Source organism: Podarcis erhardii (assembly GCF_964252035.2).
Source record: "Podarcis erhardii genome assembly, chromosome: 4".
In the NCBI taxonomy this organism is placed as follows: Eukaryota; Metazoa; Chordata; class Lepidosauria; order Squamata; family Lacertidae; genus Podarcis; species Podarcis erhardii.
The window spans coordinates 75847007-75986749 of NC_138508.1; the positions used below are offsets into that span (position 1 = coordinate 75847007).

The 139743-nt window shown below is 43.7% G+C and overlaps 3 protein-coding genes across 8 annotated transcripts in view; 1 reads left to right on the forward strand and 2 right to left on the reverse strand.

The window, feature by feature from the left end:
* Window positions 1–25082: 25082 nt before the first annotated feature.
* UBE3A (ubiquitin protein ligase E3A) lies at window positions 25083–59746 on the forward strand. Of its 5 annotated transcripts, XM_081858967.1 has the most exons (15): window positions 25083–25631; window positions 27109–27223; window positions 31541–31608; window positions 34384–34547; window positions 36257–36371; window positions 37985–38029; window positions 42300–42610; window positions 43448–44706; window positions 52080–52224; window positions 53273–53478; window positions 54743–54907; window positions 55891–56046; window positions 56138–56211; window positions 57390–57533; window positions 57997–59746. In XM_081858967.1, exons 5-15 carry the CDS (start codon window positions 36352–36354, stop codon window positions 58115–58117), a joined length of 2646 nt encoding a protein of 881 aa, XP_081715093.1. In that variant the 5' UTR covers window positions 25083–25631; window positions 27109–27223; window positions 31541–31608; window positions 34384–34547; window positions 36257–36351; the 3' UTR covers window positions 58118–59746. The 5 variants fall into 5 exon arrangements, with proteins under 5 accessions (XP_081715093.1, XP_081715095.1, XP_081715092.1 ...); XM_081858969.1 differs by lacking the exon at window positions 34384–34547; XM_081858966.1 differs by lacking the exon at window positions 27109–27223.
* A 12978-nt stretch (window positions 59747–72724) lies between these two features.
* Window positions 72725–112592, reverse strand: CNGA3 (cyclic nucleotide gated channel subunit alpha 3). 2 transcript variants are annotated; one of them, XM_081858976.1, is made up of 9 exons: window positions 111992–112592; window positions 87845–87979; window positions 86781–86900; window positions 84766–84936; window positions 81394–81447; window positions 79199–79333; window positions 76879–76986; window positions 75742–75848; window positions 72725–74487 (listed from the first exon to the last, which is right to left on the reverse strand). In XM_081858976.1, exons 2-9 carry the CDS (start codon window positions 87946–87948, stop codon window positions 73085–73087), a joined length of 2202 nt encoding a protein of 733 aa, XP_081715102.1. In that variant the 5' UTR covers window positions 87949–87979; window positions 111992–112592; the 3' UTR covers window positions 72725–73084. The 2 variants fall into 2 exon arrangements, with proteins under 2 accessions (XP_081715102.1, XP_081715103.1); XM_081858977.1 differs by lacking the exons at window positions 79199–79333; window positions 81394–81447.
* A 16914-nt stretch (window positions 112593–129506) lies between these two features.
* VWA3B (von Willebrand factor A domain containing 3B) overlaps window positions 129507–139743 on the reverse strand; it is a 64588-nt gene continuing 54351 nt past the window's right edge. Inside the window, 7 exon segments of the mRNA XM_081859018.1 lie at window positions 129507–129890; window positions 133579–133814; window positions 135059–135156; window positions 135659–135796; window positions 137663–137787; window positions 139612–139706; window positions 139708–139721. Coding sequence (XP_081715144.1) covers window positions 129622–129890; window positions 133579–133814; window positions 135059–135156; window positions 135659–135796; window positions 137663–137787; window positions 139612–139706; window positions 139708–139721 — 975 coding nt within the window. The 3' untranslated portion in view covers window positions 129507–129621.

Here is a 139743-nt window from a genome sequence, read left to right on the forward strand (position 1 = left end):
AAAAAATGTAATTGACATCTGAAACGTGTGTGAGATTGTTAGTTTATTATAAGAGGAAAACATTACTATAACATTATTATAAGGTTAGTATATATATATATATATATATATATATATATATATATATATATATATATATGCTTTCGTAGATTTTCACGGGTACAGGAATGCAGGTTTTGGTGTCCTCGGGTGTCTTCCCGTGTAAAAGTTGGGGTGTCTAGGCGACGTTTCGACGAGGTCTCACTCGTCATCTTCAGGCTGGTGCTTTCGGCTTCTTGTTACTGGAACAGAGCAGGATCTCAGTGTTTGAGTTCCTATAAATACTGTAGAGGGGGTGTGGTGTATAGCCTCCAATGTTCTGGGCAGAGAGGAAGTTCCCAGGCTAGTGTGCCTTTTCTTCTTTTGTTCCTTAATTACTTGAGAGATATCTTGAGTGATTTCTTGAGTGATATCCTGAGTACCACTTAGGTGGGTCATTAGGTGTGGATTAGTTGTTAAAGTCTTTGTGTCTTGACCTCTTGAACTTTGTGAAGAGTTTTCCTGAGAAGATGGCTGTACTGTACTTAGTTGTGCTCTGGCTTGGCTTCGTGTATAGGGGCGAGCTGTGGTTTTGTGGCTTGTGTCAGCCAGATCTGTGTAGGGATTGCAGGGGGGTGCAGCATCCGGAGGTGCCACCATGGATTGGCTACTGGATGGTGTCTGTAATTCATCTGTGGAGAGGGTCTGGGTTTGGGTCTGGTGTGGTTGATTGGTGTTGGCGTTCTGTGTGCCTCTGGATCTGGTGTCAGTTTTTGTGGGGAGGGCTAATTTCCAGATGTCTGGCAAGCGGGATGTGTCGTCACGCTTGTTCATGTTGTGAGGGTGTTTCTCTATCTCGATGGCTTCCATGATTATTCTCTTGTGGTGATGTTCCGTGTTAAAGAGCAATTTGGAATCTGCAAAATTAATTTCGTGTCCTGTTTCTTTCATGTGTTGGAAAAGAGAGGAAGTTTTTTCTTCTTTTTTGACGGCATTCTTGTGTTCTGCGATACGTGCATTTATTCGTCTGTTTGTTTGTCCAATGTACGTGGCTGGGCAGACTTTGCAGGGTATTTCATAGATCCCTTGGTTTTCCAACTGGATTTTATCCTTGGGGTTTCTGAGGATATTGGCTATTTTTTGGTTGGTGCAAAAGGCTGTTTTGATATTGTGTTTATGGAGGATTTTGCTAATTTTATCTGTAGTGCCCTTGATATAAGGAAGGAGGGCCATGCCATTGTTTTCTTCTGTGTCTTGGTTTTTGGGGGGTGTTTCCTTTTGGATTAGCTTCGTAATCCTGTTTTGCTGGTATCCATTGGCAATTAACACGTTTGAGAGATTCTGTAACTCAGTTGTCAAGTGGTCTTTGTCAGCCAGGCGTTTGGTTCTGGAGATGAGAGTCTTGGCTACGGAGTTTATTTGTGCAGGGTGGTGGTGTGATTGTGCATGTAAGTAGCGGTTGGTGTGTGTTTTTTTCCGGTAGATAGTGTGTCCTAGGGAGCCATCAGGTTTTTTGTAGATTAGGACGTCAAGGAAGGGAAGTTGGTTGTTGGCTTCTATTTCCATAGTGAATTGTATTTTGGGGTGTAAGTTGTTGAGATGTGTGAGGAAGCTATCCAGTTTTTCTTTCCCGTGTGGCCAAATTACAAAGGTGTCGTCAACATATCTGAGCCAAAGTTTGGGTTTGTGTTCTGACTTGTCTAAAGCATTGGTTTCAAAGTGTTCCATGTACAGGTTTGCGATGACCGGTGAGAGGGGTGATCCCATAGGTGCTCCTTCTATCTGTTTGTATCTTTGTCCATTGTGGATGAAGTACGTGTTGGTTAGGCAGTGGTTGGTCAGGTCCAAGATGTATTCGGGGGGATTGTATTTGTTTTGAATAGCTGTCAAGGCTTCATTAATGGGCACTTGTGTGAAGAGAGATACAACATCGAAGCTCACAAGTAGGTCATTAGGATGTAGGTTTTGCTTCTTTATTGTTTCTATGAACTGGAAGGAGTTTGGTACGTGTGAAGAGATGGATTCTGCATAGGGCTGAAGTTGCTTGGCGAGAAATTTAGCGAGATTTTGTAGAGGTGAGCCTATGGAGCTGACTATTGGTCTGAGTGGTGTTCCTTCTTTGTGTATCTTGGGGAGGCCGTAGAGTTTGGGGCATCTGGATGATTTTTCTCTGGGGATGATTCTTAGCTGGATTTCTTCACTGATAGGAGAGGCTTTTATTTTGGATTTGGTGGTTTTTTCCAGGTAGGTGGTGGGATCTGTTTTTATAGGTTTGTAGGCAGGATCTTGGAGTAGATTTGATAGTTTTGCTTGGTAGTCCGATGTGTTCATCACCACTGTGGCATTACCTTTGTCTGCTGGGAGAATGATTATGTTGTTGTCTTTCCTCAGGTTGGTGAGTGCTTTCTGTTCTTCTTTGTGTAAATTGCTTCTGGGTGGTTTGCTGGAGCAGAGGATGTTGGTGACTTCAAGTCTGATTTTATTGGCTTCATCTGGGTTGATTTTGGTTAGGCTAGCTTCGACTCCGCATATGATGTTTTCCGTGGGGATGCGTCTCGGGGCGACTGCAAAGTTGAAACCTTTGGAGAGTACTTTGGTTTCAGTTGTGGTGAGGATCCTGTCTGATATGTTATGTACTGTTTGTTTCATGGGTTGCTGTGGAGGGTGGCTGGGCTTCTGGCGTTTCTCTAGTTTGTGGAGTTTGTTGGTGTGTGTGTCTGTCTTATGTGAGGTCTCCGTTTCAGCTCTCCAGACGGCTAGTTGTTTGCATTTGTCCCAGAGTGCAGGGTGGATTTTGTTACAGAGTTTGAGGTGAAGAGTGAGTAGATCTTTGTTGGTTTGGTCTAGTAGGTATCTTTTCTTGTGTAGTTCGTTTCTGATTAGGGATAGTTCAGTTCGTTTCAGGATCCTTTCGGTGGCTGGGGTTTTAGAATGGAATTTAAGTTGGAAGCATGTGGGAATTAAGTTGTTGTCTCGGCAGTTGCGTAGGAACAAGAGATCACATAAGATGGTGGCTCTTCGGACTTCTAGTTTCTCGTAGGTTCTTGTCAGCTGGAAGGTTTCCTCCCCGTAGAGGTAAGATATTTGCTTTCGTAGATTTTCACGGGTACAGGAATGCAGGTTTTGGTGTCCTCGGGTGTCTTCCCGTGTAAAAGTTGGGGTGTCTAGGCGACGTTTCGACGAGGTCTCACTCGTCATCTTCAGGCTGGTGCTTTCGGCTTCTTGTTACTGGAACAGAGCAGGATCTCAGTGTTTGAGTTCCTATAAATACTGTAGAGGGGGTGTGGTGTATAGCCTCCAATGTTCTGGGCAGAGAGGAAGTTCCCAGGCTAGTGTGCCTTTTCTTCTTTTGTTCCTTAATTACTTGAGAGATATCTTGAGTGATTTCTTGAGTGATATCCTGAGTACCACTTAGGTGGGTCATTAGGTGTGGATTAGTTGTTAAAGTCTTTGTGTCTTGACCTCACTTCAGAAGGAGTGAAGAAGTGTGCATGCACACGAAAGCTCATACCAAGAACTGACTTAGTTGGTCTTTAAGGTGCTACTGGAAGGAATTTGTTTTGTTTTGACTATGGCAGACCAACACGGCTACCTATCTGTAACTGGAGCATAGGAAGCTTCCTTTATACTGAGTCACACCCTTAGCCCATCTGTAACCAGACTACATCCGCCACTGAGGTACAATTACTTCGTAAGGAACATGTTGCAGAATACACCCACAGTAAAACACCAGTCTGGAGAGGTCTTTGACTGAAACCAAAGCTGACCTAGTTTGTAATCACTAGGAAAAGTGGTTCCGGGTTTAGCTCAAACCCATATGACTTCTGTCCACAACTCATGAAATCTCCACACCAACGATTTTGCTGTTTTTTTCACCCCTGAATCCTATTCCACCACAGCTTAGCTCCCTCCCTTATTCTTATTTAATCAATACACATAGGATAATGAAGTACAAGATGCCAGCATGGGTGTAATGAAGGCAAATTCCCTTCATTTTTTGGTGTATCAATGTATATCAATATTTTAATCCTTACGGTGTAGTTAGTGATCCAAATCAAAGCTACACATTTTAGAAGCGTCTGTTTCTTCGGATGAAATGAAAAGTTCCTTTCATGCCCGAGAGAGCAATTACTGCATCATCCACAGAGAAGTGGAGTCCTTAATAATCAGCCGCCATAATGATGATCAAGTAATTAACTTGTTTCTCTCTTCAGCCAGAGAGGGAGAGGCATTTTTTAAAGAAATTGGAATGCGCAGCTGAAGTTTTTTCTCTGGCAATAAATCAGGAGAAGTGAGGAAATTATCCATAGCATGCCCCGCTTTGTGCATTATCCATATGATAGGGGCTCCATCATGATAACTGGGTAGTTGGGATGCACAGATGTCTGGACCACTGGTGTTGGGAATGCCAAAGGTCCTGCTCCTTGAAGGTCCATGAGTTGAGATGCCTGTCCAGATGAGAAGCTTTGGGAAAACATGGAGAGGATGGGTGGGAGTGGGGGTGTCATATATTATCTGATAACTCCAGCAGTCTTGAAGAAGGGAAAGGGAACATGGTGCATGCCTGTTCTGGCACCCAAGGAGAAGATGAAAAGGAGATCTGAAGGTCATAGAGAAGAGGCCACTCTGCTCTCCTCCTGAAGCTTCCACTTCTTCAACCATCAGAATGTCCTACCATAAACCAGGCCCCCACCCATAGCTGTCAACTTACAGATTTGAAAATAAGGGATCAGCAGCCCAAATAAGGGATTTTGCTTACCCGGCTCCTCACGATGCGCCCCTGAGGGGGGAAAGGGAGAAACAGAGACACGGCAGCTCGTGCGCTCTCTCTCTCGCAGAGGAGGACCCCAAGTCGCTGCTTCCCTCCTGAGCTGGGCGAGCATGAAACCTGGGAAAATTAAGGGACATCATCAATAAGGGACAGCAGCGGGACACGGCGCTGGGATAAGGGAGTTTCCCGCCAAATAAGGGGCGGTTGACAGCTATGCCCCCACCTGACATATAGAAATATCAAATGAGTCTCTTCTCTCCATCACAACTTAGAATGAATGTTCCCACTTACTGCTATGTGTTTATCAGGAAAGATACACACACACGAGAGTTATTGGTAGAATTCAATGATAAGTATGTTTCTTATTTTGCTTTCTTTCCTATTTTTCCATCAGTGTTCTACTTTCTATTCTTCTTTTTGCCCGCTTGGCTGCTGAGAGCACTGTTAATGAAAATGTATCTGCTGTGATCATAACAGTGCCTTTTAAGTTGTGGTTTCAAAGTTGCGGCACGGCTAATGAGCACTCAGGAGGTTGGCTCTTGAGAAGGAAGGAAGCTCTTATTAATTGCATTAGGGCTCAGCTGACACCAAATTTTCACAAAGCTAGAAAGTGGAGCTCCTACATTCCCAAAGTAACACGGCGTCTTCTTTTTGGTAGGGAGAGTACCTGTCCTGTGCCTGGTGCACATTAGTCGTACCTACACTGCAGTCTTGAATTAGATCAGGGATGGGGAACCTGTGGCCCTCCAGATGTTGTAGGACTACATCTCTCATCATCCCTGATCATTGGCTGCAGTCCAACAACATCAGAGCACAGATACAAGTTGAATCTTATAGCTGGTGCATGCCCCATACTCAAAGCAGAGGATAAATAAGGCTTGTTTTCAGGATTTACCAGTTCTGCCCCTAATTCCGGAGAGCTGACTCCAGTTATTTGATACAAAGAAGAAACTCTGCACATGCTCAGATGCCGGCTCAGTTGCATTCCCCCCACCCTTCTCCTTCCAGGGACAAGTGCTTCCAACAGGGAAGTTGGGGCTGCGTTTCCAGCCTCTGACTGAAGCTCTACTGCCAGGTAAAGGATTAATTTGAAACACACGCGTAGGTGGGTATGCAGTAGATATGGCAACAGATTATTTTGTATGCCAAGGTTAGCCAGTGCTTAGGTACTTCATGAGGACAGGGTGGAAGCTGCAAGGTCACATTCCTTTTTCCTTATCTCATTCCTATCCAGGCTAAAAAAACCTTGCTTCATTCTGGGGTGTGGGCAGGCTATGGGCCTGCCAAGGATGCCCAGCCCAAACATGTACAGGCCAGGCTTCAGCTTTGTTCACCTGTCAGAGCCAAAAGTTCAGCCAGCAGAGCACAGAGGCTGCTGATCCTGTCTCTCTCTCGCGCTCTCGCTCTCACTCCTGCTCTCCCCAACCACATACCCTCCAGCATTTCTCTGATGAAAATAGGGACATTATTATTATTATTATTATTATTATTATTATTATTATTATTATTACCTTGCCCTTCTGACTAGGTTGCCTCAGCCACTCTGTGCAGCTTCCAACATATATAAACATAATAAAACATTAAACAGAAAGAACCTTCCCTATACAGGGATGCCTTCAGATGTCTTCTAAAGGTCGTACGGTTATTTATCTCCTTGGCTCAGGGGGTCGCATAACTGAATACCCTCCAAAATTTCTCCAATGAAAATAGGGGCGTCCTAAGGAAAAGCGGGACATTCCGGGATCAAATCAGAAACCAAGACGGCTTCTGTAAATCTAGTAAAACAGGGACACTTAGAGGGCCTGGAATTCAGCTGGGGCAGGCACACAAGCAGGTGTGGGGTCAAAAAGTGGTATACACACTCAGGGCCCATTGGATTTGATGTTTGCCTGGGCCTCTCTTGCCACCCCTTTGGCATTGCTGGTGGCGAAGGTGTTAGCCTTGGCCTTGTACTATATCTGATCGGTGCCATGTTTTATTTCCCAAGATGCTGTGTTTTATACTTCCCTCATGTGGGACCTGAAGTGTCTCACAGAGTGGGGCGGAACTGCTCTGCCAGTTTCCCAGCAGATAGATTATCACTTACAGGGAGGAAGACGGGTGAGATGGTGAGAGGTCTGGATGGTGCAAACACATGGGCAGAGCCAATCCTGTTGGTGTGTTTGCACTGTGCCTCCTCTCCCCCTTTCTCAGAGACTGCATGTGTTACAAAGCTGTATGATGCCTGGCTCTGTGAAAGCACGTAAGCCAGTACCATAAGCTAGGCAATATATAGACTACAGGATCCCTTTATTCCTGTGTTGCCTGGGGCCTCTCATCCATAAACCATGGCTAAATCTAAGTAGTGATATCCCCCCGTTTCACAGCCAAAGTGCAACTACAGATCCTGATCTGTAGGAAACATCATCGCCTGCTCTCCTTCATCAAAGCCTAACATGGCCAAGGATGTAAATGATGTTACCCCCTTTTGTTAAGCACAGGACATATTCCCAACTGGAAACAATAAGAGTGAAAAACAATTTACAGTTGGCATGCTGCTTCCTGATCATCCAGAGATTGCTAGGGATGGTGGAGCAACCAGCTGCTTTGCAAATTTGCACTGTGCTGTAAATCAAAAATGAAGTGCAAATGCTTTTAGTGTCACAGGCCTGCTGCCTCTTACGCCTTTTGGATTTTTTAATATATATTTTTAAATGGCTTTGAACGTGAAAAGCATAATTGGGGCACGGAGCCAAGTTCTTTCCCCATGTATTTCATTAACTTTTTGGCTCACGAAAAGTCATGCTATATTAAACTTGACACTATGTGATCTGTAGTGAGAAAGTGTAGCTGCACCGTAAGAAGCGCCACATAGCAGTAATTGGATTAACTTGACTATTGTGTTACATTTGTCTGAGGAGGTATAGCCTTAAGACCCTGTGAAATGATTACAATTGCTTGTACAGTTATCGCCACACAGGCTCAATCTTAGAGTATTTACTGTAAATGGATTACAGTAGGTGATTTTGGATGGGGAGGGGAAGCATGAATGACTCATGCTTCCAAATTCCCATCTGCAGCTCAGAGATGTGTGTATCTCACAGATTTGGACAAGACCCAGAGGTGTAGTAAGAGGAAGCAGGACTGATTTGTATTTTTGCTCATCATCTCATCTGAAACTATCCAAGGCTGGATTTAGGGGCAGGCAACCCAAGCAACTGCCTGACATACTGGGTTTGGGGGCGCTGGGCTCAGAGGATGCACCTGTCATCGACTATCTACCCTTGCCCAATTTTAAGGAAATTTGCAACATCAGTACAGAAGCCATTCAACAAATGGCCTCCACATGAGCAGTTAAGATCAGATCCATGGGTGCAATTTGCAGACCCTTCAAGTGTTCCTTTTTTGCAGGGACAGTCCCTAATTTATAGAAGCTGTCTTGGTTTCTGATTTGATCCCAGAATGTCCAGCTTTTCCTTAGGATGTCTGTTTTCATCAGAGAAATGTAGGATGGTGTGGAGTTATGCAACCCCCCGACCCAAGGAGATAAGTAACTATACAGCCTTTAGAAGACATCTGAAGGCAGCCCTATATAGGGAAGTTTTAAAAAGTTTAATGTTTGATTATGGTTTTATATATGTTGGAATCTGCACAGAGTGGCTGGGGCAACCTTGTCAGACGGACAGGGTAGTAGTAGTACTAGTAGTAGTAGTAGTAGTAGTAGTAGTAGTAGTAGTAGTATTTAGGACGTCCCTATTTTCATTGGAGAAATGTTGGAGGCATAGCTGTCAACTTGTCCCTTTTCTTGCAAGGAATCCTATCCAGAATAAGGGAATTTCCCTTTAAAAAAGGGAAAAGTTGTCAGCTATGGTTGAAGGGTATGCTTAAAACTACCTGTAGTTTTGCTTTCTCTGACTCCCCGTAGCCCTGGTGGCATAAGAAGCTAGCACCACATCCACACAGCTCCCAGTTTGACCCAGTTGGCACCTGACCGATAGCTATGTGCACACCGCACATTTAAAGCACATTTTCTCCCCAAACAATCCTGGGAACTGTAACTTGTCAAGGGTGCTAGGAATTGTATCTCTGTGAAGCGTAAACTACATTTCCCAGAATTCTAGTGTGGGTGTGCTTTAAATGTATGGTGTCTCTGCAGACACAGATCTATAAGTTGCCTGCAGCATGATGTCCCTTCACCTCCTGCTCTCCTCATCCTTAACCCTGGGGCTAAGATATCATATTCCAGGTGCTGGGTTCAGTCATGCTGTGGTATAAACGTGCCTGGAAAGGATCCAAGTTTCCTCTGCCCTGAGCCTACCTGAGTCGTGTTCCCCCTTCAAATCTAGGAGGGAGTGGTTCAGAGGCAACACTTGCATGAAACAAGCCAAGTCCGATATATTTAGCTCACGACATTAGTGGTCTGTTGAAAGCGAGCAGTTTGCTTGTCTTTTGAGCTCAGTGGTGCCTCGTGCCCTTGTGGTGAAAACTAAACCTCTGTTCCCCTTGCCAGTGCTGTTGACAAACTAAAACCTCTTTTCCAAGAAAACGGCTGGAGTGTAGGAGAAAAAATATGAACTGGTCCTGCTTCGCTTTGGTTCAGCGAATGACAAGCAAGGCTCTCTGTACGCTATGTTTGCCAACATCGCATGAGAAAGGAAGGACTGTGGAGGTGGGGCAGAAAAGGGAAAGGGCTCCGAGTAAACAGCTTGACAGATGGCGTTATCAAGGCCGTGCTTTCAGTCTATGCACATCTACTTGGAAATCAGCCTAACTCATTTCAATGAGGCCTACTCCCAGGTAACTGCACATAGGCTTGCAGCCTGAAACCATGCCAACAAATGAGGCTTAATCCATCCTTGTCTTTCTTTTGCTCTGCTTATTGCGAACATCTAAACCCAAGGTTAACGCAAAGGAGATGAATTTGCAATGCACGTGATGTGCGCTTTATATCTGCGTATCTCCAAGTGATTTGTGCAAGAGTTGCTTTGAGCCTCGTGTGGAAATGCCCCTCTTTCAGGAATAAGTGATCAGCACATTGAAGTATCTGTTACAGTGGTACCTCGGGTTACAGACGCTTCAGGTTACAGACGCTTCAGGTTACAGACGCTTCAGGTTACAGACTCCACTAACCCAGAAATAGTACCTCAGGTTAAGAACTTTGCTTCAGGATGAGAACAGAAATGGCGCGGCGGCAATGTGGTTGCATTGGAAGGCCCCATTAGCTAAAGTGGTATCTCAGGTTAAGAACAGTTTCAGGTTAAGAACGGAACTCCAGAACGAATTAAGTTCTTAACCCGAGGTACCACTGTACAGAAGGATCTCCTCAGCGTGAAGGTAAGGAACTAAATGTGTGAGTGGCCTACTGAAGAATAAAAGGGCTCTGTGAAACTAACCTGTGGAGAAGAAAGCGTTCTCCCTGTATGCCCTGTGGGTCAACACTGGCATGAAGAATAGAACTGAAAAGGCTTATATTTAAGGCACCTCATTGGAGACCCTCCAAATGTCCCTCTTTTCCAGGGACGTCCCTGATTTAGAGAAGCCATTCCAGTTTCTGATCTGATCCCGGAATGTCCCATTTTCCTTAGGATGCCCCTATTTTTATTGGAGAAATGTTGGAGGGTATGGAGTTATCCGACCCCCCAAGCTGTCGGAAGGCAATCCTATATGGGAAATTTAAAAAAAAATGTTTAATGTTTTATTATGTTTATCTATATGTTTGGAAGCTGCCGAGAGTGGCTGGGGCAACCCAGTAAGGTATGTGGGGTATAAATAGAAAAAATATCATTATGGAATGGGATATCCCTATTTTCATCGGAGAAATGTTGGCGGGCATGTCATTGGCTGGAGCCAGATCCTGATCTAAGTCAAGTCCGAGCCTAGCCTAATCAGCTGAATACTCTGTACTTCGCAGCGCAGAAGTTTCTGAGTAACCTGACCTGCCACTTGTGCTCACTGGGAGGAACATGCACATAATCAGCATAATTGCATTGTTCACGGTTGAACTGCAGACAACTTGTTTACAAGGCATTGGAATTGACATTCCCGCCTGCCAATGTACTTGGCACTCTTCCATACCTGCACTACACCCGCCCCACCACCCAGAAATCCCAGTTGACCCAGTTGACCTGTGCAAGCCATGTACGGTACGTGCTATGAAGCTTCAGCCATCCATCTAGGAAGCACTTTGTGAGCGCTGAGAGCAATGAATTAACTCGACCTAGCAGCTTACAGTGCGAAACTGAGGTCTCAGAGATCAGCCCTTACCCAAATCAGGTGCTCAGCTCTAAGTGAGAATTTGCCTGAACAAATGTGTGTCCTCTACCATGGAAGGCTCTGCATTCGTCTCCCGCCAAGAGTTTGTTTTCTTTCCTTATGTACGATGCCTCTTGCTGGGCTGTGCAAGGGCAGATCAGCATGGCCAGGTTTATAGGCTGGAATTGCTTTTAGTATGGAATTATGTTCCCCTGTTAAACTAATAAAGTGCAATGTTTGAGAGGCCCCGCTTCACAACAAAGAGGCAGATTGAAAACAGCTGGGGAGTTCAAGCTGGAGTTCACAAACTTTACAAACCAATTTCCCTTGGAGATTTTTAAGGCTCAAGGCAGCTATTGCATTCCAATGAGCTTCAATCATTCCTAGCTGCCTGGAAAACAGGTACAAGAGCTGAAGTGGACTCAAACCTGAAACCCTACACAAATCCTGAGTGGAGTCCCTAAGGTGGTTGGATGGTATCTTGTATGCCCCCTTCCAGCAACTCCTGCAGCCAAGCTGGTGCCAAATGTATTGTTGTCTTATCCTTTGGACCACATCAGAAAGGCCAAGATGGGGGTCCTGTGATCTGGGCAGCCCAGGACCTCCATACACTCTGCCCAGGCTTGCGCCCCAGAGAGCTCTGCAAATGAAAGTGCCAACAGAGAGTTTCAAAACTGTTAGGTTAAACCAAAGACCTCGCTTTGCCCTCTCAGTTATGTTCCATAACAAATATAAAGCATGACACCAAAAGTAGGAACCTCTTGGTTTCATCTGCTCCTATAAATGACTCTCTTGGAGATCTTAAGCCTTTTAAACAGTTCTGTTTTGATTGCTGTATCACTCTGACAAGGACATGGCTGGGCTTGTTCAACAGAGCCCACTAACCTACCCAAAAGCAACTGGCCTTTTGCCTTGTGTCTAATAACAACACACCGACATGTATGATTACTGGAAAGGAACACGCACGAGTCATGTTAGTGAAATTATTGTTAATGGCTACTGCTGAGGGCACTTTTCATATGTATCTCTTTATTCTATTGCCATATCCACCGAACAAATAACTCACCAGAATGATGGGAGCCCATTTCACAGATGAAAAACTGGTGGTGCTCAGAGCTCCTCCTCCTTAAAAAAAAAAAGCCCATGCAAAACTTTTACATGCATTGCAGAACAAATAAAACACAGATGAAAAAATCAGCCAACCCCATCAACCAAACAACCCTCCCCACAAAAAGTCCTCACTTTAAAAATAATAATTTTTAAATGGTAGAGGCAGGGAGTCAAGGCTGGTGCACAGGTGATGTCTGAGGGTGCTGCTCACATTGGGGAGCATAGATCTAGGGCTGGGAGGGTATCAGACTAGGGTAGTGCAGTGAGCTAAGTGTAGAGATGCTTCAGTATTTGGGGGAGGGAAGAGGGGTGGAGATGGGAATGAGTTATACTTTTCCTTCCTTACTCTCTGTCTTAGGGAGGTGGGTTCTTGGTGTCAGTGCGAACCCAAAAAGGAGAGGCAGAAAAAGGAGTTCTTGTTGCCCGTGGCAATGCTTTATGGCGCAGGGTCCACCGGAAAGTACAAGAGATGGCCACCCAAAGCCATTCTGAGTTACATTCTGTTCAAATGATACTTGAAAGTGTTGTACGGATGTCGCATCAGTAAATGTCTGCATCATCTCCTTTGACTCTCGCTAGCATTTGTCAGCTCCATTCACCCAACACCTGCCACAAACCCCAGCTGGAAAGTGTACCAGTCAACTGGTACCCATTCAAAGACTGGCATTCGAATTGGTGCCTGAAGGTTTGGGCAACCCTCTGGAGCAGAGTGGCGGGGTGGGAGCTGCAGGACGAGTGATGAGCTGCCAAAGATGATCACTTTCCATCAGCAAAGTGGCACCAATTGGATGCAATCTGTTGCACAAAAGTTACTGGGCAGGGGGAACTGTCCTGTCAAAGCACACCCAGCAATCCCATTCAGTGGTTTGTGTGAACTACTGGACAGCACCATATTTTTGCATTTTGATACATTTTTTATGAATGCAAAATTGCAACTTATTGATACTATTAAATGCTATTTATTTATTTATTTATTTATTTATTTATTTATTTGCTGTTGTTTATTGTTTATTTGTTGAATACCCCACCTTTTCAAGGAAGCCCGGGGGGGCGAACTGATCCACAATTTAAAAACAAAACAGAAACATCTAAAACAGTTAAAACATTCCAAGAGCAATTACAGTTTAAAATATCTAAAAGCACTTATAGCAGGCACCCCCCCCCCAACCTTCGGCCCTCCAGGTGTTTTGGACTACCATTCCCATCATCCCTGACCACTGGTCCTGTTAGCTAGGGATCATGGGAATTGTAGGCCGAAACATCTGAAGGGCCACAAGTTGGGGATGCCCAAGATCCAGTGATCTTGCAACTGCTGGGAATAGTGTTAATCAGCCACCAAAAGCCCGGATAAACAAGGTTTTCAGATTCCCTCTGAAAGTGAATAATGGCAGAGACAGGGGTGTACCCCACTAGGGAGGACCTTCCACAACCAGGGAACCACCACTGAAAAGGCCCTGTCACAGATCAATGCCAATGAGGCAGCCCATAAATGACTGTTTTCTCTAAGCCATTTCTCTAAAGCTGATTCAAGAGCAACAGAAAGTGAGTAGAGGATGGAGCACACAGAGATAACACAACCTTTGACAGCCATCCTTTTGAGAAATAGTGTGAATGAATTGATTTTTAAAATTTAAGTCCTCCTTATCCTTAGCAAGAAGCTCAATCACTGCACTACCTCCTCTCTTAAATACAATTGCAGAATCTTTTGTATACAATGAGATTATTTCCTGAACATTTCTTTGCTGACGTCCAATTTTTAAAATTCAGAAAAAGTATATTATTAACAAATATTTTTTTTAAAAAATGTTACCTTAAGAAGTATATTTCTGGGTTATAACCTTTTCAACACAGCTGTAACTTATACAGAGTGATTTGTACATAAAAAGGCACCTTGTCCTTTTGCTAAAAAGAAAGGAAGCTTAAAGATCAGAATCATTTGCTAAACCCTCAGCCGTTTCGCACAGAGTCGCAAGCGGTTGGCTTGCTGACTCCCTTTGCAGAAACAATGTCAGCGCAACCTTTCTGAGTTACGGTATAATATAATCCCAGTGGCACAGCTTCACTTTTACCCTGACTCATATTATTGCAAGCTCAGCGATTCTGTCTATAATTGCAAGGCTCTCAGGCAACTGTGCAACTGTTCACTGAGCAAAAAAAACTGACCTGGGGCCACAATTTGCATCGTTGCCATGTTTATTCTCTTAACCACATCCAAAACGGCTTTCATGAGGTCAGCTGTATCATTCAAGGCCAGCCTGCGGCCACTATTATAAAGGCAGCAGATGCACAGCAGTGAGACGGAATTTTCACCTGCATTTGGCACCAGCTGGAATCTTGTTGACAAACTACGTTTGGTGGAAGACTCCAATCTCTCCTGATTCCCAAACATCTGAAAAGCAACAGAAAGATGGTGTGATTTGTAGAGGAGTGGTAGGTGGGGAAGAAGTATTTATAACGCTTCTCCCACTCTGTGGGCCCCTCCAGACTCATGGGTTGTTGTTGTTGTTTTCTGCATGGGTATTCTGCAGCATGCCACTGATGCAATAATAGTGTATTAGTGGTGAATTCATATTGCACACAAAAGGGACGCGGGTGGCGCTGTGGGTTAAACCACAGAGCCTAGGACTTGCCAATCAGAAGGTCGGCAGTTCGAATCCCCACGACGGGGTGAGCTCCCGTTGCTCGGCCCCTGCTCCTGCCAACCTAGCAGTTTGAAAGCGCGTCAAAGTGCAAGTAGATAAATAGGTACCGCTCCGGCGGGAAGGTAAACAGCGTTTCCGTGCACTGCTCTGGGTTGCCAGAAGCGGCTTATTCATGCTGGCCACATGACCCGGAAGCTGTACGCCGGCTCCCTCAGCCAATTAAGCGAGATGAGTGCTGCAACCCCAGAGTCAGCCACGACTGGACCTAATGGTCAGGGGTCCCTTTACCTTTACATATTGCACACAGCATTCTGCTTTATTTGCTGTTCTACGATGCTTCCCCAATATTATTGAGTTATTAATATGCATCTGGAGGGACAATCTTATACTACAGTGCAATGAAAAACTGGGGAAAAGTAAACTGGAAGGTTTATGGTACAAGAAGGATTTCAGCAGGAGTTATGCGGAATGCACTGATTGGAAATGCAGCAGTGTGTCTGCCCCAAAACTTTTGCAGTTGCCAACAGTATTGAGAGCATAGAAGCACCCTGATATTGTTCTCATCCTTTTGTGCAGCATTCCTAGGCACATCCTGGAAAGCCTTGGGTGAGAGTTGTCTGCTTGGAGCAGGGTTGCAACCCAGCTGAAATTTAGCTCCTGCTTGACAGATGGTGATGAAGAGCTGGGGACAGTGCATTACAAAGAATTACTGGAGGAGAAAATTACTTCCAGTTCAAGAAGATTGGTCTAATAGCCGGTTTGTTTCTAAAGATATAATTATAATAGTGGGAGCTTTCTGAGTGAGTGGTTACCAAGGCACTAACCAACAGAAAAAGTGGTTGTATCCAGGAAACAGCACTGGCTGGCGAAGAATCACCCAGATAACTGTTAAGTTTTCCTCTGGAAATGCTCGTTTAATCTATAAGGGCATTTCCAGACTGTTTCTATTTTGGGGTGGGATTCAGACACACGTTGGCAAATTCAGGTTGCACAGGTTGCACAGATTTTGAGGAACAGACCATGTACCAAGAAAGGAAGGAATCCTGGAAAGTTATTCTAACTGAGTTGGCATAACAAAGGAATGTTCTCCACCTGTGTGGGAATCTAGAGAAGGGAAATGTTGGGAAAGGAACCCCTGAAGTTTCATTTTCAACTTTCTGCATGGGATTCAATTGTGCGGTGGTACAAAGGCAGCGGTTTCTGCTGAACGCTGCATTTCTCAGAATTAATTTGTGAAGGGCTGCATGCCAGTGGTGGGTAGGGACAGAGTCAATGATGGGGCAGAGCCAGAGACGGAAATGTTCTACATGAGATGAGATGAAAGAATGGGGCAACTTCAGAAGACACTAGGACAAACCTTAAATGAGGTCCCCATGTAGCCCATTGCCCACCTCTACTCTAAGCAGTGCCGGATTTATGTATAGGCTAAATAGGCTGAAGCCTAGGGCCTCTGAATCTAGGGGGCCTCGCCAGCCTGCCCGCTCCCCAGCACGTAGTCTCCCCTCTCCCAAAATTGTAAACCCAAGACTTCATGCAAGGGCAGGGCAACTCAGGCCCAGCAACTATGAGACTCAGGGCTAGCCAGTGGGGCCCAATTTGAAGCAGTGGGGCGCAATTTGAATTTTTTTTGTAGAGCCCTAGTTCACAGGCAAAGTCTGCAAAATCTTAGAGATATAAATAAAATCCATCTAGATTGCCCTGGTGTGGGGGCCCCCTTAGGAGCGGCCTGCAGGGTCCAATTTGGCCAAATTGCTCCAATTGCCTTAAGGTCAGCCCTGATGAGACTGTGCAGGGGTTGGACTGACAAGCCCAGCACCTTCTAGGTCTCTGGTGTCACTATTCAGAGTACAGACTCAAGGACTTCTTATGGAAATAAAGGGGGGGCACTTATTGGAAATCAGTTTTGTCACCTCTCTCCCCCCCAAACCCTGAGAAAAATGAGCCCAGCCATCTTTTATTCACAGTCGCATAAGCACTACACTACAGCATGGCCATAAAGCTATACATTCAACCACTGAAATATACACCCAATATGTAGCAATGGAGATTTATGTTACTGCTTTATGAATGAAACAAAAAATAAATAAATAAATAAATAAAAAATTCCTTCCAGTAGCACCTTAAAGACCAACTGAGTTAGTTCTAGGTATGAGCTTTCGTGTGCATGCACAATGAATGAACACTGTGTTTTATGGACTCTGTATTTTGTGAATTACCTAAAAGCCACCAATAGGGAGCTCTAGAATCTGACAGCTAAGCAATTGGGTACTACCAAACAGCACCCCCTATTGCTGAAAGCAGGTAACTAGCATGGAATGCTTCAGCTCAGCCTTTGCACTGTTGACTGAACACCCCCTGCTGTGCAGATAATGGAGAAAGCTCATAAATTGTATCCCTTCTGGCATCCTGGACAACTCTATTACACTAGTGTAAACCCTGGTGCACCAGAAGCCCAGAATAGCAGCAAATAAAATCCGCTCATATGTCAGCGACTGATAAGACTTGTCAACCAGTTCTTCCAAAGTCTTCCTAAATTATAAAGCTCCAAAATGCAGGCCAAAAGAGAGCAAGTCTGGGAAGAGTGATGCATACAATGGGCACCACCAGTGAAAAGCCCCTGCTCCATGTAGCTCCTGCCCTGTCATTAGATGGGGTGCCCACTTGCCCTCCTTCTTGACCTGGAATGCTCTCTATTGGAATCTCCAGGTCCAATACAAAGACCATAAGAAGGGAGAGCAGGGACATTGACATTTCCAACAGCTGTTAATCAAGCAAGCAAGCACACAGGTCACCTTTGTCACATTTCTGGCCAGGCCTGCACCCATTCTTGTCTTTGTACAATCTTGTTTGTCCTCAGTAACCAAAATTATATTATCAATATATACAAGCAGAAAAGTTGTTTTCCTTCATTTGCAAGGAATTGTACAAAACAAAGTGGCACTAATAAAGAAAAGTTCCAGGGTGGCAACAGAAAGCAAACTAAAAATGCTTTTGCAGATCATCAAAACTATCCAGCAATATCAAGTTACAGGAAAACTGGTGCTATTAACAGTAATCCTTCTAGTTAGTTAATTGCAAGTGTGTTGCAGGTAGAAATACTGTTTGTAATGAAGTGAGAGAAGTAGTTTACTTGCTCAAATTAACAAATAAGAAAGTTTTGAGAATTTAAATTCTAGATTAAAATTGATTGCTTAATTGAGAAGGGGGTTGTAACAAAAAACACTGGGGCCTAATTTGAATGGTAGAGTGTCTGGTATCTGGTGGGGGATCTCATCATTTATTTCCACACTGTGGCTGCAGACCAAAGCACTCGTCAGGAGAGCTATGAGATTCAGGTGAGGGTCAGATGCCTTGTCAATCCCAGCAGGTATATAACAGGAAGACCCGGCCTGCCCAGGTTTACAAAATTCAAAGTTATTGCAAAAAAAAAAAAAATCAGTGTTAATTTTATGCATTTTTTAAAATCACCAAAGTATTTAACAATAATATCTTATGTCCCTTTAGAGGAGAAACTGTGAATTTCAGAATTTCAAAGACCCATCATCATCCTTGGTTTCAATCAATTTTGTTTATAACACTCTTCCATTTTCTTCTAGCTGTGAGGGTGGGGGATGGGGAGGGGTCTCACAAGTGGAGTAGCCTAGGGCCTCTCTTCATCTAAATCCAGCCCTGACTCTAAGGGGGTGGGCCCCCTGCAACTGAAAGGGTTGTATAGCTCCCAAGCCATAATTGCTGTCCCCAGTCACAAAAGAACACCTATTGTTTTAGAATCCCTTCAGCTTACATTTGGGGCAATATTGTCATCAGCGCTACAGGTAATGTCAGGGACGCGGGTGAGGCTGTGGCCTAAACCACTGAGCCTCTTGGGCTTGCCGATCGGAAGGTCAGCAGTTCAAAACCACTTGATGGTGGTGAGCTCCCATTGCTCTGTCCCAGCTCCTGCCAACCTAGCAGTTTGAAAACATGCCAGTGCTTGTAAATAAATAGGTACCACTACAGCAGGAAGGTAAATGGCTTTTCCATGCGCTCTGGCTTCCATCATGGTGTCCTGTTGCGCCAGAATCAGTTAAGTCATGCTGGTCACACGATCCAGAAATCTGTCTGTGGACAAACACCAGCTCCCTTGGCCTGAAAGCGAGATGAGGGCCATAACCCCATAGTCGCCTTTGACTGGACTTAACCGTCCAGGGGTCCTTTACCTTTTTTAACTTAGATAACTTCTAAATGACTATTCCTGTTAAATACAGCAGGAACAACTCACAACCAGCTAATACAAATGCCATCCTGGAGTTCCCTTTCTCCTTTTAACGGCTTCAATAAATAACAGCTCTCTGAATGCCTTGTAAAGTTTAGGTACTGCAAGTCATCCACCAGGTCATATGAGGACACAAGCCTATGGATTTTCCTCTGGCTTGTTTTCAAAGGTGACCTTACACAGGCCATTCCTTTCACTATACATCTTGCTGGCACTAAAACCCATATTTAACCTGACAGAATGTGACAAGATGATGATTGCCAACTAACCCACGGCTGCAATTCTACCCACATCTACTTGGGAGGAAGACCTGTGGAGCTCCATGGGATATGCTTCTAAGTAACCATAGTTAGGACAGAACTGTTAGCAAGAGATAAACTACAAGCTCAGTAGTAAATAAACTTGGGGGATAAAAATGATTGCTTAAATATCAACATCAGTCTATCTTTCTCCATTTATACTTTTAACATGCATAATATTATTATTAGCATTCAAACCATAATAATAAGATTCTCCTAGCCACCATCCAGGATGCAGGTGTTAAATACCATCTGTAAAACATCTTTATTAAATTTTCCCTTATCGCTTCACAAGCCGTAAATTTCCCACTCTCTTTCCACAATTTTCCCCATGATGATAATTTGATAGTTTTACTTATATCAGTGCTGCAGTCCAACATTACTTGGATCCATGTCAGTCTGGCTTCAGGATTCTGGCTTCATGGAAACTGCCTTGGTCACCCCCATTGATGACATTCACTGGGAGAGACACTAGGGGAAGTGTGACACCGCTTCTTCTCCTTGATCTCTCAGTGGCTTTTGATATTGTTGACCATGGTATCCTTCAGGAGCATCTCAAGGAGATGGGGGTCGGAAGAACTGTGCTTCAGTCCTTCCTCTCCTACCTCCAGGGCCATTTCCCGAAAGCAGCCATGGGAGTTATCCTGTGGAGTCCACCAACAAGTGGAGGGCACTACATTCGCTATCCTTGATGTATAGACATTTACATGTGCCTTAGGAAGAGGGGTCTAGCTATGGCAATTAGTTATTTAAAAAAGAAGAGAAAAGGTCACTCAGAGGTAGCATTTTCAATTATTTAATGCTGGTAGCAGGCAAGAAGCAGTAGCAGCGCCACAGCAGGTGGCGCTGTGGGTTAAACCACAGAGCCTAGGGCTTGCGGATGAGAAGATCAGCGGTTCGAGTCCCCACAACGGGGTGAGCTCCCATTGCTCGGTCCCTGCTCCTGCCCACCTAGCAGTTCGAAAGCATGTCAAAGTGCAAGTAGATAAATAGGTACTGCTCCGGCGGGAAGGTCAACGGCATTTCTGGACGCTGCTCTGGTTCGCCAGAAGCGGCTTAGTCATGCTGGTCACATGACCTGGAAGCTGTACGCCGGCTCCCTCGGCCAATAAAGCGAGATGAGCGCCACAACCCCAGAGTCGGCCACGACTGGACCTAATGGTCAGGGGTCCCTTTACCTTTAGCCACCATCTACTGTGTGTCAGGAACCTGCCCACGTTCTGTGATAAGTTTTATATATAAGCTAAGGTTTCCAGAAAGCCCCTTGCCAAGCTCCCCTCTGCGTGCATCTCAGGGTGACACCATATGAAGAGCCTTACATAATGTCTTCCTTAGAAATACTGTATTTCCTTCTTTCTGCAAAAGCCCTGTAACTTCCAGGTGTGCTGTCCTCTTCTGCCACAATAATCTATATGATGCCAATTTCAAACTATGATGCAGTGCTCCACCAAAGCTTGAAACAGCACGAGCCACTTAATTTCTTCCAGGAATAAATGGGTAAGAGACATCGCTATATTAAGTGTTGGTCAGAACCCAAAACGTGTTGAATGAAAGTCCACATTCATGTGACAAGTTAGTTGTCTGAGGTAAATATTGTGAACGGCCAAAAGGTAAAGCTGCCCTGAGCAGTGTTGACACAGCTAGAAACTCAGATATATAAGCTAGACACCAAATGGCTCCTTGAACCAGGATTACTGTGGTAAAAATTGAATGCCTAGTTGCCATTTGGGGGCCACATGGCTCGAAAGTCGTATTTTTCAGTATGACTTTTCAGTTCCTGAAATTTGTTCTGATGGTGCAGAAAAAATATAATGGATAGAGTTCTACAGGTTGTATTGCTAGTGCGTGAAAACAGTCAAGATCCAAGGATCCCTAGGCATGCACCTATAGATGGTGGAGACGTCAGGCGCCATCTTAGTGCCCGTGCATCTTCATTTCGTCACAAGCCAGGTGCAAAATGTGCCTGGTAAATTTTGAAAGCTGGTGGAGGCTGACCCATAGGGCAAATGGGGCACTATGCCATCAGTCTAAGCCCTACCCTAGCTCAGCCTTTCATTGACAGCGTTGGGTCTCCCTGCCTTGGAATTGACCAGCCCCCAAGAGCACCAGGCACCACTGGGACACAAGGACCTCGAACTTAAATGTCAGCATTCACTGACCTGCATGTCTAAAACTTGGGAAGGAGAGTGATAGATTAATATATGTGGTAAGCATTCTTCTAGTTGCTTGATTTCAAACCCTAAGTTGTCTTTGATCATACAACAGAACCCTGCTTTCGGCCGGCCTTTCGTGTTTGTTTTCAATGCGGGTTTCGTATAGGAGGTGAATCCATTGATTTTGATATCTCTAGTTGACCATGTTTCTTGTAGAAGTATTAATTCAAAATCTTTAAAGAAGTTCATTAGGTCTGGGTCTCCGCCTTTGTTTCCCCACCCTGCGATATTCCAGGACAGCAAGCGTAGGGTCCGTTTTTGAGTTGGTGGCTGGTTGACAGCATTTAGTCATTCTAGTTCTGTTATTAAGTCTAGCGAGGGATTTTGTCTTGTGCAGATACAGACATTTGTCGCTACTTTCGGTGGGGAACATAGTGGTGGATCTTTTAGATTCTTTTTTAAAGTGCGGGAAATTGAAATTTCCTCCCTTTCTTGATTTTCTTCCTTAACTGTTCCTTGTTCCTGAGAAATTTCTGTGGCTGGTGGGCTGTTATGGACAGTTGGACTGTTTTTAGTCTCTACTTCCATTTCTTTGGCCTCATTTGGTGTTGAGCTCAGTGTGTCAGGTCTGTTGGAGGTCATCTTTTGTTCGGCAATGTTAAGGTCCTTTGTAGTACTTAAAGTAGGGGTACCTATTTCGTCTGAAGCTAATATTTGATATCTCAGCCAGGAATTTGTGGTTTCATTACTGGAGTTTTTCCTTGCCATTTCATATTCTAAAGGCGGCTGGATTTGAAGCTCTGCATCTATACATTTGAAAGTTCCATTAGTAGTTCTCTTTTTGACTATGCATTTTGGGGAAAAAGCTGGTAAGTGTAAAGTTTGATTGTGTGTTGTTTCTGCTGCATTTTGTTGACCCTGTTGGTGAATTTCGGTCAATCTGGCCTGTAGTTTCGTCAATTTACTGAGTATGTTTATTTGTTCTTTATCTGGTAGCTTGGTAAAGTTACTCAGCAGATCTTCTTCTTCTGGGACTGTCCAGTCTATTGTGTCAAGGGCGAGGTTGTTATTTGATGCTACAGTCGCATGGTTTGGGAGCTTGGATTTTTCTTGCGTGATTTTCCGGGTAGCTGGCTGCGGTTTCTCCCATCTACTGGGTTCTTCCACGGGAGTAGGGCAGATGTCGGCTTCTGGTGGAATGGCCTTGTTCATCTTGTTCTGTCTTTTAGATGCAATCAATGGTCTGGGTGATATATCTTCAAAGTGTCGGCGCGGGATAATTCCTTTCTGGGCTAAATGAGCCTTTTCCCTTAAGAGTTTGGTTGGAATTCTATGGCTACCAAATCTTAGTAGTACTTTTTTGGAATATCCATCGTTAGTAAGCCTCTTGACTGCTTTTAAGTCAATACTTCCACCCTCAAGGCTAAGGAGCAAATTTAGATGATGTCTGGCCCAGAAAGGTGACTCCCAATGAGGTAGGGGCCCTCTATATGGAAAAATGTGGAGAACAATCTCACATGGCCTCAGTATCAGGTTGATTGAGTGAGGGGGGCTTCCTCTAGTTTTTGGCTGGTTTAGAGACATAAATTTGTATTTGTTCTGTTTATCTCCAGGGCTTGTTAAGGATGGCAAAAAGGAAGTGAGTTGCCTCCTTTCATCTGGGTTGTCCAGCTTCTTGGAGATGTTTTGTAATTGTTCAAAGATTTTTTGAACTGTTTGAGCAGTCAGTAGGCAGCATTCCTCTAGCAGCTCCACCTTTCTATCAATTAGTGCTTGTGCCTCTGTTATGGGAGTAGTAGCCTTGTCCTCATTTATTCCTAGGGATATCTCTTCAATTGTCTTTTCATGCGAAGAGTTGAGGAAGGTTTTGGGAGGAGATACGTGCTGTTTTTGAGGTAGCAGGTATAAACTATGAGAAGACAAAAATTTTGGTCTTCTCGAATGGTTGGAAATTAGAGAAATGGAAAATAAGAGGGCAAGAAATCCAACAAGTGAAAATCTATAGGTATCTGGGAATCTTATTCCAGAGCAATTTAGGGTGGGCAACCCATCGCACAAATGCCATAAAACAGGCAAAGTGCATCTCATCAGCAGTTGCCCGTTTTCATTATCAGAAAGGTAATCAATTTATTCCTGCGGCAAATCAGATATTTCAAACAAAAGTGCAATCCCAGATATTTTATGGAATCCCGCTATGGGTCCAAGCATATAACAATGATTTAAAAAAGATTCACTCTAGCTTTCTGAGACGTATTCTTGGACTCCCAGCTACGATCAAATATGAAACAATGTGTGCAGAAATAGGCATACACACAATGGAATATTGGGCATGGTCCACCTCAATAAAGTATTGGTTACGCTGCCACTTTCGCTGCCCTCCATCAAGTCTGCTCGCTGATTTGCTCAAAGACTCCTATAAATCAAGATGGTATCAGCACCTCGAAAAAAAGATTGAATCTTTAGGCATCGAGCTGGAGCCCCTGTACAATTCTAATGAGCAATATATTTCCCATAATATCCTAACTAGACTAAAGGATGTCGAGAGACAAAATATTATGGCAGCTGTAAACAAAATTTGCTCCCCCATATTCTATGAATTAAATATCTTAGATAGCAGAGCCAATTACGTCACTAAACTAATAATCCCAGCCCAACGTAGGGCTTTTATGCTGGCCCGTTTGAATGTTTTTCCCTCAGCATTTGTCAGGGGAAGATATCAAAACATTCCTAGAAACAAGAGACTCTGCAGATGCTCTATGAATGTCCCGGACACTGTAGAGCATATTCTCCTTCATTGCCCATTGTACAGTACGCTCCGTCAACGCGTGCTGTCCCCTCTTTTGGGTGGTCTGGAACCGCAGCAAGGTGAATGTGTGGGATTCTACCTATCCGACGTTGACCAAAGGGTAACGGCGGGGGTAGCCGAGTTTTTGGTAGCAGTCCTCCAAGGAGCAGGTTAACAAGGAAAACCACTGACTCTATATGTATATATATATATGCATTTAGCAAACTGCTGCCTTTTTATATATATTTTAAGGCTTTTATATGTTATTTTCTCTTTTAAGGTTTTATTTCCATAATGCCTAATAAAGGTTTGATAAAGTAAAGTAGATTAATATATGCACACTTCTTGGAGATTATTTTATTGCATTCTGCATGTTGTTTTGAGCCGCTTTGAGCATGGCTGCACCATGAGGAGAGGGAGTAAGTACAAATAACGGTGGTCACACTCTTGTATGAATGTCAACATTTCTGAACGGCAGGGGTGATTTCATTGATCCGGGGAATTCCATTTCTTCCCCTCGCTGGCTCCCCCCTGCCAGGCCCCTCACCCCACTTCGCCTGCGCGGCACGGAGCTGCCCTGCCGCTCAAAAGGAGACGAGAGACCCGAGCATGGCAAGGACAAGGCCACGCGGTGGCGAAGCCGATGCCTCTCGTGACATGGCTGCTGGCGGGGAAGGCCCCTCCCCTCCCCTCCCCTGCCTCCCTCTTTCTATGATCCGAGGTCCTTGCAGAGCGGCCGAGCACGCCAGAGAAACAGAGACGCAGAGAGACAGAGCGCCTAGCAGCGCTGCCCCGCGCGCGGAGCATGCTGGGCCACCCCTCCCTCCCCGCCAGTCCTCCGAAGCTGCGCCGCGCTTGACACCCGTGCCTCTGGTCTTTTCTTTTCCCCCCCCTTCTTCTTTCCCCACTCCTCCTCCCTGCCCCCGCCCGGCCGCTCTTTCTCTCTCTCTCTCTCTCTCGCAATTCCCTCCCTCCCAACATGGTGGTGCTGGGCTCCGGGTGACCCCGAGCGGGGGGAGAGGGCGGAGGCGCCGCGCGGAGGCCCCTGCTCAGCCATCGCCGGCCATCTCGACAGCCGCGCGCACGCCTAGAGCGCCTAGGCGGCCTTCCCCTTTTCCCACTCAGCTCTCAGGCAGGCCTAGCCGGGCCGGGCCGGGCCTAGCGCCTTCCCCTTCCTTCACAGCCCTCACCACCACCAGCACCCTGCGCGCTCCGGCACAGCGGCCTAGGCCAGGCGGCGGAGGCCAGGCGGCGACGCGGAAGAGGAGGGGCGGCGGCGGCGGCGGCGGCGTCTCGCTGTCAGGGGGCAGCCCGGCCTGCTTGCAAGCGGCGCCTGCTGGGCCCAAGGCGGGAAGCGGCAGCGCCAGGTGAGTACCGGGGGGGGGGGAGGAGGAAGGGCGGCCTCTCCCCGCCCCGGGCACTTGGCTCCCCTTCGCAGCCCCCCGGGTGTGTGAGGGGGGGTCGTGGGTTTGAGGAGGCCGCCCCTTCCCTTCCCCGGCCGCACTTTTCGCCCTTGGGCGGGGAAGCGAGGGAGGAGAGGCGGGCGGGCGGGGAGGCGCCGTTCACAGCTTTTCTCTGTTTTTATTTTTTTGCCCAGGTGTGTTTTTTCTGCAACAGTGTGAGGGGAGGCAGCGGGGTATTTTTTTGGGGGGGGGGGGAAGAGCGTTAAAATGCTGGTGCTCCGTGTCTTCAGCCCCCGGGCGCGCGTATCGGGAGCCGGGCCTGGCTGCCCATCGTAAGTGCTGCTGCCGCCGCTCGCCCGCCCCAGACAAAACATGCTTATCAAGGCCTTAAGACGGGAAAGTTGCCTCCTCGAGTGGGGCCAAAGGTCTGATAAGTCCGCAGTCTTGTTTCCCCAGCAGTGGACTCTGCTATTATTTTATATGATATACATATATTAATATATGATATTATATAGGTGGGATGTGTGTTATTCCGTTGCTGCTGCTGGCCTGATCTAACCTGCTTTTTCCTTTGTTCATCCTCCTGCGAGCAGGCTTCCGTCAAACGTTTGCATGCAACATTTGTCCCTGAGAGTTAGGAGCGGGACTCCCGGTCCACGTGGGTAGCATGTCTGTTGGTTCTTGTGGTTACGTGTAGTTGCCATCAAACTGAATTTTGTGGCGGCTGTTGTGTAGCTTGACGGTTTCCGAGTGGAATTAGAAATCAGAAATTTGCACACTTTCCCCACAAGGTTTTGTTTCGCTTTTTAAATTGGGTGACTAGAAGCCACATTTCCGTCCCTTAGTTTAATCCGATAATTGATGCTGTCCGTTTCGCCTCTTTGGGTGCCTAAATTGAAACGGGCGTAAAACGTTGTAGCTGTTCCTCATGTAGCATTATAAACAAATATTCCATAACAAATGTTTACATTTAACTATGTTCTTTAAAGAAATTGCAAACTCTGGGCAGATTTGTTTGGATTCAGATTTGGTCTTCTGCAGTGGCAGTTCTGTTACTTCTGAAAATTTCCCAGCTAGAAACCAGGACCTTAGCTCAGGTAACCTCTATGCAAGGCAGTATATATGGTCAGTAAAGGGACTTATTTTCCGTGTTCTGTAAAAATGATGATCAGAAGTAAGAGGATGACTGACTTTTAAAATACACCTCTTCTAAACATGTGGACAACGTGAACACAATTTTAGAGCATGTTCAAGCATGGCAAAATCAACCTCAGGTTAACTCTAGCACCACTTTGCTGCTGTGTGCTAGATGAGTGGCTGGGAGCCTCCAGTCCATGGATCTGATAGGCCCACTGAGCCTCATAATGTTGGCCCACCAAGCTATTTTTGGTGAGCCACATCCACCTTTCCCATGTCTGACTTATAAATTCTTTCTTTGCAGTTCTTGCCACAGCTACTTCTTCCTTTGCAGCTGCAGCTTGAATTTAGTCTGATGCAGGAAGAATTGGGAGCACAAGAGTGTGCACCATTTTGTCCTTTGCAGCTGTGGATTGAAGGTACAATCACCTGACACTCTATGACAGCTGACTGACAGGTGGGCAGTCCCACCCACTTGTCGAAGTGGTTCATGAAGGGCTGGATATGTATGCATCCAGCTGTCTGATCCAGTTGCATGCCCCTGTGCTAGTTTTTTTAAAGTCCAAATTCACTTAGTAAAACTCTACAACTTAGGTTGAGGAACAAGTCTGACAGGGAAATAAACCCATACTAGATATTTATTTGACTGAAGGGAGTAGAAAAAGTACACCAAGCTGGTGCTAACGATGTATGTAAGATATTATAGTTAACTTAAAGCTAAAGAAAATTTCTTCTCACAGTTTTTATACCATGAATGTGTCACAGGTGTGGATTTTAGTGGCAGTGTTTGCTGAATCTGATGACTGCAACCCCTAAACATATTCCGGGGTTTTTGATTAAGGGACGGAAATTCTTACAGCCAGATCTATGCCACTTCTTTTCCTTCAGCTGTCTCGGTGTAGGCACACCAGTCTCAACTATTGAGATATTCTTGGGAGGTTGAGGGTGACGAATGTGCACTCTTTGTTGAATAGCTCTGGGAAGGAACGTGTGGCTTGCATAACGTGTGGCTAGTACAGTCATACCTCAGTTTACAGACGCCTCAGGTTGCATTTTTTCAGGTTACGGACCCGCCAAAACCCGGAAGTACTGGAACAGGTTGCTTCCGGGTTTTGGTGGTTGTGCAGACGCATAAGTGCTAGATCGCAACCTGGGCGTGTGCAGACGCGCTGCTGCGGGTTGCGAACGTGCATCCCGCACGGATCACATTCGCAACCTGAGTGTCCACTGTGTTCTTCACTAAGGATAGAATCTCCACTACCAATATTGGATGTTGTAATTTAGCTTGGATGACCCCTCCATTGCAGCAAAAAGGATTAACTGTATGATCAGGAGGGGTTCTGAAGTAGGAGGGAGTTAAAAATAAGCCTGGTCCATAGTCCATTTGGTGACCAGTTTTCATCTTGTATGTATTTCCCTGATTCCAGCAGACTTCAAAATAGTAATACCCAAGTGGGACCTTAAAGCAGAGAACACTTGCTAAAGTGAGAGCAGTTTTCTCCAGCAAAGGAGATATGTGTGCATAAGTGGATGCAAGTACTTGTTGAAAGTATAAAATGCATGGGATATGTATTCTGATTCAGGGGTCGCTACTACATGTGACACAAGCAACTAGAGCTGGATTGGGGATATAATATTATCTTCACAATTCAAAATACTTAAGGCAATAGATATTATATTTGTGGGCGTTATTCTAAGCACAGCAACTATAAAGGAAATGGTTCTATAGTCTGATATCCACATGTTAGAAAAAAAATCTAGTGCAACTAGTTCCTTTGCTGTGAAAGAGCCCTAAATGTCTTTTCAGATGCCTTTGTTGTAAGGCTTTTCTCCATTCCCATCATATCTCTCCCCTCCTTTTTATTGTTGGCTCATCATCCCTGGCTTGCTGGAGCTGATGGGAGCTTAAGTTAAGCAACAACCTGAGAGCTAAATGTTCCCGACTCTTGATATACAAGATAGAGCCATACATGAGCATGAGATGATCAGTGATTTGAAGTGGGGAGCCTCTGTGAATAGAGGATGCCTACTGCTTTAGATCATCATGCTCTCACACATGTAGGGTCCCAAACTGTTTACAAACGATATACACACCCCCTTCTTGTGTGCGTTGTTTACATATTAAGCAATCAAAACACCTGAAAAGGGTTTATCACAGTCAAATTCTGTTAAACTTTCCTGACGGTGGCTGTGATCGCACATAACACTAAAACAAGCCACAAATTTTCTAGCAGATGAGCAAACAAGCCATGGCTTCTTTCTCCATAACTTGGTTTTACAGCTGCTCTTGCCTCGTGCCTTTGTAGCTTGGAAAGCAGCTAGTTATGACAGCCAAACAAATCATGGTTAAGCAACTCTGTTGGGCTTTGAGAGGATGACAAACCATAGTTAAAACAAGTCATAGTTTGCTGGGCTGGTTTCACATATTAAAACAAAACCACCGTTAGAGTAAACAAACAATGATGTAGCATTATGTGTAAACTAGGCTGTTACTGGAAGCTGCAGAAACATAAAGGCTTGGTTTTGTTTTATGTATAGAAAAATTGAGATTGGTACAAAATGTTAGACAATTTCTGAACTCCTGTGTTTCCTTAATAAGTTTGTGTGGCATAGGGTTTAATTGTTTTCTCTGCTTGTTTTTTTTTTAAAAAAACATAGTTGGATTTTAACTTTATTTTCAGGGGTAAGGTATCCAGTATGCCATTTTTATTTAGAAAAGTTTATCTGGTTTTATCTCAGACGCAAAGCAGTTTAGAGTAAATATGCAGAATAATGCAAATAATATTTCTGTTGTAAATTAAGTTCTTCAGTCTCCTCCTGGTGTTTTGTGTATCTACGTGCAGTTTTGCCCACGAATGTGCTGTCTGCTTCATTTGCTGATGTTTGAGTGTTCTAGAGAAACTCCATTAGGCAGTTACCCACTAGAATGAATGTTCTGCTTATAGGAACATAATCCATGCAAACATAATCCATGCAGGAGGCATGTTCGCAACCCGCAGCGCCGTGTCTGCGCACATGCGGGTTGCGATTCGGCGCTTCTGCGCAAAGCACGATTTAGTGTTATTGCGCATGCGCGAGCGCCAAAACCCAGAAGTAACCCGTTCCAGTACTTCTGGGTTTCGGTGCGTCTGTAACTCGAAAACGTGTAACCTGAAGCGTCTGTAACCCGAGCTATGACTGTATAAGCCAAATGGCTCCTTAAATCAGGGTTATACTTGCCAAAATGGTATGTATAGTTGCCATTTGGGGGGCCAGCCAACTCAGAAGTTGTATTTTTCAATACGACTTTTTGGTTCCTGAAATTCATTCTAATTGTGCAGATAAAATGTCATGGATAGAATTCTACAAGGATGTTTTGTTAGTGTGTGAAAACGGACAAGATCCAAAATCTCTCTGGCCTGTCCTCAGATGTCTATAATCAATTTAATTCTAAACTGAACAATTTGCCTATTACTCTCCCTTCTCTTCTGCTTACCACCAGGAGAAATCTCCTAGGTGGTGACATGGTAGTACCCTGTTTGTGGGATGTCCTTCCCTTAGACATGTGACTGGTGCCAATAACAAGTCAAAACATGCCTATTTGCCCAGGCATTTTAGGGTTTTTTTGTTCCTGAGTGATCAACTTGCTGGGTTTCCTCCTGTGTGAATTTCATTACTCTTACGCTTTATTTCTAAAGTTTGTAAAACTGCAACTTATTCTTCCAGGTAGCTTTCAGGTATAATACTTCAGGGTTGCAGTGGGATCATTGAAGAGTTAAATCTAATCCCTCATTGACAATATTTTTCCTAAACTGTGCTGTATACTAATTGGCTAATGAAGTTGCTTAGTTATATTTGCTGTAAATGAATAGAGCACTATATGGAAGGTTAGACTTTGTATCCAGGTTGCTTCTTTCTGTTTTACTTCCACTCCTTCTCTATATTGCCTAACTCTATTGCCTTGTTAATCCCAGAAACATAAAGCAGCGAACAACCCCAAACTTGTGCTCACTCTTTTTAGAATTGTAATTTTCCCTGGGGTCTTGTGATGAAGCCTGTGATACACATTTTCTAAATAAATATGGACATTTTGGCCCATATGTCTTTGGCCACATTTGCACATCAGGCTAAACCACGAAATGCAAAAACTAAAGCAAGCCCAGCCAATCCTTCGATGTTCGTGTCCTGTCCTCCCATGCATCTGGAAGGAGAAGCTTTGACTTTCATTTCCTCTTAAGCTGCGCTTGTCATTTTGTCTGAACCTGGGACCATATTTTATCACTAAGTGTGGTCATTTTCTATATAAGCTGACTTAATAACTGATGGTTTGAAATTGAACTGATGGTTTGAAACCATGAACAGAAGCATGCCGGTTCTTCACAGGAAACCAGGTCATTTTGTCTATGTTTTAATGTGACATGTGAACCAGGCCAGTGTTCATGACGTGACCATTTTTCTTGTTTTAAGAAATTATAAACACTGGCGTAACATTCTTGGATCTACATTTAATTTTAAGCGGGCTGTTTTTAGAAAATAAGAAACTTTCAGTACTTAAAAACCATTTACAAGAGTAAAAATCCAATTCATTTTTTTTAGATGTGTGGGTTTTTTTACAATCATTTTTATTCATCCTGAGTGCAGTAAATAGTACAGCACAAATGAACTTCAAAAAGAGCATCATGTAGATTTTATGCATTAGACGATCTTAATCTTTATATAACTGATTAAAAAAACTGAAGTAAGATATTGTATTCTAGGTCCGCAGCCAATTGAAGGCCTTTTGGCAACGTGCAAGAGCAACCTGCTGAAGTACTGGAAGAACATGGTATGTAGAATAGTTGTATCTTAGATATTGTGTTTTTATCAGCAGAAATAATTTCTCTTAATAAAACTGCCTTACGGAGAACAAATTTATGAAAGAAAACAATATTTATGAAGGTATTATAAAGCGCTGAATATTTGAGTACTTGATTGCCATATCATGTGCTATGGTCTTTTGAAAATTTGCAGTTTCCGTTAATTAGCAGGCTAGCCATATGAATGATGTAGCCTGCAAGTTTCTCCACAAACCAAGAATAACTTGTCTACGGTATGCTAGTTGCTTGTGGACAGAATATAAATGGGATCAGCTTTTGTCTTACCTTAACTGCTGAATGAACTTTTAGTATGCAAAATGAATGGCATACCTTTCGTAAGTGTGAACACTTTTGACGGCTCATCTGGTATTATTCTGTTCCAGTATCACCTTTTTGTCAATTGGCGAAATGTCAAAAATCTCATGTTGCTACCACGTTTCTGGAAACAGTCCTAATTCACTTTATTTTAACATCTTATATTAAGTAACCAGTTTTAGTCTGGTTTCAGGTGGAGAAGGAGCACAGGAAAACCACAAAGCAAGCTAGTTTTAACTGCACTCTGATTTTATTGTTGCATGATGAAATACATGCTGAAATTCAGACATGCTGCTTGCTGTTGGTGGGGTTTTAAAATATCCAGTACAACAGCAGCTTTTAATTTGGTATAGTAGGAATCGTGAAGTCTTACCAAATTATTTCCTTTGTGCACTAGTTTGTGAACAAGAGAAATAAGATAAGACACCTAAGTAGAGAGCAAGACAGTTATATCTCCTTTACAGGGTTGCATTCTCCATATTGAAAGCCTGTTTGTAGGTGCCCCTTCCAGCCCACTCCCAACCAAAATGAATAGGCAGCCTTTGCAAGCGAATGCTGTTTGCAGACAGTAAATTACTGGTGGTCTTAACTGTGAAAATTGTACTTTGCGCCCAATATCAGCTATTATGTGAAAGGAAAATTACGTTGGAATGACGCTGATTATGAAAGCTGACTTCTAGCTGAATTTACTTTTAAACTGTTCTTTGTCTGTTATGCTGCTTTCACATGCATAATCTGTCAGTTCTTGGGTGATTTCTGAGATTGGAACCTCGGGTGGCAGCCAGTGACTGCTCAGCTGCACTTGCACTCACAGCATCTCTGGGTCAGCCCACCTGCTTTGCTGTCCAGAAAGTTGATCCCAACTTTAATAAGATGGGCAGGGTTGATCACTATTGACCATGCATTCATTCCTTGCACAATTTCATTCTGAACACGCAGCTTGAGATTTGGAGGTGTGTGTTGCATGCCTCTTATTTTAGGTCCCTAGTTGACTTTTTGTGTTATGTAATTGGAGAGCTGAAATCTTATAACAATAGGGCCAGCTGTATCCAGATGATAGAATATAGGGCACAAGGCTCATGTGAGCACCACGTTCTCAAGCATAAATTCACCTCTTGGAAAATGTGTTCTTCTGTAGAATAAAATAAGAGATGATGAAATTTGGCTTTTGGCCAAGGGATTCTGGCAGTTTTAAGTTTCATTAGTATATTTCATTGGGCTCCAAAGGCATCACATTTTATACATAGAGAGCAGTCACTTAACAGGGATTGCAAATTGGTAATAGCTATGAAGAAATAAACAGAAGTGTTTCTATTCTAGGATACTGTAGGCAAAGAATAAATATGTTCCGGGACTAGGTCAGCTCAGCCAGTCAACACTAGTACAGCGTTTCCCAAACTTGGGTCTCCAGCTGTTTTTAGACTACAACCAAAAGTAAACCAGAGCAGCGCACGGAAACACCGTTTACCTTCCCGCCGGAGTGGTACCTATTTATCTACTTGCACTTTGATGTGCTTTCGAACTGCTAGGTTGGCAGGAGCAGGGAGCAATGGGAGCTCAACCCCGTCACGGGGATTCGAACCACCGACCTTCTGATCAGCAAGTCCTAGGCTCTGTGGTTTAACCCACAGCGCCACCCGCACTATGGCAAAATGTCCTCCATAACAGGGACAGTATTGCTTTATCAATTAGGAGCATAGGAAGCTTCCTTTATACTGAGTCACACCCTTAGCCCATCTAGCTTAGTACTGTCTTCACTGACTGGCAGCAGCTTTCTAGGGTTTCAGCCACGGGACATTGCCAGCTTCTCCCAAGCTGGGAATTGGATAGCAATTTTAAGTGTTTTGTCTATCCTCCATTTTACACTACCTCTAAGACAGTGTCTCCCAAACTTGGGTCTCCAGCTGTTTTCAGACTACAGTTCCCATCATCCTTGACCACTGGTCTTGCTACCTAGGGAAACACTGCTCTCTATTCATCTGCTCCTCTCTGTAAACGGGGTTCTGATGTGCATGGCTATCCTAAACCTGGGTGCAGACAGTGCTTCAGATTTCTGCAAAAAAATGTTTATAGGGAGAGATCCAGTGCTGCACCAGTAGATGCAACAGAATTTCCTAGTCCTCTCCTCCCCATTCCTGCCCCCCCATCTCTATAAAGCAAATGGGGGGTTGCTGGGGAAAAGAAAGAGAGTCTTAAGTCCAGTTTACACAAGAAGATGTCTGTTGTGCAAGCAGGACACCACATTTGGATATCACTCATACTTCAGAATATTCTTATTTGCCAAATGCTTTATAGTCAGATTTGGAAAGAGTGAGTTCAGAAAATTTAGTGATTTTTTTTTTCCAGGTTAAGGTTTTAAAATTTTGTACGTAAGAACAGATAAGATCAGATTATAGAATTAGGTAAGACATTAATTGGTTCCGTTTCAGCAATGGAAGTCTTCAGCTGGAGAGCAAAAAGCCAGTGGGTGGCCTCGGGGTGCTGTGGGTACGAGTGTTGCTGAATAATCACTGGCTGACAGCGACATGACAGAGTAGAAGATCAGCCTTACATCTTATACCAGAGAAGCCAGATCACAGGAGACAGTTGACAGGTAAAATTTTGAAATGGAAATGTCCACTACAAATGGGTTGCTGAAAAGAAGAGTCCAACCATTGTAAACTGCATTATTTTCATCCTGTGTTTTTCATTAATTTGCATTATGGGAAATTTTTAGAACAGTGGCTGTTAAACCTTGTCAAGGTCAACAGAAGCCGTCCGAAGGCCACTGCAAATCTCATGGAATTAAACCCCACGTTTCCACCAAGTAAACACTCAGCAGGAAGGTTCAGCCAGTCTCAGGTCTCTTGATACATACATTTGCAAGCACGTGTTTGTTGCACTCATAATTCACATTTTTTAAGGCATATATCTAAGATGCTTGATGTATACACTTAAAAATGTGATGTCTGAAGTGGTCCTGAAAGACTAGGACATTGGTGTGATAGGTGTTTCCTGTGAGAGGACTACTGGGATTCAAAAGTACATTCTAAAAAATAGGCAGTTACTCATTAATCACCCCATGTCATGGGGGGACACGGTCCATACAGCTGTTCTTGCTGTAATTAGAAAGGAGTGGGTCAGCATTCTACCCACTAGCTGCCTCGTGGTGTCTGCAAAAACAGGTCTGAGAAGGGGTGAGAGGTTCTTGTATATAAAGAGCCATGGATGTAATAGGCTGTATTTTTTTCTTTCAAGTTTTGGTGGCCACTAAAGCTGAATCTAGTGGTGAAGTACCTTGTGGTGGAATTACTAATTAGTTGTAATAAAATTGTGACTGGTGTCCGTATTAAGTTTTACAAAGAAATGTGTTGTATAGTGGCCTCATCTCTTAGGCTGAAGTGGGTGATGCCAGAAATACAGCCTTTACCAATATTGAAATAGGCCTTCCGGCCATTCTATCCTGGGCCATCAAAGGCCAACCTATATAAAAGTTAATATGCACTTCTAGGAAATGTATGGATTTGTCTTAGTGAGTCTCAAGGGCAAACCTGTAACCTGTAATTACAGGTTAGCCACCTCTGTACACTTCCTTACATTCCTAAGTTGACACATGAATAATGAAAGAGGACACTCTTAAAATTTCATAGTAATGCACAAGGCTGGAGATGGCCTCGGGGTATATTGGGGCATATCCTATTGTAGATCTTTTTTTATCATGAACCACACCTTGAATTGATCCTGGAGGTCAACAGGGAACAAATGCAATCTCTAGATCTTTATTGTAACGTGTTTTCTTATGACCTACATCAGAAAGCAGAATTAACCTTAAACCAGCTTAATATTTTGAGCCCTCATTAAGGATGGTTCTGTCTAAAGTAATGCAGGGTAGTGGAATTGGTAGAAAGCTCTTCTAGCCACAGTTGCAGTGCATTGCTCCAGGTAAGACTACAAGCCTGAGTGAAAGTGCATGGCTAAACACAACCAGTAGTGGAAGTAAAAATATCTTCTCCATTCCACAAGGTTTTCTGGCCATCATAATTTCTGTCTTTCATGGATTTCGTTTCAATAGCCTGACTTTAATGAACTGCCCAACTACAACTGGACTCTGGGAAATGTCTTGCATTGAATCTAGACAAATTCAAAAGTTGATTTGTAAAGGCTGGAACTTAGTTTTGGCAGCAGAATTATTATATATATTTGTGTTAAGATTTCTTGCAACACAGAGCATGTGTTGGCTAATGATCACAATTGTTCGTTTAATTGCGTAGTTTGAAACATGAACTTGAGGATGTTTAACTAAGCATAACTTTATTCATTTAGCACTATTAAGCCTATGCTTGGCCCAGCACAAGAGGACCAGCGACAACCTGTTTTTAATCAACAACACAAAATTGTGATCACCCCAATGTCACCGAATGGCCACAGCTTGTAAAAGGTAAATGTCATGAACTTTTTTTTTTAATGGTGTTTCAAATGCAAATAATGCTTTTTATGCTTCCATAACAGCTTAATTAGCAAGTAGTCTTTAGGAGGACACCATAGAGCCAAATACTATTGAAGTGTCTATCCCTTCTTTATATTGCTCTGAATATCAGTGTTAATATTCTATAAAATGTTGTCGTCCCGCCCCTGAGTTGTTATATAGGGGAGACTGTCTCTGGTTCAGTGATTGCCAGAAGCAGTCCACCACAGTCTGACCTTAGGAGAAAATGAAAGAATGCACAGATTTGGGGAGAGATCTTCATGGTATCTTGCTGACAATGGGTGCTCAATTTGGCTAAAACAATGATTTTGTTCCAGAGACTTGGTGAAATTGGCAAGTGCAGCAGACTTGCATGCCTTTGCTTTTTCTCTCCTAGGAGTTACAGTGGAGGCAACTTCTTGCAGAATGGAGAAGTTCCTTTGAGTGGCATTGGAATTGAGCCACCATATAAAATTGCTAGCTCATGCTGCAGTGTTCAGATTAGTGGGTGGGTGTGTTGCGATCATGCTTTCTGCAGTGCTATTCGGGGCTGAAAACCTAAGCACTTGTAACGAAATTTATTAAACAAAAGCAAACCTTTTGGTTTTGGCTGGGGTGAGCTAAATAATGATAACTTTGATGTTTTCTAAACTTCTTAATCACGTTATGTTTAATTTTAAAATGCTTTTGTTCAAATAAACAAATACATTCTACACTGTATTTATTTAATGGCTGTTAACCTACCTTTCAGAAAATCTGTCCTCCACAAGGCAGTTTTCAGCATCATGTAACAACACTGATAGACTGAAATTCCATAATATTTATTTTTTTGAAAAGCAAACAATAAAATAACATTTAAAAGATAGCAGATAAAACAATTCTTAAAAAACAGTGCCATAATTTTTATCAAATGCTAGCTAGAATAAAGAAGAGGTAAACATATTTTCCTGGGGAGGGTATTCTACAAATCCAGAATCATCACAGAAAGGGCTGTGTCCTTGTAGAAAACCAGCACTGTTGTAGAATAAAGTTTTAAGTAGCACAGAACTTTGGATATCTGAACAACATAAAAAGCTGCTTTATACTTACTAATAATAAAACACTGTCAGCTGAGCTTCTGGAAAGCTTAGAAACATAGGCTTGTTGGAATCTTGAAACATACCAAGGCCACTTTTTAATATAGCACAAGGACTAATATAGCTCAGCTGAGCTGCTACTGGCAAAATAATGATAATAAGAAAGTGGCAAATTATTGGGACAGCTAAAAATGCGAAAGTATTGTAAACAATGGTTTTTATGAAGCATTTGATGTGAGAATAGAAAGTACTATGTAAAAGCGGTGTACAGTATGTAAAAGTTGATAATTGCAAAAGTAGACAACTGTGAGTGTATGATGAGCAGCTTATATCTGTGCTTGTATCGTTGTAAGCAGCCTTAACCTATAGGTAACTTTGATTTGAAATCACTAGGACTGGCTTCCAAGAGAATATGTTATTGGTATTACTGAATCATGTAATATGCTAGTTGTATCTCTTTTCCTCTTAGCTGCATACAAAATGCTCACGTTTTTATTTAAACCTTTACAGATCACCAGGAGAACCTCACTCTGAAAATATTGAAGCTAGCCGAATGTAAGTATAACTAGCATATCAAAAGAGTGCATTTGGTATACAGTGGTACCTCGGGTTAAGTACTTAATTCGTTCTGGAGGTCCATACTTAACCTGAAACTGTTCTTAACCTGAAGCACCACTTTAGCTAATGGGGCCTCCTGCTGCTGCTGCGCCGCTGGAGCACGATTTCTGTTCTCATCCTGAAGCAAAGTTCTTAACCTGAAGCACTATTTCTGGGTTAGCGGAGTATGTAACCTGAAGCGTATGTAACCCGAGGTACCACTGTCTTTTGTGTGAAACCCAGATGCAATATCAGAGTTGCATTACCTCCATTCTTCAACAGCTACCTTTAAGTTGTACTTGAGAAAAATTATTCATTGTTCACTTCTTCAACATGATGGTTTGCCCAGATCAGGTACATTGAGAACACGATCATTTGCCTAGATTAGGTATGTTGAAATCAATGGGAAATCACATTAGTCATGACTTGACTTTTGGCACTGATTTCAGTGGAATCTAAGTGCAGCTAACTTGGCAAGGATCCAATCCATAGATCTCTTTGATGTTTTTGCTATGACAGTTCCTAGAGCCAATAACACAAGCTGCTCCTAAAGGTGAATTACAGCTCGCTGCCTTGGCAGGTAAACTGTGCTAGTGAAAAATGTCACATCACCCACCATGTGCTCATTCTGTATGGGAATATAAATGACTGCTCTGGATCACAACCAGAGGCTTCTTCAACTTTTATTATCTACAGCTAAAATTAAGCAGTGTCCAATTGTTTAGTGATACAGAAAATACTGGGTCAGGCTCATGAGTAGAAAAGGTACTGGTCTAACTACCAGACTTTGTAATTTCTGCTTCTTGCTATTTCAGTGTTTCTGGTTTATGATACCTGGTTTATATTCTGTGTGGGTTTTTTGTGGTGATTTATATATTTTATGTTTTGTAATGGACCACATTGGAAATCTTTGGGTTGAAAGGCAGGCTATACATTGTCATACTACTATTAATAACTGTAAATAATTTGCTTCATTATACTTGTGCTTTTCATATTATTGTAACTTGAAATAATCTAAATTTTGAAGCTACAGCTGCAATTTAATTCCATCTTATTTATTAGATCAAAATAATTTAACTCAGATTCTTTTATTTGCCAACAGCTCAACTAACTGCTAATATGGAGTTAAACTGTTTGTAAGTGGGCAAAATCCATTCATTAGTCTAGATAATACTTAAAAGAAGAAAGCAATTAATGCTCTTCCTGCTCTAACAGATTTGATAGGGTGGAAACAACTGATGACAAATATTGTTGATGTGTAACTTAGTTAGAAAGAGGACCGAGGGGGAAGTGAGTCAAAATATCAGGCATTTTTAACCAGCTTCCTCTGAGAACCTTACTTTGCTTTTCTGTTAACTGTGACGTTCAGAGCTAAAGGGAGTACCAAAGCTGGTTTGCATGTAATACTAAACCATGGTTATGTATGTACAGAAGCAGGAAAGATCCCTAGTGAGGCTACAAGTTTGCCTACTCTCTCCTCCCTCACAGCTAGAAGGACTTCACTAGTGTTTACCTTGTTCCTTCGAATTGTGGCTTGTGTATGAACCAGAGATCCAGGATTATAACTAATCAGTTATACAAGCCAGTTTCATAATCCATGATTTGAAGCTGGCTTGCTCTATAACTGACCAAAGTTCGTTTAAACCACAATCTCTGATTCTCACATAACAACAAGGTAGTATTGGGGAAATGGAAAAAAAGTGCTGGCAAAGTCCTTCTCCTGACTTCATGAGATGTGTATGAGCCCAAGGCTTTGCTTTGGGCTCGTTGACACAACACTAAACCATGGTTTAGTATTAATATGTAAATAAACTCATGATGAGTGTGACACTTAACTCTGTCTAACATTGGTTGATTAGTTAGATTTCAGTAATTCCCAATTTATGCATTTGAAGAATGATAATAAAATACTTGCCAAACCTAAGAATACTAATGCTAGTAAAAGAATTGTCAGGCCCGTAGTATATTGTATTTAATTGCCAGTGCGTGCATTCCCATAAAATTTGACAACGTATGTGTTTCCTTTGCTGTCTTCTGAAAACGGTTCTTCCAATATATAGAGTAGTGTCTGTTCCTTTTACATTAAAACAAGATATTTTTAAAAAAAAACCCAAGAAGCAGATCCAGCAACCACAAACAAAACCACAAAATAAGTTTCCGTCAAGCTGGAGACAAAATTATTGTTTTGCTTGGCACCTAAAAAGTTACAACTCACCACCTCATTGGTATACCATGGAGTGATATTCCAAAAGTTGTGGACCCTGTTCTCATGATGGGAACACTCAGTAGAATAGCTCGATATATAGGTAAATTCAAACAAGACTGGGCAGTCTTTCAGATAATTAGTCCCAGGCCCTTTAGGGTTTTCAAGATCATAACTGTCCCAGTGAAAACTACTCAGAAGCAAACAGCCATAATGTAATTGTGCAGTAATGATAGTTATGCTGAGTATTCCAGTTGCAGTAGATGTGTGGGATATAAATCATCTCAAGAATACGTAATCACACATTCTATTTCACTTAGTTTATTTCCTTGTTTGTATGAAATTGTTAAAATAAATCTGTATAGCAGCCATCATTTGAAACTGAGGGCTTAGGCTAGTATTTCTTAGAACACAAACCCCCAATTCCTCTAAAAAAAAAAAAAACTTCATGAATTTTGTGAGAATTCATACACTTAAAGGTTGTTTTTTATTTGTTTTAAACTGCAAATACTTACAGCATGGCTATTATCAAATAATATTCTCTCCTTGGAATGTCCTTTGCATGCAAAGTCTTGTTATTAGGTCCATATCATAAAGATCTGCATGGAGTAGTTTTGGAAGGTTTTATTTGGAATTAAAATAATTCCAAATAAAATGGAAAGTTTGTGTTTTGGAGGTCACTTATATATTCTCAGCCTAGTGAGCACTATATTTTGAGACATTAGTTTTCATTAAATAATTTAGATGTGTTCTATGTAATAATTTAGATGTGTTCTATGTAAGAGATTTACAACTCCTGTAGTCTTGACCGATGGTGAATTGGAATGATCCCAATAATATTTTAACAATTTTATTTGAGACATAACTTCAAGTTTTTGCTCAGACTAGCAGAAATATTGAGCATTTCTGCGCCGAGTACTACCCAGCCAAACTGAAGCATTAAGAGATCAGCTATAGGAAGCTCATCATTGAGTTCTTTAATCATCAGTTCTCATCATTGAGTCTCTAATTAACCATTGTTCCCTGTTTCATCCAAAGCAGGAAACTATGGTCACCAGCTTAAGAGCAAGCCAGGATCTTAAACCTTGATTTGAACTTGGCGACAATTAAATATCCCTGTTTTTGACAACTGGGGGTGTGTGTGTTTTATTATAGTATGGCAGCATGGAATTACAATGCAGACAGATGTATTTGCTTATGAGGCATGGAAGCCCCAGCAGCATCGCCAATAATGAGAGATGATGAGACTCATAGTCCATATCATTTGGAGAAGCCAGGTTCTAGTCATACACTTACTGTACTAAATTTCTACATTATTGTGGAACTCAATATACAGTCATACCTCGGGTTACAGACACTTTGGGTTGTATGATTTCGGGTTGCACACCATGCCGAACCCGGAAGTACTGGATCTGGTTACTTCCAGGTTTCGGCACATCCACAGAAGTGCCGAATCGCAACCCGCGCAGACACGGCGCTGCAGGTTGCGGACGCTACGGGTTGCAGGCGAGCTTCCCACACGAATCACATTCACAACCCAAGCGTCCACTGTAATGAGAAGGAGTGCATATATATACACGAGGAGCTTAGTAATTCTTGTAACTGAATGATTTGTTGGAACCAAACTATGACAAGTATTGACCATAGCCCTGTCCTAATAAAGTACTTTTGAAAGTTCTGTTACTTAAATCTTTCCAGTTGAAAGTAATCACATTGAAATGCTGAGCTTGGGGAGGGTCTTTGCCCCAGACTTCGATAATCTACATTTTTTTAAAGAAACAGCAGACTAGTTTACACATTCACAAACTATACTGTGCATCAGACCTTTTATTATTATTATTATTATTATTATTATTATTTAGCAGGTGCATCTTGCCTTTCAGGATCTCTTGATGTGCAACATCTCTTAAATTGAGAGAGATTACTTCAGAGCCTCACTAATCTGTGCTTTGCCAACCATTTGAATGAGCTTGTATATGAAAGCCATACTAATCCTTGTGCTTACTGTTTGGATGTTTGGTACAGGAAGCGAGCAGCTGCAAAGCATCTAATAGAACGCTACTACCATCAGTTAACTGAGGGCTGTGGAAATGAAGCCTGCACGAATGAATTTTGTGCTTCCTGTCCAACTTTCCTCCGTATGGATAACAATGCAGCAGCCATTAAAGCCCTCGAGCTTTATAAGATTAATGCAAAACTCTGTGATCCTCATCCCTCCAAGAAAGGAACAAGCTCAGCTTACCTAGAAAACAATTCCAAAGGTGCCCACAACAACTCCTGCACTGACAGAAAAATGAACAAAAAAGAAATGCAAGGCCCAAGAGATGACTTTAAAGGTAAGGCATTACCTTTAACACTGGCTGCCAGTATGCTTCAGGTCCAGTTTCAAGGTGTTAGCGGTAAGTCTTAAACAAGTGGAGACCTAGGCACTTGAAGGAGCATCTCTCTATACTAACCTCTCCGTGCATTAAGAGTAGCCAGTGAGGCTTTCCTTTGCCTTCCAGTTTTAGAGGCTGTATATTATGTGGAGATGGGGAAAAGGGTCATTTCTTTGCTGGTGCCCAGTGATGGAAAACTCTCCCTTCAGAAACAGGCACCTTGCTTTATTGTCTGATAAAGAACCAATTATTCAGTCGGGCATGTCTGTTGCTTTATACTGTGTTCCATTTTGTGTTTTAAGATTAGTTCTGTTGGTTTATTTTATGTACCTTATTTTTATTTGATGAATCCTTGTTTTAAATTAATTACTTACACCGCCTTGAGATCAAGCAGTATAGGGCAGGCTATAAATATTTGAATAAATAAAATACAATAAGGTGGCTTGTTTCAACAAACCATGGTTAAGATTAACCACCATTTTGAATTCTGACATGGTGTTAACCTGGCTAATTGAAATCAAAAGTGAAAACTTTGCAGCACCCCCTTTACAGCTGTGCCAGAGCAGAGTGGGGAGCTGTGAGACCAGGGGGATGGTTTATCGTGACACTGAACACAGCCCTAGTTTCTAATTCAATCTTTTGTCATAATAAAGTGCCAAAGTTGTTGTATGCCTGCTGAAGTTGGTAAATAGTGGGTCTCTGCTTAATACATAGATTTTAACATAAGTTCAACAGTTTAACCTAAGTTTAACCTAAGTTCAACAGAGGTTTTCTGCTTTGTGTTTAACATTGTAGATGTGACATTCTTAACAGAAGACAAAGTCTATGAAATCCTTGAGCTGTGTAGAGAAAAAGAGGACTATTCACCTTTAATCCGTGTCATCGGGAGAGTATTTTCTAGCGCTGAAGCTTTGGTACAGAGCTTTCGAAAAGCCAAGCAGCATACTAAGGAAGAACTGAAATCTCTTCAAGGAAAGGATGAAGATAAGGATGAAGATGAAAAGGAAAAAGCTGCCTGTTCTTCTGCCATGGAAGAAGATTCGGTTGCACCATCATCATCATCATCATCATCCAGAACAGGCGATGCCGCGCAGGGGGATAACAACCTACAAAAATTAGGCCCAGAAGAAGTGTCTGTAGACATTGATGCAGTCAGACGGGTCTACAATAGATTGCTTTCTAACGAAAAAATAGAATCTGCCTTTTTAAATGCACTTGTGTACTTGTCACCCAATGTGGAATGTGACTTGACTTACCATAATGTGTACTCTCGAGATCCTAACTATCTCAACTTGTTTATTATCGTTATGGAAAATGGTAATCTTCACAGTCCTGAGTACCTGGAAATGGCACTGCCATTGTTTTGCAAAGCAATGAGTAAGCTACCCCTGGCAGCTCAAGCGAAGCTGGTCAGATTGTGGTCAAAGTATAGCGCAGACCAGATCCGACGGATGATGGAAACGTTTCAACAACTTATAACCTACAAGGTCATAAGCAACGAGTTCAACAGCCGCAACTTAGTGAATGACGACGATGCCATTGTCGCTGCTTCAAAGTGCTTAAAAATGGTTTACTATGCAAATGTAGTGGGAGGGGATGTGGACACGGATCACAACGAGGAGGAAGACGAAGAGCCAATCCCAGAATCCAGCGAGCTAACGCTTCAGGAACTGCTGGGCGAGGAGAGAAGAAATAAAAAAGGACCCCGAGTAGACCCACTGGAAACAGAACTTGGTGTAAAAACTATAGATTGCCGAAAACCACTTATCCCCTTTGAAGAGTTTATCAATGAGCCACTGAATGACGTTCTAGAAATGGACAAAGATTACACCTTCTTCAAGGTAGAAACGGAAAACAAATTCTCCTTTATGACGTGCCCCTTTATATTGAATGCTGTTACGAAAAACCTGGGATTGTATTATGACAACAGAATCCGTATGTACAGTGAACGGCGCATCACCGTACTCTACAGTTTAGTTCAAGGACAGCAGTTAAATCCGTATTTGCGACTCAAAGTGAGACGGGATCACATCATAGATGATGCTCTTGTCCGGGTAAGTGGCGTATTGGTGTAAAAAGGTGTTTGACTGTCTATGTTGGAAAATAAAATAGCTAGAAGCCAGATTGTTACTACGCTATCGACTCAGGTTTCCTGGTGTCTGAAGTATTATAAGCATTAGTTGAGGTTATTGCTGCTTTGCGGGACTGATGTGTGGAGGAGCGGCCTGCCATGTACACAGGTTTGTTTCTTATCGTTCCCAGAATTACTCCTGGAAAAACATTTAAACCTATGTAAAACATGTATGGCTTTTCTTTTGCTAAAACCAAAAAGCCATCAGGTTAGAATTTTAATCTCTGCACAAATGTTCCTGGAATATTTTGATTTGGCACACTATGGCTTTTATCCACAGATGACCATTCAGAAAGAGACTTGAGGTTCTTGGAAGTTCATTGATGGATAATGGTACATTCCATGTTGTGACAGTGGTGGGGGGAAATTACACTGCTTTATTTCAGGTGTGCATTTGATGGGGTGTATCGGTTGGCAATGCCCGTTTAACTATCCATCTCAGAGTGTCCCCATAATCTGGCCACATTCCTGGGCAATCGTCACATGAAACAGTTTGTGGTATAAAGCAGCGGTTAGGTACTCCAGCGTGTGAGCCTAATAAGCCCAGTAGGCCTCCCTCTTTGTCCTGTGAAGCCATTTTGACCAAGCCACACCTACATTCTACACCCCTGTTGCAGGTAAAAAGATTCAGGTCCCTGCCAAAAGTGGAATTTTCAGGCACTGTCAATTCAGCTAGCTGGTGCTGCTTGCAAAACCATGTTCCCGTACAAGCACCGATGATAATCACATTTGCCCCTGTAAAGGCACAGGGCTTCACAAGCACTGGCGAGCAGTGGAGGCATCCACACCTACAAAGCACTGTGAATTGGCCTGTGCAGTTTGATTTCAAACAACACAAGCAAAATAAAGCGCTTCACCCATCCTGCCTTTCAGAATGGCACACAGATCTATGGGGACCTAGGCATCCAGCCTGCCAGCTGGAAACTGTCCCCCGTCCTTGTCCCCCACAATTTAAAAAGTAAGAAGATAAAAATGAAAACACCACCTTCTGTAAAACTTATTAAAGCCTTTCCCTCCCTGTGTGTGAACTGATTGTTGTTGTTCCTTCCCAAAGACATCTCCCGCCTCCACGACATGCATACACATGTAGAATCATAGAATTGTAGAGTTGAAAGGCCCCCCAGTGGTTATCCAATCCAATCCCCTGTAATGCAGGAATCTCAGCTAAAGCATCCATGACAGATGGGCATCCAATCTCTGCTTAAAAACCACCAGTGAAGAAGAGTCCACAACCGACGGAAACGGTTCCACTGTCGAAGAGCTCTTAACTGTCAGAAAGTTCTTCCTGGTGTTCAGCCAGAATTCCCTTTCTTGTAGAGAAGAGGCAATTTGCCCCACAGAACTGGTGGTATAAACCCCTAGCCCCTTCATCGCAAGCCTTTCTGTGGTTCATCTTAACTGTTTGAAGCTCAACGTGCCCCTCACAAAGCCGTAACTGGAACCATTAAAAAATCTCCCATTCAGTCTTAATAAAGCTAGTCTTCAAACCAGTGGTCTACATAGCACCAAGAGGTGTTAGTAAGCAAATTTGTCATTGTCTGAACACATGTCTTGGGTTAACAGCCTGACATCTGGGGAACAAAACTTCATGGAGTACTGTATTGAGCTTTGCATCTCTATTGTGTAGGTTACTAAAGTTTCACAGTAGCTTTCCAGCAGTGACCTCTTGAGTTTGGTTAGAGGAATAGAAAATATGGTTCGTGCTTTTTTCCTAGAATGCAGGTTCTTCAGTTTGTGATAGGAAAGATGAGCAGTCCCTGATAGGGGAAGGAGACGTGAATCAAGTCTCCCGAGACCTGTGTCACTTAGGTTAAAGAGTTTAACTGCAATTCTGGTGCTGGTGCTAGCATCTAGCGTGTAAGAATAATGTGCAGTTGCATTAACATTTAGTGGTATCAAGTGGTCCTGTTCCACTGGTGAAACAGAGCTTTCCCCTTCTCTCTTCTCTCCTGCAGCCCCCCATTGGTAGACCCTATAGGGAAGATTTTGAAGGGTATACAGGGGAGATGCAACCCACTGCCTTCTAATTACTGTACATTCATTTGACTTGACTTTATTTAAACTAGGTTATATTTATTTTGCTGCATAGAAATAGAATATAAAACATAATATAGATAATAAAACAATATTAAATCATAAAAGCATCACAAAACTGCAGAAATAGACTAATTTGAAAAGGCTTGGGAGAAAACATTTTCAGCAAACATCAAAAAGTCAACATTTTATGCAGCGGTGATAAGAGTCTCCTTATTTAGACCTGCTAACTTGATCAAGTCATAAATAGTGCAAAGCTCTGGGTTGGTCTGAAGACTTTGGTGTTGTCATCCTGAGTGAAGCTGAGAAAGCCAGCTGCCGTTTACCTCAGATAATTTTTCATGCATGGGAGGGGAAAACATGAATCTGCAGCTTTGCACTAGTCTGAAAGTTTGAGATTTTAAATTTGTTGCATGTCCTATTTCATTAAGAGTGAAAAGGCGCCTTCATATGCCCCTATGAGTGGGATAATTTGATCCCTCTTTGGTGGTTGAATTCCAGAAGTATTGGTAGGAAGTGCTGCATCAGGAATGGCAAGCCTTTTTCTGTCCAAGGGATGTGTTGATCCTTGGCCAATCCTCCATGCCTGCCATTGTTGTGGCCACTCCAGACACATGCACACTGTATCTGTACACACATCCCAGAACTAAGTTTCTTTACTGGCAGTCACAGAATTTGGAATTGCAGTAAAACTTGTATTTGCCATGGCAATAATCCTGCAATTGCGCTTTTGAGTATCTAAATGATTGCCAGTAGCAGAAGGGATAACCTTGGTCACAACTTGTTTTGATTCTGGCATTCTGTTCCACAATGGTGGGGGTGCACATGCCCTGATCCAGTGTAGCTGCAGGAGAAAGCTGCATTACAGCTCACATTCAGCTCTTGCAAATCTATAATTCACTTAGTAAGTGTCCAAACTCTTAGGACAGAATTCTCGCCAGAACCTGTTTACATTGATCCTACAAATAAAATGGAACATTGTGTTCTATAAAACCTAGTTTAAGGCTGCTATATTTAATGTGTGTGTTTATCTAGTTTGACTCAGCTCTATTCTAAGCTGGATGTCTTTCTGTTTTTCATTTGCTCAGTAGTGCAGTTGGATTTATAGTATCAGAAATCCTATTCCTGTTCTGCAAGTAAATTTTTCCTCGGCCTTGGATATTGGCTGCCTTTTGTTAGCCTTTCCATTTTATGTACAACACATTTACATTGTGACTTGAGTACCACCGTTAAATTGTCAAGTATGTATCGTGTACCTTACTACACCCAAGATGCATCCTGAAACAATAAACTTTCCTAATTACTGGGCAACTACCTTCCTACTCTGAACGCTGACAAAGTGCCCTTATAAACTTTTAATTCTTGTGCATTCATGGTCAGACTCGGTCTAATATCTATTTGAAAATTTGGTTTCACATATATTTAAGAAATAACTATTCGCTTCTGTTTTGCAAGGCCTTGTAACCATCACAGAGTAACCTTTCTCTAAACTATAGATTCAAAACAGATGTTCAATTAAAGCAGCCTTTGGCAACCTGCTGCCTTTCATGTGGATGGCACCAGGTTAGTGAAGATAGACTTAAAACTTGTAGCTCAACAGAGTGGGAACTGCCAGGTTCTCCACTAAACACCTGATATCAAGTAATTTGACACTTCTAAGTGCTCGCCCAGTTGTTTCCTTGCAGTTGTGGCTTAAATTCAAGCCAAGGCTGCAATGACTCCTGCTGGAAGTGTGGCTTGCATTCAACAGGGATTGGCTCCATTCAGGAGCTCTGATCGGGAGCTTGCAAGTGCTTGCATTTGGTACCAAATTTAAAAGCCTCTGGATGCAAGCCCCATTTGCAGAAGAAGAATTGGGGTTGCATTCTAAGGCTCCCGGTTGCTTTTGTGTAGCTGTGACCTTACCTGCCCTTCACCTTATGTCATATGATGTAAGGAGTGGGGCAGGTGGGGAAATTGCCTTGTGGGCCTTGTTTTGCCCATGATCTGAAGGTTCCTCCTCCATGACATAGAATATATTAGCCCGATTCACATGTCTTTGGAAACTGTAGGCAATAGTTTGGTATGAATGTGCATATCTGGACAATATGACTCTCACCTACTGGCGCACAGAGGATATAAACCAGGATTTGTGACTTCGCATTATGTCAAAACCAGGAGACACGGACTGTTTTGCTCCCAACAAGCAAGACAAAAACAAATCTTGGCTACACATCCTGGTTAGAGAGTGAAACAAACTACAATCCCTGCTTTAAATGTCACACTAAGACAGTAGTTCAGTTTTGTTTCCTCCCAGCATAAGCTGCAGAGACGCAAAGTGGCCAAGATCAGTGTGGTCACAATAAACCAGTGGTTTTCTACCACTGTGCCGTGGCACCCTGGGGTTCCTTAAATGATGGTCAGGGGTGCCATGGACAGCACTGGCCTCTGTCCCTCTTTCCTTCCCTCCCTCCCTCTGATGCCTTCTCGAGTCCCTGCCTCCCAAAGACGTGCACAGCTGTTTGTTGCAGCTCCTCAGGCGAATGGTGTCTCTGGGAGGCACCTCTCTTTGGGGCGGGGAGGGGGCAGCTCAGAGACCAGGGGCGGCTGCAGCAACTGCCCGGAGGACTCCGGAGGACTCCAGAGGAGAGAAGAGGAGGCTGAAGGAACACTCCACATGGGAGGGTGTTCGAAAAATGGTGAGAGGCTGCCAGCTCTGCAGACAATAACTGGGCTCCTGAGCCCCGCAGGGGTGCTGCAAAAAGAATGTGGTTGGTCAAGGGAGCCGAGGACTCAAAAAGGTTGAAAACCGCTGCCATAAACCATTAACTATGGTTTGCTGGGATGTGAGAACAAGGCCATTGTTGGTTGAAACATTTTGCCTAACTGATTGATTTGCATACAGCTTCACTCCATAAAACTCTTCTTGCATATCTCGTGTCAGTAAAAATGTCTACTCGTAAAGCAAAGTTCTTTATCGCCTTTTTATATTTAATTGCTCCAATCATATTCTAATGACCTTGTTCCAAGTGGCTGGATTAAATGAGATACCTTTCCGTAGTACAAAAGTAAAACGTTGCCCCAATTTCAATGATGGTACACATTTTATGTGTTACATTTCCTTCTTAGAGGAGTCAAGAAAGTTTGTGTTAACCCAGTAAATAGCATTAATTGCGTCCTGTGAGGGTCAGAAGATCATTCTCTACAGTTCTTTCCCCTGTAAGGCTTCAGAAAACTTAGCAATGAGAAACTGGGCAGTACAAAGTGTTGTGCAATAGAGAGAGAACTTTCCCTTGATAATCTTAGTGGTTTTTTATTATTTCTGCAGTATGGTGGGTGATGGAATGTTTTGGAATCAAACTTGCTCCTGGCTAGATTAGCTGGTGACTTTTTCCCATCATCTGTATCAAGGAGCAGCATGGTTCACTTGGGTTTGAACCAGTTGTCAGTTTTCTTAATCATATTGAAGTGTTAACAGTGTCAGTTCGGATTCAGTAGGCCTTGTTGTATAAATAGATATTTTAAGCCTTCTACTTTGAAGGCTACATATAGATATCCAATCTAGTGGTGCAGAAGAAAAATTTCAAGAAACTGGGATAAATGCAAAAATATGGGCATGAGTTGTATTAAATGTGCCCCAACTCTACAGAATTTTGCTCACACATGCTAAACCATAGTTTAGTGCCACATGAAGAAGCCACCTTGAGCCTCATGTGTGACCTTCCTGTGCTCAACAGAGAGATGCCAATTCAGACCTGAAGCAGTTAGTGTTTGTTCACTCTTACCTGCACACAATGCTCAGCTTAATAAATAACACATGGAGCACCAGCTGTCTAACAAACCAGCAAACTCCCTGGTCTACTCCTCCCTTTTAAGCTGGATTGGATTTTAAATATTTACCACATTTTTCCGTCTGTAAGAGGCCCCCATGTATAAGTCTCAGATTTAAGAAAATGGGGGAAGATGGCCCAGAGTATTAAGACACCTCCCAATATTTGACATTTTTAAGGGGGGGAACCTAGTCTTATACACGGAAAAATATGGTACTGGTTAACTTACCATTGGTAGCGCATGAAACTATTAATCTCCAGGTTGTGGGTTTGAGTCCCACATTGGCAAAAGATTCCTGCATTGCAGGGGGTTGGACGAGATGACCCTCATGGTCCCTTCCAACTCTACAATTCTAGGATAGAAATCAAGGAATCTTGAGGAATCTTGCAGAAGAAACATTTTCCTTCCCCTATGGACACTTATGCAACCTAAAAGGATGGGAGGGCTCCAGAAGATTTTGCGATAAGCAGCTGGGGTGGAGGGAAGGAGAAGCATCTATTCTGTGAAGTTCTTTGTCTAAGGATTCAAGCCACTGTGTAGATTGTGGCTTCTGATCCTTTGCGGATACTGTCATGTCTATCTTCAAGGCTCCTTTTAAGGCTTATGCAGAATATGAACTTGTAAGATGTACTCTAAGATCCTGTGGGCTATTTTTAAGTTTGAATCTAAAAGTTAAAACTGTTGTGTGTCCTAAAGGAGAGATCTCTGTAGGATTTGTGCAAGGCTTTGAGACAATGGGAGTCATCCTCAGCTATTGCTGCGGGAACGGTACTAGTCGCTGGAGATGACAGTAATCCCCTCAAACTCTGAGCCTAAAGGTCTGATTCTGAAGCAGCAACTAGAGGGATGGTTCCTACCCTTGGGGATAGTTCCAAGAGCACTTTGGGAACCCTGTTTCCTCTTTCCCTGTTTAGGGAAGTATTTAATGACTGATGTTTAAATGTATTTTTAATCTTTTGTTGGAAGTCACCCAGAGTGGTGGTGGTGGTGTTATATTCCTCCATCCCGGTCTAGCAGATACATCCAAAACATTCTCTAGGCATGTGCACAGTGCTTGCAGGCCTTCCCAGTTAACTTCATCCCCTCCTTTTTTTTTTCTTTGACACCACAATGGGATGAGCCCAAAGTGGGTCACATTGTCCACCCCCCTCACTGTGAACCTCACTGTGAACCTCATTATGTCCCCTGCTGTTCTGTATAACAGACTATAAATATTTTCTATGGCATGTATTTATTGTGACCGTTACCCTGAATCACTTGCAACAAACTGCTTCGTTTTCTGAGTCTTGCTATTCCTTATGTTGTTAAAATATATTTCTAAGATAAAACAACAGCTTTCATTTTTGTTTGTGCATGTTGTAGTAGAGGGAGGTGGGGCTGTTTAGTATATCCACAGCATGGTGACCTATAAAATAGGATGTACTAAGGAACGTTTTGTTTCTTATTCAATAGTTAGAAATGATTGCCATGGAAAATCCAGCAGATTTGAAAAAGCAATTGTATGTGGAATTTGAAGGAGAACAAGGGGTTGATGAAGGAGGAGTTTCCAAAGAGTTTTTCCAACTAGTTGTAGAGGAAATCTTCAACCCGGATATTGGTACGTAATTAACTTCATATTTATTTAATATGCAAAATGGCTTGTGTCTCGTCTTCTTAACAGTTACCTACTCTTTCCTGATCCATATGAAAACCCATCTTTCTAGGTTTTTTTGTTTTTACTTGTAGCTTGTGTACCCTTCCTTAGACACCATCTTGTGACAACTCAGCAAAATGACATGTCATCCCTTCTAGGGAATGGTACACCATTTTTACATGCAAGTGTGCCTTGGTTTTGAGTGCTCACCAGCCCACCGGAAGCCAGCTGTAGCTAGCTGCCTTCTCCATAAAATGTTATCTCTTCTTGTGCAGATAGTGTGTATGTCATGGAATGTTTAAGCACCCATTTCCAACACACACACACAGAGAGAGAGAGAGAGTGTGTGTTTCAGTGGATTTTGGAATATTATGGTAGCTTTATTATACATGGGGACTTTTGAATGAAGTCCGGATGATGCTGTGAACTAAGCTGTGACTAAATAACAGGTGGATTTCTTCATGTGCCTCCTCCACAAGAGGCCCAGAAGGTGACAACATGAAAACAGGCCTTTTCTACAATGGCTCCCCATTTGTGGAATGCTCTCCCTCCAGGTTTATACATCTTTAGGCGCCCAGTGAAAATATTCTTCTTCCACCAGGCCTTTTCAGGGAAGTTTTTAATGTGTGATATTTTAGTGTATCTTTGGTTTCTATGGAAACCGCCCAGAGTGGCTGGGGAAACACAGCCAGATGGGCGGGGTACAAATAATAAATTGTTGTTGTTGTTGTTGTTGTTGTTGTTGTTGTTGTTGTTATTATTATTTTAGTGACATCTGATGCCTTTTTAAATGTGTTCTGGGAGGGGAAATTATTGATTGATGTGTTCTTATTCTTATTATGTATTTTTGTGTGTTTTTTATATTGTTATGTTGTAAACCGCCCTGCAATCTTCAGATACAAATTTATTAAGTAACAAAAATAATAAAAATTAAGCTTTCATGTTTTTTTCTTTTTTAAAAAAGTCTTGCTATTCAATTCACCAGTATTAATTTTGACATGCTTTTTTATAGGAATGTTCACTTATGATGAGTCTACAAAATTGTTTTGGTTTAACCCATCGTCTTTTGAAACTGAGGGACAGTTTACACTGATTGGAATTGTGCTGGGTCTGGCCATTTACAATAACTGCATTCTGGATGTCCATTTCCCAATGGTTGTCTACAGGAAACTAATGGGCAAAAAAGGAACTTTTCGTGACCTGGCAGACTCTCACCCTGTAAGTTGATAATTACATTTGGAAATCTGTACTTACATTCTGAGTTGTTGTTGTTGTTGGCAGTGTGACACACTCTGAGTGTTCTCTTGCATGAAACATCAGTGGCCATTGTCTCAAAATTGCATAATAGAGACCAAAGTTGAGAGTGTTGCTTGCTTAGTAGTTCATGACAGAGACAGTGTTTAAACTGGTGACTTCACAGCTCCCACTGTTTGCTGCTTCACTACACATATCCACACCAGCTCTTAGTCCTGCGACAGTTTGCTTAATGGGCATTTTAGAAAAGTCAGCATTTAGCAACACTTCAAGTCACCTGTTATTACAGAACATGGTGCTCAAGGAAAAGGCTGCACAATGTGCAGTGTCAAGAGACCTGTACTGTCAACACAAATGTGCTTTGCCAGTACTGGAGAAGAGGGGAGCGTGTGTGTGGAAGGGAGGGTGACTGGGTCACTTAACCTGTTTGTCTTATCTAAGCAGCTGAGATCTTAAATGTATAGGGTGGCGGCAAGCCATATTGGCAGCTGAGTTATAAGGACGATCGCAACAGTTTCGAAACTAGCTTTCTGAAACTTCACAATGCAGTTGTGAAAGCAAACGATGCCAGTGATGTTCTCGGTGTTATTTCATTCCAAAACAGAAACTTGCATCTGTTCCAAAGTTTCCTTTAGCTGAAAATCTATTGGAAATTATGGATGGTAAAAATAGGACAACTACTTCTCCAAATGCAAAAGGAGGTGTGTCCGCCCGCCTCCCCCGCTCTTTATCAGACTCCACTTATAGCCATTGTTAAGCTTTGGTTACCACAAAAAAAAAAACCACACACACACTTGCCTGAAACAGTATCTTACTGTGTGCATTTTTTTTTTTAAATGAAAGGCAGCTCTGGGAGGCCACAACCTTGATCAGAACAGTAGGCAAGGGGTTGTAAAGATCTTTTTCCATTCAAAATTGTCCTCCCCTTGCTGCTTTTCCACCTACTGGGATGTGGGGATCTCTTCCCTGCCTGTGGAAAAACAGCACATGAAGGTGATTTGGATAGGAAAAACAGCCTTTGAATAAAGGATTAAAGAGCTCTCTCCTCCACAGTTGCTGTGATCTGATTCACAGTATCCTATAGCTGCTTTTCATTTAAATCTGGAAACTGACATGGGTGTAAGTAAAAACATACAGTTTGACCCATAACGTTCGTGCATACTGCATAATTACCAGGTCTGTTGCTGGGGGTTTAAAGCCTTATGAAATATGTCTTGTTTCATTTTAGGTTCTCTATCAAAGCTTAAGAGACTTGTTGCAGTATGAGGGAAGCGTGGAAGATGATATGATGATAACCTTCCAGATATCTCATACGGATCTCTTTGGTAATCCAATGATGCACGATTTAAAGGAAAATGGAGATAAAATCCCTATTACAAATGAAAACAGAAAGGTAATTTGAATGGGCAGTGCCACCAGTTGCTGAGTGATTACCTGATCAATATTCCAGGAGAACAGATAGAAACACACCTTGTATGCATTTATATAAATTAAGCTCATTTGCATGATCTCTGCTGAGGCTGTCAGAAAGTTGTATTTTCTCATTTGCTAAATTTGTATGACAACAAATAGTGTTCAAGGTGACTAACAGCAATAAAATACAAAGCAAAATAAATCAAAAGCGTGAAAATAAATTGAGTGAAACATACCAACAAAACTGAAAGAAATGCCACCAGTTCAACTAATTTCAGCAGACTTACAATTGCCATAACAAGTCAACTTGTAAGGCCCAAAGGCTATATGAATGAAAGCATCTCTGCCTGCTAGCAAAAGATAATGAGAGAGGGAGTATAGGATGAACCACTGAGAAGGGGATTCTGATAAATTATGATTTTGAGAAGTGATTTTTTGGGGAAATTCTTGCGGTACTGCCCTCCCTGTGGAATACTCTCCCATCAGATGTCAAGGAGATAAAGAACTACACAATTTTTAGAAGACATCTGAAGGCAGCCCTGTATTCAGAAGTTTTTAACGTTTTATTATGTTTTTATATTCTGCTGGAAGCCGCCCAGAGTGGCTGGGAAAACGCAGCAAGATAGACAGGGTATCAATTGTTGTTGTTATTGTTATTATTTATTAGATTTTTAAATACCTTTATTAGAAGTAGTTGATGATGTGAAACATTCTCTGTGGCTTGTTTTGTAAACCACTTGATTTCGTGGATGGAGTGAAAAGAAATAGGATTTATTTGGGGAAAGCTCAAAATTATTAGCAGCCTGAATGATTTAAATATAAGTTATTAAATAGGGAGGAGTCTGTTCTGATTTTTGGCAGCAGTTCTTCCTATTTCTCTCCTGTAGCCACTTGTTAGTTGAAAGAAAGATTCGCACTTGACCACCGAGGAAACCTTGCATTATTTGTCTTTTTATTAAACAGGAATTTGTGAATCTGTATTCTGACTACATTCTCAACAAATCAGTAGAGAAGCAGTTTAAGGCCTTTCGAAGAGGATTCCACATGGTAACCAACGAATCTCCCCTAAAATATTTATTTAGACCCGAAGAGATTGAATTGCTCATTTGCGGAAGTAGGGTAAGGCACTTGAAACGTGCAAAAGACAATAATTTGCTCTCTGCTGAATATCTAAAGTCTGAGGTGGTGATACGATGTCTTGTATTTATAGAATCTAGACTTTCAAGCTCTAGAAGAAACTACGGAGTATGATGGCGGCTATACCAGAGACTCTCTAATTATTAGGTAGGAGGTTTAAGTTTTTCTGTGGGTGAATGGAGAAAACTCTGCCTGTTAGCAAGTGGTGTGAATAGCTAAATTACGACACAAATGTACCAGATAATGCACAGTTTAGAAAACAAAAAAGAGATGTGTTTAAGGCTTCCCGTTTTAAAATATACTAGATCTTTTTTTCTTGTCCATTCTGTGGTTAAACCAGAAGATCTGATGTCTTAGACATAGGTCAAAAAATCACATGTAGAAGGATGACTTCAAGAGTAGCAAAGGGGAGGGGATGCTCCCCCCCCCAAAAAAAAAATTGTCCCTCCCAGCTTTCAGAGCCTATGTTGCATGGATTACATCCTTGTTCGCCTAATAATGGTCTTTGAACTTTATGGGCTCCCCCAAATAGCTTTTCCTAGAGCCTTGCCTGGTCATATAGTAGCAACTTCTGTTTTGTAATCAACATGGCTATTTGGAAAAGTTTTGTACTTGCCAAAAACAGTGGAGGACCCATTCTCAAATTTTGCGTCACGTGCTAGTATGTTCATGCTAGCGCTCTCAACAGCTAAGGATAGTGATGAGAAAGGGGGAGCGTTAGGTAACTTAGGCAGTGTGGGAAATGAGAAGGTAGACTGCCATCCACTGTCCTCATCCCCATCCAAAGCCCTAAAACAGACCACTGCAGCTGAGTAGAAGTCTGTAGGTGTTTGAGTAAATGTGAATGCAGTTCTTCAGTCAGGTAGGAATATACATTCAGAAACACCATATTCCCCTACCTGGACTGAGATATATGTGTGCCTCTTTATATAGTATTTTTGCATTTGAAAACACTCTTAAACAAAACAGTGGTACCTTGGGTTACATATGCTTCAGGTTACATATACTTCAGGTTACAGACTCCGCTAACGCAGAAATAGTACCTTGGGTTAAGAACTTTGCTTCAGGATGAGAACAGAAATTGTGCGGCGGCGGTGCAGCAGCAGTGGGAGGCCCCATTAGCTAAAGTGGTGCTTCAGATTAAGAACGGTTTCAGGTTAAGAACGGACCTCCGGAACGAATTAAGTACGTAACCAGAGGTACCACTGTATATTGATAGAGTACACTTGCATTTGCTACTTCTAAGGTTAAGGGCAAGATATAAGCAGCACAAGACGTTTTGCTGTGCCCAGAATATTTATTTATTTTCATTTTTGCTTCAACAGAGAATTTTGGGAAATAGTCCATTCATTTACAGACGAGCAAAAAAGACTATTCCTCCAGTTTACAACAGGCACAGACAGAGCCCCAGTAGGAGGACTCGGAAAACTAAAGATGATTATAGCCAAAAATGGCCCCGACACAGAAAGGTAAACTCGTTTGACGTAAATCTTACTTTAAAATTCAGAAATTTAAGTATATCATGCAGCAAGTGTAAAAAAAATATGTTTTAAGCCTCTTTCTGAGTTGAGTTCCCCCTCAGTCCCCACTATAGTCATACCTTGGAAGTCAAATGCCTTGGAGTCGAATGTTTTGGCTCCCAAATGCCGCAAACCTGGAAGTGAGTGTTCTGATTTGCGAAGGTTCTTTGGAACCCAAATGTCCGATGCAGCTTCCGATTGGTTGCAGGAGCTTCCTGCAGCCAATCGGAATCCGCGCCTTGGTTTCCGAATGTTTTGGAAGTCGAACGGACTTCCGGCACGGATTCCGTTCGACTTCCGAGGTACGACTGTACTAGTTGTTGATTTGAGAAGAGCGACAGTAATGGCTTGTGCGTTTTGTGTTCCACTCTCCCGTGACCTGATCGTTTTCTCCTCTTCCCTTTCTCCGTAGGTTACCGACGTCTCACACATGCTTTAATGTCCTTCTACTTCCAGAGTACTCCAGCAAAGAAAAACTTAAAGAGAGATTGTTGAAGGCCATCACATATGCCAAAGGATTTGGCATGCTGTAACGAAAATAAATAAAATAACAAAAGGGATTAAAAAGATTTGGTGGTGATGGTGTCCCTGTCCAAAATAAATAAATAAAATAACCCCCACCCCACCCCCACAAAAAGGCCATAAGATATAGAGAGCTACAGTAGTCACTCGTGTCTGTGCCCCCTTCTTCACTTGGGGACATTGGGCTGGAACAGCAGATTTCAGCTGCTTCTTTGAACAAATTATTTTTCTTTTAGCGTGAAAGTGTTACATATTCTTTCACTTGTATGTACAGAGAGGTTTTCCTGAATATTTATTTTAAAGGGTTAAATCACTTTTGCTTGTGTTTATTACTGCTTGAAGTTGAGCCTTTTTCTTTCTTTTTTTTTCTTTTCTTTTTTGAGTATTTACAAGAAAACGAAACTGTACTCTCCCGAGGAAAAATATTGCCATCATTTGTAGATTGTGTAACCTTTTTAAGTATGTGCTACATTTTTCGTCCCAGTTTAATCAAATCAAAAATCAAGAACTGTACTTTTTTGGACAGTTTTGCTTTTGAAACTTGAAGTCTTGGAAAGCGAACTGGTGTGATGCAATGACTGCTGTTCTAGCCCCCAAAGAAATGTGTGGAAAAATCTTTAGACTCAATAAAAAATGGAAGGGAGAACTTTGGAATGTTTAACTGCAGCCTTTGAGAACTTTTACTTTAGTCACAGCACAACGATTAAAAAAAAAAAATCTCATTTCAATATATATGTTGTCTTTCACATGTCTTGTCTTGTAGCATACAGTGTTTTTAATTAGCAAGGTTTCTAGCTGTATGAAAGCGTAAACATAGTTAGGTTGGGTTTTGTCTTTTCTTTTTTTTAAAAAAAAAGTTGTTTACTGGGAAAAGTGCATTTTCAGCCAAACAGCATTAGAGTAGGACGAAATGTGTTGTTGGAGAAATTGGAACGTTGGGTCTATAATCAAAAGCATGAAAAGTGCACTTAAAACGAAATTTTAATTGCCTATTATGTTGACATTTTAAATAGACAATCCAGTCTTCCCTGCAAGTTATTTTAATGAATTGTTGTTCCTTTTTCAAATCGTATGATCAGTGGTGCAGCCAAGGGATTCTTCACCTCCCCACCCCCACCCCAGTTTAGCAATGGTGGGGGAATAATTAAACATCTTTAAGGGCAAGTTTGCATTGTAATACTCCCAATTATTCATTGTATGTCTCGGAAATAAACCCTAAGCTCACTTCCATCTCTTACATAACATGCCATAGGTTTGGAGTGTTTTAAGTCTGCATCCTACATCAGAGGGACGGAGCCCTTACCTTTCTACAGATTGTCCCTGCACTCTGGTGATCGCCGCTGTAACAATATAAAATAAAGGGACTGTACATTTTTAACCAAGACAATGTAATTGGCATACCTCGTCTTAACTGCAAGTGACAACTGATGTGCAGATCTGAGCTTGTGCCTTGGTGATTGCTATGCCTGACTACTACACACAACAAATCAGCTTGATTTGTGCAGAATTGGTATTATTTCATTTGAGGGAGAAAAAAAATGTGTCTTTCAGGATTATTTTATTATTTTTTTTTAGTAATAGATACAGGCAACTGTTATGTACCAATAATGCTAAATAAAACAGTGATGTTTTCCACCATGGTCCAGTGACAAAGAAGAAAAGTGATTTTCTTAGTTTCGTAAGTTAACTCTGGTATCGTTGGAGTTACTGGTGTTTAAACTGCCATGTTTATTGACTCCCTTTGGTATAAAGCTGTCCTTAACAATTCACTTGAAACTGACGGCCTTTACCACTCTCAAATGTGTCTTGACATTAGTGGGGCTTTTTACTCATCTTATAGGTGAGAGCAGGGGGTGGGAGGAGCTAAGCATATACCGTGATTTCTGTGGTTATTTGTATATGCCTCAGTTAACGGGCAGTTTTAAAATAGGCACCTGAAGGGATGAAATTCTGATGGCTGAAACACTTTCCTATGTTAATAGATAAATGATGAACTTTTCTGGGGGCTCCTAAGAAGGCACTAGATGTTGTATTGATCTATTTCCTCTTAACAGTGCTGTTATGCAGGCCAACTCAGAAGAGAGTCCCATTTGTTCAGCATGATTAACGCTGTGTTGTAATTATGCGTGTTGAGGGTTGTAGTTGAAGTCACCTCCTACATTTAATTGGTTTTTAAGTTCTTACACTAGGCCACCTTCTAATACCACAAAGCTCTGGAGAGCAGCACTCCTGTTAGGAGGGAGGATACACTGCAACATTTTGTTGTGGGTCATGAGCACCTAGTCTGTTTACCTGTACAGTGGTACCTTGGTTCTCGGACTTAATCCGTTCCAGGAGTCTGTTTGACTCTCAAAATGGTTCGAAAACCAAGGCACAGCTTCCAGTTGGCTGCAGAAGCTTCCTGCACACAATTGGAAGCCACGTCGGACATTCGGGTTCTGAAAAACGTTCACAAACTGGAACACTCACTTCTGGGTTTGTGGCGTTTGGGAGCCGGTTTTTTCAGGAGCCAGGCCATTCAACTACCAAGGTACCACTGTACTTCTGTGTCTCCTTTTTAAAGAATACAATACTGTGTATTAGTAGCACTGATGAGAGATAGCGGACTGTGCTTTTTATCTAGGACTGTGTACAGTGAATGGTCATTTGTAATACTATATATAAACATTACTTTCTATTCGTTAAATTTCTGTCCTGGCCTTTCGCCAAAGGAGTCCAGGGCAGCAAAGTAGCAAAGAGAAAGGAACTTCTAAAAAACAGTTTTAAAACAATCCTGTATTCTCACAGCTAAACAAGTCCCTGGCAATTTTGAACAATATATTTTAGCCACAAAACACCTGGGAAGACATGGATTTTGTAAAGTTCTGCCCAGGTGTGACTAATGAGGGAGTTACGAGTAGCTTCATCAGGGAGAGCATTCCGTAAGAAGGGAGCTACTACTGAGGAGACTCTGTTCCAAATCAGCACCAGCCAGATATTACCCAGCAGTGGCCTTGCTAACTCTGCCGATTATAAGATAGTTGGAACTGGGGGGAAGGGTTAGACTAGATGACTCTTGGTGTCCCAACTCTACAATTCTATGACTCATGCTGTGTCTTGTACTGTATCCTGATCTGATGTAAGGCAGGGGTGCAGAACCTTTTTGGCTCCGAGGGTTAGATTTGACAAGTTAGGCAAGGCTTCCCACCTGTCATTCACTTGAGTTCACAAATGAAGTCCATGGCGTGTCCCAAAAAGGCCTGGCAGGCCACTTTTTGCTTATGGGGGTGCAGGTTCTCCATCCCTGGCTGTAAGGCAACTTCACATGAACACTTACAGTGGAGCAGAGAGATTCCCTTCTGTGGGGAGCTTTCTGTGTAGAATTCCAGGTTGCAAATCCAATTTCTCTAGACAACATTGTGACTCGATAAAAGGATGGATCTAGGGCGGCCAATTCTATTAGATTTTCTTTCTTAGAATACCTATACATATCAAGGATTTTAGTCTGTTTAACTCCCATACCCAGGAACCTGTCCTTTTAAGAGGGAGCAGTTTCCACTCAGGTGGCTCAGGAGAGGACTGTTACACATTTTAGCACGTTGCTCTAGCATAAACTAGGGTGAAGACAACCAATACAAGGATTAATTGGGATTGGAGTCCTTGATGCTTCCACCTGTGTAAGTCAAGGCCAGAAGGAAGACTTATCATTCTCCCTGATGCTACTGCGTTAATGGCAGCTGACACAACCGTTAATACAACAAATGGCAACAACCTCAGTGGCAGCAGGAAAAGAGCCCTGGATTCTGCCAGGTGGATTCTGAAAGGTGATGAGTTGAGCCATGTCATCCCTCCACAATATAATCTAGCTGTGGATATAACAACTGAGTTTGGAAAGAAAACAGACACTAAGTTTGGTTTTATGGAAAAGAGGCAGAAGGGAATCTGGAAGAAGGCACAGTTTCATGTCGGTATAAGGTTAGTAAAGTGGCACGTTGGAAGAAAGATTCTGGCCTATGTGCCAAAGTTCCTCTCTCCTTTGGTGGAAGAACTGGGTCATATCCCCTACTGGATGAGTGGAGTTTCCCTCTGTCCCTTGCAGATACCTGTTGTATATGGTCTGCAAACTCTTGAGTGGGGCTTGGGGGTCTATCAAGGGGAGGAGAGTAAGGAAATCCTGATGCACAAACAAATCTGATGCCACCTATCGCCTTTACCCTAATACATTTAATAAATCACTCAGACTGTAAACATCTTGATAATTATTAGAAATAATTTTATTATCAGGACATGATATATTTGTAAGTTGCATGTAGGTCTCCAGTCCCAACTGAAGTATTTTCTTCAATTACATTAAATTACCCTACCTAAGCAGATCTTCATATGCATATGTTTGCTTGTTTTATCAATCTCTACACTGGGATTGAAATTTATCTCCCCTTGACAAACTGTCAAAAGATACATTGGGCCTAACAGAATAAGTGTAGATCACTGAGCACTTAATGCAAGTTTTGGGAGTGCATGTAATTAGAAATATTAAGTAAATCCTATCCCTTCAGGTAAGGCTCTTTCTGGTTTTAAGCAACAGTTACCAGCGCATATTTTCTCTTGAAATCATATGGGCTAAATACTGTAGGGTGTGTGTGAAAGATTATTGGAAACACCAAACCTTAGTTTACGATCAGTTGATAAGGATTATTGTTCAACCACTTTCTTTCAATGAGGTTCTCTTTAGTAATAATCTCATTATAATATTCCCATATCAGAATTTCTAAAGGGCTTTCCTTTCTCATAAAATCCCTGTCCAAATTCTTTATTGTAATGCTTCGGTGATTGGTTTCCGGACCTACTGGATTCCATTTTGCCTGCTCCTGTTGAGTATCCCATAGAAAATCCTGTTTCACCTGACTCCCTAAATTTTCTACCAGTCGCTCAGAATAATAATCTTGTAAAGTAGAGTCTTCCTCCTTTTTTAAAGCTGCAATCTTCTGGACAAAAAGCTTGACTTTGTTATTAAAACTGCCATGATTGTTTACCATCACGTGATTTCCCATGCTGGAGTATCTTCCCTGCGGTGTGTTGTCCAACCCCAAGAAAAGATTTCTAGAGTTAGGTCTCAATTTTTTATTTCTTTCCCCCTTTATACCTTTTTTTTGCTCCAGAAAGCCTTCCTTCAATCCTTTATTTACAAGTCCTTCAGGGCACAAAGACATGTTAGGATCTGTAGCCTCAGTTTGTGGATGCTGTAGCTGTGAATAAGTTCTCTCTGAAATCCCTTGATATCTGTAATTCACATCGGACAGCCTGTCTTGTTTCTGATGACAGGCAGTGAAGGGCCTTTTGTATCCAAGAATGCCAATAGGCTCACTTAAGTCAGTTTGCCTTTTGCAAATGGAAACCTTTTTAGCAGCTGATACATCCTTCCTGTGATATCCTCTTTGTGCATCAATTTCCTTAATAGCTCCAAGGTAGCTCTGTGGATCCTTAATCTCTGCTACCTTACCTTGCAAGTCTTGGCAGCTCTGATTCTTGGCAACGGAGACCGGAGCCAGATGAGTCTGGATTCTGCACGGAGCTGAAACAGCCCGGGAGGCTTCCTCATTCTGCAATATAACTCTCACCGCCTTTTTGCTACCATCCGTCACAACCGTATGCAGATTTGGAAAGAGGCTCTGGGAAAGCTGTTTGGCAAGGTCTCTGTTGCCGTGCAGCTTGGCATGAGCCGCTTCTGACCTCCTGAGCTTGCGGCTGAATCTGTTGTACAAGATTCTTTGATCAAGAGTGAAGGAGGTTTCTGCCTGCTTCTTCATGGACTCCAGGATCCTAAGCTTCCTGTTTAACAGGATCTCCTCCTTGGCATTGCAAAACAAAGCCAGCTGCAATTTCTCTCCATCTTTGAACTCACGCCTTTCAACCATTGTGGAAGAGAAGGTTGAAATTTTATATATGAAACCAGACAAGTGCTTGGATTTAATTCTTTTCTGGCTGCTTTTTCTCCTTTCCACAGCGGATCATATTTAGCCTTTTGCGGTTTTCTCTTGCCCGGAGTGTGGAAGAAGCCTTTGAATTTACTCCAAGGGTGTTCTTAAATCTCAAGACGTATTGAAGTGCGACACCAACAATCAAGGGTTTGTTGATGAGATCGAGTTCCTAATCTGCGTTGTTAAGGAAGCAAAAAACGAAAGCCTTCTTTTCAAAGATGGGAATCACCGTGGATGGTAGCTTTATTAGTTTGGTTCTTCCCACGAATGGACGCCTTAAGCTGAGTAAATATTTCTTGCAGGACAATGCTACAGTTTCTATAAACACTAGAGTCTTTTCACTCAGAGGAGGGAAGTCAAATGCCTTGTGAACAGAAACCATTTTGTTGACATCAGCACAGTCAAACCTTGTCAAACAGGGTGCCAACCTTTTTAGACCTGTGGGCACATTTGCAAACCAGAGAAACTGGGCACCACACACAACCTGCTGTATGGTAGGGTTGCCATAAATCATGATTTTCCCGGACATTACCTGGATTTCAATAGTGGAAGTGACGTCTGGGGAGGAATTTCTGAAAAGCGACAGTTCATCCTGAATTTTTGTCAACATAACCAAAAAACACGTTTGGAAAACTCGTTTCCTCAACAACTTTGGCATTTTTCTAAAATAATAATAATAATAATAATAATAATAATAATGCTCTGCAACTTTGGGAATTTTCTTTTAAAAGGTCAACAATTACATTGACTCTAAAATGTTTATTTTATCATTCATGGTGGTCTTGCAGAATAATAAAAGAATTCTGGGAGATGATTTATAATGAACTTAAGAAAATGTTTAAAAGAACATTTCCTAAAAACCCAGAAGCTTTTCCTTCTGGGAATAATAACAATAGAAATCTCAAAAAATCACTCTACATTCTGGATGAAACATCTGCTCTGGATCCATTCCAGTCCGGCTTCCGCGCTGGTCATGGGACCGAGACGGCTCTGGCTGCCCTAACAGATGATCTTCGTAGACAGCCGGATCGAGGCGGGTCGGGGCTGCTGATTCTTCTAGATCTGTCAGCAGCTTTCGACATGGTCGATCACGAACTCCTGGACCACCGCCTTGCCGACGTGGGGATCCAGGGCACAGTCCTTCAATGGCTGTGCTCGTTTCTCTCTGGTCGGGGACAGAGGGTGGCACTTGGGGGAGGGGAATTGTCATCGCACCACTCCTTGGTGTGTGGAGTACCTCAGGGTGTGATACTCTCCCCGATGCTTTTCAACATCTTTATGCGCCCCCTCGCCCAGCTTGTCTGGAGTTTTGGGCTGGGTTGCCATCAGTATGCCGATGACACCCAACGCTATCTGTTGATGGATGGCCATCCTGACTCGGCCCCAGACACACTGACCAGATGTTTGGAAGCTGTGGCTGGATGGTTACGCGGGAGCTGGTTGAAGCTAAATCCTTCAAAGACAGAGGTCCTGTGGCTGGGACGGGACGATATGGGATTGGGGGGGCAACTCCCATCTCCTGCGGGGGCACAATTAGTGCCAGCACCGTCCGTTAAGAGTTTGGGTGTAATCTTCAACACCTCCCTTTCCATGGAGGCGCAGATTGCAGCTATAACAAATGCAGCATTTTTCCATCTCCGCCAAGCTAAGCAGTTGGCTCCTTACCTCTCTCGCCCTGACCTAGCCACTGTGATCCACGCGACGGTCACCTCCAGACTGGATTATTGTAACTCACTCTACATGGGGCTGCCTTTGAGACTGACCCAGAAACTCCAGCGGGTGCAGAATGCTGCAGCGAGACTCCTTACGGGGTCTTCACTGCAAGATCACATTCACCTGGTGCTATACCAGCTGCACTGGCTCCCGGTGGAGTACAGGATCAGGTTTAAGGTGCTGGTTTTAACCTTTAAAGCCCTATACAGCCTAGGACCCTCGTACCTACGGGACCGCCTCTCCTGGTATGCCCCACAGAGAAACTTACGGTCTTCAAATAAAAACATATTGAAGGTCCCAGGCCACAGAGAAGTTAGGCTGGCCTCAACTAGAGACAGGGCTTTTTCGGCTGTGGCTCCGATCTGGTGGAACACTCTGTCACAATAGACTAGGGCCCTGCAAGACTTGACATCTTTCCGCAGGGCCTGCAAGACAGAGCTGTTCCACCAGGCCTTTGGCCAGGGCACAGCCTGACTCCCTCCCTCGGCAATCTTCGCGGAGCTCTGGCCCAATGGTTGCCAGTGGCTTGATTTGAATTAATTTTATAATGAATGATTTTAGAGTGTTGTTTGTGCTGTACTTTTGTACTGTTTTATTGTTGTTAGCCGCCCTGAGCCCGGCTTCGGCTGGGGAGGGCGGGATATAAATAAATTATTATTATTATTATTATTATTATTATTATTATTATTATTATTATTACGGATGTGACTACAGCGGCCCAAACTCTGGTAACACAAAAGTAGAGAACAGATGCAATACCATCACAAGAAGAATGGCACCTTAAAATATTAGATTATATAGAACTCACCAGCATGACAAACAGATTAAGAAATAAAGATGATAAGAAACTAAAAGAAGACTGAACATTATATACAGATTATATGTAAAAAATATAACAAGAAAATAAGTGAGAGAAACTGAAAAAACTCAGGGTATGGTAATGAAAACAATTTAGTAAGAAAACACAGTTTGAAAAGATATCAGATAGAAAACCAAGGAAAGAGTGAAAGGGGAGTTAAAGTCAAGGTATATAAGAGTGGAGGAATAAGTTATATTACGATTATTACTCTTATACCTATGTGTTATATTTAAGTTGTTTTTTCTTATTACCTTGTGTTTGACTGTAACACAGTATGCATTGATGATATGATTAAACAGAAAAGCAAATTTCAAAAAGAAAAAAGGTCAACAATTTGTTTGTGTCCAGATTTTCGCTGCTTGAAATACGGCAAACCTATCTGTTGGCCAGAGGCTGGGAGCCTCAGACCTAAAGACCTCTTTAACTTTATCTCCCCGCACCACAACTCTCATTTGTCCCACTTTGCACCCTTGTGGCATGTGTTCTTGAACTCTGATCATGCCTCTTCCTAATCCAGGTGGAGGCTAGACATGGACGTGTTCATATGTGTAGAAACTAGCCTACTGGACAAACATAACATTTGCATGCATTGCTCCGCACACTTTTGCCTCCGCTCACACCAACCGCTGGCCTAGAAGGAAATGCCTCCCTCAGGTGGAAAAGGTTCCCCATACCTGCTATTGGCTATCACAGATCACTTCTTTCAGCAGAGGGAGAGGACCCTGTAGATGGCAGTGAAGACCTCTGCTGGCCCAATGGCACCACACTGGCAACCCGTGAAGTCAAACAATGGATATAAATTTGAAGCACCTACAGTATTTCCCCTAATTTTTTCCACTATCACCACACTGCATATGGTGGTGCTTTAGATACCAATGAGGATGCAATGACGGCAGCAGATCCGTTTCCACCTTCGCTGCCACTGAGTAGCCTTGGTTATGAGCATGCACCAACTTCCTCTGAAGTTTTTCTCCGCTTGCATTCAAGCACGTTGTTTCATTGCCCTGAGGTCCAGGGTACAACAGGGAGCCAAGCAGACTCTACAAAATGGGAGAGGGCACTCGGGGGCAGTTGTGTAAATAGTCCGAGTCATGTGATCCTTCTGCAAGCGCAACTGAGCTCAAGGCAGCTAGTGATACATGAAAACAAAATCAAAGAACAACAGAGTGCTAAAGGCAGAATAATAAAATGATTTTTATAATACAAAGAGACATTACACATAATTTAAACAACTGTAGAACGGCGTCCACATTATCGTTGCTATTATTGTATTATGCTGTTAGTTTATTAATTGTATATGGCACCATCAGCATGCAAAGCATTTTCCAGAGAGGTCCCTTTTCCTGAGTAGCTTCCAGTCTAATATTCACCATGGAGGAAGGAGTGTGAGAGGAAACAGGTAAGTGACATGTAGTTGTTTCTTTTGCACTTGCTCGGGGCAGATAAGAAATTGTGTATGATAAGAGAATTAGGCAATAATAAGGAACCACAATACAAAGATGCTGTTTTGCATCCAACAGGGTGCTTGGGAGCCAGTCTGGGGCAGTTGCAAGGGGGGGAGAGAGAGGGGGGGGGTAGTTTTACGTGACCTGGTACAACCCACACAGTTTTTGTTACTCAGTATTGAACATGTCCAAAGTTTAATTTAATGCTGCAATTTGATGGTGTGTGCGTGTGTGCGCATGCGTCCCCGACTTATGCGTGACTGCATATATGCACAGCCCTGGGAAATGAATAAATCATTCCAAGCTGGAAATCACAGGAGAGAGCTGCAGAGTCCTCATGGCTCATGGAGGAGACCCTCCCCGGAGTGCAAAGAGGATGTCGAAAGAGAGGGGAGGTGCAGCAGGGCTTGCTGAGCTTGGTCAGCCACAGGGTAGCACAGCAGCTGCTTCCCTGCACATCCTCCACTCTCCCACCAGCCCCAGAGCTTCCATTTTAGTTGTGGGTTTTTTATAGTATTTCTGAACTGGATTGGTGAGAGAGCAGAGAGGGGTTTAGAGGCTTTTTAGAGGGTGCTGCCCAATTATGCACTTTTCGCTTATGTGTGCGGGGGCCCAGAACGTAACCCCCACATGAGCATAGCTGTCAACCTTCCCTTTTTTTGCTGGAAATTCCCTTATTCCAGCACTGTTTCCCGCTGCTTCCCGCTGCTATCCCGGATTGTTAGATATCCCGTAGACAGGTGAGGCTGCTGATCCCTTATTTTCGAGGCTGCTGATCCCTTATTTCCAAATCTGAAAGTTGACAGCTATGCACATGAGTGCTGGGTCACCAGCTTATATATTCTATTACTCCTGCAGCATAGTCCCTGTGCCAATGATGAAAACTCAGCAATGACCCTCGTGCCCTGACAAATGACACATATGCACTACATTCCATCTGCACCAGTGTTTCCCAAACTTTTCTTGTTTTTGGACCACAATTCCCATCATCCCTGACCACTGGTCCTGCTAGCTAGGGATGATGGGAGTCGTAGTCCAAAAACAGCTGAAGACCCAAGTTTGGGAAACTGTGCCATGATGCGTCCAATGTTTCAGCAGCAGAGGGATATTAAAGGGGGCGAGTTTTAATTCAGAAGCCTTGCCATCTGCCTCTCATTGTCAGTGTCAAGAACATCTGATAGGCTATGAAGAAAAAGCAAATTGCTGCACTGCTTTGGACTATGCCAATGTAGACTTGCTAGTACAAGTAGGAGAAGCTGTTCACAGTGGTGCACTGTGTCTATTTGGATTCCTAACAAGATCAGAAAAGCTGGCTGATGTGGTCTCAGTAGCTGAAAGCCTGCTAAGTAGAATCCTATATTCCAGCCTAATGGACCACAAAGAGAATTGCCAAGAGGCAAGGCAAACTAATCGAGCATAGCTGGCAGATTCAGTCTTGGTTTTGCAAGGGAAAATGTGAATGATTTGAGAGCGGCCGCCGTATCCTGCCTCTTCATTTTCTCCCATATGTAGCATTTTTTCTTGAGTTGCCACTTAGCTTCAGGGTTCAGTGTAATATCCAAAAGACTTCTTAGCCTGCGTATTCCTGAGCCATTCTTTCTGAGTTCATAAATGGACGCAGGATTCTGAGTTGTCCTGAATTATTGAGAGTCCCGTTGGGATTCATGAGGATCAACAGTGAATATTCTCCAGATTATGCCTTAGCTCTCTTTCTCGGAAGCTTTAAAAATCTGATTTTTCTGCTCGTTATATCTTGGTTCTAAAGAGCCAAATAAGGGAACCAGAGCTGCTGGGTTCTGAACTGATGGTTTATTTGTCAATGTCATACATTTAAGAAAAAACTGTCAAGGGATTTTGGAAGAAAAGCCAATCTGATGCACCAAAACTGGGAGGTGGTGGGAATGTCCAATTTTCTTCAAACTACAGATGGTTTAAAGAGCTTGGATCATGAAAAGGAAGGATTAAAGATGGACAGTTGGTAATACAATGAGGGGGCAGAGGCCTTCCACAACATTCTTCACTGATGACCTCTTTGGACCAGCCATATGTGTTACCAATGACTTTGCCCATATATGAATAAGTGTTCCACACAGTGGCTGTAACATATGGAGAGGTTTCACACTTAAATCATCACATACTGTGACTGCAATACTACTGTCAGTCACGTGGGTGTAAATCCCACAGAACTCAGTGGACACATGTATAGGATTGTACTGCACGTCTCAATTTCCCTGTTGGGAATCTGGCAGAGTAGGCATTGCAAATAAAAAAGGTGGTTATACGATTTTACACAACTGCAAAATCAGGATGGGGCTGTCATCACACAGGTGTTATTTCAAGCCCCCTCCATGTGGTGGTTGCCCTGTATTGACTATGGATCATAGACATGCTTGAATTCAAAATTTCTACAACATCTATGCAGCTCTGTCAGCAAATGCAAGCATACATACACTAAATGACAAGGGTGACAGCCAGCATTAAGTCCTGCTCAGAGTAGACAAGCTGAAATCAGCAGATCCTTTCTGAGTATGCCTTAGTCGGATAGCATCTTAAGAATCATGGTTTGAATTTAATTGTTGGCTACTTGGATGAGTCGTACATTTTATGCATTTTAATAACTTCATATTTTGTATTATTGTTTACATATTCTGGCTGGGGCTGATGTCCCACAGCACCTGGCAGGACACAGATTCCTTGCCTCTGTCATAGGTGGGCAACTAAAGCGAGTGATTCCTTTGCCTTAAGTAACCTCAGCTCCTCGTGATTGCATTATGTTTTACCTCAGTAGCGCTTTGAGGCTGCCAAGGCAGCATCATCATCAAAGCAACCCAGCATTCCTTCTGATGTTTTCCACATCAATGTCATGAGGCAGTACCATGCATAACTTTGAGGTACAATTCAAGCAGTTACATTTGCTCCGCCTCAGACCATCAAACAAACTCAGGCTGCAGTTCTAAACAACTGTACTGTATTAAGGAGGATGTAATGTTAGACACTGAGAGTTGGGTTCTAGCCCAGGATTCACTGCAACTGGGTCACACTGAATCAATGGCAATTAAGTTAGCTATGTTTAAGTTTTCACATTGAGTTCAATGGAACCTATGTGCAACCAGGGCTTTTTTTCTAGCCAGCACTCACTAGAACTCAGTTCCAGCCCTTCTCAGGTGGGTGCCATTGCCATTATAAGAGAACAAGGGTGGTATCCATGGTGAGTTCCGGCAGCTCTTTTTCTAGAAAAATAGCACTGTGTGCAACTAACTTAGATTGGATCCAACTCACAGATGGGGGGCGCAGTATCAAGCAAAAAATTTATTCAGAGTAGAGCCATTGAAATTAATGAAAATAAGATTCCATTAATTCCAATAGGTCTACTCTGAGGAAAACTTAGTTGAATACCACCCACTGGAACATACTTCTGACTAAATATGGATGCTGCACTTTTAATTAAGAGAAATGAATTTATAAATTACATCACATTCTAACTTTCTATCTTTTCTTTTTTTACAATTCACAGCCTGTTGCAGGTTACTGGAAACAAAACTTTCCCCTCGAAGCAGTAAAAGGACATGCCTGAAGAAAATGAACACACTTTTATGCAATGGCTGTGAAATTGACAGGCAATAGGGCAAGACGAGAGGAAATCACCGTTCCTCTGCTTAACAGCTTCATTGTTATGTATTAGCATAGAAAGGGGTGTAAGGAATGGCATCAATATGGAGAAGAGAGAAAGAAGAATGTGGGGGAACTTATTTCACATGGCTGAGTTGTCTTATAGTGCTGCCTGTCAGTAAAGGCTTGCAAGTATTGTATGACTTGCTGACTTCTGCTGCACAGTAGAAAAACCACAAGGAAACTACAGAGGACTGTCAGCAGTGCAGAAAAGCTTAAAAAATCCTGCATTTTGTTAAAAACCAAAGTGAATAGTAAATTTAGGGGCAATGAACAGAGAAAGAGTACCAGGAATATGGGATGAGCATCAGAATAACGCAGCATGGTTGTTCTCGTTTCTATACATTCCCAGAAAGTGGCGGTCATTGGTGGAGCAGTCTTGTCCCCTTTCCCCATGCTTCAAGGCTATCTATCTGCCTTATTATTCAAAGGGTCACTTTGTGCAATTAAAATTTCATTCACTGCCTTTTTAAACCAAACGAAAAACAACCACAGGGGGAGGGGGGATTATGGATTCATGATGTTACAGGCACCAGCCAATCATCACTGTGCACAACCAGTTTCTGCTGCAAAACTGAGAAACTGGTTTCTTTTCAGCTCAGTTCTGGAATGAATGTTATACGTCTGAACAAAGGTTCAGAGGGCACTTCCACAGCAACCCTACTTACTGCTCCAGTTTTGCCTATCTGTAATTCTCTGAGGGAGAGAAATTAGAACTCCGTCAGGCCCTTCCAACAACCAAATAATATCATAAGTAGAACTATATGGAGATTTGTGACACATAAGTATACAAGTAGCTCATTCACACATGCCACATTCAGCAAGTACTATATAGATGGTTCTATATAGTGTCTAGTGTCTTCAAAATGAGTAGAATAAATTTATGTGAAAGTGGATAAATTATATTCACTGGGAGGCTGCTATGACTTCAAAGCAGAAATGGTGCAAGTAGCGTTCTGATTTATATCAGATCAGTCCACTAACTTATTGGTTTACAGAAGACCTCCTTGGTGCCCAATACATAGTGAAAGGTATCAATCACAAATGCAGTCAGACATGCACACACTCTGCCATCAAGGAGGTCTGATCATGACTCATAAGAAACCCGTAACCAATACAAAATGAACAACAACGAAAAGGAAGTGAAGAACTGTTTCTAAAAATATCATAAAACATAAGAATTTCCTATTTACATGTCAATTGCTTCAATTAAAAATGCTACAAATGCCACTGATTTGGGTCCATATAAAAATAGCCTTGTTTACATATTTTCATGTGCATATCTCTTCTCTGATGCAATATTCTGAGCTGAATGAAGATTATCAAAGTGCCCACTTAATTCTTTTTCTCTTCCTGTGGTTTTTCACCCTCGTCACCTGACAGCGTACCACTTCCAAACTTCTTCACTTTTGTCTCCACTTTTACAAGTCTCTGCTTGACTTTGGCTTGAGACGCAGTGTACTCTCCGTGGAGTCTAGCAAACCTGGTCTGGAGAATGTCTAGGGCAGCTTCCAGCTTTTCTATTTTCTCCTCCAGGTCTTTGGGATCCGCTCCTGCTTTAGCTGCTTCCTCATCAATCAAATTGTCTTTCATCAAAATCTGCCGTCCTTTTTCTTCTAGTGCCTTTTTGGCCTCGGGGTACTCAGTGAGAGCTTCCATCAGGTCATCTTTAGATAAGCAGAACAGGTCAGAATAGCCTATACTTCTGATGTTGGCTGTCCTCCTGTTGCCAGATTTGCTGCCTTTGATATTTAAGATGCTGATTTCTCCAAAGTAGCTGCCATCACTTAGGACCACAAACTGGGTCACACCATCATCAGCCACGACAGCCAGCTTCCCTTCTTTAATAATATACATGTCCCTTCCGATATCCCCTTTCTTGCAGATATAATCTCCAGGACTGAAGACCGTGGGTCTTAGCTTCAACACCAGCTCAATAAGGAGTCCAGCTTCACAGTCTTGGAAGATGCGTACCTTCCTGAGTGTGTCTAAGTGGACGTTGATGGCAATTTCAGCCTTCAGTTTATCAGGGAGGTACTTCAGAACTTCTTTCTCTTCCACCGTTTTCTTGTTGGTCCACAGGTAATCAAACCATTTAATAACCCTGTTTTCCAAGTCTTTGGTGACTTTTCGGAACTGCAAGTACTGTTTGATAGAATCAACCTTCGCCTGGAACTCTGCCCTAGAGGCATTCATGTTAGAGATCATTGAGCCTACGTTACCGACAATGGTAGCAAAGATGAGCACACCAACCAGGAAGTCCATGACCACAAACAGATACTCTACATCTTTCACAGGAGGTGGAGTCTCGCCAATGGTTGTCAATGTCAATGTTGACCAATATAAACTGTAAATGTATTTCCTGGACAGACGTCCATGTTCTGGATGGGATATATTGGGATAGACCCAGGTGTCTGTTCCAAATCCAATCTGCTTGGAAATAGCAAAAAATATGCATGCATTCCAGTGGATAATGATAAGAATGTACAAGACAAGGTTCCCAATTCGAAACATGTTTGGGTAGTTTGTTCTCGTTTCTGTACGGTCAAAAAACTCAAATAGCCTAGCAATTCTCAGCAGCCGATTAAAGCGCAGCTCAGGATAGTTAATCCCAAATTTAAAATAGCCCAGGTCTGTTGGGACAAGAGAGAGCAAGTCCAGCTTGAACTGCGTAGTAGATTGATAATTCAGTCTTAACTTTTTTTCATCACGAACTAGTAGTCCTTGTTCCAGGAAACCTGAAAAAGCAAAAGGACAGAGAAGGCAAGAGATTGCTTAAGCAGAACTGTCTACCCCAGAAAGCTGCTCATGGGTTTTCAAATATATTTATTTTCAATATTTTACCTGTTTTGTGACCATCTATAGCAAAATATTGTTTTGCCATCAATATTTATTGAAATAAATAAAAGACAGTTGTACCTCGGCTCCTGAACGCCTTGTGAGTCGAACATTCCAGCTCCCGAACAATCAAAAACCGGAAGTGAATGTTCCGGTTTTTGAATGTTCTTTTGGAAGCAGAACATCCAACGGGGCTTCTGATTGGCTGCAGGAGCTTCCTGCAGCCAATCAGAAGCCGCGCTTTGGAAGTCGAACGTTTCAGAAGTCGAACAAACTTCTGGAACGGATTCTGTTCAACTTCTGAGGTACGACCAGGCATTGCCACACTCATTTAATTTATTAAATTTCTATCCTGCTCTCCTTCCCCAAAGAGCCCAGGGTGGTAAACACAAAAATGATAAGACATGGCATTACTCATCATATATAAGTAAGGTAAAGGGACCCCTGACCATTAGGTCCAGTTGTGGCCGACTCTGGGGTTGCAGTGCTCATCTCGCTTTATTGGCCAAGGGAGCCGGCGTACAGCATGTGGCCAGCATGACTAAGCCTCTTCTGGTGAACCAGAGCAGTGCACAGAAACACCGTTTACCTTCCCGCCAGAGCGGTACCTATTTATCTACTTGCACTTTGACGTGCTTTCGAACTGCTAGGTTGGCAGGAGCAGGAACCGAGCAACGGGACCTCACCCCGTCGCAGAGATTCGAACCGCCGACCTTCTGATCAGCAAGCCCTAGGCTTTGTGGTTTAACCCACAGCGCCACCCGCATCCCGGACATGACATTACTCATCTTATATAGTGCTCATCTTAACATCAGCGGGCAGAATCCAACATTGCATGAGCAGATTTCTGCTCACCCAACAGAACTTCACTTTTCTCTCCTTCTCTCGTCTTCCTTTGCACCCCCAAAATCTGAAGGGTCCCTCAGCTGTACAGAGCAGGTTTTGAGAGTGCATGGGGGGCTGCAAAGCAAGGGTTCTTGATTGGCCCAAGATGGCAAAAATAAACAAGAAGCAGATCTGGGGACATAACTGAGCCAAAGCCAGCATGAATCCCACCCCCCCTAATTTAACTGAGTCCAGATTCACGCAGACAGACAGAATCTGCTGCCATTCGTGGTGTGATTCCGTGGTTGGAAACTGCTCAAACAACTCACCTGTTCTGTACCTGACAAATGTGTCCAGGACATAGATGACATCAGAGGAGTAGTCCAAGATCAGCCAAAGTGTAATGTGTTCCAGTTGAAGCTCATCGAAACAGGCTCTAAACAAACAGAAAGGAATGGAAGATTTGCTTAGAGCTAACAAGCAGTTCAAGGCAGGTTGCACTGGGGGAGAGCAAACCACACGTTCAGCTTTATGCTGAAACATTGCCTGCTTTCATCTCCCATATATTCTCTGAGGTTGGAATTCTCCCTGTGCTTATCTTCCTGATACTGATAAGGGAAGTGGAGAGCAGAAATCAATTTAGCAGAACTGCACTGAGCAAATAATTCCAGAATAGCTGCACAAGGGCGCAGCCTATTCAAAATATAATTCATGATCTGTGAACTGCAGGTCTACTCAGCCCACCAGATGGCGGTGACAGGTTGTTGCAAGTGGCAAAAGATTGCTGCAAATGAGATGAGGATGGGGTGGGGAGGGCGGCAGTTCCTGCTTCAGAAAGAGCTGCGTATAGATGAAAGTATAGAATTGTAGGGCTAATATAAACCACTTGAATAGAGTTGCTGATAGACAGGCAGACAGCTGGATCTAATGAGCAAGAGATAGCTAGGCCGGCATTCCAGATTTCAGAGCGAGTTGAAAGTGAATGGCACGCAAAAAAAGGGGGGAAATATTAATAAAACATGAATATATTTAAAATTAGCCTGAAAGGTTATATTAGGCAAAACAAGGTTGTAGCATCTTGCGTTAAATTGAGAGGAAATGAGGCAGAAATGAGCTACCGTGACATTCAAAGCAAGCTAGGTAGGCATACGATTTCATATATAGTCAGCAGTTTCATGTGTATTATTTATATAGCAGATTTGAAAACTGCTACCATTTCGATCTGCACAACTGTCTCAGAAGAAAGAATGCCAATAAATAAATAAATAAATAAGCACTATAAAAATGATAATGGGGGAAAAAACCAAGCACCAGGACAAGAGTAGGAAAAGGAAAATCAACCAACGCTGCATTCAGATACAAATATTTGCTGTGTTTTTTTAAAAGATCTAACGTGCCCAGTAGTAAAGACAAAGGACCAAAACAGGCAATGACAACAGAAGTACCCACCAACGAATAATCCTCACCTACACACTATCAAACACCAGTTATAGAATACGGGTGTTGCAATGATGGTCAACCACCTATAGTACAGATCGCTTGAAGGGTCCATCACAAAGACCTCTTTCTTCTTCCTGAAAAGAAGGGGAAAGCGGGGGGTTATTGTTTTGTTTTTTCATTTTAATGTTTTACTTGTTGTTGTTGTTCTAACTTGTATTTTATCTGTGAACTGCCCTGAGATCTTGCGATGAGGGGGTGGTATATAATTTAATAAATGAAATAATAGCAATGAGAATATGCAGGTGTGAGCACATGAAATTCTATTGATTACAGACACATCTCGTGTCCCAGAGAGATCCCACTTCCAGTACGCTGAAGGCTGCAATTTCGTAAAGAAATACAGTACATTATAGCCAGCATTGGTCCTTCTGGTATGGCCCAACATGGCACCCACGTATACATTCATAAATTGGAATCAGCGAGTTTATCTTAGGGTCGCCATATTTCAAGAGGTACAAAATCCGGACACAAAAAGTTGTTGAGTTTTTTCCAGGGTAATCGCCTGACAGCTCCGCTGCTGAGTCTGAGTCGCCCATGCCAGATCCCGGGCCACCCCATGCACAAGTTATTATTATTTTTATTTTAACCCCAAATCCAGGACATTTGCTTTAAAATGCAAAATTTCTCCCTGGGTGGTCATGTAGGACCCCCAAAAGAGGACATGTCTGGGAATTCTCAGGTGTATAACTGATCCTACCATCAGTCAGTGCTTGTCATCAGCTAAAGTGGTCTCATCCTGTGCTTAAATTGAGGATGCTTCATTCACAGCATCTTAAGGCTTGAACTGAACAGGGTATCGAACAGATGGCCCATACAGATGTGAAAGACTTTGCTCACCAAACTATCAGCATTACATTTACAACCTTGCCAGTACAGTAAATGCAGAAGCTAGACATCTTGTTTTTAACCAGCTTTCACTACCTGCATAATCACTACTATCACAGTACGGCAGCAGGTACTATTACTACAAGTCTACAGCACGCAAAGTACACAACTACCACTATTGTTGCTTCGTTTTCTCACATCAGTAGCATAGTTGAGATGCAATCTTTGCAACACACTTCTTGGAATCAATTATCTACTTTGCCTTTTGAGCATTCTATTTCTTTCCAACCTTCCTCGACATGGTGTTGCAAGGAAGTTGATCCTCATCGGTGGGCACAAGCTTAGGTAGTGACCCAAAGCGCAAATCCCATGGCCATGTCTGAGTAAACCTGCGTAGGATTGATCTGCAAGGCTGCCATGCTAGGCACACTTCCTTCCAAGACAGTCTTGTTGAAGTCCGTGGGATCCATTTATCTCCAAGAATGCATGCACAGCCTTGTGCTTCATAGAAGTGCAAATAGGTTTAGCAGCTATATCAATGGCACCCCATCTGTTCACGCTAGCAGTACACATGACCTTAGTATTGGAAGCTTCAGCTATCAAACCTGAATGTGCCAAATCCTCTGGCTACTGTGGCCAGTCGTGCGCAAGAAATTCAAAGGGCGGGGTTAGCAGGAGCTTCCTTCCTGTAGTACAACCTTTGCCAACTTGGTACCCTCCTGGCAGGGGAGGATGGGAGTTGTAGTCCAATTCAGTTGGAGTGCAGCAGCCTACCAAAGACTGCTGCAATACATTCCTCTCTCACCCACACAGCTTGTTTTGCTGCCCTAACTGGCCAATGTGCCAAGGAACCAGCAAGTGGGGAGAGGAGGGAAAGTGGGGTCAACACTTTCTTAAACTGCTCTAAGGGGACAACCAGGAAACACAGGCTTTGCCAAGCCTGACTTGCATATCCTTTATATGTTTACATATTTTTGTGAATTCATCTTACAGCAGTGCTGTTACTTTCTGTTTAAAAAGGTCTGTGGCCATGTGGATGGGGTCAGTCACAGGGGTTTTGCACTAACACTCAGAGCTGCAAGCCTTTATACAGGAAGGCAACATGGTGCGGAAAATGCACAGGGGACCAGATCACATCATGCTGCTGTCACCTGTAAAAGGAGCTCTCAGCACCAAATGATGGCTGCAATGTTTCTGCGTAGGTGCCAGTTATCCCATGTTTGCGCAACGTTCTGGGAGAGGTGGCCCTAATTCTCCATAAGTTGTGGAAGGTCCCTGAGTGGCTGCAGCATTCTAGAATGCGCCGTTTGAATATTCCAGAGCCAAAGCCGATTGTAGGTTTCAACACGACAATCACTCAAGAGCTAAACGACTCAGGAGCAGTTAGTTGATTATACCATTCAATTCTGTACAGAGCAGGAAGTGTGTTGTAAAGATGCAGTCCTCCTAATTTATACTTACTCTTCTTCCTTCTTTTTATCATCCTTTTTATCATCTTTTTTGTCATCCTTTTTCTCCTCTTTCTTTTCCTCCTTTTTCTCCTCTTTCTTTTCCTCCTTTTTCTCCTCCTTAACATCTTTCTTTTCTTCCTTCTTTCTGCATAACACAGTGTGCAACGGACTTAGCAAAACGTGGTTGGCTCATCAGCAGCTGGAGAGCTAGCAAGCAGGGAGCAGGTTCAGGAAGACTAGAGGAGGCCAGCCTAAAGTTTACCCAAATGGCTACTTGCATGGTTTAATACAAAACATTGTGCACATCACAATAGTTGGTGAATATCAGGAACGCAACACCACACACACACACACACACACACACACACACACACACACACACACACAAAATGTGGCTGATTTTGAAAGAGCTTAGTACACACTTTATACATTTGCCAGCAATAAATCTTTCACACAACAGCCCTTAATTTATCTATTTGGCCTGGTGTGCTAAGGAATCATTCTGACACCTTTCTTTGGGGTGGGGTGGGGAAATAAAGTCTGATGAAGTATAAGAAATGTCTATAGAGAGTTTGTGTCAAGTTGTCCCTCTGCACCATTACCTAGATAGTACGTGGTGCTGTTTCTTTCTTAAGACTCCTATCATTAAACCAAGAATGCCTGCCCAGCTGAAATGAATAGTGCCTGAAGATTGTTCCCTGCCCAATCTACTTCTCTGACAATTATGAAGCCATAGGTGGGATATTTAACATGCAGTCAAACCAACATTTCATGTTTCGATAGATAGGCACATGATAGGAGCTGAAGCTCACAGAGTCTTCCTGTAAGTTTGCTGGAGAGGACTCTGTGAGAGACCCGCCTGCTGTGCCCTGACAAGGGGAAGGTGTATCCATATATTCTCCTTCCTGCCTGGGCACATTCTCTTCCTCTCTTCTGTGCTAAATCTGAGCTCCATGATCAGACTCCCTTTTAAACTGGACTTTGTAGCTGATATACCATCCATTATTCTACAACACATATTCTGAGCGAGTAAACATTACTTTTACATTTTACAAGACTATTTTGTATGTGATTTGAGGAGAAATACCAGGAAAATCCAGTCTACCTTAAAGCATCCTGGATTACTCAAACTAAAAGACACGATATTAAACATGAGAGAGATGGTGAAAGAGAGACTTAGGCCTGGCACAAACATCACAATAAGCCACAGTTTTAAAACAGGCTTACCCATGGAAGTACCTTCCCACTGCCAGGTGGGTTCATTGTCTGCCCCATGCAGCTCAACCAAGACACAGGATTGCTTGTCATGTTGTCCAAACCAAGGCTATTGTTTGTTTCCAACAATGCTTGAGCGGAAAGCCATAAATAAACTATGGTTTGTCCTTGACGTTTTTCTGGCTTGTCTCTTGCGCTTTTGTTTGAAACAAACTGTGGTCTGGGTTCAGATGACATGACAAACAGCACTATGGTTTGTTTGACCAATGCAGGTGCTATGTGAGTTGCACACTGATACACACAGCTCATGCACTCCCACTTTGTTCCTGCTCTAAATTGTCTGGTGAAACAAACTACAGAGCAGCTGACTTGGCGTCCATTACGTCCAAACCAGTACTGATGGTTTGCTTCTCCCAAACAATCCATGATCAAGAAGCCAAGGGTGAAACCTTGGCTCCAGATCATGGTTTGTTTGGAGAGAAACAAACTACGAGCCCGGGTTTGGATATAATACCAAGCCAAGTGGCTTGTTTCCCCACACAACTAAGAAATGAGTGAAATGAGGAGTGTGACACCAAATCACAGCTCACACGTCAGCCAGTTTGCTTAAATGTGGTGTGAGTCCAGTGTTATGTCAAAACACAGCCCACTTAAAAGAATGGACAGATTTTATCTGTAAATTTACATAGGAAAAGCTCCACAAAATCAGCCAGGAGGCTACAATTCAAAGTAAGGCTATAAATACAAGGGCATGGGGTCCCCCCCCTAAATACTACGGTGTGTAAATTCCCAACTAGCAGCATCACTAGCCAGAAGAAAAGGGATAGATTATCATCTACAAGGAAGAGATTTTCCACAAAAGCATGGCAGCTGAAATAGGGCTTAAAAAGAGGGATGGGGGTGGGAGGACAATTGATCTACAGTTGTGAGGAGCATGTTTTGCAGCAGTGGGGAGGGACTAGGCAAGGCACAGACCATCTACATACTTACTCTTCATTGGTGTTGTTGGAATAGTTGATGTTAAATCTGGCCAGAGCCCATTGACTACAATGAGTTAAAATTAACAAGTAAATGCATGGGTGAATAAAAGAGCAACGCAGAAAGCAGCATTTAATACATTGGTCACTGTGTGCAACTATCCTTACCTCCATTATTCATTGCACTGTTAGGCCTTCCCAGATTCTGACAAGATTAAGGAGGTCAACTTTGACCGCAGCACTAAGCTCTTTTGCGTAACTATCCAGGGCACTGGGCACCCATGTTCACGTGCAGCTCACACACGTTTGTGGCCATGCCTGGTGCCTGAAGCACTTTAGCCTGGTCTCAGGCGTCCTAATGCTCGATGGTGGAGGATCAGGCTATTTATAGCACCCGTTTGGCTGCGACTCTTAAGTGTTCCTCAAGCCGTTCCAGTCATCCTCACAGCAGCAGTGCCAAGACTGGCTTGGCAGAAAACAGGCATATTTACTGCTGCTGCAAACACCACAGCAGAGCAGAGACATGGCTGGAACGCTGCAAATCTGGAACTTTGAAGGAAGGGGAATGTTATCTATTGGAGAGGTTCAACGCTTATCATTTGTGGGAGGGAGGGACATCACGGTAGCATCAGTGATGCCCGCTTTGATAGGTGGAGACTCACAATTCTAAACTGAAGTGAATATATGAAGCCTGCAGTTAAGGAGCACCGAGATTGGTCTCTGAAACCTTGTAATCAACAGCAGATAGTGCTAGATATACAGAACACAGATTACTGGGGTATCACAGCTTGGTTGGTAGAGCATGAGACTCTTAATCTCAGGGTTGTGAGTTTGAGCCCCACGCTGGGCAAAAGATTCCTGCATTGCAGGGGGCTTGACTGGACAGCCTTCGTGGTCCCTTCCAACTCTACAGTTCTATGATTCTATGCCCTCTTTTAATCATCCAGGGGCTACTACTTAAAATGGTTAAATACCGTCAACACACAGAGCAAATGTTTAGAAATATCTCCTTGACTGAATAAGGTGTAGACATTCTACAAGCTCAGGGACCTGAGAAACAGCCAGCCCCGAGCACATTTGGTGGTATCTACTGCACCAGGAATGTGACCTTCCAGATGCTGTTGGACTACAACTCCCATCATTCCTCACAATGGACCATACTAGCTGGGGCTGATGGGAGATGGAAGCCAAGAGCATGGGGAGGGTCACAGACTCTGTGTTCCTGTGCCACACAATGCAGCATTCTAAGGGCTCGTTTCTGAATCGGTAGTCCAAGGGGCGAGAAAAAGTTGAAAACCTAAATAAGCAATATTTGGGGAAAGCTGAGACACCACAGAGCCCCGGGCAAGGTTCCAATGTCAATGGACAAGGCTGCTGGAGAAGGATGGTTTGCATGGGTTGGTAGTGCACATTATATGCACCCAGAAAGTCTCAGGTTCACTTGCTGTCATCTCCTGGTAGGGTTGGGAAACTCTGAACAGCTGCTGTCAGTCAGTGCAGACAATACCAACAAGATGAACCAATGGTCTGACTTGGGACAATGCAGCTTCCTGTACTGTGTCCTGTCCTCATTTTCTCCCCACCAGCTTCCATTCTCTCCTCCCTCAATTCTACCAATGGTCAGATCCCAGCCTCTATGCCCTTCCTTTCTCACTTTCCACGCATTGTTTCCTGCCCAACAGTGTGAGCTTTTTTGGGGTGGGGAGGAGAAATGAATCTTGGGTGTATGGTCATTTTTGCCGAAAAGGCAAAATTGATTCATCTCTGCAAATTTATTTCATCTGCCTTGTTATTCTCACTGCAGAAGTTTGGTTTCATTTGGCATCAAACAGGACTGGGGAACCTGGTGAACTGGGGATTGGTGAACTGCAAGTCCAATCAGTCACAGCCAGCAGGGTCAAAGGGCAGTGATTGTGGGAGTTGCAGCCAGCAGCACCTGCACTGTCACAGGTTCCTCAGCCCTGGTGTAAAATATGGAAGATTGAGTAAACAGCTCTGTTTGCCATGCATTGCAGACCATCCATATTTCAAAATGGGCAACCAAGTTCAGTCTGGAAGCCTGGAGCAGAAGTCATAGAAAGGATCCAGCCATAAATCTACATGATCAGGAGTATGACTGAATGGGTACATTCACCGAAAACTATTGATATAGACTTGTAGCGCTTATACATGACAGGTGCAAGTCACATCGCATTAAAGCTAATGGCGAGACTTCCAATTGATTTTTTGGATTGTCTACAGCAGGGCCGAGGAAGCTCTGGTCCTCCAGAGGATGCTGAACTCCAACTCCCATCAGCCCCAGCCAGCATGGCTGGTGGTCAGGGATGATGAGAGTTGGAACCTAAAAACGTTTGGAGGACCAAAGTTTCCCCATGCAGTATTCAGTAGCTATCAGTACTGCACTAAACAATGCTTTTTTAAAAAAAATCAGAGCCTCGTAGCTCCTTCCCAAAGTCCAAGAAGCTTCTTCCCAGCTTAGGAAAGAAGGCACAATGCTCTGGTAGAGTCCGAGAATCCTCCCTTACATGGTGATTACTGTTACAGATAGGTAGCCGTGTTGGTCTGCCATAGTCAAAACAAAAAAATTCCTTCCAGTAGCACCTTAAAGGCCAACTTTGCTGCCACATACACCCGGACAACACCATTACTGGCCCCAACAACATCACACATACCATTTCGGGACTATTTAATTGCTCATCGTCTAACATTGTGTATGCCATAAAATGCCAACAGTGTCCTTCAGCTCTCTATATTGGACAAACAGGCCAGACCTTACGCCAAAGAATAAACGGACATAAATCGGACATCAGGAATCACAAGACAGAGAAACCAGTAGGAGAACACTTCAATCTCCCAGGACATTCTATACAAGATCTCAAAGTAGCTGTTTTACTACAAAGGAATTTCAGAAATAGACTGGAAAGAGAAGCTGCTGAATTACAACTTATCACCAAACTTAAAACAATGGAAAAACCTGGCCTGAACAAAGACCTTGGATTCTTATCTCATTATACATGACAAAGCCATTTTTCACCTTTTCACCCCTTGCTTCCTCCTGTAAGACCTATTGCAGTCGTTAAGAGTCGTCAACAGGCTCATCACAGCTATCTGCCAATCACCCATTCCTACCACCCTTCTGAGTAATACCCCTCCCCACCTTCTCACTATATAGAAAGGTCTGGAAACTTCTGTTTCAGTGTATCTGAAGAAGTGTGCATGCACACGAAAGCTCATACCAAGAACTGACTTAGTTGGTCTTTAAGGTGCTACTGAATGGTGATTACTGACACCCTTTTTCCAAGGAGAAAAGCACTTGCACTAAGTATCCCTCTGTAAACACAACGTTCCAAGCAAATATCTTCCCACAGAAGCTGTATCCTCTTACTTTTTCAGTCCATCTGCCTCATCGTAGTTCAGCTGGGTGTTGCTGTCTCTACTGGGAATGTCTTTGAGTTCTGGCCCTCGGATTCGCTCAAGAAAGGAATCTGGCCTTTGGTCTTCATGATGCAAGTTCCTCCTGGCCCAGGATCGCAGTGATAAGATGAACCACGATAACCTGAAAGGATGGAGGGAACAGCTAGGCAGTACGAACTGACCAGGGGAAAGTGAACAACTGTACACGTACTTCAGAAGTTTTCCTAAGGTTAGCATTCCCTTGTAATCGTGTCATCGAATGTCTGTTTGAAACTTTCACAAACTAAACACATGGTGCGTGCAGAACCCCTATTATTATTATTATTATTATTATTATTATTATTATTATTTTATACCCCTCCCACCTGGCTGGGTTTCCCCAGCCACTCTGGGAAGCTTGCAGCGTATATTAAAACATAGTAAAACATCAAACATTATAAACTTCCCAAAACAGGGAAGGCCCTCTGCCTGATTCCCCGTAAGTTCTCTTCTTGCAGTAAGGGAACCAGCAGAAGACCCTCAGAGGAGGACCTCAGTGTCCGGGCTGAGAGATGGGAATGGAGATGCTCTTTCAGGTATACTGGGCCGAGGCTGTTTAGGGCTTCAAAAGTCAGCACCAACACCTCACTCCTTCCATTTTGATGTATTTCCATTTGATGAGGTGAATGTCTACACTTCAGTATAAAACGTCTTTACATTTCAACATCTGAAGTAAATATTACACATATGTGCACAGGGGGATATATGTATAATTTGTCACATCTAACCAGGGCTATTCAAGTTATTATGGCACCGCAGCCAGAAAATCCTACATGACTTCTCCTTTTCCTAGGCAACAAAGATAATAAATAGCATTTGCTACCATTTCATGACACTCCAAAACATCTGCCCAAGGTGGTCTCCCCACTCTGGCTAAAAGTAGGGCTGGTCCCATAATGTAAACGTGTAGCTGAACCTTGCGCTATTGAAGTATTCATAGGACGGATTAAGTCCAAAGGAAGCCAACAAAAAGCTTTCACGCTCTGTGTTCTCCCCACTACTAATGCAGAGACAAAGCTATTTTTGCTAACATGGGTTTCTCCAACAACAATAACAAAACACTCTCCTTCACCTAACCTAAAATTGCTTACATGATAAGTAACAATTCTTTGTCAAAGTTGCACGGTGAACATTTTGCTTTCTTCCAAATTATATTCTGGAAAAAGAACACACACACACACACCCGTGATGATAAAAGGGAACTGACCCAGCATTTTTGTGCCAATATTTGCAAAGCTGGATGCTTTCCCATATGTCAGACGCACAATCAACAAAACATTGAAGAGAACGTAACATTTTGCAAGGACTTAGTGCTGCTCCACACAGCCTCAATTTACCTGGTGCTGAGACAAGCCCCATGGTGGCTTTGAGACCTTTCAGAAGATTGTGGTTCCCCACCACCTCCCATGAAAACTGTTGAAGTGGGAGTTATGCCAAATACAAAATGTGACTTCTGATAGAAAACTGAAAAAGGTTTCACCAAGATTTCACTCTCGATTTTACATTCTCTCAAGGAACTAAAAAGAACATGCTTTGAATACCACCTTAATCGCCCAGTGCAGCACGCCCCCAATACTAATCAGGGGTGCCAACTTGAATAAAATATTGGGAGGAGAAACTAAGCACAGTCAATCACATGACGCAGTGCACACACACCATTTGAATGGCAATGCCCCTCAACTTTGGGGTGGCCTGGCCCACTCAAATATTTTATGGGGGGGCAACGACCCATTGGTCCCTAGGAGTTGGCTCCTATGATCCTAATAGTTCAGATGGTGATCAATTTATCGTCCATTTCTTCTATAATAGTTTGATATGAACGAAAAATTTGTTTCTTAGGCATTTTCGCTGGCCAGCCCCGCCCCGCCCCACCCCTTTGCTTCCAGTGCAAGATCCCATTAACCTCTTGCAAGGTCACTGCCATGCCATCTCCCAAACGTAGCTTACCTAGCCATCGCTCCGCTGCCTGAGAACGAGCTTCTTCGAGATTCAGGCAGGCCGCCCGTCTCCATGGAAATGACTCTGTGCAATTCGGGAGACGTGTCCTCCTCACACAGCGAGCGGGTCCTTGAGAATCAAAGAGTAAAACCCGAAAGAACAACACATTTAGCCCCCATTTGACATGCACTTGCTATTACTCCAGCTCTCCCAATTAGGCAACAACCGTGGAGGAACATGCATTCCTTCCAAAGTCACAAGTGCTATTACTGTCATGGGTGACGTTATGAAAAACGCAGCACATTAATAATCTTCCGCCTCAGTTCCGCATCGCTTGATGTCCACAAGAATTTTGCCAGACGGAACTTACTGACAGATGCATTGTCTTCGCATCTATTAGATTTTCTGCCAGACGCATCCTAGATGGTCAAGGCAGAAGACAATAGGTGAGCCGGGGGTGGGGGTGGGGGGACTGTAGAAATCCAGTCAGAATCAAAGCCCACATGCTAAAAAAATCAACAGATACTAAAATCCATTCTGAGATGAGGGTAGAGGAGGAAATCCATTATATGGCTCAGAATGCAAACCTGAACCCACTTATCTGGGAGTCACTTCCATTGAATCCAATGCTTCTGATCAGCCATGGTTAGGATTGCACTGTTAAGGCTACAGTTCGACATTTACTTAGATGGGGTAGAAGGCATCCTATGGATTTAAATGGGGCTTATTTCTGGGTAGACCTGCACAGGAGTGCATGACGAGGTAAATTAGTGGGCTGGCATTTGTATTTATGATCTGCCGTAGCCATTTCTGGGCCCAGGCACAGTGAGGCTGTGGTGGGGTGTGCAGAGAGCAAATGAATACCAGGAGACATCTTCTCATGACCAGGTGGGCAGTGAGTGGGGGAGGGGACTCAGAGTTTTTCTGAGCAGCAGGCAATGGCTTCAAGGGCATTATTGTGCCCATAGGCACCATGTTGGAAACCCTTGTGAACTATATTCCCATAATGTTTGGGTTTCAGGTTGTGCTTTATTTGGGAGTCAGGCTATGTTGAATTACAGAACCGAGTTTACCTGGTAAATCCATTTTCAAGCTTATCATCAGGGTCATCGTTGATAGTCTTCAGAGACAGCCTATGGATCGCAGGACAGGAGTGATAGGTATCAACTTTAGCCATTTTGCTTTACATATCAGCCTCCAAACCGTACCTGAAATACACAAAGAATGCATTGTGAATCCTGCATTACAGAGAAGAGACTTTAAAGTTCTTTTTTTAAAAAAATCAACAGAATAAAAAGACCAAAAGGAGATGGGGAACTTATGCAGAGAAATTGTGGCATTGTTTTGCTCAGAAGTCATTCCCAAAGTTCAAAGGGATTTTGCTCCCTAACATTTAAGACAGCCGTCTCAGCAAACTAGAAGTGACATTAATCATACCATTACATATCCATGCATGTTTCTTTTTATCATTCACCTAGTTATTGGCTCTTCAATAGACCTATCACACAGAAAACAGGCAAACGACCTGGGGTCCTCCAGATGTTGTTGGACTGCATCTTCTGGTTTTGCTGGACCACAGCCCCAGCCAACAATCAGGGATGATGGGAGCTATAATCCGCATCTGTAATCCACATCTGGGGGTCAACACACTGGCTACCCCTAGAATGTTCAACACAAGTGAATAAAGGTGGCATCAAGGAGGACAGAAGGTAGATCTCTGAGTGATTCACAAGGCTTATTACTTCCAACCATTTAATAGTAGCAACAACAAAAATTTGGGTGGCCAGGTGCAAAAGAAGGTAGGGCTCCTAGACTTTTAATAGTTGTATAGAAGAGGGAATTTCATCCATTGTTAAAGATACAAGAGTCCTGGCCACTTTTGCACCTAGCTCCCAAACAAGAAGACTGAGATTAAGAAAACAGGCAGAAGGCAGAGAACCAGGAGCGAATGTCTCAAATGTACGGTGCAGATTTTACCCTAAGAGTCCATCACTCTTTAGTCCAATTCGAACCAATGAGACTTGTGTCACATGAAGAATTTGTCCCATTTATTTCTACGGGACCGAAGCAAAAGCCCTCGACCTGCACAAATTAATGTGTTTTATTTATTTAAAATGTTATGTTCCACATCTCTGAAGAAAATAAATAATGGCTTAGAAGAACACAAAATACAATTCTAAACCAGCAACATTACTCAGTTACAACAGAGAAACAGCCACAAGAAATGAAGGAAAGAGCAATTTTGTCAACCAAAACCCTGTTGGAAGAGGCTTATGCTCCTCCCAGAAACCATCAGAAGAGTATCTTCTCACACCTCTGCAGAAAGAAAATTCCACAAACATGGGTCAATATCGAGAAAACCTTCGTTTTATGGCCAACACTATCCAAACACATCACAAAGATGGCAACAGTGATCCAGAAGTGGAGAGGCAGTCAGGAAGGTATGAAGGCCCCAAGCCATGCGTGGCTTCAAAGCATTTTTTAAAATACCCTGACTTAGACCAGTGGTGGGGAACCTCCAGCCTTTGGACCTAACTGGTCCCACTGGACCTTGCATATTGGTCCATCACCAAAAGCAAGAAAAACCAGGAGCATACCCTGGTATTTCCTTTGCAGCCAAAGGCCAACATTTTTCATAATTAGGGAATGCAGAGCAACAGAAAAAGGCCATGCTTATAAAGAATTGGGAGCCCATTTAGAGCAAGCTGCCAATTCCTTCCCTTGACATTATATAATCAGATGTCATGGTGTTGCTGGGTGGTTGGCAGTTTGAGAGGTCCTAGCTACCTGTCAAAGTGGTCTGGGGGACTTGAGGGTCCCATCTAGCTGGATCCAGATTTCTACTCCAGTTTGCAGCCAGAAGCATATTTAAAGTCATCATTGCTGGAACAAAACAGGTTGACGATGTACTACCTTCCAAACACCCAGCTCCAAACTTGACTTATTTTGTGATATTGTGATATGTAACTTTGCTGATCTTTGCTGCACTGATACCCTTAAAATAAGGCCACTGTATAAAGCCAGACCTAAGAAGATAAGAGGAGCTCATCGAATCCAGCATCCCATTCTCACGCTGGCCAAGCAGATGCCTCAGTGGGAAATCTGCAAGCGGGACCCAAGCACAAAAAAAATGTTCTCCCCTCTCCTGCTGCTTCCAGCAACTGATATTCAGAAGCATTGCTGCCTCTAGCTAAGCTTCGTTTGTTGTCTCTGTTTTCATATCTGCGTGTTTTCTATAAAAAGGGGTACAACATTAATGTCTCCTATCAAATGTAACAGATCTGTAGAAAAGACTTTGCAACCTGAAAAAGAGACAATGCACATACTTTCATAAACCAATAAAATCTTTAATAAAATTATTTTATCATCATCATGGAATCCAGTGCTGAATCAGCAATCCCATGGTCTATAGAACAAGGGCGGGAAACCCATGACCCTCCATATGTTATTGAACTACAACTCCCATCATCCCTTGTATTTACAGCGCTGGCTGGGGCTGATGGAGGGTCATAGGTTCTCCTGCTGCATAACATAAACAACTGAGCTTTTTATGACACGCTGAAGCAGAAGCCAATGCATGGTATTGCCTCTACATGACCAGCTGACCAGGAACAGTGCTGGATTTACGTATAAGCTAAACAACCGATAGCTTAGGGCCCCACTCTCTTGGGAGCCCCCAAAAAATTTAAAGGGGAAAAAACTGGATGTACATTTCCAAAATATAAGATAAAATAAAATAAAATAACAAATAAAATAAAATAAAAACTACATACAGCAACTGTGTTTTGTGTTGTGTAGGCTCCTATGATGATTGTAAGTAATACATATTTTGTTATGTGCAAATGGCTTTAGATACCTATTAGGTCCAGAAATTACCATATAGCATATATTCAACACAAAAAACAGTGACAATTTGTTGTTGACAAAGGACAGCTGGACATATAAAGCGCCCCATTACCTTCAGTAGCTTAGGGCAGGCTTCCTCAACCTCGGCCCTCCAGATGTTTTTGGCCGACAACTCCCATGATCCCTAGCTAGCAGGACCAGTGGTCAGGGATGATGGGAATTGTAGTCTCAAAACATCTGGAGGGTCAAGGTTGAGGAAGCCTGGATTAGGGACTCCTGACTAGGATGCAATGTTTACATTTAAAGCGGCCAGCACAAATATCAATTCTTGTGCAAACTTTCTGTTCAAGAAGTACAGCATCTGCATTAGTCTTCCATTGCCTTAAATTATTCAGCTTGAATAAGCTGGATCACTAAATTTTGCTCCATTGAAGTACTGTGCACAGTTTACAATGGAAGGTATGCCATTATTATAAAGACACGCATTTAGGATTGCCTCTAAATACAATGGATCAATCAGTTTCCAGTCTGGATCTGTTTCTCACATATTCAATCATAAATCAATCCCATCCGGTGTCTCCACATTTAGCTGCGATAATAATAATTTTAAAATCCATATCAACATTTAAATGTTTTATTTCAAAATACCATTTCAATGCATATTTTATCTCAACGTATGCCTTTCTAAATGTATTTTATCCTAAAATATGCAATGAATAAAATTACACATTCTCTTCCTGAGCAGAGAACTGTACTGTAAAGTTCTGCAGAAGTGCGTACTCTGAAGGATAATTACTTTCCAATCTGTGTCTTAGACCAAGAGGTGTGAATTAAATCAGCGTGTTTAAAAACGCCCATCTTTAACTGCAGTTAGTCATGTAGGCTAAAGAAAAAGGAAACTATTCAAAGACTCCATGATGGCATCAACAGACAGTGACTCAGCATATCAAGGCAAATCAGCACATCACCCCCCTAATCTCTGCAGATCAACTGCATAAAGCACTTCTATTTTCTGTAACATCCATTGAATTTGGAGAAAGGCTAGGCACAAGCCCAAGTACCTATAAGGAAATTAGGCAGCATCACTGGCCTTGCTGAAAATGAAAGACTTGCTTTGTAAAACCTGCTGCTCACCTTTCAGAAAATAATGTGCCGTGTCTCATAATACAGATCCCATGTAATTTATAGAATGTCAACATAAGAACGGCTTCAAGAGGCAGTGAAAGGTTTCCCAGCTTTTCGACCAATGATACCTTGGACTGCAGCTCAGACCACATACCTGAGAAAGAGAGCATTCAACTGTACCTCTTTTCCAGAGACAGTCCTGGATTTACAGAAGCCACCCAGGTTTCTGATTTGATCCCATAATGCCCCGCTTTTCCTTAGGATGTCCCCATTTTCATCAGAGAAATGTTGGAAGGTATGGAGTTATGTGACCCCGCAACTCAAGGAGATAAGTAACTATACAACCTTTAGAAGGCATCTGAAGGCAGCCTTGTATGAGGACGTTTCCAAATGTTTAATGTTTTATTGTGTCATTATATATGTTGGAAACCACCCAGTATGGCTGGGGAAACCCAGTCAGGTGGGTGGGGCATATTATTATTATTATTATTATTATTATTTAGGACTTCCCTATTTTCATCAGAGAAATGTTGGAGGGTAGGACATACTCCATCACACAGGAGTACAGTGGTACCTCGGGTTACATACGCTTCAGGTTACAGACTCTGCTAACCCAAAAATAGTACCTCAGGTTAAGAACTTTGCTTCAGGATGAGAACAGAAATCGTGCTCTGGTGGCACGGCAGCAGCAGGAGGCCCTATTAGCTAAAGTGGTGCTTCAGGTTAAGAACAGTTTCAGGTTAAGAACCGACCTCCAGAACGAATTAAGTTCTTAACCCGAGGTACCACTGTATGTCTCATTGAAGCTTTCTCTTCACTTCCACCCCCAAGCCAAAACATAACCAGTCCTGCAAGTTAACAGCCACACATTGGCCATTGGCGTGAGGCAACCCATGCCTTTCACTGCTGACCATTGATATTGTTTCTTGAGTGAGGAAGCTGAGTTGAATGCTTCCTAGCTTTGCATTCAACTGAGAGTCCTGTGTAAGTCAGAGGAAGCTGTCTTACAGCTCACAAGCCACTCACCCATTTATCCTGGCCTTGTTTATCCGCAGCCCTAGGGAAGATACTTACTGAAAGGAGTAGAGTGCTTTTTTTGGCACCTGAGGTCGCAATCATTTATTTCACCACAGAATAAATAAACAGATGCCCCTTGCAGCTGAGATCCTGATTTGCATGCTTATCACTTAGGAATGTGAGATGCTTTTTACATCTGGCTCACTATTGACAGCAGCTCTCCAGGGTTTTAGGAACAGGACATACTCAAGGAGGGTATGAAATAGGGCTGATAAGGGGTGTGGCATCAGGAAAGGGTGTGTGGCTGAGGAGAGCCCCTAAGGACAGTGAAATATACTCAGAGTCGCAAAGTGATTTCATGCTCTTTATTCAGCTCATAGTGGTGAGGAGGAATGAATGAATGTCCCCTCAAAGTATCTGCTTTATATACATTATTTACACAATGGGCTGCACATGATTGGCTAATTCCAGGATTCTACTGTAGGCCAATCAGGTTGTGGATTCACTTCTATCTGGAGCATGATTGGGTGGTTCCTGCTAACCAATCATACTGCTGCATTGTTCTAGGACCAATCAGACTGCTGCATTCTGAATCCTATTGTTCTAGGACCAATCAGACTGCTGCCTTTTGGAGCCTATTGTTCTAGGACCAATCAGACTGCTGCAGTTTGGATCCTATTCAACTCAGTACATAACACCCCTCCCCTCTAAGTTCCAGTCCTGCCCGGAAGGTCGCATTCATAGTCCTCAAGGTACGCCGGTGGCCTACGTGTGCGTTGCAGCCTGGGGTGTTCCCTGGTCCGGGGTTCAGGTTCTGGCTCGTGTTCCAAGGATGGGGCTGTTTGGTCTGGCGCAACCGGCTCGCTCAGTCGTGGTTCTGGTTCCGGTGTCCTTTCGGCCTCGCGGGTCCTCTCTGTATTTACTGATTCTGCCTCTCCTGCTTGCCCCTGCTGCTCTATGGGCCTCACTGCCCCACTGTTCCCTTGGGACTCCTCTGACCTGTCCTCCTCCTCCTGGTTTTCTCCCGGGAATCGTCGCCGTATCTGGTCGCAGTGGCGGCGCCAGCATTGCCCCCCATCTGTTAGCACCTCGTACGACACGGGGCCCGTGACCCTGGTGACTGTGGCAGGTACCCATGCAGGGCCTGCCCCAAAATTCTTTGCGTACACTGGGTCCTGGGCCTCGAAGGTCCGGGGGTTCCTGCCTTCCCCCACCACTACCTCATCCTGAGCTCTATCGGGGTGAAGGCGGTCCAATCTGATTGCAAGGCGCCGACCCATTAGTAGTTCAGCGGGGCTCCGGCCAGTCGTTGAGCTGGGGGTGCTGTGCTGTGCTAGAAGGAATGTGGCAAGGCGGTACTCCCAATCCCCTTGCGTCATGCGGCGAAGGGTGTCCTTGGTGGTCCGCACCATGCGTTCTGCTTGGCCATTGGTGGCAGGGTGGAATGGCGCCGAACGGATGTGGCGGATGGCGTTCTGCACTGTGAAGGTTTGAAATTCTCCTGATGTAAATGCAGTCCCGTTGTCTGAGACGAGAGTGTCAGGGAGCCCGTGGGTTGCAAACAGCCTGCGTAGTACCCGGATGGCTGCGGACGTAGAAGTGGACGGTACCAGTGCGACTTCCAGCCATTTGGTGTAGGAGTCCACCACTATGAAGAATGTTTTCCCCTGAAAGGGGCCAGCGAAGTCCACATGCAGGCGTGACCATGGTGCTCGGGCGGACTCCCAGGACTGGACTGGGGCCCTTGGGGGATCTGGGCGGGATTCCTGGCAGGCCTGGCAGTGTTTGACCCAGGCCTCTATCTCTCCGTCGATCCCCGGCCACCACACATAACTCCTGGCAAGGGCCTTCATTCTTACTACCCCTGGGTGTGTCTCGTGTAGGGCTGTGAGGACCCTTTTGCGGAGGGGCTGGGGAACAACGACCCTGCTTCCCCATAACAGGCACCCCTTGTGGGCTGACAGTTCATGTTTGCGGGTTGTGTAGCCGGCGAATTCTGGCCCGGGGCTGCGGCTGGGCCATCCCCTCCACACCCAGTCCAGGACCCGGGAGATGACCCTATCTTTCTTGGAATGGTGTGCAACTTCTTGTGCCTGAATGGGGCGGTCAGGAAGCAGCTCCAGGCTCATAACCTCTTGTGCAGGTGCTGGGTCGGGGCCTGTTTCCGGTAGTGGTAGCCTGCTGAGGGCGTCTGCATGGCCCATCGCCTTTCCAGGGCGGTGAATCAGTGCATACTGGTAGCTGGCAAGGAAAATTGACCACCTGAGGACGCGAGGAGACAGCACTTGGGGGGTCTGCTTTTCGGGGGCAAACAAGCCAAGCAACGGCTTGTGGTCAGTCACCACGGTGAAGGGCCGCCCGTACAAGAAATCATGGAATTTTTTTACTCCCTTCACGATTGCCAGACCCTCCTTGTCGATTTGCGAGTAGTTCCGCTCGGTTTCGTTGAGTGTCTGGGAAAAGTATGCTACCGGTACCTCTCTTCCATCCGGGAGTTGGTGTCCCAGGACAGCGCCGATGCCATAGGGCGAGGCGTCGCATGCTAGCACCACCGGCAGCCTCTCGTCGAAGTGTGCCAAGACCGAGTTTGAGACAAGCAAGTCCTTGACTGCCTGGAATGCGGCCTCCTGGCGCTGGCCCCACACCCAAGGGGCCCGCTTGTCCAGGAGTCTGTGTAGGGGCTCCGCTACCGCCGCCTTGTGGGGAAGGAAGGAATGGTAAAAGTTCAATAATCCCAAGAAGGCCTGAAGTTCAGTCTTGTTCTTGGGCGCTGGGGCATCACAAATGGCCCGTACCTTGTCCCCAGTCGGGTGAACCCCTTCTGCATCCACCATAAATCCCAGAAAGTCCACTTGAGGCACTCCTAGTAGACATTTTTCCCGCTTCACCTTGAGACCCGCCATCTGGAAACGGTGCAGAACAGTGCGGAGGCGGTCCTCAAACTCCTCTGGTGTGGGCCCGGCAATCAACACATCATCAAAGAAGGGGGTGACACCAGGAATCCCTTTAAGGAGAGAGTCCATTAGATTCTGGAATATGCCTGGTGCCACGCTGACCCCGAATTGCAGCCGCTTTACCCTGAACGCTCCTCTGTGCGTCACAATCGTCTGTGCCTCTGCTGTGGCCTCATCTACTGGCAGCTGTTGATATGCTTGGGCCAAGTCCAGCTTGCCAAAAATTTTCGACCCAGCCAGGGTGGCAAGGACATGGCTGACCACTGGCACTGGGTATGCATGGGCCATGAGGGCCTTGTTTATGGTACATTTGTAGTCTGCGCAGATGCGGACCGAACCATTAGGCTTGACGGGTGTGACGATTGGGGTTTCCCAGGGGGCATTAGGCACCGGCTCCAGCACTCCTTGCTCCACGAGTCGGTCCAATTCCTCGTCTATACGGGGTTTCAGGGCGAATGGGACCCGGCGGGCCTTGAGCCTGACTGGTCGTACTGCGGGGTCAAGCTGTAGAGCAATGGGGGGGCCCGTATACTGTCCCAATTTCCCATCGAAAACCCCCGGAAACTCCTTGCATATGGCGTCCACGTCCACTTGTACGCTCATGTGGTTCACCCCGGTGATGGCTAGTCCCAGTGGTCCAAACCATGCCAACCCCAGTAAGCTAATGTAGGGGCCCTTGACCACAAGCAAGTCCAGTTGCCGCGTCCGCCCTCGGTATTGCACCCTGAAGGTCCCCACCCCCATTGTGGGGACCTTACGTTTCTGGAAGTCCCGGAGGGTGAATGGGGCCGGCCTGAGTTTGGGACCCCCAGTAGGACACAGTTTCCTTAAGGTCCTTGCCGAGATTATGGATAGAGTTGAACCCGTGTCAAGCTCCATGCGGCATGGGGCCCCCTCTATCTGTACCTCTACATAAATTTTCTCTACGTTGGGGTGGGGCAACTGGTATACCTGGAAGTCTGTGAGCTCCGTCGAGTTGCCTTGGTGCGTTGGGCCCCGGGACCTGGGGCTCTTGGATTGGTCATCTGATGCCTGGCTTCGGGTGGGCCGAGCCCGACACACCCGGGCGATGTGTCCCAATTTTCTGCACTGCCTGCACTCTGCGTTGCGGAAACGGCAGGTCCTCCTCTCGTGACTTTCTCCACAGCTTGCGCAGTTCCCTCCTTCTCGTCGAGGCAGCTGTGGTATGTGGGCTGCTTGAGTGCGCTGCTGTACTCGGTGCACCTCCTCCCTGTCGGATCCCGAGTCGTTGGTGAGGTCTTCGTGGTGGACCCTCGGTTGGGACGGCTGGCTCAGCCGTGCCTCTTGCGTCGACCTCTCAGCAGCTTCCGTTGCCAGGGCCTCCTCCAGAGCGACCTGGAACGTTAGGTTCTTCTTAGCGTAGAGGCGTCGTTGCAGCTTCTCATCCTTCAGGCCACCGACGAGGCGGTCACGAAGCATGTTCTCCAGCTCTGAGAAGTTGCAGAACCGGGCAGCTTGGCGGAGAGAGGTCACAAACCCAGTTATGGTTTCCCCAGGGGCTTGCCGCTTTGCGTAGAAGGCATTTCGACGAGCCACCACTGAGGGCTGTGGCGAAAAGTGCCCCTTCAGCTGTTCCATTATTGTTTTGTATGGAACAGTAGCGACGTCTTCAGGCGCAAGGAGAGCCCGGGCGATTTCAAATGTCTCCTCTCCGCAGACGCTGAAGAATATTGCCCTCTTCTTGGCGTCTTCTTCATCAGTGACCCCTTTGGCTTCTAGGAGGAAGGTGAAACGGGAGGCGTACGCTTCCCAGTCTCCAGATGCTGGGTTGAATGGCGAGAAGCTGCTGTCAGTTGCCATTCTGAGTTCCTTGTGTCCCGGAGCTGAAGCCTGGATACACGGTGCGAGGCAGCGGTGCGGCAGGTGGCGGTGCTGCGGTGCTGTGTGTGGCAGTCAGCTCAGCGGGATCCCACCTTCGTCGCCAGTGAAATATACTCAGAGTCGCAAAGTGATTTCATGCTCTTTATTCAGCTCATAGTGGTGAGGAGGAATGAATGAATGTCCCCTCAAAGTATCTGCTTTATATACATTATTTACACAATGGGCTGCACATGATTGGCTAATTCCAGGATTCTACTGTAGGCCAATCAGGTTGTGGATTCACTTCTATCTGGAGCATGATTGGGTGGTTCCTGCTAACCAATCATACTGCTGCATTGTTCTAGGACCAATCAGACTGCTGCATTCTGAATCCTATTGTTCTAGGACCAATCAGACTGCTGCCTTTTGGAGCCTATTGTTCTAGGACCAATCAGACTGCTGCAGTTTGGATCCTATTCAACTCAGTACATAACAGACAGGTATAGAGGTTGCACCTGCATCCAAGACCTAAGGTTCCCCACTCTTGCCACAGTAGTTTTTAGTCAACAAAGTGCTTTACAGTCATTAACTTTTATCTTTACCCTCAAACATTTCTCCGATGAAAATAGGGATGTCCTACCCAGTGCTGTTTTTCTAGAAAGAGGTGCCAGAAATCACCACGAATGCCTGCCTTGTTCTCTTATAATGGCAATGGCACCCACCTGAGAGGTGCTGGAACTGAGTTCCGGCAAGTTCCAGCTGAAAAAAGCCCTGGTCCTACCATACCCTCCAACATTTCTCCGATGAAAATAGCGACAACCTAAGGAAAAGCGGGACATTCCAAGATCAAATCAAAAACTGGGATGGCTTCTGTAAATCCAGGACTGTCCCTGGAAAATAGGGACACATGGAGGGTTTGTTGTTTCTACTCTGTGAAGCACTTATTAATCAGTATGTATCAGGGCTTTTCACAGTCTCACCAAAGGCAATATGTCACTGGAGTGTTTGGATTACACAGAGAATAGGAGTAGTTTCAGACTGTTGCTATTTTGGGTGGGATTCAATCTCCAATTCAGATTGCACAATAATAGCTGATTGGGAGGTCTTGCACCACAAACCCACCCAGTCCCCCAAAATGGGGAGGTGGTGCAATAAGAAGCATGATGGAGAAATGTGCTGCATGGCATTTCTCTGTAAACAAATCAGAACGAATGCTCATTAAGTAACCAGCATCATCTAACCTGCCTAGAGACAAAACAGGATGAAAGCTCAATAAATAGGTTGTGTGGAAGTGCCTTTGGTTGGGGTTCAGGTCCGACAAGCCAAGAATCAGGTCCAAATGAATAGGGCAGTATAGAATAGTTAACCAGAAGAAGCCACTGACAATGCAAATCCCAGACAGACCGGAAGTCAAATTCTGGGAAAGCACGTCCAAGATAATAAGTGGAGCGGAAATGTAAGAAAGGAATCCAGAGCTGAAGGAACTGCCTGCCACTTCTTCCTACTTCCTTTCAGCCACACATTGCTTGAGAACAGGAACCAAAGGATCCACTCAGCACAATGCAAGTGGAACGAGAGCAGGACCAAGGGAAAGGAACGAGAGAAAGACCAAGAAAGAGCAGTTGCCAGACTGTGGAGACAATGGCCTGGTTTGCAGATACAGTGGTACCTCGGGTTACAGACGCTTCATGTTACAGATGCTTCAGGTTACAGACTCCGCTAACCCAGAAATAGTACCTCGGGTTAAGAACTTTGCTTCAGAATGAGAACAGAAATCACGTGGTGGCAGCGCAGCAGCAGGAGGCCCCATTAGCTAAAGTGGTGCTTCAGGTTAAGAACAGTTTCAGGTTAAGAACGGACCTCCAGAATGAATTAAGTTCTTAACCCAAGATACCACTGTAATGCTCAACCACAGGGGCAGAGAACTTCTGGCCTGTGGGCCACATTTGGCCCACTTAACTCCATTTGGCTCTTTAAGCTGTTTTCCATGCACACCAGTCCCCACAACTGATATTATATGTGATTCCAAGAATACAACAAGTGGGGACACTGTTTGGCTTGGGTGTGTGCAGTGGTGGAGGAAGAGGAGTGTGGGAAGGGCAGTGAGTGTTGGCGCTAATAGCGCCGGGCAAAGTAGCTCATTGCCACCATTGTCATCATGAATGGATGAAGAACTGTCTACACCTGGTAAAATTACCTTTTCCAAACAACCCTCCTAAGAATCAGGAGGTGGTTAATATTTGCATCGGTTCAAATTGTATTTCCAAAGGTGTAATAGAAGCAAAAGCAAAATAACCCACTCAACCAACTCACAACTATCACCTACGATATTTAACAGTGCTCTGCTTTATTAATACCTTGAATAGAAGACTGGATAATCTCCATTTATTTTAATTTGGACTCTTTCTGTCAAAAGGTGTTGATTTTGATTGCAAGTCTTAAATACTAGTGTGCTCATTTTGTGTGAGCCTACATGGTTTTATGTATTGTAATTCACAGAAATTACGATCCATAATATTGTGTACTATTGGGAAATGTGAAGGTATAATGGATAGTATTATTTTCTTTCATCATAGCATCACCACATCATAACCTTTAAATGGATAAGTGGGGTCATATTTACCCCACCACTGGTCCATTTTTCTATGTCACCATGGCAACCACTTCTGCACTATTGTGTATGATAGAATCTAACACAGAGTTGCCACATTTGGTACTAAAGTACCACACTTGGTACACTTTTGATTACTAAAGTACGGAAATATTACTACTAGTCTTTACCACTTCTTCCACAACTAAATGAACGTGCAAGTCTTTTTGCAGCTCACTTGCCTGGCATTGAATTAGTACTGGAAAATCTCCTAGAGCTAAATTTGACGGCCAAAACAAGAAACGAAGTCCACAGAGTTTTCATTATGCTTGACATCTTTTGCCAGTGTGTTAATGTCATCTGTGTGGTACAAAATATTAGCTGGCATAGATATTTGCAACAAGGCCATCCAGGCTAGAAAGGCAACACTGGATGTTGAAGTAGCCACTGTAGAAGCTCTCCTCACAGAGCTGACAAAACTTCAAAACAACAGGAAACACGTGTGGAATGAAGCCGAATTGGTGGCACCAAACAACCTAAATATAATAATAAAACTCTCCTGTAAATGTGATGGGGTTTGGTGCATGAAGGCAAGGCTGCAGGATGACATCACCTGATGCTAACTTGGAAGAAATGAAATGCTACAGGTGGTTCTCCAGAAGGAGTCTACTTCAGAAAATGCATTTTATTACATTTGCTGTTAAGCAGTTAGCAGGAAAAAAAGTTGATTTCTTGTGGAAATATATCACCACGTCTGGGATGTGGAAAGAAAAGCTTTTGCTTTATTAGAGCAATATCCTGCTGACCTTAATGGTGATGATCTTGGAAAAGAAATGTGACATTTATCCTCAATACATAAAGCAAATCTTGAAAATTCACAGTTAAGGCCATTAAATCTGTTGAACTTATTAGCAGAGTACAAACTTGGTGGCCTGTTTCCAAAATGTTTGTGTTTAGCTTAAGAATGCTATTAACCATGTCAGCAACAGCAGCTTCTGGAGAAAGGTCATTTAGCAAACTTAAGCTAATTAAGAATTATTTAAGCTCTACAATGCCTCAGGAATATCTTGTGGATTTGGCCAGGCTAAATATTGAATCAAACATTGCCAGAACAATTAATTTTCATGCTGCGATTTGAAAATTTTCACTTAAAAAAGGGCCAGAAAAGTTCTTTTTTTAAAAAAAAGTAAATAGTAATTTAATCTACCTTTTTTTAATACTATTGTCTTCTGATGATATAATGTGCATTGCTATATGGAAGTGATACTTCCATGTGAATTCTTCTCCTTATTTGTATTGTAGTATAAACAAAGATGTTCAAATCAAACGTGCTTTCTGATCCTCTTTTAATTTATTTATATTTATTCATTTATATTTATCATGGAGGGAGTATAAGAGCATATGGCCTCAAATTAAGAAAATTAACAGAGTGCTCCACTACACCCCTCTTGCGTCTTCCATACCCTTTTTGATCTTACAGGTTACAGCTCATGGAATAAAACCATAGTAGATAAAAACAGAATGGCTAATGGAGAAGGGAAGGGACCCAAAGCAGAGGTGGGTTTTAGGCAGCAACACTCGGTGCTGACCCTAGGAGGCGCCACGGGACATTGTAACTATGACGTAATGAATTCAGCAGAAGATGAGACATGGGGGCGCTGAATTTTAAATCAAAGGGACCCCACTTTGGATAAAGATTGCAGCTTAATTTAGGGTTACCAGAAGTCCCCAGTTCCCGGGGACAGTCCCCGGATTTGCAAATCTGTTCCCGGGAATCATTGCAGCGGCAGTCTTGGCAGCCTGGAGCCAGCCTGGTAGCGCAGTTGGCTCTGGCTGGCTTCAGGAGCCACTGCTGAAGGGGAAACAGGGACGTCCAGCTGTACAGATCTCCTGCCCCCTTCCCCCTCTGTTTTGACAGATCAGGGGAGGCTTGAGAGTCGCGAGTGGGTGGCCATTGCCCAGGAGGGTCTCAAGGCATGCAGTTTCTCTGCCAGGCAAGGTGCAAAACCCTTCTTTTGTACCCTGTGAAACATAATGCACAGATTTTTTTTTAAAAATGGGCAGTGGCCGGCCGCCCGTGATTCCCAAGCCTCCCCCAATCAGTCAAAACAAAGAGGGAAGGGGGAAAGAGATCGGGGGAGGCTCAGGGGTCATGAGTGGGCAGCGCGCCGTTGCTGTTTTTTAAAAACTCTGCACATTTATGTTTCACAGGGTGCGAAAGAAGGGCTTTGCACCTTTATACAATATGCATGTGTGCTTGGGCCCAGGGTCTTTTGCCTCACCATCCTCACTACTGACTCCCTGTTGCTCCTCAGCTTCAAAACAAAAAAAAAAGTGTCCCCGGATTCATTGAAAAAAATCTGGTAACCATAATTAATGTTTTAGAAGAGCCACTATAACTTCTATTTCATATCTTCATTCACGCAGTCAAATCCTATACATTTCTGCTGAGAAATAAGTCCTTTGGTGTTCAGTATGAATTACCCTGAGACAGCAAAGGTTGGTCCATTGGGGTAAATGGGGTGCTGCCCCACCTATCTCATTCTGCTCTCAGTCAGCCCCCAGCTGCCCCCTTTCCTACTTCCAACCAGTCCAGTGTGTGGCACTGGTTGTCACCCTTCTGTTTCTCCTCAAGAGCATTTTTAGAAATCTCTCAAGGTTTTCACCTGGCAAATCCAACCCCTCCCCAATTTTCAGTACCTCTAAGTTGCCAAGAATCCTTTAGGTTCCAAAGCAAAGATATTAAACCATCTGACTTGACATCCGCTGACGCTGAGTGAACTAAGGGAGGCCATAGCTTCTCTGAAGCAGTTCCACATTATGGCAGGGTTCAAAGCAAACTTCTCGACATTAGTTTTCGTGCCACACTGAATCTCCCTGCTGCAGAGCAGAACTGGTTGCTTTCTAACACTGAATTCTTGTCCTGCCACAGGTGGGGGGGGGTCAGTTCCTGGGAGTGATCATCATGAAGGACGATGTAACTTTGGCCTGTTTGCATTTAAATTGGCTGCATCTCATCACAGCTGTTTAAATTAAAATTGAATTGAAATACTTTATTGTCACTTGTGCAACTTGTATACAGTAAGATTACACGAGCACCCCCCACTCAGCTCTCTTAGTCTTAATTCCCCTCGTTTACTGACGCACACCCACCAAACCTGAAAGTCAGTTGCCCTGTTGTTATCTTTTCATTCAGCAGCCTAACAGCCCATGGATAGAAGCTGTTCTTTACCCTGTTGGTGCGACTAATTATGCTTCTATATCTTCTGCCCGAGGGCAGGAGATCAAGAAAGTGCCGGCCAGGGTGTGAATCATCCCTGAGAATTTTCCTCACTCTCCTGAGGCAACGTTCTTCTGCTATTTCATCCTGTGGATTCACGGGACAGCCCATAATATCTTGTGCTGTATTCACCACCCTCTGTAGGCACTTCCTATCAGATGATGTCAAACCAGCGTACCACACCATGATGCAGTATGAAAGGACACTTTCTATTGTTGACCGGTAGAAGGAGATCATCAAATTTTGATTGACATCGTTCTTCCACAATACTCTGAGGAGATGGAGTCTCTGTTGGGCTTTCTTAACCACCTGGGTTGTATTTATTTTCCAAGTAAGGTCTTCCCTGAGATAAATAATGGTTTTGCCCAAATTCCTGTGTTTCTTTCAGAGACTCCCCATCTTCATCTCTGACCACTGGTTCATCGAATGGCAGTGAATCCTTAATGGACTCATGGATAAAGGGAAACACAGTAGAATGAGCAACTCTGTGTTGTATGGGCCAGTGTGGTGTAGTGGTTAAGAGCGGTAGACTCGTAATCTGGTGAACTGGGTTCATGTCCCCACTCCTCCACATGCAGCTGCTGGGTGACCTTGGGCTAGTCACACTTCTTTGAAGTCTCTCAGCCCCACTCACCTCACAGAGTGTTTGTTGTGGAGGAGGAAGGGAAAGGAGATTGTTAGCCGCTTTGAGACTCCTTTGGGTAGTGATAAAGCGGGATATCAAATCCAGACTCTTCTTCTGGAGGAAAGAGTCTGGATTTGAATCTGCAAGCAGGACCTGAGCACTAGAGCACCCTCCTTCTGCCCCTCTGCCCCTCCTGTGGTTTCCAGCAGCTGCTGTTCAGAAGCATTACTGCCTCTGACGATGGAGGCAGAACATAGCTATCATGGTTAGGAAGCATTGATAATTTTATCCTTCATGAAGATGGCAGATAAAGGGCTTTTTAGGCTAAGAGATGCCTCCCTTCCCCCAATTGTGAAGGTTTCCCTTTGGGCCCAACACAGGGATCTTTAGTACAATTGGTTCACATTGCTCAAGCTAGTGTATTTGCAGGCAGACCACTAAACGAAGTGAACTCCAATAGGTACACACTGTTAATTGGTTAAGTTATATGTGGTACTGAAGGCTTGAAGGAGGGAGGGAGACATTGAGGTCCAGCTAGATGAGTTAAGCTGGGAACACATCTGGGCCAAAATGTGCCTCCTTTATCCAGCCCATCCTTGACCTATATATCCCAAGGACAGCTCCTGGTTGAAGAGGCTCTGGCCAAAGCGCATTCTGATGGACCTTCCCCCAGCTATGATGGTGAGCCTTCACAGGCTTACACTGCAGCTATGGCATGTGCCTGAGGGTCACCGCTTTAAACTCTCATGATGCCTTAGAGCAGAAGTGCAGAGCTTGTGACCTTCCTCTAGACACTGTTGGACTGCAACTCCCATCTTCTCTGACCATTAGCAAGGCTGGTTGAGAGGCTGATGGGAGCTGGAATCGTAACAGCATCCGAAGGGCTACAGGTTCCTGGCCCCTGTCTTAGAGCACTGGACCAAAAAATGAATAAAGGCAGGAGGTAGAGCAGGGGTTCGTAGTGAACCCTGTCAGAGTGATGCAGCTCCAACAGCTGTCCACAGATGCCAGGTGTTGATGCCAGCATGTTCTGAATGCACGCAAAACCTGCTTCAATAGAACGATTATTGCGCACAAGCCAGAAAAAGGCAAGTGTCACAATTCCATTGAAATTCCACCTGACAGGATAAAATGGAAAGGTTTGAGAACCAGAGGAAGAACATCTCATCCATACATGCTACTGCAGAGGGCCCATGTGGGGTGCCTTGACCCCATTATGTCAATATCCTTCTCCAGCCCATGCCTATTCAACTAAAATCTTAATCCCTTTCATTTCAGAAGAACTTTCTCTTCCAATATTATCGTGTCTTATCAGCTTCAGAGATCAAGATACACATTTTCATATGAGATAGGTAGTCTCTCTCTCCCTCCCTCCCTCACATTCTGTGGTTGCAGTTTTGTGTATTGTGTTTTCTATTCAAAGAGACTGGGGGAAAATAGAGAGGAGCACAAAACGTTTAAAAAAAAAATCTACGTTGTGTAGTGCTTGTATCAGAGAAGCCTCTGACACTGGCATGGAACATTCAGTTACACAGGAAAGCAAAACAGTTTGCAGTCCAAATTCTGTGAGGGGAGGAAAAAATGTCAGCTTGACTGGAACCAATATCTCACACAGGCTGTGGAAATGGAAAGAAATACTAGGAGGTTGGGAAGCTGAGGAATAAAGAGCCCAGGGGGAAGAAGAATGAAGGAAGAGTGCAGAACAATGTACTGAGGAAGATGAACCTTCAAGAAGGGTAGGTGAATATGAAGCATGAGGAAATGGGCGGGAAATGGAGTCAGGAAGTATTGTGTGCTGCATGGAGAGAGCAAGAGAGGAAAGCTACAAATTTGGGGTGAAGAGGCAAGCTGGCTAAAAGCAATGAAACAACAACAAAAAGCAGTAGCCTGAGGAAACGATGCATGGAATGGTCACACCACACACTGAAAGCACTTCTATACCACTTAACAGACAATGCTTCCCCCAGAGAATCCTGGGAATCTTAGTTTGTTAAGAGTGCAGGGAACTTTAGGTAAAAAGGTAAAATTACCCCTGACCATATTAGGTCCAGTCACGGACGACTCTGGGGTTGCGGCGCTTATCTCGCTCTATCGGCCAAGGGAGCTGGCGTTTGTCCGCAGACAGCTTCCAGGTCATGTGCCAGCAGAGTGGTGAACCAGAGCAGTGCACGGAAACACCGTTTACCTTCCCACCAGAGTGGTACCTATTTATCTACTTGCACTTTGACGTGCTTTCGAACTGCAAGGTTGGCAGGAGCAGGGACCGAACAACGGGAGCTCACCCCGTCTCAGGGATTTGAACTGCCGACCTTCTGATTGGCAAGTCCTAGGCTCTGTGGTTTAGACCACAGCACCACCTGCAGAGAACTTTAGCTGTGTGTAATTCCCAGGATTCTTTGGGGGGAAGCCATGCCTGTTAAAGTGGAATAAGAGTGCTTTCAATGTATGGTATGGAAGTGAACAACAGTAGAGGAACAAATAGCCAGACAATGTCACGGAGAACAAAAATGTCCTCAGCCAGTGACAAAATGAAGACAAAGGAGTAGCCAGGTAGTGGTGTAAATTCATAAATTCAAGATCCAAGACCAAGGAAGCGCTATTGTATCAGGGCATGGCTAAAACGGCAATAGAAAAAGAGGGAATATGGAACAAGCCTTGGTACACAGACCTTAATGCAATCTGATTAAAGAACGACCAATCAGTTCATCACATGACATCTAGTTGAATCACCTATAAATTATATTTGCATATCAGGGAAACCAAAATTTCAGAAGCAATACTTTCTTTAGTTTTGGATGGTGCAAACACATCATAGCAGGCAGCACCTTAGAAGAGGCATTTCTCCTGTATGTGAGAAAAAGAAATAAAAATGCCACTTTTCAAGGTGGTCCTTGTTACTCACTGGTTTTGCTATTGCACCATCAGTGTGCACAGCACTTTACAGAAACTGGGTCCCTGCCCTGCAGAGCATGCAAACTAAACTTTAGCACATGGGAAACAACAGGAAAAGAGAGAGAGAGATGAGCAAACGAGGAAAAACTAAGTGTGTGTGTGTGTGTGTGTGTGTGTGTGTGTGTGTGTGTGTAGTGCTATCCAATTAATTGGAAGCACACTTTTATTTAATTGAAAAGGTTTTTTATTTTTTTAAAAAATAGACCACTGGAAAAGTGCAAACCAACTGTACCTGCTCAAAAATAAGCCCCACTGTTTTCAAAGGGACTTGTTGTCGATAAGGTGCTATGGGGCTGCAGTCTAAATGTTGCGATCCTCATATATAGGAAAGGATGATCTTCCTCAGGTGGATTGGACTAACAATCTCTCTGGAAAAACTAGGACAGGATGGGACAGGGCAAACACTTCTACCAATAAGAAAAGATAGATTGTGGGTTTTCAGTCACAGCAGATGTGTCTGGCTGCGAGCAATTTCTAGAAATAATGAGCTCCCTTTTTGCAGTCTGTTTACTACAAGGTTGTCATAGTTCCCATGTCTCATGGATCACACTGAGAATCCCAGGATCACACAGAGAAATAAGCATTTTTCCCACTGGCTTGTGAAGAGGAATAGGGAAATCATGAGAAGCTTTTTTCTGTGCAGCAGAACTTAAAAGTCAACAAGTTAGCACATGTTTGTGCTAACCTTCTGCATCAGCCATTTCCCAGAGAAACTTAGGGTTCCTTGGAATCTTATCAAAAGCTTAAAGATAGCCTGCTGATCATCTTTTAGTTTTACTATAGAGAAGCAAAATGTATGGTTCTTTTCCCTTAGGAGTGTGGCCTCTTCCACACTAGAGAAGGAGGAGTGTGCCATTTGCACAGGTGTGAAATATTATCCGGCACACAATTGACAAGGTGTTATGGATCAGTAGAATACTGCCATAGTGATGCGAGGACACTCCTATACATTTCTACTCAGAAGTAAGTTCCATGGAGTTCAGTGGTGTTTACTCCCAGAAGAGTAGATACAGGATTGCAGCCTTAAATGTGAAAACTCCCTTGGCAGTTTTGTCTATCATGGGATGAAAAAAGGTAAAACATATTTTGCTTTAAATTGCAGACCACAAGGACCTAAGCGGTATTCATTTCTCACTGGTTCTAGTACAAATTCAGTTCCACAATTACCAACACTGTTGAGAATGACACAATATGTATGTGACTTTGATTTAACCTAGTTTTAATTCCAGGGTGTATGCTAATTCCTATGGAGCAATAATAAAGATGAGAGTGATTTCAAGCACGCATGGACTGTCTTTTCTTCACACTGAATATCCACAACTAGCCATCAGAATATGAAGTAAGGGCATTGAGTTCAGATGGCATGGGTTATGTCCACTAAATTATACACAGGTATCCACCAAAATCAATGGACTTAATGTTCGTCACAACAAATTCAAGTCCACTGGTTTCAACATTTCTGCTCTGAGAAGATTTAGTCAGTTACAACCCTATGACTTTTAGGCTAGTGTTATGAGTTTGGGAAGCTCTCATTACAGAAATTGGAAAGGCTGGGATAGATCTGTGAGCTTTCTAAGTTCATATGCTTCATACATGCATGGAAGAACTTTTTTTTTTTTGCCTGGATGCAAAGCGTGGAATGTGAACCAGTGTTGTGACTCGTTTTCCATCAGGAGAGACCACTATTTCCCATCAGCAACGTGATGGCAAACTCGAACCCAAGCCTGTATTTGTTGTCAACTACTCCCAAACTGTGGCTGAGAGCCTATGCTGAAAAAGAATGTGCACAAAGAGCATGGGAACTGTCCCTGAATCTCCAAGCATCAGTAACACTAAGGAAATGACACCATAAAGCATCTCAACGTCAGACAAAAATGAAGAGGGTGGTCTTTTTTCACATATTAACAAAGTGGCTCAAATTAGCAACATCGGCTGGAGACAGATCATAGTGAAGAAGTGAAGATTATGGGACTATGGTTCCCCATTGTGTGGGGAAGCAGAGTGGGGAAGCTTTGGTCAGAAGAGGATTTAGGGCAGCACGACTGGTTCTGCCACACTGGGCGCTGAGCCTAGGGGCACTGCAGGGCATCGGAACCATGACATAGTGAATTGAGCAGAATGGAAGGCGAGAGGTGGAGGTGCCCAATTTTGGCCCTGCTGGAATTTGAGAGGCCAAAGTCTGCCCCTGCTTTGATCCCCCAGGTGTTGCTTGACTACAACTCCCATCATTCCTGACCACTGGCTATGCTGATGGGAGCTGAGGGTCTAAAAGTATCTGGAAGACCACAAGTTCCCCAACTCTGGTGTGCCTTCTCATTTCTTTTATGCAGCTATCCTCTCTCTAGTCAAAGAGAGAGCATTGCAAAATAGTAACTTTTTTTATTACACGTACAAAAACTATTATTGGGCACTTTTGGAAGCCTGTTCTAAGCACACTTGTGCATTTTTGTTGCCTCCCACTATCTAGTCAGGAAGAGGGAAGGCTATTTATAGTCACATCATCTGCTTTTTTAATAAAGGCATACCCTCCCCCTAAATCTTTAGTTGTATTTCCTAAACCTTAAGTGTGTAATGCGAGAATTCCCAAAGGGTGACAAAGACACATCAACCAGAGACATTCATTCTGTCTTCTCTGGCATTCTGTTTACTGTGGAGTAAGGCTGGTCATGACAACCCACCTTCAACCCACCTTCACTCCAGGTCAAGCCCAAGGGGATGGGGAGAGGGAGGAAGCAAGAAGGAAAATCTGCCCACCTCCTACTCAGTTCAAAGCAGTTCAAAGCTCCCACCTCGGAGCTCCGGTGGCAGCAACCAACTCTGTTCCCCCAAAAACAGGATGGGTACCACAACTGCTGATGTGGGCAGTATCTTCAGTGAACGGCAATGAAGTGAATTGGTGCAACTGCTATTGCCGCTATCCATGTCAGAAAGACAGGTGAAAAGAGTCTTTCCTCAACCAAACATGGTCAATATGACGATTGTGATACCTAGGATGGAGTCCAGAGCCATTTCTCTGTCTCCTCCTCTCACAACCCTCACCCAAGCCACCGCCATCTTCCTAAGACATGGGCAGCAAAGATGGGTGAGGGTAATGCCCTCTCAAGGCTGCCACAAACACTTTCCACAGCCTCACTCCTAGTTCAAAAACAATGGACCTTTAGATACATACATATTGAAAGGTTTGGCCTTTCAACAGGTGGGACAACTGTAGAAAGGGCCAGTATATTGCTGGCAAGACTGCCTGGGACAATGCTTTGCTTCTCTTCCATTATGCCCCTGCTGCTTTTTTGTTCCACAGAACTCAATGGAAACCATGGTGAATGGGATTAGCCCTTATTTTGCGATGTTCTGCTCCTTCATTGGAATAGCTTTGCCTTGGCTTTAATTTCTTATACAATGACAGAATGTAACAAAACAGAACTCACAGACATGGGCATTGGCCATGCTGGCTGGGACTGACATAAGTCCAGCAACATCTGGAAGACCACAAGTTCCCCTTCTCTGCATTACATTCTGCATCCAAGGGGGAAATGAAATCCCCATTCCTGAAAAACCATCATTTTACTTTTCCCATGCACTTCTAAAATAGCTATCTGTAAGGTAGAAGGGCAGTGGGTGAAAACGTTGCAGGAAGACATGCATTTTGGGAGAAGTCAACATGGACAGCTACAGAAGAAAACACACACATACTCCAAGCACTTTTGCAAACTCCACAATGTTCTTTGTGCCACACATGTTTCTTAAGAAGACTAAATTCTCCTGCCATCTTGCCATTCATTTTACCTGCCTTAATGCAGGTAGGGCAATCTGACCAGCAATCCTCAATAGTTCCCCATTTGACCCAGATAGTCTTCTCATCTTGTCTTCCTCTTCCCAGGAAATAATTTGGTTTGTTTTTTGGAGGTTTTTTTCTTGGTTAAGTTTCAATTTAGAGTCAATCGGGCATTTTAAAAGCCTAATTGTCGTGCATTGGGAGTATTTTGGTTGCGGAGTGGGGTCCCAGCTAAAGAAGGAAGGGTTAACCCTTCCAACTCCATCCACTGCAACCTTCCCACCTTCCCATCAGAACTGCCTCTGCCTGAATTCTGTTCTCAGCAAAACTTTACAGTGAATCTTTATGCAAAAGGGAACCAGGGTCAACCCAAAAGTAACACGAGAGGGGGGAAATCCGTTTCAGCGGCACATGCACAATTAGCAAGAGAATTTGTTTAGCCTGGAATGTTCTCCAAAGCAAATGGGAGGCTAGAAGCAAGCCCCATTCCAGGCTAAGCTCTGAGAGAAGGGAGGGGTGGCGATGGAGCGACCCGCTTCCCGGTGCAACATAGGAGGCCGAGGAAGAGCGGGGCTCTGCATGACAAGCCCAGTGCCTGGCGCATTAAGATTACAGAGAGAGACTAAGAGTAAGACCGGCTAAAAGGAAAAGCAGCTCTAGGCTTTTGCTATCCTGTTAAGGTCTTTACAGGGATCAAAATGTCAGGCAATTGGCTTGTTCCGCGCACATTTCTGGCCACCTTCAAGGTATGGGCTTAGATACTCTCCTTGCCTGGAAAGGGACTCGGTATAGTTGGAGAGACTTGCCCCCAATGTTTACTTTCTAAAATTTTTAAAAAGCACCACGGAGTCACAGAAGCCCTTCTACGCTATGCCAGCCCTTTGCACGTGCTCAACGGCACCGTTTTCTTCCAGATGTCTCAAATCTGAGCTCTAGCACTGAAAATAAAGAAGGATTCAGGGGCGTTCTGTATCCTACTCGGTTCGTATAATAATAGTTATGCTGCGAACTACAGGGGGTTCCTCTCTTTGAGATCAAAAAGCACAGGCGCGTCTTTGATGCCCCCAGTCTATTACCCTGTCGCTCTTGGGATTCCCCCCCCCCCACACACACCGCTTTTTGCAATACAGCCGAGCCCCTCAATTTAACGCCTTCCACCAGCAAGTAGGGAAGTCCTGTTTCCCTTGCGCTCATGCACCGTCGCGGCTACTTTGCAGAAAAGTTACCAAGTTTCCTACCTGCTCTTTCTTGGTGTGCGCAGACTGCGGGGACATGGCCTCTTCGAAACGAGGAAGGAAGAGGAGAAACAAAAACAAAGTGAGGAAACCACGAGATTAATAATATTAATATTAAAAATATCCGAGGGCAGCCTTCAAGCCCTCCCTAAGGGAGCGCGTCCGGTCAGATCCATCCCGAGGGGCACTTTCCCACGCTGGTCCTATGAAGGCAGCTCCGAGTCCTTTTCTGCGACGCGAGGAACGCTTCACTTCGCTTCTCTGGAAACTCACAGCCTTGCTGGCGCCCGTTTCCCGGAACAGTGGCGATTCTGACCGGCTTCCCTCTTTAGCTCTGGTCACTGGGCTCACAGGGGTTGGGTCCGCGCGCTGTTTCAGCACCAGCAGCGTTAGACAGCTCCAAGCTGGAGGCAGGGAACCGACGCGTTGCGCGTGCGTTTTGCTTTATCGTGGCGGCGGCGGCGGCGGCGGGCGCAACAGCCTCTTCAGTCTGCGCTCTCCTTCCTGCCACCAAGCGCGCCTTCCTCCCTCTCTCCCTTTGCGCCTTAATCTGCCCCAGCAGGGCAGCACGCCGGCCAACGAGCCCGCCCAGACCTTCTGCGCTCATTGAGTCCGAGGACGCCTTCCTCCTTCAGTCAGCAAAACTCAATCTCTCCCCAAGCTTTTGGAGGGCGGAGATGAAGCTTTCGGTGATATTTGGGTAAGGGGGGAATTCGCAGCGTCTGTTTTCAACCAATGGCTTCGTTAAACCAGCTTCTGAATTTTTGCCCCTGCAAAAAAAATCTACCTAGTTTGTTCCCACCACCAGTTTACTGCTGGCAGCTCTGAAGAATATGGAGAAGCAAAACTTTGTTTTGCTACTGAAAATGCTCTCAACAGGGAGTTGCAAGGACTCCTGGTTCCCTATCATGATGCTAGCTTTGCAAACTTGTTTTGTTGGGGGCTTTTTGCTTGCACAGTGTTCATGCATTTTTAGGGGTACACTTTAAAACTGCTGCTCCCGACCTGGTGACCTCCAGCTGTTTCACATTCCAATTCCCACCAGACCCAGCCCAGCCAGCAAGGCCAATGCCCAAAATGATGGGAGTTGTGTTCCAAAATATCCAGAGGGCATGAGGTTAGGAAAGGGATCTTTAGAACATCTTAGTGCGCACCTGAGGGACCTGGGTGGCGCTGTGGGTTAAACCACAGAGCCCAGGACTTGCCAATCAGAAGGTTGGCGGTTCGAATCCCCACGACGGGGTGAGCTCCCGTTGCTTGGCCCAGCTTCTGCCAACCTAGCAGTTCAAAAGCACGTCAAAGTGCAAGTAGATAAATAGGTACTGCTCCGGCGGGAAGGTAAACGGTGTTTCCGTGAGCTGCTCTGGTTCGCCAGAAGCAGCTTAGTCATGCTGGCCACATGACCCAGAAGCTGTATGCCGGTTCCCTCCGCCAATAAAGTGAGATGAGTGCCGCAACCCCAGAGTCATCCACGACTGGACCTAATGGTCAGGGGTCCCTTTACCTTTAGTGTGCACCTGAGGAAAGTGATGTGTGAAATGACCTTACTCTGGTGCCTGTATGGTTTCAGCTTATCTGAAGGGGTTCTAGGAGTGAGAGACATTGTAGCCACCATTTCTTGGAGCACAATTTAAAAAGGGCCAGTTTCAAAAAGGGAGGGACATGTGTTTAAGATTTTTGTATTTATGCCATTCTTTTCATTGCTCCCAGGAACTATTGTTTTACTTCTTGTACCAAGTTAGGCCTATAAAGACTCCTACTAGGGCTTTAAAGATTCTCTGCCATGGATGCTTTAGCTGAGATTCCTGCATTGCAGGGGGTTGGACTAGATGACCCCTGGGGTCCCTTCCAATTCTACGATTCTGTGATTCTAGTATACTTGTGCTGGTCTTTCATTGGAGAAGGATTATCATGGTGGGGGTACTTAAGAACTTTCCTCTGGCCCATGCATCACCCTGTAACTATCATGTGGCAACTGAAGTAGGCGACCTTTTTTTTCAGAGTGAAAGAATAGAAGAAGGAAAATTCTCTACCAGATATGGTTTTAATATCGCCACTAACATTGTTATATTTATGGGCAGGCAAAGGTCCATCTAGTCTAGCGTCCTGTTCTCACAGTAGTTTGACCAGATGCCTACCGGAAGCCCAGCAGCAAAACCTGAGCACAAGAGCACTTATACTTCCCAGCAACAGGCATTCAGATACTTCTTTGGCGATCACTCGCAGCCAAGTAAGATTGTCTTCCATAAACATGGTTTTAACAATGAGTCTGCAAGTGACTGTGGAGGCCAATGCCGGACCCACACGTCCTTCTGCAGTGGGGACATTGGTTTCCGGGTGGGAGGTGATCACTGTGTGGATTTGCCAAGCGTGCCTTCCTCTTAGCACGTTTCTCCCTTTTGTCCTGAGTTCAAGTGTCTTCAAAGCCCATGACACCTTTGGTAAAGGCTGTTCTCCAATTGGAGCGCTCGCAAGCAAGTGTTTCGCAATTGTTGGCGTTTATACTACATTTTTTAAAATTTGCCTTGAGACAGTCTTTAAACCTCACTGCCTCCGAAAGTGGAGATAAAATATAGCCACCAGAGTTGGTAGCCTTATCCTCCACAAATTTGTCTAATCCTCTTTTAAAACCATCCAAGTTGGCGGCTGTAACTATATCTTGTGCGAGCAAATTCCTTGGTTTCCCTTGTGCTGTGTGAATAAGTACTTTATTTTTTATTTTTTATTTTTTCTTCCAACACTCAGCTTCATTGGATCCAGCTCAGCTGTTGCTCTGTGGAGAGTGAGTCACAATTCAACAACAACAACAAAAAACACAACATATTGCCTGCTGCCAGAACATATAATAAGCCCAAACTCCTTAACCTCTTTGTACGCTGGAATTGCAGCCTCACCTTTCAGGGGGTTTACTTACTATTTGAGGGTACCTTTACTTCTCTCCACAGGTACACAAACTCTAGTGATTGCAGGCTAGGCAATAACCCATTACTGACATCAGTTCCTCCCTCTTCAGAATAAAAAGGAGGGGGAGCTAGAAAGGCATTAGACATAAAGACACCGTACTGGTAAGATATTTCTGGCCAGGAGGACAGCAGTTGTTGTTCTAAATCCCAGCATGATCTGTGTCATGCCTTTAGTGTTCATTCTCCTGCAGCTGGGGCACAGAACTGCTGCTGGATATTTACAGGTATTTAAAAGGGTATCATACCTATAAAGATACACCTGCAAAGGGTATATTATGGGGTGTGGGTGGCGCTGTGGGTTAAACCACAGAGCCTAAGGCTTGCTGATTGGAAGGTCGGCAGTTCGAATCCCCGCAACAGGGTGAGCTCCTGTTGCTCGGTCCCTGCTCCTGCCAACCTAGCAGTTCTACAGCATGTCAAAGTGCAAGTAGATAAATAGGTACCACTCCGGTGGGAAGATAAACGGCGTTTCTGTGCACTGCTCTGGTTCGCCAGAAGCGGCTTAGTCATGCTGGCCACATGACCTGGAAGCTGTACGCCAGCTTCCTCAGCCAATAAAGCGAGATGAGCTCCACAACCCCAGAGTTGTCCACAAATGGACCTAATGGTCAAGGGTCCCTTTACCTTTTAAAAGGGTATAATATTGTGCTGCCATTGAGGATGCAATCTGCAGTAGCAATGCGCGTGACAAACCAGGGATGTTCCTGGAGTTCAGCAATCGGATGCAGAATTTACCAGCCATCTCTTCCTCTTACACCATTGTTTTTAAAGGTATGATGGAATACAAGTATTTCCAGATCTTTCCTGTTCTCCACGCTTAAGCCATCAAAAAGTGTCCGTCCTTCTGTGAATTAAGCCATATCCATCTTGGTTTTGTGCGGCTTTCAGTTTGCTTTTCTAAACAGCTACCCATATCCCAACTTAGCACTTTAGCCTCGGGTCAGCTTCCAACACAAAACCAAGAAAATACCATGAGATCCAGCCATCTTAACTTCCTTTCCTGACCAATGAAAACAAGTGTGAAGAATCGAGGATATTTAGGTTCTGCATTATAGTTCCCAGGACTGCTAGAAAGCCAGTCCTGCAATTCAAATTGGCTGGCAGAGTCATCACAATCTAGCAGCTAAAGTGATGAGTTTGAATCATAGAACTGTAGAACTGGAAGGGACCACCAAGGTCATCTAGTCCAACCCCAGCAATACAGGAACCTTTTGTCCAATGTGAGGCTTCAGCCCCTGACCCTCATATTAAAAGTCTCACGCTCTCCCAATTGAGCTATCCCTCTCACATGTTCTGGAAGATCCAAGTACAGATTCTTCTGGCTTCACTGTTGACGCATTGGACAAACATTAACATTTATGGTAACACTCACCTGCTTAGATGTTGGTGGGTTCCAAGTTCCATCAGTTCCAGCCAGCATGGCCAATGGGCAGTGAATATGGGAGTTGTAGTCCTCCAAAATCTGCTGATCAGAGATACTCCATCCCTGTCTTAGATGTATCTAAGACGTGAACCCTCAACAGCATAACAGAAAGATTGATTCTGTCATTGCCCTCACCTTCAGTTAGAGTTGCTTCAATTCAACATGTATACAGTTCAGTATTTAGCCCCTAGCTGTTTCTTAGCCTGCAATCAATCACATACTTAGGAAATGCACATTGGGGGATCATGTATGGTTGTGGCTTCCTGCAGTGTGTTTCTGCTGTGTACTTTGTGCAAAAATACCTCCCATGTGAAATCATAGAATTGTAGAATTGGAAGGGACTCTGAGTGTAATCTAGTCCAACCCCCTGCAATGCAGGAATCTCAACTAAAACATCCAAGACATATGGCCATCCAACCTCTGCTTAAAAACCTCCAAGGAAGGAGAGTCCACAACCTCCCGAAGGAGTCCATTCCACTGTCAAACAGCTCTTACTGCCAGAAAGTTCTTCTTGATATTTAGTCGGAATCTCCTTTCTTGTAACTTGAAGCCATTGGTTCGTGTCCTACCCTCCAGAACAGGAGAAAACAAGCTTGTCCCCCTCTTCCACGTGACAGCCCTTGAGATATTTGAATATGGCTATCATATCTCCTCTCAGTCTTCTCTTTTCCAAGCTGAACATACCCAGCTCCTTCAACCGCTCCTCATAAGGCTTGGTTTCCAGACACCATATACAACCACCTCACATATCATAGAGTAGAATTGTGCCCATGTATAAATAAATAAATAAATAAATCAGATCTTTCCCTTCTACTGCCAGGTACAAAGCATTCCTCAGAGTTGCCTGCTCCGTACTTTCAGTAAATAATAATAATAATAATAATAATAATAATAATAATAATAATAATAATTTATTTATATCCCGCCCTCCGCGGCCGAAGCCGGGCTCAGAGCGGCTAACAACAGTTAGGTAGTATAGGTTGCAGATGAAAATATGCATGAGATCCACCAGTACTTTGGACATTATATTATGAAGAAATTGCAGTGTTACTGAGGAAGTAGAAATCAAGGGGAAAGCAGCCTTAAGGCTCAGTGATGTTTAAGTAGACCTTAGCCAGACACTCTGTGCCTCATTCGTTGACCCCGCTCCAATCTGTGATGGTCACCACTTGAAAATCAAATCTGGAAGTGCTATTTCTGTTTCCAATAGATGATTCATGCCTTTATATTCAAACTCATTCTAATTAATGCTTAAGACTGAATAAAATTACCATAGCATATGAGTGTCTGAAAAATGATATTTTATAGTTTGATAGCCAATTTAACATTTGCTGCATATTATAAATTGATGCGGCATTCTGGCGTCTGACAAACCACCACTACCAGGTTTTTAAAACAATTTCTGAAAAATTGAATTAAACAGTATTTCTTTTATTTAAAAAATGCAAAAGCAGGCCACTTTTCCTACTGAAGTGTCTAGAGAAAGGGACTCTCCTGATTGCATTACTATCTTCTCCACTAATGCAGAGAATATCTGAAATGTTTTAAAATTAGCTATCATTTCTTTATTGCACTCCTGGTTCTGAACTCAAGAGCTCCAAAACTCAGTTTCTCTAAGTCCGTTAGTTTTAGAAAATGCCTCTTCCAATCCTTTCCCCAGCCCAGTCCATTAGACTAATGATACAGAAATGATCTTGTATCTGTTTTCTTAGGGAAATCAAAGCCATAATTGGTGATAATTCCTTATCCCCTAAATTGATTGTTTTGCTTTTTAATTACATAAAATGTATATACCTCTGGGTTGTAGAAAGACAAAACAAAATTTCTCAACATGGCTTGGGAAGATTTTCTTCTTGTCTGGTTGGCTGACTGGAATTTTTAACACATAGCCTTCAATCCTGAATGTAATTTACTAGGGAGTAAGCCCCACAGAACAGAATGGGACCTGATTTTCAGTAAACATATGTTGGATTGCATAGCAAACTGTGTACTTGGACCATCTAAATTAAATTTGATTGGATTTACCAAGTTACACTTGGGACTACGTAAATCTGCCCTCTGTTTGTCAATACTACTAGAACCTTGAAAGATAATATCCATGTAACAATAAATAAAACTCAATGATTCGATTTCTTCTGAAGCCATGAAGGGCATCCCTGTCCGAGTCAAAATAGACCGTGACAGTTTTAACTGTATTAAGTGAGAAATTCAATTTACCATTAGAAGGAGCTATAAGGCACTTTCTTGACTGCATAGATCAAGGAGGTTGGTCATAGCTAGAGATGAGAAAAGGGCAAATGATCACAAGCTGAATAAATGATTTCTTCTGTCCCTGGATTTTTGGGAATAGCTTTTGTATCAAGCTGCTATTACAGTAAGAATGCCCTGGATACCATGAGTATCCAAAGTAAGGGTGCTTCTTGATGACACACATAAACACAACCCACAACCCCCACAGTCTTGGTTAATCCTTGTCCACCTAGGGATGGTGGATAAATTAAATTCAGTTCAATTTTAAAGGCGAACTTATGCTAGAGGAAGGTATCGGGGCAGGTCAGTAATAACTCACATGGCCTCAGCAAAGTCAACTGTTTATTCAAAGAAACAAACAGCTTAGGAGACCTAGTGAGCCCAGCAGGTCCTCCCAGTAGATCTTGCTCCAACGAGGCAGTTGTGAAGACTGAAGGTCCCCACCTCTCCACAGTTTCCTAAGCCACCTCCTTAGAGAGCCAGTGTGGTGTAGTGGTTAAGAGCGGTAGACTCGTAATCTGGTGAACTGGGTTCGTGTCCCCACTCCTCCACATGCAGCTGCTGGATGACCTTAGGCTAGTTACACTTCTTTGAAGTCTCTCAGCCCCACTCACCTCACAGAGTGTTTGTTGTGGGGGAGGACGGGAAAGGAGAATATTAGCCGCTTTGAGACTCCTTCGGTAGTGATAAAGCGGGATATCAAATCCAAACTCTTTTTCTTCTCCTCCTCCTCCTCTTCCTCCTCCAGGTCCTTCCTAAGCAATCTGGTCTGTCTTTGCTCTTCCCTCTTTATACCTCTTTGTCTTCTGGGAGACCACAGGGGAGTGGAACTGGGCACCCCAAGAGAGGAAGACTCACTGGCTTCTTCAACCTCTCTACCTCTTGGTGCCCCTTCTCTCCAGCCTCCACTTCTGCCTCTGAGTCTGGACTGCTCTCCACCACAGCCCCTTCCTGCTCACTAAGCCCTGTTACCGCTTCAGCTTCCAACACCTCCTCCTTCCAGTCTGCTCCCTCTTCTCCCTATGACCACTCATCATCGTCCCATCACCAACCTCCTAACTCTGAGCCTTCTTCCCTTGGGGGCTTCCCAGCTGGTACCTCCCACTACTCCTCTGCATCCAGACAGTCCATGACACCAGCTCTTTTCTCACATGACTGGATGTCTCCGTGTACCGTGCACCAAATTGCAGCCGGCAAGATCTACCGGGACATGTTGCTGTGCTCACTAGAGTTTGCTGCATTTCCTGGAATAAAGAGTTAGCTTCACTGACTGCGTGTGATTTATTGCCAGCTTGCTCCTGACTCCCGCTCCTGTCTACTGAATGAACATCTGCAACAGCAAAAGGTGCAAACTATTTCATATACAGTTTGTGGAAGGACCTCTAAGCGGCTATGCACTGTTGCTCTACAAAGCTGTTAATGTTTAATGAATAGACTTGCACCGAAGGTAAATTTTGTACCATGCTTATAATAAAGCGTGGGCCATTGATATAAATGCAAGGCGGCAGCAGAGGAAATAGGCATAAAAATATGTTGATTGCAATGGCTTGAGTTAACTATCTAACTTAGAACAATCCTCCCTCCATAATGTAGGAGGACAGGGCACCTACTTGATAAACGGGTGCATAGTTAAAGATAAAAAGAAAGTAGCTTGTAGGCTGATGAATGCAGCTAAGCAGATTAACATAAATATATTACTTGAATAGATCATCAGATCCAATACATCTGAGCTGATGTAGTTGGATTCAGTTTAAGCATATAATTACACAGCACAGTCCCAAGTGATTATAAAACAGATTGTTATAACTTGTAGGGGCTGGAGGAATAGTGACAAGTGCTCCTTGCCGCAGAATAAATATGCTGGTATTCTGTTGTATCAATTACCTTTCAAGGGAAGTACGCCACCCATGAAATTCTGGGAGAAATGCTCTATGGGCAGAGAAACATTTGACTTTAAAAAACATTTAACAAAAAGCACTCTCCAGTGATTCATGGTTCCTTTCCTATATTTCTTACTCAATAATGTATTCACATATTGGTTTGAGAACCTTTATTTGCAACCCAGAATTCCATGTAATTCTCAGGCCCTTCCAGGTAAGCTGCAGCGATGCTCCTGGCAGGTGGTGTGTGTGTGTGTGTGTGTGTGTGTGTGTGTGTTCCACACACGCAGTCTTTGAATGAGCAGGGAGGAATAAAGCTGCACATTGTATGCAGTCCCTGGATCAGCCCATCATAATAGTCCCAGGATGAAGATGAGTGACTTTTCATTGGCTACTTCCCCGGTATAGCACTACCGGTCAGTTTTTGATGGATCTTTTTGCTGCTGCTGCTGCTGCTGCTGCAGTTCTAATTTCTTGGGGAGCAGGGAATGGTTCGTCCTCATTTTGGTGAGGTGTTCTCTGCTATGAGGTGTCTCTCCTATCTTTTAATTCCAAATGTTATTCTTTGAAATTTTAGATAAAGCAACAGCAGTCGCTGGAAACTGATTGGCAAAAAGAAAAAAAGACATTTTGCAACTGCACTCTGCTGAGTTTCTATATGCTCCCTATTTTTTTGCATTTATTTTAGCATTTGCCATCGTGCACACACCTCACCAGGCTCCTTGGCTGCAGACTTAAGTCTCTTGACTCAAGGCTCAAACCTGTCTCTCACAAACAAAAACACAGAGCTGCTCACCTGCACTTGGATTAGCTTTCACATTCCAGCAAATGCTTCCTTGTTGATCTTTAGGGCTGCCTTGTTCATTAAGGGGGTTGGAGCAAGACTGGGGCAAGTCTGCAGGGGGTAGAAATTCCATAAATACTAGACCACTTGGAAGATATTACCTGGAAGACCCCACAGCATCCTAGGAAAATGCCTGGTCTAAATATTTTTGTCTTTCTAGCCCAATATTCTCTACTTTGGGCTCTCCAGGGTCTCAGGCAGAGAACTTTCACATCAATTGCTTCCTGATCCTGAAGATCTTGGGCATATGCTCTGCCACTGACCAAAGGTCCTCTCTCCGAAAAGTTCTTAACTTAACAGGAGACCCCAATAAATGGCTTCTATCTCCATTGCATCTTTTATAATTGCTCCAGTTGCAGAAGGCTCTTCTGCAGCATCGCTCTGCCAGTGATGTAACCATGCTCAGCAAACATAAATAAGACACCATTGGCAGAGCAATGCTTCAGAAAAGCCTTGTGCAACTGGAGCAATTATAAAAGATGCAACAGAGATGGAACATCTCCCAAAACCACAAAAGGTGGTCTCCTATAGACTGAAGGAGCTACTAAGCATTGGAAAAGAATCACAACAGGCTAACAATTTGGTAGAGAAAATTGGATAGAACAGTGGATCTAATTGAAACAGCAGGACCTTAATACCTGAACTGGCATTCAGCCAGGGCACTGAGGTTAATCCCACCACATCATGAGTGTCATGGGATCGTTAATGACTGCAGGGCTGTCAAGAAGTTGGCATTACCTACGCGTCCAAGAGACAGCTGCTGCCCCAACAGCCGTGTCTGCTAATGCCACACTAGAACATGTTGCACTGAGAAGAGTGCCTGCTACTGGCTACTTCAGGTACATCTTGGTTCCACATTCTGATGATGCGCAACCTTAATTATTAATTATCAGCATTATTATTACTGCCAAAATAGGCTTCGAAGCAGTTTACAGCAAACAGAAATCCATCCCAGTTGGTGGGCAGTGTTCCAAGGAAGCAAAGATGTGGCTGCCATTTTTACACTGGGTCTGTATTTTGGAGGTTCAGTGTTCCTTGCCCTCTCCCAGCAGCAGTGGCTGGTGCCCATTGGGAACTGTAGGAGAGAAGGCAGGGAGACTAGCAACAGGTGCAGCCAAAGCCATTGATAGGAAAAGCCACCTCCTTGCCGTTTGTATGCAATATGGCAGGCAGATGAGGCTGCTTGGGCATTTGCTCTAATGGACCAGTGCCCACTGCCTCCCAGGCTGTGCATCGTTCTATAGGATATAGCAGCTGTTCTGCTGATATAGCGGCTGAAATAAGAATAAAAATGGGGTCCCTTCGAGGGGTTCAGCTTCTTAGGGAAGGCTGGACCTTCGGAAAGGCTCAAACAGGTCAGGAAATAAACAGAGACCAGACCAGGATGTACGACAGCCAAGCGGCTATAAGCCTGATCTTTATTTAATACAGGACTGTTGGCAACAGGGTTCCCACTCGTGTGGCAGGCAACTGAGAGAGAACCCCGAACAAAAGAATCTCTGGACATTTATACATTTCGGTTACAATACAGGTCAATAGAACAGACATTATCATACGTTTGCGGAGAGGGGATTACAGCAGATAAGCAGGATATCCGAAGGGAGGGGGTAAAGGTTGTGATAACTTATGTCATTGTTGTGCTTAGGTGTACATAAAGGGTTCAGGGCTGGTTCCTGTTCTTGATTGTTCCGCTAATGACGGTGTTTTTCCTTTATCTACAGGCACCACGGAACTGCCCCGAGCGGGCTAAGTGAAGAGGTCATCTGACAGGATTTCCTCGAGGAATATATTTGACAGGATTGGGGGGGGGGCTGCGTTTGCATGTATATCAGTGACTTGACTCGTGAGCCTTTATTTATCCTAATAAAACCCTTTTGTCTGAGACAGATGAGTTTATGTAAATATTTGAAGGGAACCAGCATTGCAACACATAGCCAAACTTGCTTTAAAGACACATGACGTAAGGAAATATTGAGGACATAGAGATACATTTTACATACATTTTATGGGAGGCGTAGATCGTATATTTATTAGGGATACATACGTAGATATACAGAAGTCATTTATGTATAATCATAAGGTAAAGGCTACTGGTTTTCCCAGTAGTGATGTATGGGAGTGAGAGCTGGACCATAAAGAAGGCTGATTGCCGAAGAATTGATGCTTTTGAATTATGGTGCTGGAGGAGACTTTTGAGAGTCCCATGGACTGCAAGAAGATCAAACCTATCCATTCTTAAGGAAATCAGCCCTGAGTGCTCACTGGAAGGACAGATTCTGAAGCTGATGCTCCAATACTTTGGCCATCTCATGAGAAGAGAAGACTCCCTGGAAAAGACCCTGATGTTGGGAAAGATGGAGGGCACAAGGAGAAGGGGATGACAGAGGATGAGATGGTTGGACAGTGTTCTCGAAGCTACAAACATGAGTCTGACCAAACTGGGGGAGGCAGTGGAAGACAGGAGTGCCTGGCATGCTCTGGTCCATGGGGTCACGAAGAGTCGGACACAACTAAACGACTAAACAGCAACAACAAGGTAAAGGCACATATAGTGGGAAAAGTAGGAGAGCCTCAGAGGCCTGAGGGGTTCATAACTTTTACCCCCCCCCCTTGACCAAGTGAGTGACATTTATTCTTATAACTCAGCAAACTGTCTTCCCTTTGGCACAGCCGATGTTTAGGATTGCTTTGGCCAAATGCATGCAATTACTTCCTCAAAGACATTTGCCACAGCAGTAACATGCAGGACAAAGAACTGCAATTTGCCACGGAAGGAGCACACCATGAGGAGCTCTGCGTGACATTAAGGAAAGTTAATTGAGAGGCACACTTTGCACTTAGTTCTCGCTCTGGGAAGAAATGAAAAGCTATAATTGCTGAACTCCTCGAGCCCTTTGTGAAGGACTATAGAATTAGGAACCAGGTGGCTTCCAGATAAGACCGGCTGCTGGGACAAACAGAAAGTATCGTGAAAAGATTAAAACAAAATGTAATAGCAAACATGGTTTGTGTGGACAGGAAGAGAAATGACTCCTAATTAAATGAATCATTTCTTTGGAAATGCCATAACACAGAAAAAACTATTCACAGTCCTCCAGAAATTAAGCCCATTGACATGAATAGCAGCTGTTGCACAATAACACAACTCTCCCATTCATTTCAACAATGAGAGAAATATCTTAATGGCTCATCCCTCCCTCCCTGTGAACTCCATGGGACTTGCTTCAGAGTGATGGCATGTGGATTAGCCTCTCACCTGTGTCTTTGAGTGGTTCACCTAAGGATGCAGTGAAGAGAGTCAATATGCCTCTCATGTGGAAGAGCAGCTGAAATTTCAGCCAATTATTATTTTTTTGCCTGCACTGTGCCAGGCAAAATGTAACCAGACATTATTCAATCAAGGTGTGCGAATGAACAAGAGAACTTATTTTCAGATTATAAAAATGGTAAACCATGCAAATTTGTAGAGTTCTGATAAGGGGTGTTGTAGACCCCACCTCAAAGGGGCCAGAAACTAAGGGCAGAGTAGAACAGAGTGGGGGGATTAAATTCAGTTTGAAATAAATAAATAAATAAATAAATAAATAAATAAATAAATAAATAAATAAAGTTTGCATTTAAGGGCAAACCTACCAAAATCACAAATTGATTCTGGAACCCTAAATGAATGCAAGCACAGCCATCCTGTGAAATTTAACCCGGCAGGCCATTTGTCTAATACAGGAGGACTTTTCTTCATTTTAAACTGAATCTCTTCAAAATTCTAACCAATTTTGACAACCCACTCAACACTAAAATTATAGAATATCTAACAGATGTGGCAACCCAGTCCTAATCATTTAGGATGGGTTGCACCACCACTGAGGTCAGAGGTGGGGAATCTATGGTCCTCCAGATGCTGTTGGACTACAATTCCCATCAGCCCTAGTCAGCATGGTCAATGATCAGGGATGATGGGAGTTGGAGTCCAAAAATATAGAGGGGGCCACCCCATTATATATGTGTGTGGTGTGTGTGTGTGTGTGTGTGGTGTGTGTGTGTGTGTGTGTGTGTGTGTGTGTGTGTGTGTGTGTATGCTACATAGCAATACAGCTGAGGAGCCCCATTGAAGCCAATAGGTCAACCCAATTACTGTAGCTGGGCCAAACCTGCACAGATTCAAAGTCCAGTGCTTCTCTTTAGCACTGCCACATTTTAGACAATGCAGTGGCAGTTTGGAGACTTCCTTTGACTCTTTCAACTTTGGGCATCAATTTTATCCCTGTTTTCCTCACTTTTGTTCAGGCAGTGCATGCCCTGCTTAAGCCTCTCCCTCCCTCTCGTTTTAAGATTAGCAGCCTGCCATGAGATTGCCGCTAATCTGTCTGATGCCTTTTGGAATGTCAAATGAGGGGTGGCAGTGCAGCTTCCACTAAAGACAGAGAGAGACTTCACAGCCTCTAGGGCTGTCCGTATTTTACACAGACAATTGCCATCTATGGGAAACAGGCCTTTTGACAGTGAAAAAATCTGAAACCTGCATAGCGAAGCTTGGAAGCTGTAACTGCGATATTGAGAACAGGGAAATCAGAGCACAAAACTTGACCCAGATTGTCTCATGGGAGATCAGTTAATCCCTACTGTATTTCTTCACGGCACACAGAAAGGAGACTAAGAGCATCACTAAAACATTTCAAGAATAAAATTAGTACTTACCTGTACATTATGATGAAACTGAGTTGTTCGTGCCTGGCTTGGACAACACTCTTGAGTTCACAATTGACACAAACATGAAGCTTGTTAGGTCTCAGGTACTTAACAATTTTCCATTTCAAACTGGTCAAAGCTGCTCAGGATCTGGTTCAGTTTTTCCAGAGTGGAGAACAGTATTACACAGGGAGTGGCTGTCACCAAAAACCCTGTGTTGTGTTCTTCCCCGACATATGACAATACATAACTTTGTGTCAAGGGCATAATATTTTTTCGGAGGTTGCGTGCCACCCCCAATCTCTGCTGAGCACTAGCAAGATTCCTGGGGGTTCCAGTAACTGACCAATGGTTGTGTTTCCGTCGGTAAAATCGAGGAACAGGTTTTACTTTACACCTAAAGTCTTCAAGGGAGATGGTGCAGAACATTATACCCTAACAGTGTCTCTCATCATCCCTGGCAGAGCTTTAGCAGGTTCAAGGCCGCAATCATGGCTCTCACTCTCTTGCTGCAGCCTCCTTCAGTTTGAGCCAAGATGGTTCTGCCTACTTCCTCCTTCTTGTTCCCAGAACACTTTTAAGCTTTCAAAAGGGACACATTTTCCTGTGACACCACGTCCCCCTCAATAGCCTTGGCAACCTTCCAAATCTCTTTTCTTTGTCCACTCCTTTGAGGGGGCGGGGAGGAAGGATAGCTTTTTTGTATCGCCAATGGCCTTCATTTTGTATTGCCAATGGTTCCCCATTGTTTCTCAACAGCTCTGCGCTCAGGCTGGTTTGCATAAGCTAACCTAGGAGTTTCTTCTCTGGCACAGTTCTGCAATTTGTATTTTTCCATCATATCCCAAATATTATCTTAATGCTGCCATTTATTAATTTCATCAATAGATTCTGGTACCCCAGATGACAGGGACGCAGGTGGCACTGTGGTCTAAACTACTGAGCCTCTTGGGCTTGCGAATCGGAAGGTTCAATCCCCACGACGGGGTGAGCTCCTGTTGCTCTGTCCCAGCTCCTACCAACCTAGCAGTCCAAAAGCATGCCAATGCAAGTAGATAAACAGGTACCGCTGCAGCGGGAAGGTAAATAGCATTTCTGTGCACTCTGGTTTCCGTCACGGTGTCCTGTTGCGCCAGAAGCGGTTTAGTCATGCTGGCCACATGACCTGGAAAGCTATCTGTAGACAAGTGCCGGCTCCCTCAGCCTGAAAGCGAGATGAGCGCCCAAACCCATAGTTGCCTTTGGCTTGACTTAACCTTCCAGGGGTCCTTTACCTTAACGTACCCCAGATGATCTATGAAAATATCATTGGGACTCTCCCCAATCCTGCCCTGATATAACTGGCATGTTGGTGTTTTAGGAAATACACATGATCCAGCTGTAGTTAGGTTGTGCTGACTGGAGATCAATATCACCCACAAGGGGCACATGGGGCAGATTCTCACTTCAAAGTAATTGCTGAATGCAATTCTGAATGGACAAGATATGCAACAGAACCAGTGTGGTGGTTAGAGTGTTAAGAGTTAACTGGGAGACCAGGGATCAAATTCCCACTCAGCCATAAATCTCAGTGGGTGACCTGGAGTCAGTCACAGTCTCTCAACCTAACCTTCCTCACAGAGTTGTTAAATAAAAATGAGAGGGGTGAAGAACTGTGTGCACCACCTTAAGGTCCTTGGAGGAAAAGGGGAATATAAATGTCAGTATAAACGAACAGGTGTTTCAAACTTAAGCAACAGAGGAAGTGTCACATTCTTAGAGGATGTAATGACCTATGTTCCAATATCTTCCCAGTCCTTTAAGAAGAATGGGGCAACTAGCAGAATCATAATTCTGAAGCGACTGGGGGGAAATATTAATACTCCATTATTCTAAGATTAAGAACCTGTCCTTTACACATAGCTGTCAACTTACAGATTTGAAAATAAGGGACCAGCAGCCTTGAAAAAAAGGGCCCAGCAGCCAAAATAAGGGATTTTAGTCAACTAGTTAAAAGGGACCAGATAATTTTGGAGAGCAGTGCTGGTTTTTAGCCCTTCATTTCCAGAGGTTGCTGCTCAAGACACCGGCCGATGAAACACTTGCAATTAAATAACTATAAGCAGCAACTACTTTTCGTGCAAAACGAAGTCCAAGCTATGAAGATGCTGCTGCAGTTCTGTATCTTTTCTCTCATGCTCCATCTGCAGCTCTCAATTCCATCAGGTGGGGCGGGGGGGGGGGAAATAGCGCCCGAAGTAAACCTGCAGATCAGACCATCTATGCTAGTCTACCACTACAAATCTATGGGAGAAGCGCTTGCGGTCCTTCCCTTGTAGCCCTTGGAACACCTGCCCGCGTCTCCACCTCCTCCTCTTCCTCCTCTCTCTGAACTGCTTTCTCTATGGTTGCCCTCGCTGTCCTCTCAAGGCTCCTCATCAATTCATAGACCATGCCAGGCTGCCCATCTCATTTGGGTCCTTCGGCGGCACAGCCACAGTACGGCCTATCGGAAGCGGGAGCAGTGGTGATGGGCAGAGGGGAGGCCCCAGGCAGAGACGCTCAGTTCAGCGGCCACGAGGATGATGGTGGCGGAAGGGCCCGAGGCTCCCACCAGTCCCGGCAGGGAGGGGTTCCCGGGGGCCGAGGCTGGTGAGTGGAGGCCGGAGGGGGGCGGGCCAGGCAGCCAAGCAACACAGTTGGAGCCTCCCTCCTCCCTGTCCGGCAGGGAGGGAGAGGAGCTGCTTCCTTTGAAACCCGGGAAATTTAAGGGACATCCCTCAATAAGGGACAGCAGTGGGACATGGCGCTGGGATAAGGGACTGTCCCTCCAAATAAGGGACGCTTGACAGCTATGCCTTTACAACAACCACAACTCTTCCATCATACATCTAGAAACCTAAAGGATGTCTACCTGTGCTAGCCCGATGACAGTCCCTTTTAGCAGAGGCCACCTCAAGCAGAAGTCATCCGCATAACTGCACAAATAGGGCACTGAAAAAGTGGTTTTGATCCTTCCTTATTCCTTTGCTCATGCATTCTTTCTGCACCACCACCCTGGCTTCAGATTCTTTCAGGGAAGGAGGATACACAAGACAAACACCATCATGGGATGGTTCATCAGAATCCAGGCTCTGACATGACACTGACATACACCTGGAATCACCCATAAAGTGCATCCTATCTACAACTGCACATCATATTCATAGACTCATAGAGTTGGAAGGCACCCTGAGGATCATCTAGTCCAACCCCCTGCAAAGCTGCCCCAAAGAGGGATCAAACCTGCAACCTTGGGATGATCAGCACCACACTCTAACCAACTGCACTATCCAGGCAGACAACAGGGCATCTGTTCTCCGTACCAAGTTTAGGCACGTGCCAATGTGGTTCCTTTCGTCTGCCTCCTCGTCGTTTTTTAACCGCACAGCCAGATTTTCAAAGATCTCCTTATAAAGATCTTGTGATGCTGCACAATTTTAATATTAAAAAGTTTAATATCAAATTAAATGGTTTATTTGGAGTTGATATAATACGGTTTCATAACTGGCAACTAGACCCTTCCCCTCCCTGCTCCCCTGTTCACAACTTGTAGTCTTTATTTACAACTAAATGGCAAGGCTGTTTTTCCTTTGCGTGATGTGGTACTGCTGAAGCCGTCTTGCCAGCTCTTCCACCTTCTCGATGCTCGAAATGCTGGTCTCGCTGCTGCTACTGGTGGCAGCCGTCCTAACAAGTTGAGGGGTGCTCTGCTGGCGCAAAGGAGAACCAGAGCTCCGGAGGGCCTTAGTTATCCTAAACTCAGAAGCATTTGAAGGCAGCCATGGCTTTCTACCTCGTGAAGAATGAGGACGTGGTAAGCCACGATAAGTAGGTGCTGGCAGGGGAAAAAAGGGGTGGAAGAAAAGGCAAAGATCGGTGAGATTAAACAAAATAATTCCCCCCCCCCCAGGCCTGTTAGAGGAGATGTAAGAGCAACAGAACTCATTACAAGCTGCACAGGAAAACATAAAAGGCACCTGGACTGTACAGCAGTGAATAGATATGAGGGAAGGAGATGACATTAATGGCTGCAAAGCTGCCTGACCTGCCGTAAGAGACTGATGGAATACGGAGCTTTGTCATGCAAGCAAAGGTGTGCATGTGTGGAGCTTCATTCTCATTTGTAGTTATGTGAATGGTTGCAATTTTAAAAATGACTCATGTAAGCACCATTGGTTTAAATAGGGGCTGCTTTTTATGTTTTGCTTTATTGCTGGTGATGAGTTCTGTTGCTCTCATATTTCCCCCCAATGCATTTGCTTATTTATTTTAATAAAATAAAAATGACTCTTTTTTCTGTTGGAAAAGCTTGTGAAGAAAATGTGAGCGGCATTTAAAATCGCCAGCTTCCCCAAAAATACAGCTTCTCCGAATTGAAGTGGATCAACATTTGGAGGTCACGACATTTGCTGCCTTAATTCAACCATTTTCATTTCATAACAAGAGATTTTCCTCTGCAACCACCTTATGGAAATAACCATGTTTCTGCAGAAGGCAGGATCTTTCCCCTGTGGTCAGAGGGCAACATGCGTTTGGCAAACCAGACTTTGAAAAATGGATCTTATGTGTGCTTTTTAAAGGAAAACTGGAGGAAAGGGAAGCAAAGGTATCTGGAATCTGAAAAAAATGAAATCCATAAAAACAGCTGCACATAAAATCTGTTAGAAAGTAACCATGCCAATGGATGCACAAGGAAATCATGTTTTATTAAAGTCACGTTTTAAGATTTACAACATACACCATACACTAATGAGGGTAACAGTGATTTATGCTAACAAAGATTTAAGTATGGAAGAGGGCTAGCTATCCCGAAACAAGGTAGACAATACAATATAAGGAGACAATTCTAACAATAACCGTGCTAGACATTATTTTCTAGACAGGAGATGAGTATTTATTCAAATAAATGGAAGCTGCACACATTTAATCAAGGTCTACTTTAGATAAGAGTCCATTTGGTCTGCGGACTTAGGATTTAAAATTCTATTTCATTCAACACTTTCACAGAAAATTCAAAACTAGCAGTCAGTGCTTATCTTTAAGAAAGGCACCGTCACCATTCAGCATGGAAACTCTGGCTTGCTACTAAAGAAATGAAGACTGTGCAGGCACTGTCAATTATTTGCTGATCGTCATACATAATGCTAAACCAAATTATGGCTTAGCGTGCGGGTTCTGAGAGAGGAGGCTGAGGCCACTTTGTTTCTTATTCAGTCCTGTTGCTGTCCTGTGGATTCATAGAATCATAGAGTTGGAAGAGACCACAAGGGCCATCGAGTCCAACCCCCTGCCAAGCAGGAAACACCATCAGAGCACTCCTCTGATTCAGACGACATGCTACCACGACTTCGCTCACAGCGATCCTGCATGTTTGTGCTAAGCCATAGTTTGGCTTAGCATTATGTGCAGCCGGAGCCACTGCATGAATGTGGGAGATCCGCCTCGGATAATACGAAGGCATAGTCGCTTTATCATCCAGCAATGCAGATTATTTAACACATTGATCAAACAAAACCACGAGACATCATGTGTTAACTTTTCTTTTTCTTGTTTCGTTTCCAAAGTATTGAGGGAGTTGAAAAGGGTCTGCTACCATAGGATGCATTATCAGAGAACCTATTATAAGGCAATGTTTCCCAGACTTGGGTCACCAGCTGTTTTTTGGGCTACAACTCCCATCATCCCTAGCTAGCAGGATCAGGAATGATGGGAATTGTAGTCCAGAAACAGCTGGAAACAACGTATAAGGGATTTACACTGCAAGCCTACAGAGGTCTACTCAAAAGTAAGCCCCACTAGTTTCATGTGACTTACTTCCAGGTAAGCATGTGTGGGATTGGAGCCTTCGTATGTAACTTGTACTGTATTGACAGTAAACCATGATTTGCAAGAGATATTCAACATACAATATATATACCGAATTTGCATATTGGGTCAGTACATTCACATTGATATCTGAAGCACATTCTCAGAAAGGGGACAGAAATACACATTCCAGGTTCATCCCTTGATGACTAGCATGTGTAAAAGAGCCGACAAAGATCAAACATCTGCCAAAACTCTTCATCGCATCATTGCTTCAGACTTTTCAAACATCAGATAATTTATTGGGCTTTTCCCCATGCTCAGTTGCAAGCTGCACAATGGGACACTGGGTTGCATCCCATGAAATTCTACTCAAGAGTAGACCCACTGAAATTAGTGGACTTCAGTTAGTTGTGTCTATCAATGTGAATGGGTCTCCTCTGAGAAGCAGTAGCACTAGATTCAACCCACTGTGCCCTTAATGTGCCTGTATGAATCAGACATAGGGGGGTAAGTCTATAGTAACACCACATTACAGCAACATAATAAAAGCACAAAGGAGGGGGGATACAAATGCCTGCGTTCTGAGACAGGAACCTTCCCAAACTAGGGGAGTTGTGCAACATTACTATTGCTTTTTACTGAGTAAAAAAAGAAAAAGTTTGAAAGGCAATTCATTGAGAACAACAAATTGCTAGAACAGGTTAAAAGGACTTTATAAGAAATTTTACATACAAACTGGAGAAATATTAATTTGGATTACTAGAAAGACATAAGAAGGGTCATACTGCCACTGTCTGGGTGACTAAAAGTTAAAGGTTAGGCTTGGGAGGGAAATCTGGGTAAAGTTACATCCTGCAGAGGGGTAAAAGCAATTCTGGAGTGCATAATTGTCAGGGGGGCAGAAGTTTCTCTTTTTAGTCTGTTCTCTTCTCTCTCTCTCTCTCTCTCTCACTCACACACATATGGAGAAGAAATAACTGGGGAAAAACCTTTTTCATATATTATATCTATAATGTGATAATGGGTTTTTTCAGTTATTTCTTCTCCGTTCTTTTCTTCTTTCTCTTTTTTATACAATTGTGTTTGTTAAGGATAATGAGTATTCAGTTTTATATTTTCTTTTTCATCACCATTATTATTATTATTATTATTATTATTATTATTATTATTATTATAACTATTACTAGATATGTTGCTTTTTATTAGCTTGTTATAAATGTGTTGGGATTTTTGTGCACAATATGTTGAAAACCTTCAATAAAAATGTTTTTGGTTAGTTTTTTAAAGAGAGAACAAGGAAGTTCTTAATGTGGCTCAACAGAACAAAATGGTGGCAGAGACCAATATGGCATATCAGGGGAGGTAGTAGTCACTTGGGTATTTGCCAAGGAATGACAAAAAAAAAAAAAACCAAACTCCAAAGCACTGTATCCCTGGAGAAAGTATCATTCCTACAATATGCTGGAAGATCTGGGACAAGTGTGTGTATTTTCTCTCTTATTAGGCTAACTGAGAAGATCTCAATTAGGAACGTGATACAGAAAGCAAGGATTAAAAACAACCCTTGGGCTGTGAAAAAACCAAAGTACAGAATCCTAATCACTAGGCAAAGTTATAGTAAATATAGAGTAAATAGACCTAATGCAAGTTTTCCATTTTGGATATATCTGACTTTACAACATCACTGGACTCCTGCTCTAGTTTACTTGTTGTACCTGCACATCCATCTTTGATATGAGAGGGTGGCGACAAACTACTTTCTCTTATTTTCACTGTCCTTCTGGGGGCAGCCAGCTGCTCATCAGACGGCCATGCTTTGCAGAGATCCTTCCTGCTCTTTGCTCTTCCTTTTCTGTTGTCCTTCTTCTTCCATTCGCCTCCGGCAGAGATGCATTTAGTCTCTGCCTCTTCAGCCGCTCTATGGAAATGCTTCACAACTTTTATGTTTGGTCTAGATTAATTCAAAGCAGCAGATTAGCTAAGTGCAGGCAGACAGGATTTCAGCAACCGGTATGGTTTTTTTTCTCCAAGGTGAGATGACAAGCAGAAACTTGTGAAAGTTCCCAGGCGTTATCTGATCGCAATTCCGCCCCTGTACCCATTTCCCATTCTTCACATACTCGGTTTGTGCAGACTCTCTATGACCTGGTAACCTCTAGGTTAGATTACTGAAATGCGCTATATGTGCAGCTGCGTCTGAAGATGGTTCAGAAACTTTAGCTGGTGCTGAATTCAGTGGCCAGGTGGCTCAATGGGGCAAGACTGCCTGAGCATATAACACCAACCCTGACCCAACTACACTGGCTTTCAGTTAGTTTCCAGGCCCAATTCAAAGCATTGGTTTTGATCCCACAATCATCATCTGAGTCCCTTCTTTGTGTGCTCCCTCCACAAGAAGTCCAGAGGGTGGCAACACGAGAATGGGCCTTTTCTGCAGTGGCTCCGTTTGTGGAATGCTCTCCCCAGGGAGGCTCACCTGACCCCTTCATTACTTGTCTTTAGACGGCAGGCAAAAACCTGCCTCTTCACCCAGGCTTTGGGCCTTTTAGCTGTACAGTGGTACCTCGGGTTAAGTACTTAATTCATTCCAGAGGTCCGTTCTTAACCTGAAACTGTTCTTAACCTGAAACACCACTTTAGCTAATGTGGCCTCCCGCTGTCACCGAGCTGCCAGAGCACAATTTCTGTTCTCATCCTGAAGCAAAGTTCTTAACCTGAGATATTATTTCTGGGTTAGCAGAGTCTGTAACCTGAAGCATATGTAACGCGAGGTACCACTGTATTTGTTTCTTATTATGGTATGTATTTTTGTGTTTTTATACTGTAAACCGCCCCGTGATCTTTGGACAAAGAGAGCCATATAAATGTAATAAATAATTCTAAACACTTATACTTTTTACATCTCCATTCACACATCAACACACACACACACCAGTTCTTGTTACAATGGTATTGCCCTATTATCTCTCTGCACCCCTTCCTACCACACAGCCCGTCTGTCTCTAGGTCATTTAATATCTCTGAGGTATTTTGGTTGGGACTGCTGTTCTTGTTTTGCAGAATCAACATTATTACTGTCATCATTCCAGGATTTGTATCAGTAGCATTGCTTGATATTTACCTCATCTCACACACACGTGTACACCTATACATATTTATGAAATGGAGGAGAAAATGGGATTCAAGTATACTCACACAAGATAATCCATCATTCGGGTCATATTTATGTAGCAGCAGGAACAGGAATACCTTCTATGGCTGATTTTAATAAGCCCATTTCGTACACAGAATGCCTGCAGCAACAAAATCACCACATCTTTAAACTCAGTGGCTTTTATCTTGTCAAACCAACCATTCACATGAAGAAACTTGTACGTGGAAGTAAAAAGAGTCAAGTTTCCAAAATGCAATGGTTTATTTATTTATTTATTTTAAAGGGGAAAACAAATTAGACACAATGGATAAAAGGATAACTTACTAGAATAATTTGAAACACAGCAGAACATATGGAAAAACAGTTATTGGTGCCAAGGGAAGAGTTGATTAATAGGTTGTTTTAAGGATGAAGTTTCAGAGCGGTAAGAACGACATTAAAATAAAGTGGAACTGAATGAAGAGAGTCCTTATTAATCAGATATATTTCTTATGTTAATTGCTCATTTTTCCTGTCAGCTAGAGTCGACAGGAAGAAAAGGTGCAAGCCAAGCTCTATGGTTCCACCAAAGAAAAAGACGCTATTAGTGTCAAGAATAAAAGGCACTGCAGTTTTCAAGGTCTGTCCGCCTGCCGTCTTACCTTTTTGTTGTTGTATTTCAAAATGGTGTAGACTTTATCATCTAAATCAGATTTTAGTGGGGTTGCTATGACAGTACCAGGTACATAATACTCATCTCCCAATTGTTTCCTAACTCTTACAAGTACATAGTCTCCAACCTGTAGAACCAGAAGAAGAGTTAGGTTGAGTACATTAGCTTTAAATTATAATGGTCCGGAGGTCCGATCTTCTTAACAGAGACAATAATGCAGTTACAGTGGTACCTTGGTTTTTGAACGTAATCCATTCCAGAAGACCATTCGACTTCTGAAACATTTGAAACCAAGGCGCAAAGGGCGGTCTGCAAATTTAATTGAGGAAATTGATAAATACTCAGGGGAAGCCGTTCGACTTCCGAGGCGTATTCAGTGTTTGAAAACCGAAATGTTCAACTTCTGAGACGTTCAAAAACCAAGGTACAACTGTACAGTCATACCTTGAATCTCGAATGCCCTGGAACTCAGACATTTTGGCTTCTGAACACCACAAATGTTTGTTCTAGTTTGCAAACGTTCTTTTGGAACCCTGACATCCGACAGGGCTCCTGTGGCTTCCTGCAGCCAATCAGAAGCCGTGATTTGGTTTTCAAACATTTTGGAAGTCGAACAGTCTTTCTTAATGGATTCCATTCGACTTCCAAGGTACAACTGTATACCTTGTGAGCTTAGTTTCCACTAAAAAAACCAAAAACAACTCAACCAATGCCTTTCTTCTGCAGCTAAAGTTCTCCTCCCCAAAGCATCCAAGTAGCTTAAACCCAAGCTTTACTTACCTGCCAATCAGGAAGTGAAATATTATGGCTGTACTATTCCTTGTGTAGCAAAGGAGTAGGGCAGAGCGACAAGTACAGGAGGTGGCGAACTGTTCAGAGGCCTGGATCTGCTACCCTTCGCAGCTGTCCCCAATCTGCCTGCCACCTGAGGTGACTGCCTCACCATGTCTAACAGGTGGGCCGGCCCTAGCAATATGTCCTTCCATCTATGACTGTGTCCCTTCTTTATAGAAATACAGTCATACCTTGGGAGTCAAACGGATCAAACGGAATCCGTTCCGGAAGTCCGTTCGACTTCCAAAATGTTCGGAAACCAAAGTGCGGCTTCCGAAACCAATCAGAGGTCGCGGAAGCCCCGTCGAACGTTCGGCTTCCAAAAATAGTTTGCAAACTGGAACAGTCACTTCCAGGTTTGCAGGGCTTGGGAGCCAAAACATTCAGAACTAAGTTGTTCGAAAACGAAGGTATGACTGTAGTTATGAAAGAGCATTATAGAATAAGTAATATGTAACTCTGACTCCACTGAGCAACTACACACTGCTTTTATATACAGAGAATCCAGGGGGAATGCTTCCTTTTGGTGGGGAGATGGCAGGATTCCTGCAAATGCCCAGACACCTATACCTCTTTTTCTTTTAAGTTTTCCTGTAAGTGTTTCAGAAATTTTATTCACCAGAGTTGCACCTTATGGCTGGCCACCACATGGGTTCATCACCATTCACGTGCATCCTTAGATAAGTGTTATGTACTGAGTTGAATAGGATCCAAAAGGCAGCAGTCTGATTGGTCCTAGAACAATAGCGTCCAGAATGCAGCAGTCTGACTGGTCCACAGGAGCCACCCAATCCAGCTCCAGGTGGAAGTGAATCCGCAACCTGATTGGCCTACAGGCGAATCCCGGAATTAGCCAATCACGTTAGGCCCATTGTGTAAATAATGTATATAAAGCAGATATTCTTAGGGAACTTCCATTCCTCCTCACCACTATGAGCTGAATAAAGAGCATGAAATCCACACTTGACTCTGAGTATATTTCAATAAGAAAGCCCAAGATCAACCTCAGACAGGTAAGTTCGCCTGCTCTGGTCCCATTTACACCCAGTAAAAAAGACCGTGCAACTTGGATGAGCTAAAAGGAAGTGGGCGCATTCCTTTAAGAAATAACTATGTAGAGGAGAACATGCATGAACTTCAGAAATGGTAAATTGCCTACCTGCAAGGATGGACAAGGCATTGCACCCCCCACAGGTATAATGAACTTCAAGGGGACGATCTCCGTGTGCCCACAATTGAAATCAACAAGTGCGTAAAAAGGAGTGATGGTTCGTATTACTGTCCCTAAAACAAAGACCGGGAGAGAGAAAGCAATCCACAATTCAGATTACGTGCTGTGCTTTGCAGCGTGCGAAATAAATGGAAACAGCTTTTTGTAAAAACTGGTTTTCAAAGCTCAGTGCAGAGCATATGCACTGACTACAGATGAGGCAGCTCAACTGCTGGCAGATCCATTTACAGATCATGACTAATGGAACCGGGAAAGACCCTTTTCCTTGGGGTTGTGGAAACTACTGGAAAACTGATGTTAGCTAAAGCAGGCAGTCCTGGGTGACATGGACCAATGGATAACAAAATCTAATGTGTTCCTAATTCCGGCCCCACAACTAGTTGCAACCTGAGGGGTGTTCAGCTTTCACATATAAAAAGGCAGCATGGGGGGGGGGCACAGAGGGTAGCTTGTCCGCTCTCTCAACAGCAACCAGCCACAATGGCTATGCTCTACCTTCACTGTCAAGGCAGTATTCTTCTAAATGCCAATTGCCGAAAATCACAATTGGGTTCAGGCCCTCCATTGGCATCTGGTTGGCCACTGTGAGAACAGAACGCTGGACTAGATGGGACATTATCCAGGTCCATTACAATGTTCTTACATTCAGGACTCGGCTACATTAGTAAAGAAACAGCGATTTGAATGCACTATAAACATGTGACATCAGATGGCGCCAGAGAGCAGGAAATTGTTTAAACGCGGTTTTCCATAGAGATTTTTTTTTCTTTTGTTAAAACCAGTGCTTTTTTTTTTTTTCTTTAAAAAAATGTTTAGGGGTACTCTCATTTCCCTACTCATATTGAAATACTGCCCCTCAGTTAGGCCAAACTTAGATTCACAAAATGTTTAGGGGTATGCACACCCATGCGTCCCCCCCAGAAAAAAGCACTGGTTAAAACGATCTAATTTCTGACTTATTAATAGCGTGTTCTTTTCCCTGTGTTTAGATCCACCCTCAGTCGTGTGTTTAGAAAGTGCAGAAAGGGAACTTGAACGCGTACCAATGTGTGCGCACAGAGCTGCTCGAAGCAAGGATCCTTCCTCCTTTACAATGGCTCTTATGCACACACATTCTCAAACCCACTGAATGCACAGCAAACAGTGGATACATAAGAAGGAAGAACTTCAGCATTCAGTACAAGTTTCCAAGTCTCACCTACAGCATTTGTGTTAAGTCTGTAATAGTAGATTGCCTGCATTGGGAGGAGGTTGGACTATAGGTAACTTTTGAGGTTGCTTCCAGTTCTATGGTACCAGGTGCCCCTGACAGTTCCATGTGCGTCCTTCCTTTCTTCTCCACTGCACACTGCCAAGATTTTAAAATTCTGCACACACACACGTAAGCATATACACCCCCCCACAGGCACTAATGCCCATTCCTCAAAATATGTACAGATCCTAAACATTTGAACCAGCATTGCCAACTATGTAACATCTCTGCATTGCGAGCTAAATACAGTGGTATCTCTGGTTACGTACTTAATTCATTCCGGAGGTCCCTTCTGAACCTGAAACTGTTCTTAACTTGAAGCACCACTTTAGCTAATGGGGCCTCCCGCTGCCACCACGCCACCGGAGCACGATTTCTGTTCTCATCCTGAAGCAAAGTTCTTAACCCGAGGTACTGTTTCTGGGTTAGCGGAGTCTGTAACCTGAAGCGTATGTAACCTGAAGCGTATGTAACCCGAGGTACCACTGTATTACATTTGGGAACTGTCCTGGACGATTAGTTATCACCTCCTGCTCCGAAGGACTCCCATCCACACGCCAGGTCTTGACACTGGTTTTAGGGTAGAATTCCAAGCCAAACAAACTACTATTTACAATGCAATTACCTGGGTAGTAAAATCCTGTGCTTTCTGATCTTGCAATGACCTTGTGGCCCTTGAGAGCATCAACCCTTTTCCCTTTCTGCAGCTTCTTTTCTGTAGTTTGATGAAAATTTCTGTGTCATTACATCTCAAGAA

Bases quoted from the DNA above. Each gene is read 5' to 3' on its own strand.
- CNGA3 (XM_081858976.1), bottom strand. From the start codon at position 87,948: ATGGCTAAAGTTGATACCTATCACTCCTGTCCTGCGATCCATAGGCTG. The intron at 86,901-87,844 runs GTAAACTCGGTT...TTGATTCTCAAG, and splicing joins CTTGAAAATGGATTTACCAG to GACCCGCTCGCTGTGTGAGG. The intron at 74,488-75,741 runs GTGAGTTGTTTG...TTGCTTTTTCAG, and splicing joins ATTTGTCAGGTACAGAACAG to GTTTCCTGGAACAAGGACTA.
- UBE3A (XM_081858967.1), top strand. From the start codon at position 36,352: ATGGCCACAGCTTGTAAAAG. The intron at 54,908-55,890 runs GTAATTTGAATG...TTTATTAAACAG, and splicing joins TTACAAATGAAAACAGAAAG to GAATTTGTGAATCTGTATTC. The intron at 57,534-57,996 runs GTAAACTCGTTT...CTTTCTCCGTAG, and splicing joins AATGGCCCCGACACAGAAAG to GTTACCGACGTCTCACACAT.